Genomic DNA, 137,273 nt, shown 5'->3' with positions numbered 1-137,273 from the left:
GTTACTTTATGATGTTTGGTTAGCTTCAGTAAGTACATACATACATGTATCGTAAAAATACATAAAATACATTAGGTGCTAATTATTTAAAATATCATGTGTTTCACTGTCATTGCCCAAAGGTTAGGTGTGATGGGATAATCTTGCTTCCTTCCCATTTGTGCGTTATGCCCTCACTGGCAGCTGCAAAGACAAAAAGATATTTAAACATATATAATATTATTGCTTTAACGCACTCTTCCAAACACCTACACACTAGGAGTTTGGTTCCATATTGCTTCAACTATATACATTTTATGAATTGATGATCACCTCATTTGTCTGTGTGGGCTGGGCTGGCTGAGCTGGTTGCAAAGGATCCTGAGCCTGAGGAGGACTGGCATCAAAAGTTGGAATCTGAAAAAGAAAAACAGTTTGAGATGAGAACTGTGCAAGAAAGACAAACAAGGAGTGAGTGTGAATGCTTTCAAAACACAGTAAGATGTTTTTTTATGTTCATTTTCCTCACATTGGGGGTTTGCTGGGGAGTGTTCTGAGGATATTCGAATGGGTAAAACTGTGGGGGGAAAAGAACAAGTGACAGTTAATAAAACATGTTTCTTCAAAACTAGGAAATAGACCAGAAAAGGATTTTGAATGTGTGGTGTCTCACATTCTGAATCTGTGGCAGAGACGGGATGCCTGGCATCATCTGAAACAAAGGTAATTGTGTAATTCCTTACTGTTTTATCTACAATAAGCAGTCAATTGATGATTGCATTATGCATTACTTTGTATCTCAGTTTGAAATATTTACCATCTGCCCTCTGAAATCATAGGGGTAGTACTTGAAATGGGAAAAGAGAAAAACAAAAATGTCAAATAGTTGCAACATGCATAAGTAAACCATGATTTATACACAATACATGACAGTAATTGCAGCCAAAAACAATCTTTTGCTAGTTTATAATTTGGTGACGACAGTAATAAGTCATGATTCAACAAGCTGTTAATTGCGCCACTCGTGCTCCAGTAAACAATCATTGAAGAGATTCTGCTTTGCAGGTATAAAGGGAGCTGTAATCTAAGGAAAAAAAGCAACACTTACAATTTCCACACTCTTTCTGCCTGGTGCTTTAGGCAGGGAATATTTAATGATCGCTTGAGAGGGAAAGGACTGCAGAAAAAAGAGATGAAGGGATGAGAGGGAAATGAAATTCAATGAAAAGCAGTGAGCAATTGTGAGAAGTTTTTCAGTCCTAATTTGTGAAATGGATGGATGAAAATAATGGATGTTTGTTTAAGATATAGTGTATAGTGTCTTTACCGGGGAAGGGCCGGCTCCACCTGTAGCAGCACCTCCGAATGTGTGGGGAAACAGCTTGATAGAAAAACACAAATATCTATAAATGTTTGCATTACCTCATTCACTGTTGCAGCAAGTGGAAACTATTGCATAAATCCTGTATCCCACTGAAAACAAAGCCTAATGTGAATTGTAGGGAAAGCTCATAAGAAGTGAGGAAGTGTTATAATTAAGGCTTTCCTTCTATCCTTCTTGAGTCAAATGTATATGATTGCGTTTTCATCATGTATGATGTGTAATTTCAACATTTTTATCCCAAAATAAAAATCAAATCAAATCATCAGACGTACTATTTCCATGCTGATGGGGGCAGGAACTCCAGGTTGTGGTTGAGGTTGAGCTCCTGGGTAGGCAGTGTTCACCTATATGAAGATAATATATGATATTATACTCAGGTTGAGTATGTATAGGCTAGTCAGTAGACAGTGCATTCCACACAGCAATTGTTCTTTCCCACATTATGTCTGTACCAAAACCGAGACTTTCTCAGCAGGGTACTATGCATATCATTCATTTTGCATGCAGCAGAGCAGAAGTTACACAACTCACAGCAGGAGCAGTTATCTGTGGCGCTGGTTGTCTGTTGGCTCCATAATGAGGCAAGTAATGAAAAAAGGGCTGCAGATGAAGACAGAAATAGTAGTAGAAGCAGTAGAAGACATGGTTAGATGTAACAAAATCCACCCTGGCAGAGAAAAAAAGCATCAACATTATCTAATTTTCAAACTTACAGGTGCAGCAGAGACCGTGCTGGCCAGACAGAGGCACAGGATGGCAAGTTTCATTTTTGCAGAGTTATTTACGACCTACAGGCAGAATTGATTACCCATTTCATCAACAAAATATTTGAAAATGCAATCAAACTCTGAAAACAGTGTCTGTTCACTGTCCCACTGGACAAGTATGCATGAACTTATTTCAAAATTCTTGGTAACTCACCCTCTGTGTTATGAAGCTGAAGCCAGTGAAGGAGGTGACTGTCAGTTCAGCGTACTGTCCACCGAGTTTTTCAGGCTTTTAAAGGGTATCAGCTCATCTCAGAGCCAATCAGAGTCGATGAGTGATGATACCCAATGAGTAGGTAGTTGTGTCTAGTCTTGAGCTTTAGTAAATGACCAGTGGTCAGATCCACTTTCTGTCTAATAGCAGACTCTGGCTGATTATATTGTCTAGCAGAGTGCACACCTTAGCACTGCTCGCTCCTCACTCTAGCATTCATGACATACACACATATTTTCTTCATAGATTTTAGATGCCACTGCACAGCTGCAGTATTCTTGCATATATACCAGAAACAGTAATATTATATAAAAATTTGTCTTGTAATCATAGAATTGTTTAGTAGTCCAGCGGCTACGTGCAATATTTTGATGGAATCGTGCACTTTACGATACAAGCATGAAATTTGGCACACTGTTAGAGCATGCCCTAAGGATCATTTTTGGCTATAGGGCCATCGCAGAGTTGTCCCATGGTAACGGTGGCAACCATTTTTCAAAATGGCTGACGCCTGCTGTGATTTTACCTGTAACTCAGGTTCTAGACCACCTAGGATCTTGATCCTGGTGGCTAATCCGACATTTTCAAAGATGAGGAATACAGTGGTACTATTTACAACATGCTAGCAACTACCTAACTACATATTTCTGGCATTCAGTTAATTAAATAATTGTAAAAACCATCAAAATATGTATTTCGGTAGAGTATACTGTACATGTTTTCTAAGATGTTGACAGATATGCCATGAAATGCATGTATGTTATGGCAATGGCCAAAGTGGAACTATACAGCAATACAGAGGATACCATTTAGCCTAAAGGCATTTTTAATAAAGCCAAAGAGGAAAGAAAGTGTGACAACACAAAGTTACGTATCATGGCACAGTCCACCACAGTAGCAAAGGGCAGTGCACTGAAGTGCTGCCTTGGCACATTTGCATCTTCCACAACACCTTTTTACAACCACAGTGGAGGAGGTCGCAACATGCCAGGCATGCTTCTGGTAGTGTGGTCCAGTGAACTTCCCATCCACCTGTCATAATCAGAATCAACTTTGTTGTCACATGACACATTTTACAGGTGTAAAAAAGTGGGTTAAATTATTCATTCATTCATTCATTCATTCTGTGTCCTTCCTCTTCCACCCCGAGTCACCTGGGGAGGGGAGTTCAGGGACTGCAACCATGGCCTGTCCCCAGCAGTGACCAGCTTGGTAGGCTGCCCTCTTTGTATGTTGTGCTGCTTGTGTTGGGGGAGAGTCCATCAATCATTCTACCTTTTTGGGTGAACAGCTGCTTCCGTGATTCCTGGCTGCTAGTGCGGTCATACAGCAATACCACAAATTGTTCAAGAGGCTCCATCCAGTCATCTACGGTGTCTGCTGTGGTAGCCAAGGCACAGAAGGCACGAGTCACATCACTGAAGTTCTTCCATGTATCCCATGTTACCTCCAAATGATGACACAATGTCAAAACCAGTAAAGGCAAGCAGCATGATGCTTTGAGCATGAAAACCAGGCATGTCCACCAGCACTGTCACAAATGGGCAAGCTGAGAACTGGTACCAAGTCAGACTTCGTGGGCTGTTTGATGGACCTGGTTCCTTCACATGAAAATGCATCCATTCCCACTGTCCAGGTCATCATTCCTGATGGGGCTGCTATCATGAACATGCTACGACCTGGTGCTGCAAAGACATTTTCAGATTATGCACAGCAAGTGTTCTTGACATACATCGCATAGCCACCGGACTATAGTGCTTGCATGCAAAGAAACACATTCTGCATCCATACCACAACTATGACAATAGCAGATAGCAAGTACATCAACTTAAACCCATTGGTGGGGTAATTATTTCAAATGCACACTGTGTGGCCAAGCTTTGTTCAAACCCCCAGAACTTTATTTTAAATTCTAGTTGAGATCTCAAGGTTTCCAAAAAATACCAAATATGCCCTCTTGAACTACAGGAAAATGTGTATAAAATGATGTACGAGACATTGTTATCTTTTCTATTTGATATAATAGTCCAGCCTTGAAATAATGGCATCTTGGGTTTGAATATTTTCCTTAATGTAAACCTGACAACAGTTAGTGCTGGTGGTGCAACCTGATTGGACAAGAGGCATTGCATGAGTGCTGATATACAGTATAAGAGCACTCTGGTGTTTTACTATTATGTATCACTCCGCCTTCAGTAATAGCTGTTAGTTGCATTAATTAAGAATGTAACGTTAACCAAAAATAAATGGAGTTAAATCAAGAATTGTTGTCAGAAGACAAAGTGTGGGAGGAAGGAAGAGTGTGGAACAAGTGTGGAAACTTTTACTTTTACTGGCAGTGCTGCCTCCCAGACTTGGTGATTCTGGTTTTGGCTATGGCTCAGGAAGAGCTGCTTTACAGCCACTTTTCAGAGCAAGATAGTAGTGTTCAGGAACCTGTTCATGTTTGTCACTAACCGATCCATAATGTTACTGCGCTGGCACATCTTAATGAGCCACAGGAAAGAAAAAAAAAAAAAAAAGCTACTGGCAACAGTCTTCCTGTGTCCCATTTCCTAAGCACATGAAAAAAGACTATATCTAACTAACAGGCTTAGGTTTTCACTGTTTTACTGAGCATTTAATCAGATCAAATATCTGTTGCACATGCTCAGCACCGATGGCTGGAGGAACAGATCAGGTAGCCACAGTGTTCAATTCAGCTGCTTGATTTTTGATGGAACTACTTGTGTTGGTGAGTAATTAATAATGTGTTGTGTCTTCTCACCATTTTTTGATAAAAATCCGAACTGTATAAATGCTGTGATAATCTTTGGCCTGTGGCCTCGTGCATACGACTTAAAAACAGCTGTGATGATATTCTGTGTAACAGCACTCTTGTATGATATTGCTTAAATATCATATAGAAAAAATACTTATGACTGTGGAGCTACTTAAGGGAAATTTTAAGGGAAAATAAAACTCCAAAGGGTTAAGTCAAGTCTATCCAGACCACTGGCATGTACTTAGGAAGCGCTGTATGAATACAAAACATAGATAGAAATTCCAAACTTTTTTTCCCCAAATGAATCATAGAATTAAATGATCTTAAAGAAACATCTTCATGTTGATGCTTGGATATGCTTCAAAGGGTACTGTATGCTTGTGCGTGTGTGAAAGAAAGGCTTGTGAAGTGGAGAGTATATTTACAGAGAGGTTTTTTAAATAGCAGGGTTGAGGTGTATGAATATAGCAATTTAACTGCAAACAACTGAATGTGGTTTATTCCCGTTATCTCTTAAAAGCACAGGATTACACACTGGCTACTTAAAAGGTAGTGACCTCTGGGATTTCTCAGATAGTGTGAAAACTGATGAAACTGTTTATTTAATGGCATATTCCACAGCTTTATGTGCTATCACTACATGAATATTAAATAACCTCAAACAGTACTTATTTAAAATAAATACCACAATGGAGACTTTGTGAATTAGTTCATGATGTTTATTACCAAGAATACTGATAACAAACTTGGCCCATAACACAAGGGAAAATCCAGGAGCTAAAAAAAAAAAAAAAAAAAAAAAATCTCATGGCATAGAACTATTTCTGTCAGTCTGCTTTGGGAAATTCAGAGCGGTGTTGACGGGACATCGTTGACATACAATCAGTCCTGAATAGGGAGAAGAAATAGCACAGATAAAATACATAACACAAATATATCTCTACTATTGTATTGATAGCAAATAAATAAATAAACAAATAAATAATAATAATAATAATAATAATAATAATATGAAACATAATTGTGAACTAAAAAAGATAAGCAAAACAAGAAATGCAAGCTGAGTGCATCAGAAAATACACAAAGCAGACTACCAAAGAAATGCAGAAATATAATCATTTGCTGATGAGACTCAAGCCGTGAAAAGAAATTACAAATTTTCCAGTAATGTATTCAGATGATTGCTATCATTCCCCCAAGAACGGAGCTAATGATGCTCTGATATACTTTAAATTCAGAAATTCATTTAATATAATATCTTCTGAAATTACACTTGATGTTTTTATGTGTGTGTGCGTATGTGTGCATGTGCCTGTGCGTGTGTATGCGTAAATAGCAAGTGTGTGCAGGCCATGCTGACTCACATTTTACTCATCGTCATCATCGTCATCATCATCATCTTTGGGTTTGGGAGCCTGAGATGATAAAGGTTTCCGATGAGCCAATCAGCAGTAAAGACAAACTCAGCAGAAACAGCTGGTAGACAGTTTCCCTGACACACTCATTTGGAAATAAACTCAGTGCCATGATTTCCATGTCAGTGAGCTCACATCACTTGTATTGAGAACCTGCTGTACTTTTCCCCCTGCACAAACATGCGATCCTGACAGTTTTCAATGTTCAACAAACTTCAGTAGCTGCCAATGAAAAATGACAGTCATCCTTACAGGGACGGCAGCTGCAATTTGGAGCATGGGTGCAACTGGTGCAACTGGTGCAGCTGGTACAGCCGGTGCAGCAGGGGCAACAGGAGCAACAGGGGCAACAGGGGCAACAGGAGCAGCAGGGACAACAGGAACAGGCTGGTTGAAACCAAAGGGGTGGAACTGAAGGAAATATTGAGGAGAAAAGACAGTTCATAGTGAGCATGTGAGGGTCCATTATCGAAAATGTAGAGCTGATTGAAGTAAGTAGAATTCAAAAATCAAAACAAATATCAACTGACATAGCAAAGGACAGGGATTTTGACTCAACATTCAAATTTCAAGCTTATTTATTGTTGTTGTTGTTGCTGTTGTTGTTGTTGTTGTTGTTGTTATTATTATTATTATTAGTAGTAGTAGTAGTAGTAGTAGTAGTAGTAGTAGTAGTAGTGGTGTAAGTATTGTTTTTGTCAGTTGAATCTTTAGGGCCCTCGCTTCAAATTTAATTTTGCATTGTGCACCTTAAAGCAGACTGCCCTTCTAAGTGCCTACAATAAAGTCTGTTATAGTCATGTACATCTGGTGTCACTTACCACCTCCTTACTCTCTTTGCCATTGGGCTGGGGAATTTCCTCCTTGATGAAACCATGGACCTTTTTATGAATACACACACACACACACACACACACACGCACACACACACACGCACACACACACAACTTTTTAAAACTAAAATGCCTCACATATAATTGATGCAAAGACAGCTCTAACGTATAAATATAACATTATTTTGCTTCATTCAGTTGGCAGGGTAAGCTTTCATGATACTTAAAATTCTTTTCACTGCAAAAAAATCACAACTTGCTCCCGCACTCACATTAAAGCTCTGCTGTTTAATGTGAGTGCGGGAGCACTCACATTTGGGGATCTGCTCCTAGCACCACCCATTTCAGGAGAATGTGCACGTTGATCAAGCTTTAATACTTAAAATTTTTTGCCAGGTGTGCACACGCTGTGCCAATTTATCAACTCACAGGTCCTGCAATGGGCTGTCTCTGGGCATCAACAGGGAGAAGCTGTAAAACACACACATATTCAGGATAGTAATGATAGACAAGAGCTGTCTTTGTATGCAAATGCCTAAAAATTTAAATAACCAAAAGCTGGCTCTTACCACTTCCAGACTTTCGGCCGAGGCTCCATCAGGGGCAGCCTGGACTGCCTGTAAAGATCAGATTGATAGAAAAATGCTCTCTTTACATGGGTGTGGGACACAATGAGAGCTGACATCCACAAGCACTGTGCAGCTACACTCAGTGGTGATCTGATAATAATGGACCTTGATGAAAGACGTGCTTGGCCAGTGGCAGAGCTTCACAAGTGAGCGTTGTGGGTTTTGTGTTTTTCATGATATTCCAGTTGACAGTTTCTTACCTCAGCTGGAGCATGATGGAAGTCGAACTCCATGTACATTTGCTGCTGGAAATGGTGTTAAGAGAAAATACTCTAAATTTAATCAGCTGCAGCTCAGTATATCAATAACCAACATTAATTGTTATTTGTAAAATGTATAGAGTTTAATGTAATGGTGCTGTATTGTACTATAATATACATGTGAGAAAAAGTGAGAAAAGTGAGATATAAAAGAGACAGATTAAGATGTTTTGTTGTTGTTGTTGTTTTTTTTCTTACAGGGGCGCAGAGAGCCGTCCCAAGGATGCAGGCAGCAAGCAGGAAGCCTTTCATTTTGAATGAAGCTGTGAAACAAAGTTGCATTATTTTATTTATACTTACAGTAATACAGTACCTTGCATCAGTCTTAACATCAATGCTATATAGAGCATAGTTTCAAGCAGTTTCCATTAAGAAATGCAGCAAGATATTTCTTAGGTGGTTCATCCTTACCTTTCCCTTTTTAGCACCACACGAGTACTGAGGGATGGTGGTGGAGAAGTGGGAAGAGTGGAGAGACATCTGCTCCTATTTATTTGCTGCTGAAACAAAAGGACCATCAATCCTTTGGCAGGTGTTGGTGATAATCCAAGGACTGTCTGTTATAATTCCCCCCCCAAAAAAGTGCTTTGATAGCTGTATCTGTCAGAGAAATCTCAAAATACATTTTTGGCTTGAAATGTGCATTAATCATGGCTGATCCCTCAATCCTGTGTATGATCAGGTGCCCCGTTACAACATCATAAGACCTAATGAAATCACCTCTGGCTGTGCATGAAGGGAGTCTGATATGTCAAGAGCATGTTAAATATCCTGTCTGTTAAAATGAGTATTATCGCTGTATTGACTCAGGTGAGTTTTCTCTGGATGTTTAATTACAACTGGTTGTGAGGAACAAGGAAATATGATACACTTTCTGATGTTTGAAGCCTATTATGGGGGCTCATTTTATCACAAAACCTATGCTTTTATTTAAACAAATCATAAATCATTACAGATTCATATCAAATCTGAAGTGTTACTGTATATATTCTTGGGGTCTGGTATTAAATAGTATAGTACTAATGACTAGTTAGAAAATGTAGTCGTTGGTCATCCCTTTAGCATCAAAGGTAGAAGTGTTTTATTCTAACATTTTTAATATGACATTATACTGCAGTAAGCTAGTAACAGTGAGGGGAACCGCAAAATTCTAAGGTACACCAAATTACTGACTACTTCACATGTAAAGAGGGCCTGGACACAGCCCAAATCTTATTAATTATGTGGAAAAGGTCTGAGCACGATGGTTAATAACTACTGGTCTACTTATCAGCCGACTCCCCTAACATTATGGAGTCACTGGGGTGAAAAGCACTGATTCAGGGCATGTATTGACCATATTTATGTCATATTGTCAGTGGTGAGAGGAAGATTACAAGAGGGGAAAAATGCCTGTTTTGTGCTTTTTTTTTATTCAATAGGAACTGTTTGGAGTATAAACTGATATATTATGGTATCAATGGTAAAAGTTTATAGTATCTTCAAAGCCTTTCATAAAGCCACAGCTTCGTGCGTGCAGTTAAACAACTTCAAGACTGGCTGGTTTCCTACTTCATTTAGAGTGAGGCAGGGAGTTGTACTTTTCCTTACATTGCCTACCCTTTACATAAATGACTTAGCTGAAAAAATTAAGCAGGTCAATCTTGGCATTGTGATTGATAAAATATGAATTTAAGTATTTTGTTAGATGCTGATGATATTGTTTTGGTAGCAGACTGATCGTTAATAGTAACAAAACACAGATTATACATTTTAGAAAGCATCATGAATGGCAAAGCCACCACATAGGTGTAGGACACTTAAGATAAAGTAAGTCATTAAGTCATTTAAGTTATATTTTGCTATATTTAAGTTATATTTTGTTATATTGTGCATTTTGTTGATATGTTCTGATGTAGTGTCGTGTTAACAGAAAGTTAAAGTCCTCCAATGCAGCTGTTCACTGGACAAAATCAGGAGCTTGTGGCTGCACCAGGCAACTACCAGTTTTGAACATGAGACAGGATGTTTCTAAAAAAAAAAAAAAAAAAAAAAAATTCAATAAGAGATAGTCGAAAGAGTGTGGATTAACTGAATATTTTATGAAATGATGGCTTTTTGAAACTACCAATAAACTACAAATTATGACTGTACGTGAGATAAAATGGAGCAAAAGTTCAGATTTGTTCTTTCTTGTTTTTATTTGATATGTTATTTAGAAAAAATGCAATGATGCTAGTATGACAAAAGGTTTTCACCCTAATAATCAGTCAAATACATTATGACAAAGATAATACAAACAACCCACCATGCAACACCCCATGGATAAAATATTAATTTATACTTTGCACCTTTTCATTTATAATGTCTATGCCTTATCAGTATTTTATGGGTAACTCTCAAGGATAGTCATTAATGGCATCTGAGGTGACACTGCTGGTGGCTGCAGACTCAGGGGGGGAGGTCCTGTTCAGGTCGGGGAGCGCAGGTGGAGTGGCTTCAGACACAGATGCAGGTTTATTTTGCTGGTGGTCAGGTTGAACTGGTGTTTGGACAGTGGCTGTCTCCAGACCCACTGGGGTGTTGTTGGCACTGGGATGGAGTCCCTGAGTTTGTGTAGCACCACCAGATGCCGAGTGTAAGTCAGGCTGTCCTGGGCTGGCAGGCGCAGGGCCAGGGGCAGGGGCAGGGCCAGGGGCAGGGGCCTGGCTTACAGGTACCATGGGGTTAATGGGTATGTTGGGGTGGATACTGGGCAGATACACACCCAGACGGCTCATTCTAGCTGCCACCTGAAACAAAAAGACAGGGATGAGGAAGGTGGGATCAGTGGGTTCGTTGGGTTCACTCAGTGTGGTATTTCTACATCTTGGGAAACAGATAAAGAATTTGGCCTGCGTTACCTCAAGCTCCTCTGAGCTTAGAGCACCAAGTGGAGAGTGCTAGCACAGAGAAACAGAACAAGTAAAATAAAACATCAGGCATAAAACAGTAAAACCAGGCAACACAGATTAATTATGTTAATATTCACTTCCTATAGTTTCCACACATTATATTACTTACCATTGGCTGCTGAAATGTGTATATGATTTGAGGAGCCTGTGGATAAAAATCAGAATGCAAACGTCATTCCATATATTGGTGCTCTAGCCATCCTGTGCAATTGTAAAATCCAGATTTACTGCCCCCCTCATTTGATGAGCACCACCGTCAGGGTCAAGGTTAATGTTTAAAGATGCAGTACCTGCTGCTGCTGTGTTTGTTGAGGAGTATTTCCTGAAGCAGTGGGACCTGAGGGTATTTCTGCAGGTGTCACTGGATTAGTTGGTGGCTGATGTGCTGGACTTTGTGGGAGAGGTGATTGGAAAATCATTGGGAATCCATATGGGGAGTACTGGGGGAAAATGGAGGAACAAAAATGTAATTTGCAAAATTCTTCATTTTAACATTTTTCACCAGTTGTGCAACTGTATGAGAAAAACTGATTTCACAACATGATACGTCTTTGAACAGTTTTCAACTCCAGCCATCAGTCAGTTCAACACAATGACATGTAATTACTTTATCATGTGCGGTGATGATACATTACAGGTAAGCCAATATCATGTCTGATTTTTTTGCCAGTCTCTGAATTTCAATTTTGAAAACATAAATTAAATCTCAAAGGTATTGGAAAAGTTCTGACATCTTTGTTTACCCAACACATGAACAGTGTGTTATGGAAGACTTTCAAGTTCTTTATGTTTGCTGTGTATTTTGACAGCACATTCTGAAAAAAAAATCCATTCCCCCTATAGAAAGGTGTTAAAAAAACCTTCAGGCAAAATCTTTCAAGTTGATAAATTAAACCACTTGAGCTTTAGATGGCAAGTACTCAGCACCCAAGTATTACACCATGTCTGGAGTGCATGGAGGAGAGGAATGTTTCAGACAGCGCACGCAGTGTGTTTTTCAGTAATATCTCACCAGCTGATGCCTCGACTGTGACGGGAACACAGGGAAGTATCCATAAGGAGAGAAAATCTGAAAGTACAGCAAAGTACAACAGTCACAAACACAAGTTTATTGATGCCCTAAGTTGCTGAACAGTCATTCTGGAGTTCATCATCATTAACATTATTGTCATTATTATTATTAACATCGTGACAGTTATTATTATTAATGGTTTCATAGGCTAGTCATCATTATTGTTGGTATTAGTCGTGGTAGGAGAGGAAGTGTTTTTGAGACCTGCATGGCTTGATTTTCGAGAAAAAAAATATATAAAAAATAAAATAAATGACTAAATGACTAAATAAATAAAATGTAAAAATATTTGGGGAAAATATATGAATTAAATGTATTTCCCCCCTTTTCTCACTTGATAAGGCTTCTTTTAAATTATATCCCATACCATTGGCTGATGGGACAGTTGTGGCTGGTTAGCAAGCTGAGGTCCATGAACATTCGGCTGGAGGGGAAGAGCCACTGTACTGCCCCCTTGTGGGGACCAGGGATGGTGCTGCAGGGGAGGCAGGAGCAGGGGGCCACCTTGGGGACCTTGCTGTTGAGGGGCCCCAGGCAGGGGCTGCTGCACGTCTGGCTGAGTTTGGGCTGGGACCTGAGCCTCAGGCTGTGGGTTTGTGGCCTCTACAGTTGGGACTCTCTGAGCTGGAGGGTCCTGTCCTTGTGCTGGCAGTGGAGACACTGTATTGGGATTTACCTGAACCTACCCATCGCCCCCAAAAATAAAATTCCTTCAGTTTTGAGAGACACAGCAGCTATCATAAAAAAAAAAAAAAAAAAAAATCCACATTTTTAAATTACTGTACTCATATTTGTTACAACCTATAACACATCACAAAACAGAAAATACAATTTTAAATTGTCAAAGAAAACAAAGATGATGCTACTTACAGGTACTGAAGACGCCATTATGGCAAGACATGACAGTATGATTGTTATAATCATCTTCAAAACCTTGAAAATATCACTATTGCTTTCAGTTGTTTCCACAGTATCAATGAAAATCTGCAACAAAATGTCCACCTCGGAAACACTTCAATCAAATGATGCAGTGAACAAGGGGACAGTGACTTATACATTGCTCATGGAGTGAAGCAACCAATCACACAGCAGAAAAACAGACAAAATTAGACTCATTTGCTTGTGTGAATAAAGCAATGAGCTGGAATCCATAAACAATCCACTGATTACCCCAAACTGTCTATTTACATTTAACTGTAGTGCTGTAATGTCTAGAAAACGAACACACAAATACCTAAGAAGATGGGGCTATAGTGGTTTTCCTGTTATCAAGTAAACCATCAGGTGTGGCTGATGTGTCATTGTCTCACAAATGTAATTATGGTCAACCCAAAAATGAGCAGTGCACAGCAAAGCAATGAAAAAATGCAGATTCATCAGGAATTGGTAGACAATAGACATAGAACTCAAAACTAAGAAATATCTAGTCTGATGCCACTGCAGGCAGTTTAATAAAAGTTTTTTTTTTTTTTTTTTTTTTTTAAATCAGGAGCTGGGAAAAACAGGGAAGCAAGAAAACAAGTCAAAATCAAAACACAGGCAGTCATACCTCAATAATTGAACGGTAATATCATTAGGCTGATGCGCCACACAAAGCAATCAATAACAAACACACCATAATTATGGGCCTGGTGTGATATTACCAAAATACACTTTTTAATTTCACTTGAAAGGTAAACAAGTGTGCAAGTGTGTGAACTCATGTATGTGGACACAAAAAATTAAAAATGCACTGCAAGCGTCTCAACTTAAAACCCAGACACACAGGACTGGACACACCTCGTCCGTGAGCTCATTGGTCCTCATTACTCAGTGGTTCTGTTGCTACTCAGACATTCAAGTCTGCTCAGCCTGATGATGCAAAGGTGACATGTCAGCACCAGAGCAGTAGGGGGCAGACTGAAGCTGAATGCCAAAACACACTGACAGAGAATCAAGTCTCTTCTTGTCTTCAACGATGGGTAGCTGATGTGTGAGGGAGTTGGGGGTTTTAGGGTGATGAACAGAGAGGGTGCTCGCTTTGGCAGGTCATCAGTTTTACAAGTCATAACTCAGTTTTTACATATTGTTAAAAGATAAGGGTTAGAAGTTGTACTCGAGCTATCTGGAATGCAGTTTTTACACATCATAGTAGTCTGGTAGGGAGTTGGGGGTCCCATGCACCCGAAAGTTATATTTTTCTAACCTAGCTTTTTCTAATCCTTAAGGTGTCTAGTAAATGATTTTTGATGTTAACAGCGCAAATTTTTGTCCCATGTATGATTTTTTGGGCCATCTTTTATGGCCATCCTGGATTTTCAACTGTGAAAAATGAAAACTTTAAACCTACATAGCTCCTGAACCATACATCACACAGAGACAACTGACCCCATTTTCTTTTTGTCTTGACATGAGGAATTGAGAAAGATGGTATTAGCTCTTCGTTCAACAAGGACACTAATGTACCACTACTTACTCAGTGACTTCACTACTTGCTGCCTGCTATGAAGCATAAAAATTAATAGTGACAATGGCTCCAGTGATTACCTTGTCAGTGCTGAAGTTGGCTAAATTTAACAAATGAATCAAATTTCTTTTCTGGCTACTTGCATTTGTACAATGTTTAAGTTCATCAACTGGATATTATTATAATGGACAAATGGACCCTTTTCATAGAGTTTTCATAAACCTTTTTCACAAGTAACATTTTGACATGAAATAGCAGGGTAAACACCGGTGTCATTAATGGCATTAATTATGGTTCTGTTCCATTTAAATGTACCAGAGCCTTTCTAATGATTCAGCAGGCACAATACCAGGAGTCCAGGACCCTGGCTCTGTTAAACCTAAATGGAGCTGAACCTTAATTAAAGTCATTAGTAACACATGTGTTTACCCTGCTATTCATGTCAAAATGGCTGCTGTGATAAAGGTATGCTGGAGGATGCTATTGGCCTGATGACTCCTCTAGCTACAGTAGCACCTGATATGGGCTTCTCCCTCATTGTTTTCACCACATTCTTATGTAATGGCAAGTTGTCTCTAGCTTTATGCACAGCATTAGAATAATACTTGCCATAAAATTTGCATAGTTTCATTATGTAGGTGCACAGGCTTGTTTCAAATAGTTCAGTGTGCGGTTGTGGCGAGAGGTACAGAGAGAGGGCGTTTCAGATTTTTAGCTCAAGAGTTGCAACACTTTCAGGTGAGCTATTTACGGTCATGAATGATGTGATTTTTTTTTTTTTTATTATTATTATTATTTCTCAGTGTCACAATGCAGTCACAGGGAGCTGAGTTGAGTGACTGAGCTCCTGTGTGTTAATATAAGTATAACAAGACCAAGACCAAGTGACAGTAAAGTAATTCACACTGAACTACAAATGAAGCAAGTGTAAAAAAAAAAAAAAAAAAAAAAAAAACGAATGAAAAAAAATTATAGAAAAAATTGTTACAACACTTTTGTCTACAGCTTTGTTTTTGTTTTTTTTGTTTTTTTTTTTAGAAATCCTATTTTTATTTATTTATTATTTATTTATTTATATTATATTATTTATATATATATATTATATTATTTATTCTGACCAGTGACCACAGATAACAGCTAACAGGTGACATCATATGACATATTTGTTAAAGAACTGTCTTAAAATGTCTTATTTGATAGTGGCCAGTGCCTATTTGTCTAAGGCAGCACTGTTCTGGGTTCAAGGACAAACAGTGATGCTGGCATTAATTAGCCTGATTAATGCATTCATTTCCCATAAATGCATTTTTAATTCATTCATTTTTGTCAAAACAACTTAACATGGTATTGAAATTAACTCATTAATAGTATAATGTTTCCCTCAAATGCTAATCAGATCATCTACTCTAGTCGGAGAACCAGTTAGGTTTGTTAGATTTGTTGTTGAATTATTGCATTCACAAGAATGTGTCGTATATATATGTCATATATGTCTGTATGTATCTCAAATATATACACGCCAACAGAATAAAATTTTGCATGCAATACAGTCAGGTGGTGGGACATGACGTTAATTTTTATATCTTAAAATACAGAAATACTTCCTTTGCAAGTAGGCTGATAGAACTGATTAGGGATTTGGTTACTGTTGTTTTATTTCATAAAATTTGCTAGATACCATTTATTGACAGAACAGTCCTTAACACCGGCAATACAAGAACAAGCCCAAACAAGGGAAAGAAAGATACATTCATAAGCAGTCATTCATTCATTCATTCATTCATTCATGCCTTCACTAGCTGTTTGGTAATGACACATCAACACAGTGTTGTTTGATGTAAGAATGTCAAATAAAAGCAAAGAAGTGTTGATTTGCTCAGAGCAGACAGTGCAGTTTAGTGCAGTGCAGTGAAGGGGAACAGCAGTCGAAGGGCTGAGTCATGGTTAACTGCACACTTCAGCAGACTTCACTGATGAACCAGGACCTGGGTATTACAGGCTCAACACTGATCCTTCTCTTAAGCCATGTTCTTCCAGGTATAGCGGTGTGTGAGCCCACTCAGCGGATATTATGCTGGGGTGTCATCAGCGTCCTGCCGCAGCTGTCTGCACCACCTTCTCCACACCAGACTTCAATGAACTCATAATTATGCCATGACTCAGTGCCCACTTTCATGTCTTGAATCAAGATATCAGTGTAATCATAGTGACAATATGGCATCATATGATATCAGATAAATAAAATACATTATTTTAAGTAAAACAGAACAAAGAGAAAAATGATACTAATATGAAATCAGTTACCAGTTACATTCATGAGAATAGTTCCTAATCCAGTTTGATAACATAACATACAGACAATTACTTTTAAAAGTGAATTCAGATCATTTCAGCATGGTAACTTGCAAAAAAGGGAGAAATAGATAATTTTTCAACTAACACAGATAGATAGATAGATAGATAGATAGATAGATAGATAGATAGATAGATAGATACTTACACTTACACTTATCATTAACCCTATCCCTTATCACATACATTATCACAGAGAAAAACGCAAAGGCCACATACAGGAAAATATAAGCCTACATTCTTATGCACATCTTCATTGAATGTCCACTCTTTTGTAAGAGAATTGATCGATATGACTTCAGCTGTTGTGTATGTGTCTGCTGCTCTGCATTAAGATCAATACTGTTCACCTATTATCTCCTCGTGGGACGGTGGGCCTTGGGCCAGGGGCTGGAGTCGGGGGAGGAGCGGGTCCAGGAGTGGGTCCAGGAGCGGGTCCAGGAGCGGGTCCAGGAGCGGGTCCAGGAGGAGGAGCAGGAGGAGGTGCTGGCTGTGGCCAGACACCAGGAAAGAGGGGCCAGAAAGGGTAAGGTGGCCGGGGAAGCAATGGTCTTGGCCAAAGCCAGGAAAATGTAGGGATTGGGCGAGGAAAGAATCTCTGCAATGATGTTAAGAAGCGAAACAACAACAACAAAAAAAGAATCACTTGCAAGGTTCACATTTTAAATTAAGGGACTTTAGGGGAAAGATTTCATTCTTACCTCCTCACTGTCTGAGTCACTGCTGTCAAAATGATGACCACAACTCTGCAAGAAAAGAAAGTTGGTTTCTGTGTTAGCTGAAACAAGATCAGAGGTGCAGATAACAAAATAAAGTTTTACACACACACACACACACACACACACACACACACATATATATATATATATATATATAGATAGATAGATAGATTTGCTTGTTCTGTACTTACAGCAACAGGGCACTTGATTAACAGTAAAAATATCATCAGAGGAATATTCATCATGTTCTTGAAACTGTAACACAAATCCTGTAATAGTTAGTGCTGCTGGTAGTATCAATGTCCTCAGAATAGGAATGGTAAATGTCTTAATAATGATGAAGATAGCAGTTTATGTACCGTACCTTGATGCTGGTCCTTCAAGGAATTTTCATTGGCTTTTGAACAGCCACGGTGTGTCAACATGGCTTGTATTCGTGCTCTCTAACTTACAAGGTGTGTTACTTCACCTGAGATGTGGCTTGTCTCGTGGCAACCTCTGCAGACAAAACCAAAATAGGCGTGAGCACAGACACATTGCTCAACTTAACAGGGGCTTTTGTAACTTAAGGATAACATCCTGTTCCTAAGCCATCCTAAGATTTCCAACATTTCATGACACATGCTGGTTATATAGCTGAATTAACCACTAAGCCCAATTAGTACAGGCAATATGTACACACACATCTGTGATCTGTAATAGACAGGCATTTGTCTACAACTGTTTCTTGAGTGATTCGACCTTGCGGGGCAAATCACAGCAAATAGAAACATCGGTAATGAAGCATATGGCTCCATCAGAAGCAGAATATTTACCCTATTATTTGCCAAAAGGTTCCCTCAGGAGGGAACATTATTGTGTTGTTTAAGTGGGCAAGTTGCAAAACAGTAACATTAATTACTTAGTGTCAATGAAAACCTTGTGTAATGCTTTTTGAATGCCGCCCTCCTGTTGCAATCATCTTGTTTTCTGTGGTTGTCCTCTGTTTACTACACTATCCACAAACTTGGTCTGGTCTTGTCTGTCTAATGCTGATATGAAAACCCCAACATAAAACAGGCCATATTTTGATTAATAGGATGCAATCAGTTCTGATAAAGCCTTCATCAGAACAGATAGAATGAGAAAATATCGAATGATGTATCACTGGAAAGATACTGATAAATCATTAAAACATCCAGGTTTTCATTTTTCATATGAACCAAGCAGTATCAGGACATTCCAACACCGACAAACACACAGACTTAACATATGAATGCATGTAACATAAGGGGGTACACATGCACATATGCTTGCCTTACCTCAAGTACAGAAACAAAAAAAGGTAAGGAATAATGTAATACATGTTTAAAAAAATGTCTTTCTGTGCACCACATGTTCCTGTTATTGTGCAAAAGTTTGTGTAAAACATTTTCTTCCTCTGTGTGTTTTCATTTTCTCCTCAGTGTGTGTTTGCCACTGCTCAAGAATTGTTGTAGGGGAAATGAATTCAATAGCTGACACATACACTGTGGTGTTTTCGGGGGGGTGATTTCCTTTTATTATGAGGCTACTGGATCATTTTTGGTAGACTACATTCTTCCTCTGTTATTCCATGAAATGTTTTTTAATGTCCCTTTACTGTTTATCCAGCACTGTGATAACAATTCATAAAATAGCAACATTTTTATTTATTTATTTATTTTTTTTCCTTAGGGTGAAATTTAGGGGACGATGCTCCACCAGAGGAGAGCTCGTTTTTAGGGGAAAGAGGTACTGACCTCAAATGTTAAGAACAATAATCCAGCAAATTTAAAAGCTTTTCACTGACTGGGTTTAGATTGAATCACTTGTGCTATATCAGTCAGTGGCAGTGGTCCTGTTCACCCCAGTTGTTTGGATTTCTCTTTACATCAGCATTATATTCAATCTAATATAAAGTATATATTCAAAACAATAGAACTTTTTGTGAATCTTTTTTTTTTTTTTTTTAACAAAACAAATGAAAAAATATAATCTTGGTATTTATCAGTTCACAGAATATGATGCTGCTCCTCCTTGTGGGACAGTCCAAGTTGAGCCTTCATACAGAGGCTCAGTTCAGGTTTAACAGAATGCTGAACACTAGAGAGTCAGCATGAGAGTCATTGTGGTTATCTCGCAGTGTATTCCATGCAGCCCAGACAGAGCCCAGTATCAAGAGACCTAAATCCACTGCAATGGTGTCATTTGCACCTTTGCAGCCCACAACATGGCTTTAAAATACTGCTATTAATAATTGTTCCCATCCCAGAGCAGTACATCAGCATCCTACAAGATACACACTACAACTAAACCCTGAATTTGCCAAAGTATTTAGCCAAGTAGCTGTCTGCACAATCACGTGGAGAAACATGGACATGGATTCCCACATACACAGCACACACAGACAGCTTTAAACCCATTTTAAACACATGGAGACCATGTGGTGTATCTCAAAGGGACTTTATTTCATTCATTGACATTAAACCATGAAGTCACCTTTTACAGTGTACAACAAGAACATGGTTATTATTTTGGTGGGGCTGCGGCCGGGGCAGGAGCTGGAGCTGGAGCAGGAGCTGGGGCCGGGGCAGGAGCTGGGGCTGGAGCAGGAGGTGTGATCAAGCCCTGAAGAACCTTGATCAAATTCAACAGGTTATTCAAGGTTGTGGTTGGTGTCGATACCTCCATGCTTCCACTCTGTAGAGGAAAAACAAGAGGATTATCATAACATGCGTAAGGAACACTTGGAGGATATCTCCAGCTGGTTAGAGCATGAAACCTGTCAGTTCATTTAAGTTATGTATTGGTATGTGACAAAATTATTCTCCTCATACATATATCTTAGATACTGACCTCACTTGAACGCTTCTCAATGACATGATCATGATGGGCCTTGAAAAGTAAGCAGACAGTTTATAAAATAAACAGTATAGCTGATATTAAGACAACAATGGCCTTGCTGTAAATTCTGGTGAAGCAGAAAAAGGACATGTCTTACCAGAGAGCTCGAGAGAAGCATCATAAATGCAACAAGAGCAAGGAACTTCACTCCAAAGGTCTGCATCTGAGTAAAGTATCATGAGTCAATTTGTGACATGAGAATCAAATTTAAATCAAACTCCTGCATGGACTATATCTTGACGAGCATTTATCAACAAACATTTTTGAATGTATCTCTATCTGTCATGTGGTCATACCTTTTTGAATGGTGAGGTGTAACAGCCTTCTCTGTCTTCGTAAAGAGTGTGGCGATATCGTCGATAATGCAACGCTTGTGTTCAGTACAGTTTATATAGTGTTGTTCAGCCAATCGCAGCTCTCAGTAATGGGCCGCATATCTTTTGCAACGTATCAATGGCCTTGCAAAACTGACAAACAAAAGTGTCTAAATAGCTTGTTAATCCATGTGCAGGTACAGAGAGCAATTAGAAAGTATTAAGTGTGTTTGTTGTAATAGTTGCACACGATGACTAATGTTGTGGGCAATAACACTGAAAAATAGCTGCATATTTACATAAAACCTATGTGAGATTGTATGCACAGACAATGTTATTGCTTTTTTGGGGTATTCTTTAAAATCAGTAATTTAACTTATGCTTAAGTACATTTTTACTTGATTATTGTACTTTACTACATTTTAAATGATATCTTTTACACAGAACAAATGATCAGTGACTGATTGTGGAACCTTTCATAATAAAACGCTCAGTCACCAAAGATGAGAAGAGGAATCTGCCTCTACTTTGTTGGCACTTTTATTTGTTTCCAACTTCCAATAAAAAGTGCACTATAAAAAACTGCAGGTGGTCAATGGAAGCAAGGACCATTTAGGGTCAATGGGCAAAAATGTGGAATAAGTGTGGAAAAAGGGTTAAAATATATATATACTGTATATCAGTGAGCTGGCCTGATGATGAGAACTATGTTAATTCAACCATCATATTATGTGCTTAGTTCACATTTGTTGGTTGAGTCTACAGGATCCTCACTTCAGTCAACCCTCCACAGTTTTGCAGAATGCATTTAAAAGAAAATTGTTTGAAGCGTGTTCTCTCCTCCTTTTATAACTGAATGGAAAAGGTCACAGCTAAAACCGTTACTTTTCTGAAAAAGTAACTCAGTGTCTTTTACTCCCAGTTCATTTTAAATGAGACATTTTTTATTTTAACTTAAGTAAACTTTTACAGCAGTATTTCTACTTCTACACCAGACCACCCTGAGAACACATTTCTCTTTCTACAGAGGGTATTCAGTTTGATCAAAAATAACCTATATATTTTGTGAATTTGGGCAAGAGGTAAGTATAAAGAGAAAACAGTGGTTTCAAGGTTGAACAATGTTTTGATCTCATTGTATGTCACCATGCCAGGGTTATCAATTACTTTTTGGAATTTAATTTTTTTAAAGAAAAAATAGAGTTAAAAATACATCTCTCTCTCTCTCTCTCTCTCTCTCTCTCTCTCTCTCTCTCTCTCTCCATACACACAGTGATGCATGAAGATAAGGAAAAACATGCAACTGGTTTATAATTTGACCTTTATTTTCAGTATCACACAAACTGTCATTATCCTTTATTACTTATTGTAATGAAAGTAATGAAAAGTAATTTTAGCCTTTCTGATATCAAACACTGTTGGTAGACAAAGGAGTAAATATAAAATACACATATATAAGCATTTTATATCATATTCATCCAAGAACAGCAGATATGTAATTGCAGGAAATGAGTGGTACACTACCAACAGTGTCACACTGCAAAAACGCAAAATCTTACCAAGATTATTTGTCTTATTTCAAGTGAAAAATGTCTTATTCCTAGTCAAAATATCTCATTACACTTAAAATAAGACATGATCACCTCAGAAGTAACTTGTTTTTAGACAATTTTCTCTTGTTTCAAGTGAAAATTTGCTTGAAACAAGTGAAAATTTGCTTGTTTCATTGGCAAAATTTGTTTCTTGTTTCTAGCTAATTTTCACTTATTTCAAGTGAATTTTCACTTTTTCCACTGGCAAATTTTGCCAATGAAACAAGCAAATTTTCACTTGTTTCAAGTGAGTTTTCACTTTTCAAACAAGTGAAAATTGTCTAAAAACAATTTGCTTCTGAGGTGATCATGTCTTATTTTAAGTGTAATGAGATATTTTGACTAGTAATAAGACGTTTTTAACTTGAAATAAGACAAATAATCTTGGTAAGATTTTGCGTTTTTGCAGTGCAGTATTTTACACCCAGACTGATAAAAGCTTTGCTTTACTATTTTATGGCAATATAAATGTTTTTGCATATTATTACAATCACTACCCTAAAAATGCAGTTGCACAGGCCTAGCTTGAAATATACTCCAGATGCTAAAAGATAAAAACTATTAATCAAGTTCAAGCATATGAAATTCTGCTGCATGACAAGTGTGAAACCTCAGATACTGCTGGATTCTGGTTCCTTGGTGGATCATTGCCCTGTCTTTTCTCTCATCTTCTCCAGGCCGCTGCATACCAAAAGAAAAGCACAGATATTGTGAAATCTGGGCTCCATATATGATGGTCTGATTAGGCCAAAAAACTGAGTACTTACTCAGCACTTTGAAGTATTTCATGACAGGCTGAAGTGATACATCATTTGTAGTGCAAACAGCAGCCACGTGATGAGAGCTCGGGATAGGTGAAGAGACACAGAGGAAGCTGGGAGATTGAAGAGTAAAGTTCAGAGGAGAGAAGCAGTGAATAAACCTTGAGAAACAACACCAGATGCTTGATTCCAGCTAGACTTGTAGATAAAAGAGGAAGAAAAAATTAATTGCTTATTGCTTCTTCATTTTTTGATGCCAAATCATTAGTTGCCAGTACCATTTTAAAGCCAGGCCAGGAGTATCAGTGGGGGTTTACTTTTGTTGTTTATGACTGATTATGCTCATGGCAGGTGTGTAAGAGCAGAAAATGTGGAAACAAAACTAATCACTTTGCCCTGCCCATGATTATTTAGTAGGAGTGTTCAGATGTACCACAGTCTGAAAAGAAGCGTCTGTGTAGGAGAATGTTGTGCAAAATAATGCGCTGAGAGTCTGACATTTGTCTGAGAGTCTGAGAGTCAGACATATGTTTTGAAAGTGAAAAAATTAACTCCCGGTAATGATTGCAATGCATTTGTAATACAATATAACCATTATGGTTTGTATATGCATGGCATGAATGTTCAGAGCAAGGTAGAGGCTTAGGATTGGGGTTGGGGTAACGACACTATGTCACTACGCAACCCATGTTTGAATAATTGCGACTGAGCACAAATTGATGTTAATTTTTAGTTTTTGCTTGGTGAAGCAACTGGGATGACGCGGTGTGATGTACTGTAAATGAGGTTTAAGCTGTGACAGATGAAGACACAAGTTTTATCTACAATAGGAGTTCTCACCTCTCACTGATAACCAGCTAGATGATGATTCTCCTAGGTCAGGGATTGTACACCAGTATCTGCCTTCATCTGATTTGGACACACTCCAGATGATCATCTCGCCTGTTTTCGCACTGCCAATGAGTTTGTCATATCTGTAGAACTCAGCTCTGTGGTTTGAGGGCAGCGTCTTATGTCTGCAGCCCAACTTCACAGACTGACCCTCAGGCACCGGTAGGATAGGGCTCTCCAGAACCACAGATCTGAAATCTAAGCACAGCACAGCACAAATAGTAATACTAATACCACCAGCAATACTGAAGTAATTTTGAAAATAATGGGAACCTCCTTCAATTAGGCTACTGGATCAGATATTATTAGTGTGCATGCTTCAGATGGTTGTGGAATCCCTATTTAAAAAACAAGAGATTTCAGACATATTGGATGGTTCACCACCATCAACCTGAGGGATGCATATTTATATGTCAAGGTGTTGCAGAAACACAGGAAATCATCAAATCCTACTACCATTTGGCTACTCTCTGGCCCCATGCACTTTCAGCAAGTGTGTGGATGCAAGGCCTCAGCCCCCTACGCCATCAGGGCATGAGAGTCTTCTGTTACATAGATGACTACATTGTCATGGCCAGGTCCAACAAAAGGGCTATATTCTATATGGCCTAGTTGATTTTGTTTAGCCCCAAAACAAATACAAACCTAAACCTAAACAACATAGGCTCTACAATGAACTGGAGTACCCCCCAACCCTGCCAACAGGTGGAATATTTGGGGGTGACAGATTTTGCCAAACTGAGAGCGTTTCTGTCGGAACCCAAATGGAATACTTTGCTGCTGCTTCTCTACGTTTTTGCAATTTGTAACAGGTTTCACAGCATTTGACTACCAACACTTAAGTGGAATGATCAGCTCTGCTAGAGTTAGTGATAACTGCTAGAGTTAAAATTCATTCTGGCTTTTTGTGACAAATAAGCTGGTTTCAGTTTGCAAATTTGCAAATTAGGCTACTGTACCAGACAGTGATAGTAATACGTTTCCACTAACCCATCTAAACACACATGAACTGAGAAACTACACACACATTTCCATACATGCTCCTGTGAATGCAACAGCTTAGAATCCACCTAGTAAACAAATGGCTTGTACACCCTAGTAACCATTTAGTACACTATAGCCACCTTCTACACCCTGGTAACCAAACACCCCAGCATAAAGTTTGTCCCTCTACAACTACCAAAATTACTACTGCTGCTCTTTGTATGCATGAGCCATTTCAAGTTGGTTAAAAAGTTCAGGTGCTACTGCAATACACATAGTGAAAATTGTACAGCAGTTTTAAATATAAACAAACTTAAAGTCTTTCAGCTACTTGAACTAGTCCTTTAATTGCTACGATAACTACCTCAACTAGTTCAAACACGTACTATTGTTTCTACTTGTATTGCTGCTACAGCTGCTGCTACTTCAGTCACTAATGCTACAACAATACTGCTGATATCACACTGCTACCATTACTCCTGCAGCCGCTCCTCTAGCAAGTACTGCTACTGGTACATCCACTACTAATTCTGTTGGTTGAAATACTACTTCTACATCCCGCACTAATACTACTACTTCACATATATAGAACTGTTGCCTTGTGAATTTATAACTACAAGGCGTTTGGCTGACAAATTGTTTCAAATAGTTAAATTCTAAAGACATTTAAATCCTAATGAATTCAGCAATTTACCATTTCAAAATGAAGCAAGTATACAACTTTTCTTCCGAATTTTTAAAAATCTTTTTTTAGTTATTTAGTGAATATTTTGTCAGAGACTGTAATTACAATGCTCTGTGATGTTGGCAGCATCGCTGTACTCTCCTGAGTCGGACTGACACCAGTATACTGGTTCTTCAGACGTGTTGGTGTTGTTGATGTAGCAAGAGGATCCGGTCATCGTTCCCCACTCAGTGCCACACTCTGACTGGCCTTTGTCATATATGAATCTCTTCACTTTCCATCCAGTGGAGTTCCCATGCGCCTCGCAGCTCACTGAGTACGCCTCATCAGCAAAGTGCTGCACTCTGTTTGGACTGACTCTCAAAGTGGCTCGTGGCGATGAAGCTGAGGGTGGGAGTAGAAGATGGATTAGTGTGTGTATGTGTTTGTGTGTGTGTGTGTGTGTGTGTGTGTGTGTTAATATAAAATAGAGATAGTCTAAAAGGTTAGATATTCCTCCTACAAAAATATCTAGACCCACCTCCAGGGAGAAAATCCTCTCTACAAGTAAAATGAATAGTTGTCTATGGGACTTTCCCCCCAAATTTAACTTTGCAAGAAATCATATAGTTTTCCTTGGAGAAAGTTAGCATTAAAGTTGACATCATAATGGAAATGTTTGACAGTTATTTTGGATTTTTGCTCCACTGAGCAACTTGAACTCTGCTCCACTGAGCACTGCCCCTGGTGCCCAAAAGACTGTCGACACTATTTTTTCATCTCACTGCAGTCAGTGGCCGTGGTTCAGCTGTGTGTCTCTATGGAATATGCTTTGATATAAGTGTGTGTTAGGAACAGTTTTTAGACTAACTCACCTGACACCCACAGAAGTTCCGGTGCCGTGCTGTACTCTGTGAAAAATTCTGGATTTCCTCTCCCAGCTCTACAGGCATACACGTCTATGTGTTTGAGACTGACATTGCTGAAAGACAGGGGGCCATGAGTCCCATGCTGGACATCTGGGAGCATCTCCATAGAGAACCTCTTTGTCCAAGGTGAAGGCAACCCATCTTTATAGGGAATGGTCCTGTACCAGTAGTACGTCCAATCTTCTGATGAGCCTTGAATTTCACAGCTCAGCATGGCTGAGTCTCCAACCCTCAGCCACGGTGAAGGAGACACCTTCACTTCAGGGGCAGATATTGCTAATGTGGTTAAGAAAGTGTAATTTTAGTAATTGTAAATCCATGTGCAATGAATAAGTCTACAACTTTAACACGTCCATTCACACAGTTAAAGATTTGAGACATGCACTCAAAAAAATGGAGAGGGAATAGCAAAACATTAGGAAGCCAAGAGGGTTTATTGTGGGAGGCACAGGGGGAGCAGGGCCATGCAAGGGGAGCAAGGCCAGGGACAGCCAGAGGCTGGGATGGCAGGGTAGAGTCAGGCCACTAACCTAAACATGAGGGGAGACACAGCCATACCATTAAACACAGACACAAGCCACTCACACAGACAATAACAAAGCAATGATAAACTCACCATGAATAGTTAGTTCAATTGCATCACTCACTTGAGACTGCTTCCTGTCACTTTTCCGTACAGCCATACAGCTGAAATTTCCTGTCTTTTTACGTGACACAAGAAAATCAGCATAAATCTTTTTACTGTAAGGGGTGGCTATGTACTCGGTCTCATTAGAGGAGAAAACTGGGTTGTGAAGATCTCCATCTTGAAACCATTTGTACTCCCAGTCTGACTTTTTTCCATTCCGTATGTCACATCTGAGTGTTATAGGTTCCCCTTTGTATATCTTAGAATAATTATGGTGCAGGGTCAGAACAGGTTTGGGGATCTCTGTGTGAAAAATAAATAAATAAATAAATAAATAAATAAATAACATGAGCAAAAGTTAGCTTTACACTGACATTTTTACACAGGAAAAGGGAATGAACACCACCAGACTCGTTCAGTGCTTACCTTGGGTTTGTCTGGGTGGGACCAAAACACTCAGAACTAAAGCACAGAAAGGGCAAGAAGAAATACAACACAGAGAATTAATTTTTTAAACTATGCTTTGAATAAAAAGTCAGAAAACATATGTTTGAATGTGTGGTTTGGTGTCGGATACTGACTGATTATTGTAGATAATACAGCTTGTTCCATTCTGTTCAACTCAGTAGCAGTCGTTCAGAGGTTCATGGAAAGAAAGAGCTCTCACTCTGTAGGAATTTCAGGACTTCAAGTGAACAGACAGAGCAGGCAAACTGGGACTCAGCATTTGATGCTGATTGGCCCATAGCATAGTCACAAAACAATTTGCACACACCCCTAACACAGTTACTCAACAGTACATGCTTTTGCACGATAATGTCTACCGCCTGGTCCTCTTCACTATAGACACTCTTTGTAATCTAACACACTCCTTCCTCTTGTACGCAAGGATAAAAGTTATGGCTACTTCCTGTTTCCTGTTGAAACCGAAGCTTTGCTGCTTTGTCTTATAAACACAAGGCTGCAGCACTGTCATAGCAAATGCATTTACTTGCAATTACAGATTATGATAGACATGTCTGCTTTGAAATGGGAAATGGTGTAAAACAGTAAATATATCTGTAACTGCAAGAGGCACAGTGAGACAGAGAGCAAAAGAGAGACAGAGAGACCCCTACTATGCTCATCAGTGCTGAATGAAATTAGCAATAAATAAAAAAAAAGACATGGCTAAAATACATGGCTATTCTCATTTATTATTATCACTATTATTATTATTACTATTATTATTATTAATAATAATAATAATAATAATAATAATAATGATAATTTTTCCTGGTTTATGTGTTTAATTTCAGTTACTGGGGTCAATTTATTGAACAAGAAACGTGCTTTTAAAAATATAAAATGTATCCTGAGGACAGATTCTCCCATGGGTAACAGTTGCAGCTACCCCCTGTCTCCTGTTTAAATTATTTTGCTGCTTCATCTTGTAAACACAAGGCTGCAGCACTGTCGTAGCAAATGCATTTGTTTTCCATTACACACAGAACATTACACACACAGAAGAGTAATTAGTGTCGACCACCTTCTCATTCAGCAAGTCACCAGAGCTTCAATAGACAAAATAAGCACATGGTTCAATGAGTAAGGAAACACAAAGATGGTCAGGATATCATGTAGTAGGCATTATACAGTGACAACTTTTTTTTTTTCTCATGTCAACGTATTGGATAAATACTGATCTAATATGCCTCTTTTTTTTATTTATTTTTTTTATATTTATCCACTATCCACTCTCTTTTGCCAGTAATTGGTGATCAATTTTACATCATTAGAGATTTCCAGTCATAACTGTATGTATAAGGGAGACTAGGTTTGGTCTCATCCGCATTTCAATCTAGAATATCGCCATTATTATAGGTGTCAGAAACAAGGCAGCAAAGAATTTCCACTATTTTATGTGTTTTAAGTTTGTTGTACACACGCATGTAAAGTACCATCAGTAATATACCATACCATTGATAATGATGCCCCCTTATTTCATTTGGTTATCTTCACTTTGTCTATAAAGTCACTTTGTCAGTCTTTATTTTTCACACTTTTTTGAGTTTATGATTTTTATTTTATTTATTTATTTATTTTGTCATGAAGGAGGTTTTATATTGCCTTTGAATTACTTCAAACTAATCCTGAATAACATTGCAAGTTAATTGTCCTGTACTAATGCAGCCTGTATGATATCCAACATCTTCCTATTTAGCAGTCACTGGTGTGCAGAATCTTTTGTGTTATACAGTATCTAGTGAAACTCTAACATTACAGTTTTTTTCATTCGCTTTTTCCAGTATAATGAAACTGGGATCCACTTTGTCGTCATCTTCACCTCCAAACCACAGCAGAAGTTTTCTTTTGCAAATGTGTTCATACCTTTTCATTGGATTCACACATTTTTCAGGCTCTTTTGCACAACACTTCTCACATGTGTCATTTACATGGCCCTGACTCCATTGACTTCACTGTGGTAGTCGAAAGCAAAACATCTGCTCACAGCTGATAGAAATGAGCTGCATCACTGTGAAATCACTAGTGCACCTGCATCACTACCCGTTCCACAAATCACCATTCACCAATCAATCAGTATGCACCTACAAAAAAGGGGCCTATAAATTGTATTCTGTATTTTTTTTTCTCAACTCCTTTGAGTTTTTCTGTGTAATACTGTATGTGACTTACCATATTTCAGTTTTTCCCATCAATACAGCATAATTTCACTTCAAAGTCTTTCTGAGTTTGGATGCAATTCTTTACTGTAAGTTCACATTTGAATGTGTAGCTCACAGGAGAACCTGGTTCAAACTGATAGCTGTATTTTGTATTTTGCTGTCAGCTGTGTTACAGTACAGTAAAGCTGATAGAAGAAATCTACTCATTTGGGCAGAAGTTGAGTTGTTTGAGGGAAATATTGGCTTTTGCTACTTGCTTTACAATATGTAACTATGTAAATTGTCAAAAATATGACTGCAGTACACACAGGAAAAAAGTAAGGTTGAACCTGCTCAGACTAAAAAAGGTGTGTTGCATTTTGGTGTTGAGTATGAAGTGAATGAGTGGCTGGATTATGTCGCTTGACTACGAGTTGTATTGGGCGGTGACAAAATGTGCTTTTGCTGCATGTTTGAAATGTTTTGTCATGGTAAGAGCCTTTTGCAAACAAAATGTGTTATTTTGGGAAGTGCACCTCTCATTAGGCCTATGGATTAACTGTTTTGATACCAGCATTTCTGAGTTGACAAAGGAGGTAAAGCGATTGAAAAAAACTGTAAGGCAGCAATAAATACACTCTGTCTGTGGAAAAGACTGTATCAAAATAAAATATCCATTTACATTAAATGGAGGTTTATTTATTGCAGCCAGAGCTTTCAGCATTTGAAAACTTCTAATGTGTTTTTCTTTACATTAAGGCTGTATTACCTTGGTAATTTGCTCACTGGGTCAGCACCTATTGCACATCTCTCTGGCCTGTCTGGGCTCTTGCTATGGAGGATTGCTGTAGGACTGATAGGGAGTGTTATCGTGTTGTAAACTTGAGGGTATGGAAAGTCCTGTGAAACTGTAAACAGTGATACTGGTTAAATAGACTTGAAGCTCTAACTTGTTGACTCCCCCTTTAAGCAGCATTTATTAGTATTTGTATATCTACTCTGTGAACTTGGATCTCCAGAAATTTGTTTTGAGTATTGGTTATTCAAAGTAGCACCACAAACACAGTTGCACAAGCATACCTGCAGCTAACATACATCAAATGTGTAGCTTGTTCGGAAGTTAATTGCATGACAGTAAATGCAGTTAACAGACTGTCTAGGTCCACTATGGTCGGTGTCTTTTGTTTTGCTTTTTTTTTTTTTTATCCTTACAAATGACTCTGAAAATGTTGCAGCTCAGTTTGTGTTAGACACTCAAATTTACATTGAGAGAAGCATAATGTCAGTAACCTACAGTAGTTTACTCTGTACTGATTACAGACTCATTACAGACCTAATGAGGTGAATTTAAGACAATTTAGCTGTGATGCAACAACCATAAAAATGTATAATTTGATATCTTAATATTTCTTTCTAGTTAGGAGGATCCCAAGGAAACATATTTTTCCTTCATCGAAGCTTCTGAGATGTCTGATCCGTCATCCATCCGTCAAGTCATTAAAATACATTGGGATGTGATTACAAGAATTTTCTAGAAACATCCAGCTAACGTTAGTTATAAACAAGGGAATTCAGAAAAGTGTCAGACAATGTTTGCTAGCCAAGGACGACATCAATACAGAACGCTGATGTTGTAGCTTAAATCCTACCTTAAGTTCATCGTTTAATTTCAGATGTTTTTTAAACAATTTCGCCACAGTCATGTATCGATCAACGATGCTTTGTGTTGGGTGGTTCTTTGCCTCCAAGTTATACCCCAAACACACACCTACTGGTTAATTATCCTGGTTATATCATTGTCATTTGCCAACAATGTGAAATAAAAATTTGTAATTTTTTTGTGAAAATTTTGCACTCAAAATTGAAAGGTTATGAAGCAGGAGTTTACTGTTGTTAGTTTATCGAGCCAGTGACTCAGCAGTGCCACAGCGGTTAACAAGTCAACAGCTGTGCTTTTTAATGTTGCTATGGTTACAAGTTTAGGAATTCAGATTAAACTTGAGCTGTCCATGGTTTTAACCAACCTGATCTCACAGAAATCCGTGAAATGAGCACAACCTCTTAACAACGCATTGCGTGCTCCTGGCACATAACCTGTTATAATTATGTGTGGCCACCACAGAAACAGCGTCCACTGAAAGTCAATTAGGATCCGTGTCGTATGGCCACCACGCAAACGCTGTCCACTGAAAGTCAATTTCATGTGGGTGGTAGCCTAGTTCATAGATCCCGGAAGTGCAAATTTAATCAAAATAAAATAATAAAATAAAAAATAAAAAATCGCCAGTTTTCTAGACTAGGCCTACCATATTGACCCGCATAAAAGACGACCCTGATTTTAAGATGACCCCTCTTTTTCAAGACCATTTTTGGAAAATAGGCTACTTTTTATATGGACAAAATCTTGTTTGAATAAAAAAGCCACCGGCCTGCATCAGGCGGGTCGGCCGCGGCACCGCGCCCACCCGGTCAGGTCTGCGGGATCTGACAGGTGAGCGGTCAGTGCCGCGGTCGGCCCGCCTGGTGCCATGGCCGGTAGGAGTAGTATCTAACATGGAAGGGCGCAAGCCAGTAATTTCGCCTAGGGCGGCACATAGGCAGAACCGCCACTGTATAGTTTAAAATGTCATCATTTTCATATTTTTCTAGTCCACAAAAATCACATTTTAAGCCATTTTGAAATCAATGAACGAAATTTTATTTTAATCTGAAAAACACCGGCGTTACCAAGGCAACGCGCTTCATGCTACCTGGTGACTCCCGGCTTCTCGGCTTCAAAGACGTCACGCCGTGGGTGGTGGTTCATAGATCCCGGAAGTGCAAATTTAATCGGTATTCTGAAAAAAAGGTCTGATTATTAGCCATAACGTTGTAACCACCCAAGGCAGACTCACCACGAGCTATGAGGATGTGTAACGATGGCATGTGTCCACAAGTCCCGTATAATATCAACTTTATTTTAAGAAAACACGTTTTATTTGCGATATCATATCACGGAGAAGCACTACATTACCCATAATCCTAGTGTTTATCAGCGACGTGTCTGAATTGACAGCTTTCATCAATAAAGTCAATAAAATCTAATAAAGTGCATGAAAGTTGATAATGTGCTGATATGTTACGCCATTGAACACAACCCTTTCAGTCAGCGAAACAGAGCGGGTGGACAAACCGTGGAAACACGTCAAAAATAGCACTAAAGATTTATATAGTCTATATATATATTTTTTTTTTCATAACACATCTTTATTCGTGGTATAAACATAGGCTACATGTTACGGTTATGCTTTTGCTGTTGAAAAACTACCGTATGTATGGTTTTTAAACCTAAATTCACAATGTTTATCCTAACCCGGAAGAGGGGTACCAGAACTACAATTCGTGCAGAGTTGCAACACACAGAGCTGTCCGGCGCCATAGCTTTTGTAGTTCTAACATGTTATGTCTATTATATGAAGTGGTGATCACTAATTTTGCAATCTTAATCAAAGTTTTTGGGTGTGGGAAGAACGCCTGAATGGTCAGATTTTAATTTTTTTTTTCTTAAGATAGTGAAATCATGTTTTTTCCATGTTTTGACACTAGTCGGTGGCGCCCCCTATTGGTTTGCCATCGGACATGATAGTAGAGGTCAAGAGCTTTCCAAAAATGTTGACCCCATGTCTCTACCATATTTTGTTGCTGCACTGTAAGCCTTTAAAAGTGTCTCAGGTGGCCATATTAAGTTAATGGGAAAATCTGAAATATGAAACATTGAGTATTTTATGGGGAAAAAAAAGCTTTGAAATGGTCCAAATTGAAAAGTATGACTGTGTATATGACTAACATCAATATTCTAAATAAATTTGGCCATTAAATACCCCCTTAAAGAAGTTTGACTGATTTTATCAAGCTTGGCCCTAAAAGAGGTCTGCAGATGTATACCTGAGACAGCCTTGGCTTGGAGCAAGATGAAAATCAAACTTTGTCACAGAACAACAATGAAGACATCGTTTGAAAGGTCTTGACCTATGGAGTAACATATCTCAGTGTGAGACCAGTGGGCAGTTCCTGCTCCCCACAAGTGCCCTTTGAACCTTGCACCTGAGACACTTTTAAAGGCTTACAGTGCAGCAACAAAATATGGTAGAGACATGGGGTCAACATTTTTGGAAAGCTCTTGACCTCTACTATCATGTCCGATGGCAAACCAATAGGGGGCGCCACCGACTAGTGTCAAAACATGGAAAAAACATGATTTCACTATCTTAAGAAAAAAAAAATTAAAATCTGACCATTCAGGCGTTCTTCCCACACCCAAAAACTTTGATTAAGATTGCAAAATTAGTGATCACCACTTCATATAATAGACATAACATGTTAGAACTACAAAAGCTATGGCGCCGGACAGCTCTGTGTGTTGCAACTCTGCACGAATTGTAGTTCTGGTACCCCTCTTCCGGGTTAGGATAAACATTGTGAATTTAGGTTTAAAAACCATACATACGGTAGTTTTTCAACAGCAAAAGCATAACCGTAACATGTAGCCTATGTTTATACCACGAATAAAGATGTGTTATGAAAAAAAAAATATATATATAGACTATATAAATCTTTAGTGCTATTTTTGACGTGTTTCCACGGTTTGTCCACCCGCTCTGTTTCGCTGACTGAAAGGGTTGTGTTCAATGGCGTAACATATCAGCACATTATCAACTTTCATGCACTTTATTAGATTTTATTGACTTTATTGATGAAAGCTGTCAATTCAGACACGTCGCTGATAAACACTAGGATTATGGGTAATGTAGTGCTTCTCCGTGATATGATATCGCAAATAAAACGTGTTTTCTTAAAATAAAGTTGATATTATACGGGACTTGTGGACACATGCCATCGTTACACATCCTCATAGCTCGTGGTGAGTCTGCCTTGGGTGGTTACAACGTTATGGCTAATAATCAGACCTTTTTTTCAGAATACCGATTAAATTTGCACTTCCGGGATCTATGAACCACCACCCACGGCGTGACGTCTTTGAAGCCGAGAAGCCGGGAGTCACCAGGTAGCATGAAGCGCGTTGCCTTGGTAACGCCGGTGTTTTTCAGATTAAAATAAAATTTCGTTCATTGATTTCAAAATGGCTTAAAATGTGATTTTTGTGGACTAGAAAAATATGAAAATGATGACATTATAAACTATACAGTGGCGGTTCTGCCTATGTGCCGCCCTAGGCGAAATTACTGGCTTGCGCCCTTCCATGTTAGATACTACTCCTACCGGCCATGGCACCAGGCGGGCCGACCGCGGCACTGACCGCTCACCTGTCAGATCCCGCAGACCTGACCGGGTGGGCGCGGTACCAGCCGGTGCCGCGGCCGACCCGCCTGATGCAGGCCGTTGGCTTTTTTATTCAAACAAGATTTTGTCCATATAAAAAGTAGCCTATTTTCCAAAAATGGTCTTGAAAAAGAGGGGTCATCTTAAAATCAGGGTCGTCTTTTATGCGGGTCAATATGGTAGGCCTAGTCTAGAAAACTGGCGATTTTTTATTTTTTATTTTATTATTTTATTTTGATTAAATTTGCACTTCCGGGATCTATGAACTACCACCCACATGAAATTGACTTTCAGTTGACAGCGTTTGCGTGGTGGCCATACGACACGGATCCTAATTGACTTTCAGTGGACGCTGTTTCTGTGGTGGCCACACATAATTATAACAGGTTATGTGCCAGGAGCACGCAATGCGTTGTTAAGAGGTTGTGCTCATTTCACGGATTTCTGTGAGATCAGGTTGGTTTTAACACACACCTGCCAGCCAGTCAGAAAAGAGTATTCATTTAGATCATAGTATGAGTATATTTATGGTAAGTTATTGTTTAATAATTACAAAAAGCAATGCTGTTACACAGGACTCCATACATTTACATTGGGCGCCAAGCTCTGTTAGGAACTATCTGTAGGCTTCATCAACCATGTGACAGTGAAATATTTTAAACTTCCCTTGATGCAACTCTCTTAGCAGCTCTTAGCTCTTTGCATTTTTTGCAGTTACACACAGTATCATAGAAATGCATGCTTCAAAATTGGAAATGGTTTAAAACAGTGAATATATTTGTGACTGTTAAAGAGGCACAGAGATGTTGGATGAAATAAGTAATGGTAGATACGCTTGTGGAAAACAAAACAAAAAATCCATTGTATCGTATTTATTTTCTTGTTTATTTTTATTTCATTTCAGTTACGGAAGTCAAATTTGAACATTGAACAAGAAACAAAACATGTCCTGAAGTCAGATTCTCCCAGCTTGTCCGATTTCAGTTTCATGCACGTGCTGCACCTGCACCTGCAGCTGGAGCTGCACCAGCACCTGCAGCTGGAGCTGCACCTGCACCTGCAGCTGGAGCTGCACCTGCACCTGCAGCTGGAGTTGGGGCCGGAGCAGGAGCAGCAGAATTGGCAAGACTTGCCAGCAGGAATGGCAGTAAAGCTGTCAAGGCTTGGTTGGGTTGATAGCTGGGGTAGAACAACGGGAACTGAGGTTGCATATAACCGCCGTAATAAGGTCGGCCCATGTAGAAACCAGACTGAAAAAAAAAAAAAAAAAAAAAAACATTTCAGTTTTCACAAATGTTAATTTTACAGAATATTGTAATGAACAAATAGATTTCTTTCTTTCTTTCTTTCATTTTTTTATTCATTTAGTTTGTCAGTGGATAAAAGAAGTGTAGTGCCCAGACTGACCTCATTACTGTTGGAACGCTTCATTCGGCCCTTCTCCTCAGACACCTTTGGAAATTAACAATTTTCATGTCATAAACTGCATATCTAAAACTTAATATACCATAAGCAACATTCATCCTAACAACACTAGCAATCACAGCATTTACAAGACTTGGCTTGAGGAATATCTGTTGATGTTGGTACTTACAGGGAAGGAGGAACTTAGTGCAATGCAGCACATAACCAGGACCAGCAGTTTCATGGCTGAAGTACAATAGAATCCTTTCTAGAGTGGAAAAAGGGGGTACAAATTGAGCAGATAATTTCATGAGTTACAGGCTGCTCCTCTGAAATATGAGTCTCCACTGATAGAAGTCTTACCTTGAGTTGAAGGACAATGGTGACAGGGGTTGCCAGTGGCGGAGAGTCTGATGGTGAATTTTGCTGTGGTATGAGATACGTTCATGCGCACTATTTAAAGAAAATTTCTGCCACCAGTTGTCCAATCAGAGGCCAATAGTGTTGTAATTTTGAATTTGTACTACTGCTGTGACAAATGATGAAATGATGCATTTGAGGATAATCCTAAAAACGGCTGTCCACAGAGCATGCAAGAGCCAGAACTAATCTCACTGCTGTTGTGAAACAGTGAAGCGGTTAACTTGACATGATTCATATGCAGCAACGTATACAATCCAGTGCACACTGTACATGGCTTTATATTGCTTACACACACCCCTGACATGACTGACTGCATGAATAAACAATAAAAGACTTAAAAACACTGCAGCTTGAGTCTTTGGTTGGGAAAATGTAAAAATGTTTTCACCAACAGGTTCATATATAATTAGGAATAATACATGATTACCCAAAATCATTTTTCCGTCAATGTGGAAATACAGAATTTTGAGAAAAGGAAGAGTAGGAGAAGGCTACAGCATGTCAACATTTCATTTAAAAAAAAGGTTCATTTCATGATCCAAGAAGGTGCTCATTGGACTTACGGGGAGATATTTCCAAAAGAAAGCTCAAAAATTCCAAAGCAGCTCCTCTTGTTCATTAAAAAGTCTATATTAAAGGTGGCTTACATGATTAAAAAGAGGCTTCAACATGTTTCGGCCAGAGCATGGCCTTCATCAGGAAGAGTGGGCTTTTTAATGAACAAGAAGAGCTGCCTTGGAATTTTTGAACTTCCATACAGAATTTTGAATTATAACTACTGTTTCTGAGTAACTCTTTGCTAACCCCACATAACATGCAGATACTCAAAATGCTCACCTGACAACCTGCGCATCTTCAGCCTGAACAGCTGGATTAAAAGCAAACAGTGTTTTCATTATATTTAGCTGATGCCCTTATCCAGAGCAACTTAGAGTCAGTGGGTTAGAGTTCAGTGTCTTGGTCCTTAACTAATGGATGTTGACAGGCACATTGACTGAACCTGTGACATTTCAGTTAGGGGATGACTTCTTAAAATAATAGGCCAAGCAACCTCTCGTTCTTGTAGCACACTTTAATAATTGTTTCTAATAGATAATAGGGTATATTAAGTCTAGAGTCTTTTAATTATGCAACTTCATCTGAAAATACCCCTGAACAATTTAAGGTCACTGTGTAGCTATTATGTAAGTGAAAACTTAATTACTTTTATTTTACTTTATTTTTTTAATGCTGTTTACCTTTTCTTGTGATGCACTATACAGTGTGGTGTTCGGATAATAACAGAACAAAATATGCCTTTAGACATCAGACACTATAGTAATACACAGCATTTTGTGAAACTCGTTACCAACAAGGGACTACAGGATCATCTTGCAAGATTAAAACAGATGAAGAAAGTAATGGTCTGTTCAGATGACAATACAAATTGTAATTTCTTTCTTTATCAGGAAGGGCAAGGAAGAGAGAGAGGATGACATGCAGCAAAGGGTCCAGGCCAGATTTGAACCCAGGCGGCTGCAGTAAGGACACAGCCTTGCTATGTGGCAAACGCTCCAACGGGTGAGCTGCCGGGGTGCCCCAAAAATCACACTTTTATCAGAAATTAGAAAAGCTTACCCATTTCTCAGCTGTCACTGAGACTTTCCAACAAATAAAAACACTTCAGTCAGTTGATCTTATTCACTTTTGTTTATTCATCATACTTCAGTTCATAACGAAAATGTTTACACACATTATAGACATTATAAAGGATAAGTGTGCACTGAAGTCAGATTTCCCCAGCGGGCCTGGTTCACTTCTCATTTTCCTAGGATGGGTGGGACGGGTGGGATGGGTGGAAGAGGTGGGATGGGAAGAGGGATTGCAAAAGGCCGTGGGAATGGCATTGGAATGGGAAAGGGAAATGGCTGGAACTGAGGTTGCATGTAATTCATCTGATTAATCTGGTTCATCTGAAAAACCAAGTAAAAAAAAAAAAAAAAATGGTGGTGTTTAAGAAATGCACATTGCATGAAGTGATAAATGCTGTAGGTTGAGTGTATGTGCGCATTTTGTTTGTCTGAACTGCGTCCAGACACTGACCTCATCACTGTCATCTGAGCGTTTGACTCGCTTCCTCTCCTCAGGGACCTTTATAAATCAATATTTTCATGTCATAAACACTTTTGATAGATCTGAGTCCATTGTAAGAGACTTTCATCATAATACAACCATAGCAATTATAGAAACTATGACACATCATTATTGTTGCTGTTCTGGCTTGAAATACTTACAGGTAAGGAAGAACACAGCACAATGAAGCAGAAAATCAAAACCAGCACTTTCATAGTTGAAGTATTACTGAGTCCCTTGTAGAGCAAAAGACATACAGAAAAACCCATCAAATTCAACTTTTAATTAAATTATGTTATTTAAAATAGTATAATCTCTCCAAAGATCTTACCTGGTGTCAAAGAATGGTTATGTTAAAGGTCAAGCTGAGTTTTGCAATGATCCTGCATTCATGGTGGTGCACTTTTAAAGAATTTTTTAGTCTTCGGCCATCCAATCAGCTGTCAAAGGGATTATAATATTAATGGTGTGTAATATGAGGAAACAAAGTGTTTGATGGCTCAGTCTGACCACAGTCCTCAATGGTGTTAAGAAATAGTTGAGTGGTGTTGAAACTGGATATGATTCATACCCACTGCTTTATCTTGCATCATCATGCTTTCAGACTTAAGGACCTACTAAACAACATGGCCTTTATTTTATCTGTCAATATATCACTTATAGATGATCAAAAAACTTCATAGTCTATGTATGCATGTAGGTATTTATCGATGACAAATGATACAAGAAAGGGATTTTGTTATTGTGATTGCTTTATGGTGTAGAACGTGAAATTAAGAAAACATCAGACATTTAGATTTAGATTTATATATATATATATATATATATATATATATATATATATATTAATTTATTAAGTTTTTCGACCTCCACATACAGCAGAGTATAAAGTGATTTTGATCCACATGTTGACTTGGACTAATATGTGAAGTGTGGGCGGCACCAGGTTAAGACAAACTAGGTAGGATAGTTAACCGGATAAATAAATAAAAACAAAAATAACAGGAATCTTAGAGCAACATGACACAAATCAGAATCAGAATCAGAGATACTTTATTGATCCCCGTGGGGAAATTGGGTAAAATAGACCTCACATTAAAAATATGTATGTGCCAACCATGGACAATGTCATTCATGTACTGATTCTTCAGATTCTTGCAGACTGCATTAACTATTTTCCTCCTGATGGAGCTGGAGCCGGAGCCGGAGCTGGAGCAGGACCAGGAGCAGGAGCAGGACCAGGAGCAGGAGCTGGAGCTGGAGCAGGACCAGGAGCAGGACCTGGAGCAGGAGCAGGACCAGGAGCAGGAGCTGGAGCAGGAGCAGGAGCAGGAGCAGGAGCAGGAGCAGGAGGCCGGAGCAGCTGAAGTAGGAGTTGCTGCAGATATTGTTGTAACTGTTGTTTGATCAACGTGTTAGCCAACTCAGAGTAGACGTCCTACAAGAGAAAAAAAGCCATTTAGAGTCACATATAAAACAGACGGTAATCCCAGGTTTGTTTAACAGGCAGTCAGTGTTGGATATTGAAATCATGTAGGATAGAGAAAGCAGATACCATATAGGACTCATTAGAGTCTGAGCGCACAAGCCGCTTATGGCCATCTTCAATCTGTTAAAAAAACACACACACACACACACACACACACATTTTCTAAGTTTTATATTACTGGAATAATACACAAATGAACATTATTAGTTGTTCTGAGAACATCACACTCACAGGATAAGCCAAAGTGAGGCTCAGGATGCATCCAAGCAGGATTGATAACTTCAACATTATTCCAGTAACCCCACCTGTTGAAAAAATACAGTCTTGATCAGATGAACAATTTAGACCAGAAAGCTCACAAAATCGCAAATTCATCAACAGCACATAGAAAATATAAATATGCTTTTATAAAAGTGTTATTACCGTTAAATATTCACCGAAATTCAGCAGACTGTTCAGCCAGGTAATATTGCTGTATTGAATAGTGAGCTCCTTTTAAATACAGTTACAGCACCTGACGTCATATTACCTTCCAGCAATGTTGGGTAAATGATAATACCTTATATTTGGAAATCTTTCATCTCCGTATTTAAGAGAAAGGTGTGGCTTATAATCAGAGAAATCAGCCTCATCTAGATTGTTTTCTGTTTTATATTTATTTGTTCACTCATGCCAGAAATAGCATGGAATTGTGGATTATATTTTTTTCTGAAATTCAAATTGAATTAATTTAACCTATTCAGCTGTTAAGTATGAGAACAGAGTATAATGCCACTGTTACGCAAGAACCATCTCTTCCCTCCCCACCCTGCAGTATTGCCAAATTGGAAGCCGGATGGCAAATATGGCATTAACTGGTCTTACAATTATGGTGACTAAGAGGCTTAAGCAGATGACAGGCAACACCTAGATAACATGCATTCCTAGTTACCTTCTTCTGCTTTCTGTTGTTTTTATGAAATTACATTCTGCTACCTTCTCGTGCTAATTGAACTGTTAAAATAAGTATATATGTCAGAATAGTGAGGATTCATGTCCATATTTGGATTTCAATATCTGCATTTGACCAAAGGCAACATAATCAATCAGTGTTATCAATCACAACGTTTCCATAAAACAAGGGGATCAAGTTCAGTTTAAATGACATTTGCAAAGGGTGTGTGTAATAGTTGCCATATTGCACAAAACACATGAATCAGAGGTGGTGTTTTGACGATAATGTGGTATGTCACAATGTATAATGTCAGTTATAAGAAGAAGGGAAGCTTGGGTGTCACAAAGGTACTGACACGGGACAGGTGAGTGTTTGATGCAAACGGACATGAGCTCTGAATGACAATGCCAGGTGTATTTCATGGTATGAACCAGACAAAGTGAGTTTTATAGACAAAACAATTTTCTTGCAGGCCCTTTTTGAGAAATGGCAACTCTCTGTGTTGTGGCCTTACTCCTGTCAGCAGTGGCTGCTCAAGTGAGTATCCATATTAATAATGAAATGTTTCCTGGAGGGTAAACTAATGTGTTTTGTTCAGCATTTTAAGTTAGTTATTTATCATTTGGTTGTTATAGTTTGTTAAAGTTTTTTTGTTTTTTTGTTTTTTGGTTTTTTGGTTTTTTCCTCCATCCAGCCAGACCCCTGGCGGCCATGGCAGCAGGGAATCCCTCAGCCCCCCCCTTTTGGAGACAGAGGGAACCCTGGGCATTTTGGTTCCTCTTGGCCAGGGAGAGACTCTGGCAGGGTATAGTCGTCATTTTTCACATCAGTTTGTGGCTAATTCTAGTTAGGATGTATAAATTGGAATCTGACAAATGATGCTCTATGCTATATGTACATATTTTTTCTTGATTAGCCAGGTGAAATGCCACCCTGGTATCCAAGAAGACCCTTTGGAAATCCAGGACCCCATGGACCGATGGGAGAGGCTGATGGGATCAACCCCCAGCCCGGTGGGCCTCCTCCAATTCCTGACCGGGGTGATGGACAGGTATTTTTTTTTTCATTTTCTACAGTGTGCAGTCTTACTAAACCCATAAGGCAAGAGGGAGGCTTTTTTCTGTATATTGAAATATTTTGTTTAACCCAGTGAGCTAAACTTCCTTTTATTTCTCTCAAAAATAAAACAATAAAACAACTAAAAAAGTAAAAATTAAAAAATTAATTATAAGATAAATAACCCTTATAAATTTAAATAACCAACATTTTATTTGTGTTTTCCATATAAATTTGTTTTTCCTTCTAAATATTTGTCCCATTAAAAAGTTTTCCCCCCATTTACTTATTTATTTATGTATTTAGTGTTAATATTTTTTTATTGTAGGGTTAAGTTTTTTGACAATACTCTGCATTTTCCAGGTAATATGTGTCTTGACAGGACAAAGCAGCAGCAATTTTTTTCATATATTTTCGAAAAGAAAGAGAATTTTGTGTGTAGGATTTAATTAAACATTTCAAAATGAGGACCATGGGTTTCAGAGAGTAAATGAGCACTTATAACCCCTCAGACTCCTGCCCTTGGCTTCATGCCTGAGGAACCTGGAGCCTTTCCTGGCCTGAAGCCCCCCCGTCGGCCCGGCGGGAGGTGGAGACCGAGAGGTGGGAGGCCCAACATGAGAAATCCCAACAGAATGGTAAGCTTTCATCAAAACAACACTATTTCCCCAGACAGGGATTACAGAACTGAGATTAAAATTTTTATTCTGTTTATTTCATTGCTTCAGGTCAACAAGAAATTTATCCCCATATTCAAGGTAGGCCTACAGCAATTTCACAATGTGATATCGTAATGCAATACATGGAAAAAATGATCAGACTTGCTCACTATCAATGCACTGAGACAAAAAGGCCCTTCTTATGATTCCTTTTCAGGCTGACAATGTGACATTTGAGGTGAGGTGACCTTGAAGAAACAAATTGTTTTTGCATGCATATGACAAGGCGGAGCAGTGGGATTATGAATCATTTGAATGTTTTCTGAAAGTTGCTCTGTGACTTTCCTCCCTAGAACATTACTGGCATACCCTTGAAAGAGGTAAACAAAATAATTGCTTTACTTGTGTGTCCGTTTCAATAAAATAATTATTGACTAAATGTTGTAAACCATACAAGGATGGGAAATTTGATCTGAAAAATGATCTGTTCAAATCATTTAAACTGCAGGGAGAGAATATATTTCTGCTGCCAAGGGTAAGCAACCTATTTTAAAACAGCATTAATATTTTTACATGTATTATCATAGCTGAAGCACCAGGGGAAACACACCCCTCAAAAGGTATCTCCATGATCAGACTGCTAGTGACTGACAGTCTATTCATTTCAGGGTGGAAGAGGGCCACACCATCCAAAGGTAATAAACATCCACCCCACCTGTGTTCCCTTGTTGTGTTAATCCCACCCCGAGACACTGGAGTGATTTCTGTTATATGTTTTACAGGAAGGACACACTGGACCTCAGAACATGGCGGTACAATGGACATTTTTCAAACATAAATTTCAATCTAATATGTGTTTGCAAATTCAAAAACAGCTGTCTTTTTTTGTGTGTGTTTTCTAGTATGGACTCCCATCTTATGGCCTTCAGGTAACTGTCTCTTGCTTTGATTTTCTTTCTCAAGATTTGATACAGAATTGCAATGTGACGGTTCTGTTTTTTCTCTCTGTCAACTTCAGCCATATTTGAAGCTCGTCTACAACCCCACAGCTACGGTATTTACTTTGCATGCGATATTTTGAGGGTTAACGTATTTTATATTTTTGCATGATATTTTTTTCAAGAAATCTGCCTCTATCGCTGATAAATGTTTCTCTTTTTCCACTTGAAGAATAAAGTCTCCTTTGAGTATGGGATTTTGCAGCTTGTGAGTAATGTCATTTTACACTGCTAACAAATTGTTGGTATCAGGTATTTTCATATGTATATATTTCAGTGGCCACTTTATTAAATACAATCCAATACAACTGTTCTGCCATAAAGTTTCCTTTTCTGATGCCTATAATGCTCAGGTTTTCTTTTTGCCACAGTAATAGAGGTGTTCATTCAGTTCTATGTTTGGCATTGAGCTAATAGTTATTGGTGCTGTACTGGACTGAATGTTATTGAGAGGTGTTTCTACTATTCTGTCCCCTCATGTGTATAAATAGGGAGGACAAAAACTTAGAAACATCTCTCAGTATATAATATAATGTAGTCCAGTACAAGACCTCTGCAAACTACAACCTCAATAATAAAGATATAATTAAATATGCACATTCTCCACAATCTCAACAAAAACTGTAGATTATAAAGTTTGTTAAAAGGTAGAATTTATGGCAGAGCTGTTGCATTGAAGTGCATTAGACTGGACAGGTGGACCTAATAAAGTGGCCACGGAGTGTATATGGTGCCTGTCTGAAATCAGTCATATTTTACATAATATTCTGCATTAAAATATGAACTTCTTGATCCCCACTCCTGCCCACAGCTTCCAGTTGGTAAATGCACCAAAAGAGTTTTGTGAAGAAACTATGCCTGTTTCAGACCTTGGTTAGATAACCTGTCACATTATTTTGAATAAGGAGCAAGTCATTTTCAATAAATTAATTCAAGTCTAGGTCTAAATGGTGTAACTATAACAAATGTGAACGATTGCCTCATTTTCAGGTTGAAGCTCAATCACATCTCCACAGACGGAAGTAATTTGTCATCTGAGATGTATGAATGGTAAGATATCATCAAAGTAACATTGTGAATAAATGTAATTGCTCCATTAACAATCTGATGACTCTGACAACAATTGGTAACTATCATGTAAATAATAAAAATAAATAAAATAATATTTTTCTTTTTTCACAGTCTTCTCAGGAAAAAGCGAGCAGCTCCAAGTCTGACACACCAACCTTATAATCTATAAAGCAAAATTAGTTGCTCACTGTTCTGTTATATTCTGATTTTTCTGCTCTTCTATATTCTGTGTTTTCCAATCAAAGTAATATTTCTGTTTGTCACAATAAAAAACCTTTAAGCATTTACTTTGGCAAAGTTCTTTATTAGACAACCACTTGCAAAACCAAAGAGCAGTTTCCTGAAAAATGCAAGAAAATTACAGTTTAGCATACACTTTTTCACTCCAGAGAATGTAACATTTTACAGCAGGAAAATTAGCTGAACTGACTATAACCAAACACATGGAAATCATTATTTCCCTGAATTACCTCGTTCTTGTTTCCCAGAGGAGATCTAAGGCTCAAACAGGAAGGGAAAGCTGGGCTGACCCTGGAGAAACATCAACAGTGTTTAATGAAACATGCCATAATCAAATCCTTTTGAGTAAAATATCATTTTCTTGCAACAAATTTCAAGATGTTTGAGTGTCCTTGCATTTGTGGGTGAAAACTTTGTAGGCTGGGTGATATGATCGGAGGTCATACCTCATCAACCCCAGGACCAGATGTGTCACCACGGTGATCAGGAGGAGGCATGGTGGGCTCTTTCTGAGTCCCCAGTGGCCATGTCTGTAATAGATCACAGTTAAACTCACATATTTATAAGAACATTAAAAAATACAGTAATCAGATTTAATTTAGCTGATGTACATTTTCAGCTTGGTTTTAGTGAAAATATTTTAAAAAGGGATGATAGTTACTCATGCACTCACTTTTTCTGTTTGTCCTTTGGGCTGGGAGGCCTGCTGAAATAGGATGAAATGCAGCAAAATTCGATTACACAGTAATGCAGCAAATTCAAAACATTTGAATAACAAAAACATTGTAGTGCCTTCTCATCTAACATTTGGCCGAAGGGCTTTGGGTACCTCGATTTGAGTCTACCACTAGACCACCCTGACAGTGTGTGGTCAGTATGGCAGACTTTTCTCATTGCATCAGACTCACCACATTCACACAGTTATGACACAGTATGTTCAGCTGTGTTATTAACGATAAGCCATATCTCCAGACATCACAGCATGGCCTGAATGAGTCAAACTGAGTGGCTGGAAAGGCTGTTTTTTTTTTTTTTTTTTTCCCTCCATAAAATGGTTATAATAGAAATTATTACCCAGGTTTATGTGCCAGGGACCTGACTACCTAAATAGCCATTTAAATGAAATATAATCAACCCCCATTAAATTAGGAAAAGTCATTTTAAATATGAAACAAAAAAATATGTTAAACATTGAATGACTCCAAAGATAATACAAAATAAAAGCTTCTTTTGTAATAATGTATGTACAAAAAAGAGTTGAATATAGTGTTGGGGCCACACAAGAATAGAGATTCACATCATGTTACTTGTTATATACTTTTGATACAGCTTATACATAGCGCACATTTTACAGTCTCTAAGGCACATATTTTTATATTTTGTATTTTTTTTTATTTCTTATAATTTAATTTGAATCACTGCAGCTCAGCCACTTTCCCCTCAGGGATCAATAGAGTATTTCTGATTCTGTGTCAGATCTGACATCACATCTCACCTGCAGAGGTAGCTGTGGCCTCTGAGTTGTCCTCTCCAGGTTCTGCTGGGCCTGGCTCACCTGACCATTGTTGGGCTGCAGCACCACAGCACTCCTCTGCTGGGGGTAGCCATAAGGTGGCAGGTAGTAGGGGAAGCCCTGCGGATCATGGGAAGAGGACGTTCAGTGAGAGGTGAGGTCTCAGTGAAGAAACTGACATTTGAATACATGACAGTATGTTTGCTGACTTCACCTCACCTGCATTCCAGGCTGTTGAGAAAATCCAAATGCAGGGTACTGAAACTGTGGAACCATCTAGATGAAAGGAAAGACAAATATTTATTACTCCATACGATTGATGAGGATTCTTGCATCGCTGACGCCACAAAGTCATTATCAGTGTATCGTCTGGCTGCAGTGTGTTTTACCTGAACAGGGTTTTGGGCCTGCTGAGGGATGATATGACCGTTAGGGTCCTGAGGGGGGCCAAGCTGCTCCTGCTGGCCATTGGGGACAAGCACAGGGGTCAACTGGTTGCCCTGTGTGGGGACCAACAGCTGGGGCCCCTGGGGGCCGAAGGGACCTGACACCTGAGGGTTCAGGTTCACCACCTGGGGAGTGAGAAGCACCTCTGGTTGCTGCTGCTGCAACACATACTGGGGGAGTATTGACGATGCCTGGAGGTGAAGAAGATTTTGTATCACATTATGAAAACCATCAGTAAATGGTAAATTGGTAGTTAATTCAGTTTTAGTTGATAGTTAGGAGTACAGTGCTTGAGTAAATGCACTTAGTATAAATGTACTGTGTGTGCAACCTCACTCATTTGAATTATACTGTGCTTGCTGATGTGTGTGTTATCAGCAGATAAGAAGAGCCAAATGTCACGTCTCTGTGTTTAAGATTACTTCGTTTTTTGTGTGTATGTGTACAGCATCACTAATAGTTAGGAAACATTATCAGTTATCATTTCATTGTTTGTTGAAAGTTAAATAAATATTAACTACAGTTTAATCAACTATTAACTAACCATTTAGTAGTGATGGTTATTATAAAGTGTTTTGTTTTCAGATGCAACATCAAGTGTTTTGCATTTCATGTTTGTACATCTCAAAGGCAAGAAGTGCTTTCTTGGAGTTGTTAAATCCTGTAACTTAGTGCAGCAAACCAATCTGTGGCACAGTGTGCGTCTAAAGAATAGCAGTCATGAAAAAAAATTTTATGCATTACCTGGACTTGAGTTTGTCCAAGAGTTGCTAAAGTTAGTCCATTCAGTCTCAGGATCTGCACACAAAAAAGTTGGATGAGATAAATTGCCCATATTATTCCCATCTAGAGAATTAAATTCAGCATTCAGCAGGCTTAAAGTAACACTACATATGAGTTATATTTACCTCATTGCTGTTGCTTGCAAGAATTCCAATTTGCACCTGTGCAACAAATGTGGGAGGGAAAAAAATAATTTAATCTGTCTTGTTTTAGATGCTGGGAGGAATATTTAACAGGAGGACTGAGAGATTTAACTCACTGGAAGAGAGAGGCTTGTCCTAAATAGACAGACCAACACAAGTGCAGTCTGCAGCTTCATGATGGTCTATAGTACATAAAATAAAATAAAACAAAATCAGTGAGGTCATAAAACCTAAATTAATTTATAACATTTTGCCAAGAGTCCCCCATGCCTTTCATACAGAAAAAACACCAAACCTTCCACTGTGAGTGAATATTGTAAAATCCCCTTACCTTTTTTCCAGTAGCTTTTTCTGTTTCTGTGTGCCTTTCCTGCTCACTGCATCAATATCCCTTTTAAATTCTCTCCATGGGAGCTGTTATAGTCTGCTGCCGAGCCCGCCAGACACTGTGTGGTCAGTGTGACAGACATTTCTCATTGCATCAGAGTCAGACGGTTACAGCACTGTATAGTTAACTATGTTATTAGGAGTAAGTCATGTCTCTGAGCATCATGACACAGTCTGCATCAAGTCACTTACACAAGCTGCAGCTCTCTAAAATGTCTGATTTGAGTGATTCTGTTTGTTTTCCACCTGCATTAGTTACAAAATCAGTAGATATACTCTGACTTATGCCTTTCTCAAGCCAAAAAAACAAACACTTTTAATTGCCATGCAATACTGAACAATTGCTATGTTGTCTCATGTAAAGTTTACATTAAACTGCAGCACTATGTAATGAGAAACTCAAGGCCAAGAGGACATTTAGCCTGACCAGACAGAAAACAGGAGCCAGGAGCTTACAGTCAGACATTTGTCACAAGTTGTTCATCATGTTTACAGTGATATCTCATCCTTTGTATTTATGCTCAGACTGTGTGTTGTGATTCATGAAAAAAGTGTGAAGGCAATATAGACCTTGACAACTGTGTGTTTTAGTCGATAAATGTAGACATGTGTAGCTCACTTGTGCTTTTGGTTCATAACGTTCATAAGTTATTCACGTTCATAAGTTATTAACGTTCATAACGTTTTGGTTCATAAATTACTTTTTTTCAACCAAGATGTACTCAATATCAGACATATTTTCCATGTTAAATCAACAGTGAAAAATCAAACTGGGGTCATAAAGTGCTCAGAGAATATGTATTGCTAGTCCAGCTCCTCTACTGTTTAAATTTAAATTCTTATCCTTTAGATGGCAGCATTGATCCATTGTAACAGCAATGACCCATTGTTCTTAGAAACAATGAAGTGCAATGGTGCAATGAAGAGTCCATTTTTAATGAAAAGCAAAGAATGAAGCTCATGTACTGTAGGTTTCAAGTAAGATCTAAAATACAAGATTTCTGCATTTATTATTTTAAAAACAAATCCAAAAAACAGTAATTATTAATTCATACATAGTTTCCACAGTAATGATGATAGCACAACTAATAGTACCATTACATTGTCAGATTGTATACTGTAAAAAAAATGTACAGTGTTAAAATACGTTGCTAACAGTATCATCTTAACTGTCCTCCAGATGATCTCCATTACAGGGCACAGTTGTTTCAGTTGAAGTTGAAATCTGAAGAAAAGAAGCAAGCATAATTGAATTTCCATGATACAGGAAATCACATCCATCTTAATCAGTTTATTCACTTGCAAGCTGCATCATGTTACCTGAGGGTCTGCAGTGGTCGTTGGAGAGTTTGCTTGTTTCATAATTTGTCGCTGCAGGTTCAAAAAACAGTGATTAGCCAGTGTAGTTTTTATTCACAATCACATCGACATGTACACACACTCAATCGTACCTTGAATCGCTGGAGCAGGTCAGGCTGAAAAGGGCCTTGCTGTTGAAAAGCAGCACCTGGAGCTCCCTAACAAAGAGTGTAAAGTAAAAGTATAACAATAACATGCATAAAATTTGAATTATAAGAGACTGTCGGGGGGAGACACGTGTGTGAGCTTCCTAGAAGGTAAATTAAAGATCAGTAAGGATTAAATAAGGATCATCCTGCTTGTTACGGTACATCATGTTAACACACATTGTCACTCTTATTATTGGGATTTTTTTATAAATATGTATTTAAATTATTTGTTATTTATCAATTTAATTTGTTTAAAAGGTATAAAAAATATATGCAATGCATTGCTCTGAAATATACAGTTGTATGGAAGAAAATAAAAGAAACATTGCAATAAAGTAATACAAAAAAATGGGGGATTTTTTTAATTCAAGCAATCCTTTTGCTCCCATTTGTTCCCTTTGTTAAATTTCAGTGAATCATCAGTGGCCTTTAGTTAAAGGGATATGGATTTAAATGCACTGAAGATAGTGGGCTGTTACCATGATGGGCTGTGGGAAAGGATTCATTCCAGCCATCGGAGGGGCTGCCATGTAAGGAAACTGTCAAAAAACAAAGAAGAAAGAAATATATATATATACACACACATCTGATGTCTGAAACCGTATCACATGCTTTGTAATGTGTGTTGTTGATGCCAAACTAACCGCACTGACCTGATGGACAGGATACATATTAGGAATGGGTTGAACTTGCACGGCATAAGCAGGAACACCAGGAACAACCTTGAAAAGGGGGAGGGGAATGTTAATTATTATTATTATTATTATTATTATTATTGATTATTATTATTCTGTACTATTTTTTATTTTTTAGAGTTATTCAGAGTTGTGCATTTCAGTTTCTTTTTTAAAATTTTTTTTTTATTTTTAATTTTTTTAAATTTCAGTCTAGTTTTGATATTTTTGGTGGGTACTTTTTAAAGAACAGAACAGCATTTTGCATTTTGTGTCTTAATTTGTTATGTTTTGTTTTGTTTTAAGCACTTTACATTACTTTTTTCAAAATATTCTTGACTAAGTTGAAGTTTGCACCAACTTAGTCTCATGCTGCACCAATGAAATGTTTTAGCAGACCTGATATCAGACCTTTCAGCTCCAGATAATGCCAGATGGGACCCTGGTGTTTCTCTTGAATATATGTGACATGGATTGTGCAAACAGTAATGCATCTCTGACTCTTGCTCTGAGAGCAGGAGTTGGCCACAGGGGCTGAACTAGTCAGTCTACAGCACAGCGCCATCTTGTGGCAAACTTAAACAACTAGAAATTCTCTGCCCAAAATTCATTACATTGTTGCCCTTTTTATGAACATAAAGATGAGTTTTACATGTACTCAAGATAGTTTAAGTTCAATTTCAGTTTTATTTCTTTTTGACAAAGACTAGGTTTTATTTTTTATTTTAGTTCATGACTTTTTTTAAACTACCAACCAGTTCTTCATCTCAGGATTTGTGATAGGTGACTGTAATATCATCAGCCTCTCCAGTAATATGCTTTACGGCTAGAATGAGACCTAATCCTAACTCATTAGACTGGAAAATGGCATGATACCAAACTGAACTCACAGAAATGAGTATATGATATGCTGACCTGAGCAAACTGGGGTTGCCCAATGAAACCGGCCCCACCGGCTACCATGGGTGGGTTCATCCCTCCTGCCATCATCCCAGGGTTGGCTCCATTACCGATCCCTCCATTCAGACCTGCCATGAGTCTCTGTTTCTGTTCAGAGGCAGACACACAAAAAAAACAATGTATTCCCCCGCAGAGCACTCTGGGTTATTGTACTTGAAAGGCATGTTTTATAAAGTAGAAATTATTAGATTTGTGCGTTTCTTACCTTTCCTGCATTGACCTGCATTGATTAAAGAGAAAATAATCACAAATGATAAAAAAGAGACATGTCCATATATGCAAGCAATTATATTTGTTGGTTGTTGCTTGAAAGTTTTTTTTTTCTCTTGAAATAAATAGGAAAATATTTATGTGTGTGTGTGACTGATATGTACACATGTGTGTGTGACTGACACAGGCTCACTGTACTCACATAAAGGATGGTTGCCACAAATGTTGAAAGCAGAAGAAGCTTCATCTTGCAGTCTGAAACCTGGGCTTTGTCCAAACATATGTTTGACATGTAAAACCTCTATTAATAAAACATTCATTTCATTTATTTTTATACAAAATTAAATGATAGTTACACTCATATGTTTATACACTTACTAAAAATACTATACATCACCTGTTACATACCTTGTAGTTGTGTTATTTTGGTCTCGCTTCAAATGCTATATGACAAGCAGGACAAGCCGCCTCAGACATTATAACACCTTTTATTGGTCCCAGAGATTATCAGGAGCCAATTAGAAAAGAGAATTCTGATTTGTCCACATGCTATATTTGTCCCCTATATGTCACAAGAGCTTGCAATATGCAATCCTCTTTTTCAAGGAGATTCAAAGAATTGTAACATATTGTTCTGTCCATCTTGAATGACATTTGTCCCTATCTGACCATCTAGCATTGTTCAGAATGTCACCGAGTGACCACAAACAATAACAAAATGATTCTGCATCTCAGCCGAGGTTTCCCAGGGGTACTGACAAAAGGATGAAACATCTAAATGTTGCGGGTTTTTGCCACAGGAGCAAACACCTGATGTCATTTTTTAAGTGTTTTTGTAGTCCAAGAGGCGTGTAAGTGGTAAGCACACCTTTTTTTGGATAGTCCAGTGCCAATATTCAACTTAGTATCAACTGACAATAGTCTATCACTAAAAGGTTCAAAGAGATTCAGGCGATACAAAATATTGTGAAATCATGCAGTGTTTTAGGATTAGAAATAAGGTCAGGGTTACATAATCTGCACAGATGTAGCAAACAGGCAAGGATGCTGTGTTTAAAGCTGCAGTCATTCAGAAATTACTGCAGTCATTCAACTAGGGTTGATTTAAGTCAAGACCATTTACTCAGCTGAGCATAAATGTTGAATAATCACATAATCTACATGGTTCTCATTGTCAGTCTGATTCACTGATAGAGATAATTAAGTGCTTAATTGACTTTTTTTCAGTTACTTAAATCTTGACAATATCAGCTATTTCAACTTTAACATAGAAATTGTTAACTGAGTATCAGCATTGGATTAGCCAAATAAAATGTAACCAGAATGCTGTACTTAGCAGTCTAGACAATGAAGACCAACTTCCTCATGGTATATTTTGATTCATGTATGGAGGCACAGTTCACCACCACTGTAATATTAAACAAGTTAAAATGAATGTCATTATTCCCAGCACAATTAAGTTTATAGATGAAAAGCAATCCATAATAGGTTCAGATCTGTGTAAACAGACTCAAGGAAATATCAAGTCCTCAACATCTGAACGCAACAAACACCAACATCCTGACAGCAGCCCAACTCTAATCACAGTCGAAGCAGCACCAACAAACCCTTTTCACCTGTAAAATATTGTGTTACTGATATGGAGGAATCATTTTTTATGCTCATATGTCATCAGCTCATTTTCTCAAGCTGTGTGCTGCCAGTGTGGTCGGCTGAGTGTGGTGTCATATGTTGAGGTTGTCTGGGAAAGGTTTATGCTGCTGAGTCTGCAGCTGCAGTAGACCTGGTAAACACCCTCTGTGGAAGTCTGGGGATTTACATTAATTACACACCGTCATACGGTTCAGGTGGTTTCAAACCATGAAAAGTATCCTTCCAGTTTGCAGTTTAATGTCCTGACAAATGACACTTTCCCAAAGGCATCTTCTAGAAATAGCCCTTTTTTTTTTTTACATTTTCCCACAGGAAGATTTGACTGATGTGTGTAGGAAGCTTTTTTCTTGTTGTAGTTGTTGTTGTTTTCCTTGTTTTCTAATGTCACAGGGAATATAAATTACAGCTTGCGCCTTCATGCTGTCTGAGACAGGCGGATTCTTCCCACAGTCTGATGTGATTAATGTGTGTAGGATGTTTATGATGTTTACAGAACCAAATTACCATGTCACAGGCAACATCAAGAGAAACTGTGCACATTTGTAACAGTCTGGCTTGCAAATATATCCCATCAAAGAAATCAGAGCTCAAGCTTGGAGCTACACCCAAGGAGAAGGTTGTTATTCTGTGTTTTTCCCCAGGAAGTGTTTATAGATGTATATGATGGACTTTTACAGCCTCTGGCACTTGGAGGGATCAAACCTGTGACTTATATAGCACATAATATTGCACCATTCCAGTTTAATTCCTCCCTGCTCTCTCTGATTTTGATTTATTCCCTGAGATCACATTATAAAAAAAAAATTTGACTATGATTGAATGTTTTGCTTGAGCCATTTATTTATTCGTCATTAGTTAGGAAGACAGTGATTGACAACATTCATTTACTGATTGATAACATTCAAGCACGAAGAAATAGTGCTGAAATAGAAGGATCAGGACCAAAGACTGAATCATGCAGTGAGACATGACGGCGAGATTTATTATGGTCTCATTTGGTGAGCTGCTCCTCAGTGTCCAACCCAGAAGATTCCTCCTCTTCAGCCGTCATCATCTTCATCACCTGAGACTGGGTTTTCCTGAGGTGCGCTGCCACTGAACGCCTCAGTCTCCCTCTGCCAGATGCATTTCCAACAGCGGCTGGTTGCTGCTGGTTGATCTGTCCATTCACCGGGATCAGCCTGAGCTGTCCAGGAATCAATATGGGACTCTGTGGGCTTCCAATGGCATTACCCTGTGGAAGAACTGCAAAGAAGGTAACTGGCCCCCCATGGGTTGACTGAGTCACCTGGCCTTGTGGCTGTGAAATCCCATTCACTCCTCTTGTCTGTCCCAAAAAAAATGCTCCACCTTGTTGAAGGGGTGCAGTGGGGATTAGCTGCTGCACAGGAGCTTGACCAATGGGGTTACCAACTGGCTGGATGAAAAATGATCCACCAACGGGGACCACCTGTGCTACAAATGCATCACCATTCAGTGGGACCCCAGTTTGAGCCCCTGGGTTGGCATTGTTGCCAGTCGTTCCTCCATTATTGTTCACTCCCCCATTGCCAGCAGCCTCACCGCTTGCTGAAGTCACACCACCCTCGACCACAAAGGCCAAGGTCTGAAAGATAACCCACAGTATGCAGAGCATGTTTTATCGCCGTGACAGCAGACAGTCAAAGGCTGAAGAGCTGCTTCATTCTGTGCTTTTATAGAAAGCAACACACTCCATGTTCCCTGAGAAAGATCCAATCAGAGGCAAGTGCTTGATCTCAAAACAACAGTAATCATCTTGACCATGTCGGTATGCTATTTTTTGCTCTCTTACATCTTACAAAGGGTTATTATTCAGGATTATGTGGCAAACCTAAACCAGGTATAAGTGGGTTGCATTGTCACAACTAAGCTTTGTTTAGTGCAGACGTCACCTTTTGGTGTAATGGTGACATCGGCAAAATTGACTATGAAATTCGAATGTATATTTGATAAACTCACACACCCCAATGCCTTTGGGGTCTAACAGTGTCCATGAGTATGATGCAAATAACTTTATATTTGGGTTGTAAATGAACAACTCTTATAAATCAATAATTATTACTGACAAATGCCAAACAGTCCATGAGGCTTGTAGCTGTTGGTTGTTATTGTATGGTGATACATGTCAAATAGATGGCTCTTGTATTTTATTATATTTATTATTTATTTTATTTTTTTCCCTCTGTGTTTGTGGTTGTACGGAGCTGTGGAAAAGAATTTCCTCCTTGGAGGTCTAACTAACTCTAAGTCTAAGTCTAAGTAAGTGACTAAATAACTAACTAACAAGGTACAGTGAAATATTCTGTGTGAAGAAACTGCGAAGACCATTGATACCCAAAAAGCTTTAATTTTGAGCTATAATGACGCATGAGACAGAAGCAGTGACAAACATTTGCAGAACATGCTACTGAGCAGACTAAACATCACAGTTTGATCTTTTTTTTTTTACGCACACACATATTAGCTATTCTACAAGGATATGATCCATTTGAGGAATTCAGAATTACATTCTGTCCTAAATCATCTTCACATACACACCACAGTTTTTTGTTCTGTTTTTTTTTTTTTCTTGTCTTTTCTTTTTTTCCCCCCAAATCAACAATTTTGTTTCTACAGCTGTCTATAGTGAGCTATTGTAAACTTTCCCCCTTTTGGAATGCATTCAGAGCACAGATTCTGTATAAAACTATGAAGTGCTAGACATAATTATTCCTTGTCAACTAATATGATTATTCCACCAGGTGCATCACAATGACAAAACAAAGATCTAAAGGTCCAAACTTGGTCTGACACAAAACAACACAAAGGACACCTTCCCTCCCTGTCACAATGTAGCAGAAAAAAATGAATCTCTTTCATTTGTACTCTTCAGAGTGCCTTATAACATTTTGATTGGAGAATACTGTCTCTTTCTGTCCTCGGAGCAGTTCCCACAAGCTGTTTGCAGTCGATAAGGTTCACAATGTCGCTCAGAAAAGCAGGTTGACATCCATGTCCTCTGCAGAGAAATTCAATGAGAGAAAATAATGGCTTAAAGAATTAAATGACAGCTTTATTTTACATATATATAGCACACTTTATAGATAAATAACTAATGTAGCAGAGATAAATTGTGAATTTACTTTGAAGCCCGTGGCAGAGACTAATTGCTATGTATTATATCATCCAACATTATTGCTGGAGTGAGCTAATGCTGTCAGTCACTGCACAGTTGTGAAGGAAAGAAGCATCAATTTTAACATCGAAATGCCAGTTTTCTTGTTTTGAGAAACATTACAATGTCTTTTTCTACATGGTCATGACAGGGAAGGCTAAAGTTTCTCAAACACGAAAATGCAATCAGTTTACATTTGTGTTGATCTCCTGCTGCCACTCTTACCATCCTTGATGCCGAAGCAGTACGCCCACTCCTTAAAGGAGACTTGCTTGTCCTTGTCAGCGTCGCACTCCTGGAAGAAGCGGGATGTGCAATGCTCCATTGGCACTAGAGGGACCCTAAGTGGGGCCAGCTCTGAGTGGGACAGAAACCTGCAAAGGATTTAGGACCAAATAAATCTCTAGCAGCTTGAACATCCAATGAATATAGAATATGGATGCACTCGGGTTTGACTGATATACTGGTTTGCTGATACATCAGACTAATATGTTCCTTTAACTCAAAGGTTCCTAAACTTTCAGGCCAATGCACCACAATGCACCTAACCCTATGTAGCTAAGCGTGGAAGTATTTTATTTTAATATTGTTTAAATGATAAACAACAATTTTTTTTACATTATTGTAATGTGAGGTATATATGGAATAACTGTTGTTTGTGACAAAATTAAATGAAATAACACTTTTTTGGCTCGGATTTGGGCCAGTTGGGGTGCCACTGTTCGGCCTTATTAAGTTGACCTTGACCTTGACCATTGTTAGGCCTTCCAGCAAGGCTGTTACGTACCACCAGGTGGAACCTCGCGTACCTCCAGTGGTACATTTACCACAGTTTGGGAATCACTGCTTTAATTAATTAAATATCAGATATTGGACATATCGATATGGTGCTTCACCTTTAATATTATAGAGGTTCCTCACTGACCACACCTATAAAATCATTCTGTAAAACCCAGATTATGATTCATTAGGTTGTAAACATTTATAAATCATTAATAAACATAAACAAGTCATACTGGTTTTTCAAACATCTATGCAGGCTCACTATTTAGGTTAAGTTAATGCTGCACTGCATCTATTTTGTTAAAGCTCAGACCTTGCTAGTTACTAAGCTTTCTTTACTTCAGCGTGAGAAATAGTAAGCTTGCATCGATGTATTAAAACTGTGTTAAAACTTATTTATAGTGGAGTTTTTTTTTATTATTTATAAAGCGTTTACAACCTAATTAATAACCTGATTATGAACCATTCACAAACCCATTATAAAGGTAGGCTTATTGTAAAGTGGTCCCCATTTTTCAGTAATGTTTTTGTATAAGTAACCTTTGGTTGAAAGTAGTAATGTATCCAGAGTTTCCCCCGGTATAATAGTTTGGGTCACTCTGTGTTCAGGAATTCAGGAGCAAAAAAAAAAAAAAAAAGCAAACAAACAAACAAAAAATTCATTACAGTAGGTTTCAATAAAGTTTTAGTCTTTTATGGTCAAATGTTGTTTTGACCCTGATGAGGAATCATGACATACTTGAAATTTATTTGGTATGAAAATGCACATTCATATAAAATATTAGCTCTCATTAGCTTATATAAAATATCAGATGAACCGTTGTATGTATGTTGTGAACCTTCAAGAAGCAATTTTGGCTGTGATCCATTATCCTAGTTTAGCATATGAAATGTTACATCAAACATATAACAATCAAATAAAACATTAAAATATACCTGTCAGAAGGGTGTTGGTCCATCTGGGCAAACTGCCAGTGCACTGGGTAGATGTACATGTTGTAGTTCTTCTCAAAGTCTTGGGCCAGCAGCTCGATGGAGTGATCACCAGCATGCAGGCGCCTCTCACTCTCAAAGATCTTCCTCACCTACAATTACCAAATACAACAATATACAAACATTTACAAACTAGAGTATATAGCACTACTGGCTTGTGACCTTAAAACACTGGGCTTTGTAAAGAGCATGAATTTAACAAAATTCATGCTTGAGGTCATTCAAGGTCAACTTAATAAGGCCTTTAAATTTCCTTTTCCTCTGGAACATGATAGATAGATAGACAGATGGATACATACATACATACAAACATAGGATAATAAACTGATAATACAGTACAGGAATAATAGGGAATATTTTTTAGCATCTGGAAAAAGTACAGTTTAAAAAGGTACACAAAGGATTAGTAGGATTAAAAATTCTTTGCTCTGGTATTGTTCTCATGTAGCATATCTTACTCTAGCACGTTGTTTGGAAGTGAGGAAGCCAGGGGACATGGAGTCATGTTCATAGAGCTGCAGCAGCACATTTTTCAGCCAGTCCCTCATCCGTAGAGGGAATTGGACCAGCTCAGTGTCCAGACATGGAGCTATGACTGTGATGAAAGAGGGAAAGAGAGAGAGAGAGAGAGAGAGAGAGAGAGAGAGAGAGAGAGAGAGAGGGAGGGAGAGAGAGAGAGAGGGAGAGGGAGGGAGGGAGGGAGAAATCAGGGTAAAACACATTTTTTTGTGTTTCTCTAGTGTTTCATCTGAAAATGTCATTACTTAAAACATCTCCTATGTGCCAACTCTCACATTTGCATGGCCCAGTGTAGTCGAGATGAAGTCTGTGTCCTCTCTTGGTGCCCTCCAGGTTGCATTTTGTAGCAAAGAGTTCACATGATGTGTCATATGTGTTATTGTCAGTCCCACAAACCTGTTGAGATAAAACATTGGAAAGCAATCAAATATGAGATGTTCCAAAAATGTTCCCAGTGTAGCTGTCATTAAGTTGTTCACACTTACATGATCAAATTCATTCACGCTGGGAGGACACTCTGAGGGCTCCTGACACACACAGGCTGGCTTGTTGTCTGCATCAAGTTTGCAGGTCTTTCCACGCTTGCATCGGAAGTTGTCACATGGGTCTAGAAGAGAAGGGGAAAAAAATTGCCACACAATACGATCTGTAACATACACTTCATCTGAACTGTGGCAGCATCTCTACAGTGCAGTTTACACTCATTTATTATATCCATGCATTGTTTACATCTTTATAAAGAGTGACTGTCCCTGGTTGTACAGTGATAAATGGAAAATAATAAGGTACAATTGCGGCACATCAGCCTCTACATTCCATCGCCATGTGAGTTTGCACAGTGCCTAAATTCAACCTGATCTCTCTCATTGACTCCTTAAGCCTGCAGAGTTGTGTTTTGGTAGTGACCGTGAAGCAGAGTGACACTATTCATGTGTGAGTTTTAGCAAAATAATCCAGTCAGCAGATTCCCCTGCGAGATTGTCGGGCTAGCGTGAAGAATTTTGGTAGCCGCTACGGTGGTGCTGATGCTGGACAGCACTGTAGTTGCTGACTTGACTGGACACTGACCAGCAGGAGCTTCTGGGTGATGTATGCCTCCGCCAAGGGTGGGCCTGGCACTGGGGTAGAGATCCACTGTGGCCCTTATCTGCACTGGATTCATACCCACTAAAGGAGCCTGCAACATGGGAACAAGCAACACTGTCAGAGATCAGTGTCAATTCAACTAAGAAAATGAAAAAGTTTCACGGAGCCCACTCTACATCCAAAACTACTCCCCCAGCAATAGAAATATATGTCATCAGCGACAACACTGCAGAAAGTGAATGTCGATGAAATGATGCCGAAATTATGTTGCTGATATCTGCAGAATTTACCTCATGTGGCTGATTTTTTTAAAGCGATGTAGGATATTTTCTCTCTGCCATTTACTGTATCTGCAGGCTGGTTGCCCATATTATAATAGTATTGATTACATTAGTGTTGCGCTTTCGGGATGCATGCTCTTCCCCTGTATGATCCTGCCTTTTGATGGTATAGCTGTTTCTATTTTATTGTTCTGTATGATTCAGCTGTTCTGACAGTCCTATATGTATCGAGACAAACTAGTTTCCCCACTGTAGGGATTAATAAATCATACCATAGCGTATCGTATCCTATCGTATCCTATCGTATAGTTTCATATAGTATTGTATCGTATCATATGCAGTACCCATTTTCCTGCCCTTCTCCTCTTAGCCTTGTGCACTGCATTGTCGATGCTGCTGTCCTCCGATTCCTCTGGTTGGCTCTCCTCCTGCTCGGGTCGGGTTTCATCCTTCTGTGGAGGATGCTTCCTTGCCCTCTGGTTCTTTTTCTGCTTCCTTGTCTTTCCCTTGCTGTGACTTGCACTGTCATTCTTAGTTTTCTCATCTTCCCCTGCACCCTCCTTCCCAGCCAGCCGTGACCCCTCAAGCTCCACGTCTGCCTTGGCCTCTTTTTTACCTTTGTCCTTGTCATTTTTTCCTTCAGGGAGCTCATCCTGGTCGTCCACTTCCTCACTATCTGCTGGCTCTGTATTTTGCATGTCTTGTTCATAGTCGTCAGCTATAGTGGGTATTATTTTCTCACTGGTGAGCATTTCTTTCTCATTAACATCTGAAACATCTGTCTTTGAAAGAAGCTGGGTTTTATCGGTGGGGGGTTTTATTTCCGCAGACACAGGCAGTAGAGCTTGTGAAATGCCACTGTCAGCGGCATAGTCAAGATCTACTGGGATCTCTGACTCTGTGCTACCATCTGTTTCCTCTACCTCCACCTCTTTCTCTCCTCTGCCTCCTTTAGTGCTGATGGACTCTTCTGCCTTTGCCTTAAGAGATATTTCTTCCAACACCACCTTGTCTTCCTTCTCCAGCACTTCAGCGTCTTGCTTGCTCTCTTCCTTCTCTTCCTCCTCATCTCTCGTTTCTTTGGTGTTTTCCTCGATCTCTAAGTTGCCCTCCAGCTTTCTCTCCTCTTCCCCATCTTCATCATCCTCAATTATTTCCACAGCCTCCTCAGATTCCTCCTTCCCTTTGACCTCTTCCATTTCTTCTTCCTGCTCGCCTTCTTCTTCTTCCGCCTCTTTCTTCAGGAGGTCTACCAGTTCCTCTTCACTCAGGAGGACTGCAGTGCTTTTATCAGTCCTATCGGTCACTTCGAACACTCCTTCCTCCTTCTTAGTGTTAGCATTAGCATTGTCCTCAGAGATCATCTCCTCATCTCCTTGCTCCTGGCTGCTGGCTTCAAATGTGACAAAAGTGGGCAAGACCTGTCCCTTGTTGTTCTCCTCTGGGATAACATCCTTAACAGGAGAGAGGGGAAAGTCAAGTTTGAGATGAATACTAATTTGATATCAGTTAAACAATGTGGTGCCTCAAAATTCAGTACCCCATCTTACCTTCTCTTTGGCTGTGTGTGAGGTCTTAAACAAAGCATGATATTTTCCATGGGGTTTACTCTTTACCTGGACATATTAGAATGATAATAAATATTAATTCATTGAACACCAGAACAAAAGTAGCAAAAGATATCACATCTTTCTTCTGGCAATATTTACATGGCAATATTTACTTGACAAATCAAGAAAAATACTTACAGACAGAGCAAACGTTGCTGCCATTAAGCAAATAAACACCAAGTGGGCCCTCATCCCTATAACATTAATATGAATAGTTTAAATATTGGACAATAACTGAAACAAAATTTGATTACACATAATACTAGGAACCTATGCTTCTGTATATTCCAGCCACGGTAGCCATGGGTTTCTTAAATCTGATATGGTAAACATTTCATTACAAACTGATGAAGAAAACTCTGAACCCAGTTAGAAATGGATGGATATCTAGTCACAATAATATGTGAACTTGGCAGACTTTTCAAAGTCAAAGTGTCTGAGTGCATCTGTATGCAGCCAATAGATTCATAACAAGGAGAGCCACAGGATTAGCCGGCACTGTTGTCAAGGTTACAAGCCTCTGAGATACACCCCTCTCTCTAAAGTCACATTCAGAGCTTGTAGAGACTAAAGTAAACATCAGAAGCTACCAGACTGGAAAACGTTGACTAAGTCCACAAACTTTTTGTCTCTCTGAACGGAAACAAAGCAGACATTACTGGGCCTGTCCGGGGGAACAATAGCTGCCTGGGTTAGACCCAGTGGACCCCCAAATGTGTGCAGAAAGGAGCATGAGAATTTGCCAAAAGTTATAAATCACTCTAAATTATTTCTAACTTGACAACTCTGTTCTGAAGGCAATGTTACAAAATATCACATGCCCATTTCATTTTTAAAGTTTTGCCCATATTGCATGAAAAGGATGAGATTTATCCCGTAAAATAGTGAATTTAAGGATGAAGGATTATGTCAAAGACAGTATTATCTGAGTACTTAAGATGCTTGCATATATCAATGATGCACAGACCTATTTAAGCAATATCTAAAGTTTGCCTGTACTTTACATGGAAAAGATAGTCACTGTTTTTTCACATGTACAACAATAAGCGGGGCATCAATGTCATCGGGGAACAACAAAGCAAACTTTTGCCTGTGACAAATGCTACAGTACAGGCTTGCTAGTAGTCATTGCATATACCAGACAACAGGTTGGATTCAAGTCAGATACACATTAGTCAGCCAATAACATGACATGACCCCCCCTCTTGATCATCACAGTATTACCCCTTAAAAATGTTGAAAAGTTGCAGAAATCAAGACAATACCTGAGGTGGGCAGCAGCAACAGAACTGAGAATCCTGCACAAATACCAAAATTGGCCTGTGTTGAACCTGGGAAGATGATGTCCTTTCGTATTCAAGACAGCGCTCAAACTGTCCACACACACTAGCATGCTGCAGACACACACACAGACACACACAGAGACACACACACACACACACACACACACACACACACACACACACACACACACACACATTTTTTCTGGGTCCATGGTGCCAATGCTTTTGGGAGGGTCTCTTGATTACCATAGAAAGATTTGGAGAGAGAAGAAAAAAAGAGAGCAAAAGAGGAGAGATTTTATGGTGCATCTAAGAAGAACCTATGACATTCAAGTTTTTTATTGAGGAGAACCTAATAAAACATGGTAGCTTTTTAATGGGATGGTATTGTGTTTCAGTAAATCCAGATAGAAATACACACAGTGGCATTGCAGTAGTATAAAGGGCACAGTTTTTCCTTGTTATGTTGCTTGTACATACCTGCTGAACTCTACTCTGTTATAATGCAAAAACTGTGACGATGTCATCTCATCACTGAAACATGACATTGGCCAGGTTTCATGTCATGCTTGAGCTCATGTGCTCCTAGCCACTAGATGTCACTCTGTGACAAGTCTCTGTTTCTGAAGTTGTTCACAAGTTGTAAACTTTTGTGACATCAACTGACAAGTGACAATAAGACAAATGAAAATTACAACAGTTGTGGCCAGCAATAGTTTTAGACACAACTGAGTTACTAAAGTTGCATCTACTGGTCATGAAAACAAGCAGGTTCATCAATGTACATACTGTATATGTGGCAACCAGCTCTCCACAGTGCTGGTTTGTCTTTTAACCAAATTTTAGGATTATACTTCATTATGCTACCCAATGCAATTATGTCTAAGTATCAATGACTCATTCTAATTTTTGTTAATTGCTAGATTTCCAACAGTGATTATTATTTGCCATCATTGTTGACTTAGTAACTATTAGTGCATTCACTGACATGAGCGCAGTGATAGTTAACCACTACAATAACTGTTTTTCCTGTGTTTATGGGATATCAGTTTATAATGTTTAAACAACTCCAAAGCATCATTTAAGGCCACTTTCTTCCCCTTTATTATACCTCTCTTCATTTGTAAAATCAGTGATGTATATTAACAAATAAAATAAGCGCAGTCTATCCTAAACTTGAACGACCTCAGAGTAGATGTGCAGACAATATTCAGTTCCTGTCTGTATGCCATAACCAGCATCAATCATCCTCTCCTCACTCCTCCCTATTCTAAAGCAATACCTTACAATGACTGGTGCTGTAGCTGTGGTTTCATGCGCAGCCGCAGACTGGTGAACATTCGGGCTAATTACACGTTCCATGTGAATACATAAATGACTGACATTAAAGTGAGGTCAAACAAAAAAATTTATGCCATCTTATTTTAGGCCTGACCATATATGGATATCCAGGAAACAAGCATAAATCTCTTGGAGAAAACATAGAAATCTTACACTGTGTAAGACACCCCTCAACAATAATAAGCATAAACATCAAGGTACAAATGAAAAGCACATCATCACTCTTAATAGCCTTACATTTAATGATATGGTGTTGGAAAGAGATCACACACTATACTTAGAAAGAAATCAGTGGGCCCTTCTCCATTTGTCTCTGTCTCAATAATTAGCCAGGTCTGCCCTGTAGCCCTCTAGCAAGGCACTCAACCTATAGCCTGCTCCAATGAAGCTGCTAAACCGTCAACAATGAAACTACAGCTATTGATGGGCTATATGTATTCGGAAAAACATCCATTCCACCAAAAATAAATAAGCATATACTTGTCTGGCCCTCCTTTCCTCTTCGAGTGGGTGAGATTGTTTTTTCAACAGGCCACAAACCCTGTGGTTTAGCAGCTAAATTATATTTCACTTAAGACACTGAGGGGGTGGAGGAAACGTAGAGACTGAATGAAACAGCTGTGTTTGTGTGTGTGTGTGTGTGTGTGTGTGTGTGTGTGTTTGTAACCATCATCATGTCAGTGTGCTTGGTTTCCGGAGCAAATACACCTTCACAAGCCAACCATGGATACACATCTGGGAGGAAGTGATGCAACCATCTTAAATGAGGCTACATATATAGTCCTCTGTGTTTCCCTCATCCACAAACTGTGCTCTTGTTGTCTCAACAACCAGCTTCTATACGTGGCGTAGTGTAGTAGGCTCTTGGTGCTCCAATTTACTGCTATATACGCTACACCAGGACCACCAGCAACACTGCCTTTATTCTACCTCTGTATCTAAAGGACAAAAAGGTAACTGATTATTTATTAATAATGGGAATAATACCTTTTTGGGTGTGTTTTTGGTTCATGCTCTTTTGCATTTGCATGCATGCATTTGCATGCATTTCATTTGCAGGCTATCCTTTCTGTATTGTCACTTTTTGCTACCATTTCTCCACAGTTTCATTGTTTTTGTCAGCTTTCAGTCACTTCTTCATATTAAGTGACAGTAACTTTTTTTTTAAGATGTAGCAATTCATGTGCTTAAACTTTAACAATGTCAATTACATGTGTCTATCACAGAATGAAAGTTACCATAGTGTTGTTTTGCCTGATTGGAGCAGCTTTTGCCAACCCGGTAAGTAGCCTATGGCACCTTGAGAATATAAATGTTATGTTAAAGCATTATGCAAATTAAATTAATGCATTTTTAACATGATTTGCACTTCATGACATAAATCTCCAGTTTACTTTTTCCATATGAGTATGCTTGTTTTATATATTGTGTACGGGGTATGATCAAAATAAAGTAAAGATTAATATGAATATGTCTCTATGAAGATGAGTGTTTTCTTAATTGTAACCAGTGGAACAAGTCAAAAGGATCACGACTGTAGTTTATAGAGCAAGACACTGACATCTATATAACAGATGGGAGCCCTGCTGAGCATGTTTTCATTTTCATTCTGACGTTGGATGGCCCAAATGCTATCTTGCAGTCAGCGGTGATTTGTATTGATCTTGTGGTCTAAAGGATGAGGGGATCAAAGCCTAATGAGAAAAAGAACCACAAGGATCTCTCAACATTAAAACTTATCTACTTTTTTGTTTCTGTTTTCATTTTATTTTATTGTTTTTTTTTTTATTATAATAATTCCATTTTTCATATTTTGCTTATGTGTTTTTCTAACAGATTTTGTACACTGTTTTGGAACCAAATGGGCTAGAAGCAAACGTGGTGAGTGTTATTAGAAATATTCAGCGCTCAAACAGTTTTTCACGCTACTCATTTACAGACACAAATCATCAGACTGCAAACAAACTGTCTCCCTCTGCCATAGAGCTACTTCAGCAGAAAAACTCACAATTACTGTGGTAACTCATAGGTTCATCAAACCTCATGAGAATTCACATTTCAGAGACTATTGTTTACTACAGTGTCCACACCCATATATGCAGCAACAGTTTCCCTGGGCAATTTTAGACATGAATGGTTGATGAACAGTTTGTTGATGTTGGCAGTTAACAGGGTATCATTAACTACAGTGTGGTTTTTGCCGACATCCTTTTTTTTTTCCAGACCTTAAGTTTGTCTGATTCACAATCATCTGAAAATGACACCTCGGAGATTCAGGTAGGATTTAAACCGAGTCGATCTGATTACTTTAGAGTTTCCTGATTACTTCAGAGTTTTTAAACACCTGTTGCTGAATTTTAACTTTGCTGCTATCTATTCCCTTTTGTGTTGTAGAGCTCTGAGGAAAATGTCTCAAATCAAGTAAGCTGTTTTGATCCCTCTGCATGGCTGAAAAGCAGACAAATTGAATCATGTTTCAATGTTAAATTAAAAATGAAATCAAATGTGTGTTTTTTTTTTTCTAGAGTTCAGAGTCTGAATCACTGGAATCCACATCTGAAGACAAGGTGGGTTATATCAACACTCTTGCTGCACTATCCATTTTATTATTAGCAGAGCAAAATGTTAAAAGTGTACATTTCTTCCCTATGAACAGACATCAGAGGAAAGTGACAGCCAATCAGATGAAGACATGGTAAGACCAATAAACTCAGGTTTAATCAGCTGCTTCAGCAAACAGAAACAAGCATGACATGTTGGTCTTAATTTGTTTCTGGCTGTTTACTTCACCCTGGTTTGCTTCAGGGTGTGGTTTCTGTTCTTCTTCTTTTTTTCACTTTGTAGGGTGTAGAATCTTCTTCTTCTAAGCTTGTGTTGTTTGCACTTCATTTTCCACAGACTGATTTAATGGCTGAAACCAGAGACAACAGTATGGGCAGCGAGGAAAATGTTCGAAAGGTGGGATAAAAATTACGCTCACTTACTTTGAACTGCCTTTAATGGAGCTGTGTGATGTGATTTATAATTGATTGTTGAAACATCACCCTTAACTATGCTCTTTCAATGCATCAGAACTGGGTTCAACTGTTTTCGCATGCCATCCAAGTCCTGAGTGCTGAGGACAACAGCAGCACAGAGGTCAAAGGTCACTCAGAGCACCCGGGCAGCAAGACACAGCCCACTCACACTTCCACCGGCACAGCTTTTAAATGGAGGGTCAACACCGCCCACAATGGCACCATGTCCGTGTTGGTGGAGGCCCATGCGGACAGCAGCGACAGCAGCGACACCAGTGATACCAGCGACAGCACGGACACCAGTGACTTGACTGGTGTCACAGATACCGCCAGTGAGAGCAGTGAGAGCACCAGTTTGGAGAGCAATGAGACCAGTGAGACCAGCGACAGCAGTGACAGCAGCCAGAGCTCAGAGAGTAATGCCAGTGACAGTGCAGACGTGGAACAGCTCACAGCCAAAGACTGCCTGCATGGAGCTGACAGCACCGGATGTGAAAGTGAGGAGCATTTCTTCCAGGGGATCGGGGACGACGCCCATCCCTCAGTGGACCAGCTGATGGTGCCAGATGAGGCTGAGAGGGAGTTAAGCCTGCGGAGATGATGCCAGTGTGCTGGTGTTCACCCATCTGTGTATTTATAACATACATGCCACAACCCAGTCAGTGCTACTGTATTTTCCTCTTTGAACTCTGGGATGGCCTTCATATGGTGATGAAGCTCCAAGAACCTAACTCGTTGCTTCCACCTGACTTCACCATACGTACATATATATATGCTCTTTGTGCTTTGTAACTGTGTGATGTTATCTGAAATGTCTGTGTGCTATGTCTGATCCTGTGGTTACGTATCTGTATGCATTTTGTATCTTGATAAATAAATATGATGACAATAAAAATGGCGAACAGTGTCTATTTGGTATCTAAATTATGAAAAGAAAACTGTGCTGATAATAGTAACAATGATAATAATGGTAGTAATGATAGGTTTGATAAAGTCTAAAGTTGGCCTCGTTTTCATGGCCGGTTAGCTCAGTTGGTTAGAGCGTGGTGCTAATAACGCCAAGGTCGCGGGTTCGACCCCCGTACTGGCCATTAGTTTTGCTCATGCACAAAAAGGTATGTTTACAGTTTATTGTTGTTCAAAACAAATTTATGCTGGCACGGGATTTCTGAAGCCTGAACCCCACAAATCTGTTTTTTGGTCCTCCCCTAATTCAAATGGAGATTTACCCACTAGATGGCGACAAAATAAAAGTCTAAATGGCTTCCAGTTGCTAAAAAAAAATTAACCCTGTTACTCATGGAAGAGCATAAAAAATGTCACAGGAAAACTATGTGTAGGTAGGTATTCAACGAAGAGATTAAGAGATTAGAGATTTAAAAAAAAAAAAAAAAAAAAAAAAAACATAACAGGCTATGATATGGTCAAAGGTGACTGTAAATTGTTAAGACATATGATAATGATTTTTCTGTGAGGATGTCAAATAAACTTAATCAATTGACTGTCTGTGAGTGTTACTCTTCAACCATGCAATAACTGGTTTGACTTACTCTTATAAAGCCTTGTTGTTAATAATACCTCAAGCGGGCTATTTTGCATTCATAACCTACAATTACCAGTTACCTTTCAGCAGGATAATCATAACACTGTTACTTGTTCATAAGGGTTTAAAAAACATGAAACCACAAACCACCAAACGAGAACATGTTTGAGCAGATTCTGTGTCAGGCTTTGCTGGAGATATAAGGATTATATGTGGAATATCAGGCTACTTTTTCAAAGCAAAACAGTATTTCACAACCAAAGTTTTCAAATTCTCTATTGATGTGGTAATTCAAAGTTGCAGAACGCAGCAGCACTTGCAGTATCTCCTTTTTTCAAATTCATAGACACTGACATGCATTAGAAAGGTCATTTTTCTGCTCTGCTATAAGGCAACAGTGTCCGCATCAGGTCATTTCACAGTTGGAAATCACTACCCTTAAGGGAAAATTAAGGTAATTGTTGATTAAGTGTCTTATTTTATTGAAACAACACCTCGGGGTACATGTGGCACTTCTTATACAGTGAGGTTTAATTTACTTCCTGTGTATTTCATCATAACCTGTGCAGTAACAGCTGTGGGGGCAGTCCATTTTTGTATTGTATTACTTTTGAACGTATGCATTTTCTGGCTCTGTCAAATATATATAACTTATTTATGGAACTATGGCTGGCAGCTCTTCAGTTGTTCATCCATATAAATGCACTTATAACACTGACTGTGCTTTACAAGACCACGTCTTATAACATGCTTTTATTTTAATGCTTTTTTTGCACCGTTGAGACAAGTTTTCCAGTCCACCCTCTGTGTTTTCATCTTAGTCAACATCTGTCACATCCACATCCTTTGAAAAACCATGTTCGCAAAACTAGAATCACCAGTTTAGTGTTTTCACTTAGAAGTTGTTGACTGTCAATCGTCTTGTTTTTGTGTATCCAGTCAGAAGATCTTGTAAGTTTATTTGAAATGTGAAACAAAATTTAAATATTCAGCACACTTGAGCTAAAAATGCAAGGGGAGTAAGCTCTAGTGTGAAGATTTTTTTTTTCACAGTTCATAGACTATTTTCAGTCACCTAGATTTGGGTTTTCTATGTGTGTGCTTTGTGTTTGTTTGTACTTGAAGATTTATTTCAAACAGATTAATGTACTTTGCTTGACATTAAGCTACAGGAGGCGGCTCAGTCATTGTCATCTAATTGTTTCTCTTCTCTGAAAACCAGGATAAGCTTCTTATTTGCAATTAATTACTGTTTTGGCCTAGAGCATATCGCTTTGAATTGTTTACAGCAACTTTACAGTGTGCCTGAACATTTGATACATTTTTAACATAACTAGTGTATCAAATATCTAAAAACTGGTCTGCAATTTCTAACTGAGATTTGCACTGAATTTATCAAATGTACTGATTTCTTCCAATCCCCCAAAAAGAAGACAAAAAAGAAAGAGAAAAAAGAAGACTCAGAAGTGTTTTGCTGTAATTTTAAATGAAAACTTTTTTACTCAATTCAACACAAACTATTCAAACATGTTTGCAAAATAAGAAAGAATGTACTCTCAGCTCTACTTCGTTGTGACATATGACATAAAACAGTCAGCAGTCAACATATTGATGGTGATCTGTCGCTCCAATATACTGACAAATAATTGGTTCAAAATGCAACTGATGTTGAAGATAGCTCAAACCTTTGACATTGTGTTAACATAAAAAATACTGAAACACTGTAAAACTGCAAATCCTGGCTATACACACTATAGCTAGAATTTATTTTTTTTTTTATTTTCAAATCTGCTGCGCACATTCATGACCCCTAAAGGAAGAGCCCTACTGTTTTTGGCAACCCTGTGACGTTTCCTCTAGCTTCATCAGCAGGCCAGACTTTTAGTTTGTGAATAGAATAACCCAATAGTTTTTATTCAACTCTTTTAAAACTGTCTGACTCAAAAGACATCATTGAGATTTCAGGTCAATTTGGGGCTAAAACTTGCTGTCGTTCACTGGCAGTATGTCCAATAACAAATGCTTTATGTTCAACAGTAGAAAACAGATATTAATGGACAACAGCACTGCCCAGCACACTACTGTTTTATACTGAACACGTGAACGTTTGAGGTATTGCGTTTCGTTTGTGGTCACATTCTTAGCTGGGAAAGTGTGATTTCAGGTGTTCCTTTAGACTTGGGATGGTGGCGAGCTCTTTGTGGCACACATGGCAGCGGAGAGGCAGTTTCAACAGCTCATTGGTCCCTTCTTTGACTGCGACCTTTCCACTTTTTTCAAGCATCTGAATGACATCTGTGAACCAGAAACACAACAAAAATAAAATAAAACAATGTACTGTGTTACAGCCACTTTACAAAACCCAAAACAAAACTAAAAAAATTCAAAGGTGTGGCCTCACCATGAGACTCTATGAAATAGTCAGTTGTGAATGAATTCCAGTGCTTCTTGTTCTTTAAACAAACGGAGTCAAAGTCTTGGCTGATCACATGGAGGTGCACGTGGCTGTCAAAAAAAAAAAGAAAGAATAAATAGTTGTTGGGTTTTTTCCTGTGTGTGTTTGCACTGAACGTGGGCTGAGCATTCTACTTAGTGTTTTACTTTTTAAGGGTCTCACCCAAGCATCATCTCTGGAAAATATGGTTTATTTTTTATTCACACCTGGTTCACTTCATGTTTGAACCAGCGTTACATGGAGTAGGGAAACAGCATTTTGAGTTTACTATAATTACACCACGCAAACAAATAACCTTTACCTCATACTGGGGATGGCATGGTAGCCTGTGCGAAACTGCAGCGTGCTAGCATCTGGGCACTGCTGAATCATTTGCTCAGCAACCTGCTGCATGTGCCTCAACAGGTCGCAGTGATCCCCACGCAGCGCCTTGAGACTGGGAATGGATTCCCAAGGGAGGACCAGCCAGTGGTAGCGAGCCTTTGGGTATTTATCTTTGATTACGACTACTCTTTCATCCTTGTAGACCTAAAAACAATGAAAATACTCATATTTAAAATTCATAATCAGAGTTGGTGAGAAACCATGCAGACAAACAGCTATGTTGTGGACTAGAAAATACTCATGAACAAGCATCCAAATAATTGTGTATTACAGTAACTAACCTGCATCTTGGGGTCTTGCATTGAAGTCTTCAGGCCTTGACTCCAATGTCCAACTGTTTCCTACGGCAACATTGAAAGCAACTTTATTTGTTTGGATAATGCATTAGCTCTACAGTCACACTATGCAGGTAAAACACCCAAAATATGTAGCTACATACACACATACACACACCACACACTTTCTTCACAGTTCTCCCTGAATTTCTAGTTAAGCTTACTTTCGTTGACATGGAGTCTTCATGGCTGACTGAAGAGGAGACCTTTTCCTCCTGTCTGGCTACTTTCACACTTGGAGCATCTCTATGGACCCGTCTGTCCCCTGGAACAGACTCACGTGGCCTCTTGGTGCCCACATGGTCCCCAGTTAGGTCCTCTTTAAACTCTACAGTGTATGGGTAGAGCTGATTGACAATGTGGAGCTGCTGTCCAGGCTTCATTTTCACCTCGTTGCCTTTGCCCACCACCACAAAGTCTACACAGCTGGGGTTCAAACCCAGCTATGAAATACAGAGGGGAAAATGAGATACAGGATAGTGAAATAACTGGGGATACACCTATCCTAGAGTCAATTTCAGCATGCACAAAACTTGAATATGTGTTAGAGAGGATCTTCATAACAGGCGAAATCATTGGTAAGGTCAGCTTGGAGGGAATGAAGGCTGACAGATTACAATAAGTGACACTGTCTTATTATTATAGCACTCACAGGCAAACTTTGTCTTCTGTCTACTTCATGCTCCTTACCTGTTTAACTTTGACATAGCCTTTGTTGCATTCTGCTTTCAACTCAACTAGTAGAGAAGGAGAACCATGTCCACACGTTAGCTTCTGTAACCAGTTATCTGTGTTTAAAGTATGATTACTTATCACTAATATAGCTAACCTGATGGGCAGCCTAAATATCGAACAGAGTTGAATCGTCACTTTTACCTTGCTGGCGCGAGCATTTTTTGTCTTTAATAGTCGTTTCCGGACCTCGACCCAAGACCACGCTTTGGAGGTGTGGGAGCCGGATGGGTTTATGAGTCCCGTCCTTGCTGATAAGCCAACAAACAGGCATTTTATCATCCTAATTATCCGGCAAAATCGCAGAAACTTGTGCCAGTACACGTTTGTTTTGTTGACGCTTGTCGCATTGAACTGACGTCAGCGCCGGATTAGACACGGGCCAATTGCTGCCGAGCCGTTTGGAAGCTTCTGGAAGAAGGTCGGTGTGGATGTAGCCTCGTCTTTAATGTGAACTTGTTAATATTCAAAAAGTCTCGTCCTCAAACAGGTAGGCTACCTTGAAATTAAATGCACATCCTCTCTATGTGGCGGTGTTACACAGTTTGACTAAAAAAAAACAAAAAACAAACCTGGGGCCGCTAGCAAAGTTGGCTACCTGTAGCTAGCTAGGCAACGATGCTAGCCTGTTATCAGTAATGTGCTAATGCTGGCTGGCTAACGTTAGCTAGCTCATCCGTGTTAGTGTCAGTAACCTTGTGTATTACACCGTTGAAACTTTACTATACAGAAACTACAGCAGGTATAGATGCTGTGTTTGTCTTTAATCGTACAGCTGAAAGTGAGTAAGCAGCTAATGTGAGCACTGCTCGTCTGATTAAAAGTGAAACTGTCGCGCCCAGCCCCAGTCCTCCAAGTTACTGAGGGCTGACTTCAGGACCAAATGTGGCCCTGAATTATAGAGGAAAATATGCATGAAGGGTACTTTGAGGCAGAGCATATGATAGTGTCTCATAATTTTATAGGTGCTGTGTATTAATGTTATTGTTAGAACATATTAATTACAGTGGGATGTTTCTTTATCACATGGTGATACGGTTCTTCAGTGCCTGTATCGCTTTCATGTTATGTTGGATTTTCTGTAATATACCATAGATGTTATCTGCTGGAAAACCTGTTCACGTCAGGATTTTAGTGGTAGTTACAAGGATGTTATGTGGGGTTTTATGTCGTGTGTAATGAGTGAACTGTAAATACGTTTTAAGACCGGGCGAAAAGATGCACGCCATCCTACCAGATACAGTTACAAATAAAATCATGGGATTTTGTTTTTAGTTGCACGAAACATGTCTGTCACCACAAGCAGCGAACGGGTGTGAATCCAAGATTATAACAGAAATGGAAAATTTTGGTAGTAATGCTGATAAGCCTGTTGCATGTGTGGTTGATTTTTAAATTCATACATAATTATTTTAAAGATGGGCGGTCCATAAGTTCAACGTGAGCTGGTCCAAGTCAGATGTGTCAAACTCAGTCACTAAAGGCGGCATATCCAGGGCCAAACGGCCTAAATTTATTGAACACTGTTGACCCCAATTGGTCATTGTTTTAATCAAAATAAGTGCTGTTTAAAAGTAATGATAAAAGTAATCATTCATTAAGTGTGAACTTAACGTTTTCCCCCAATAATGTCTCATTATAAAACAGAAAATCTAAAACCAAACTGATTAGAGTGGAAAATGACATGAAAAGGGTCCTGTGCATCGTTCTTTTTATCTGGCAAAACTTATTGTACCTGAAAGCCTACCCTGAAGCCTTTCATATTACAAATAGTTTAATCACATGGAATCATAAATAACCAGATAAATGATAGTTTGCTGAAGAGAAATCTACAGTCATATATGTTTTTACTCGTACATCATTGGCATGCAGATCCAGCTAGAAATAAAACTAATATTTTCATGTTAAACCACATACCAGAACATGCCCAAGTATTTCATAAGTCAAACATTAATATTCAGGCAGGTTGCCCTGTGATTAAAAAAAATGCCTCGGCCCCACATACAGTATGAGACAGATAAATTTATCCTCATTGCAAGGGAACACGTGGTCTGTGAAAGTGCCGCTCATTGATTCAGTGGGTGATTCAAAAATGTTGTCAGTGAACAATCACGGTGCAAATTCATGATAGCACCGCCAAACTGTCATATCATCAGCCTGTCTTTGAAGCCAGAAGAATCTAGAAGCAAGGTGATAAACAGAAAAATTACACTAGACTGCTAAGGCCCACATTTTCATTTTCCATAATATGGCAGTTAAGGCAGTTGAGTTTTTCAGTAGAGATTAATTGAAACTTGGGAAATATTACATGTCAGCATTTATCCCTGTCAAATGTTTGATTGAATTGTATTCTGTTTTCCTCAGGTTAGTGTTCCAAGGTAATCATGGTCAAAGAAACAGGCTTTTACGACATGTTGGGTGTGAAGCCTAACGCAACACCAGATGAGCTGAAAAAGGCCTATCGCAAACTAGCGTTGAAGTACCACCCTGACAAAAATCCTACAGAAGGAGAGAAGGTAACTCATTGTTTCTCAGTACTTCAAACCTTCACTTAAATTTTTGCTTTTTTGACTTGAGGCTTACAGAGGCAGTGTAAGAGGAATATGTTTAGAGAAAAGTAACTAAATATACTTGTAATAGTTTTTGCAGAGAGGGGAAAAGCTCTTGAGCAGCTACAGCTTGCAACAGTGTTTTGCTCAAATATCTTTGCTTCTTTTATTTGTAGTTCAAGCAGATCTCTCAGGCATATGAGATATTGTCAGATCCCAAGAAGAGAGAGGTGTACGACCGTGGAGGTGAGAAGGCTATAAAGGAAGGAGGTAATAGTGGCAGCAGCAGCAGCAGCTTTTCATCTCCCATGGACATCTTTGACATGTTTTTTGGAGGAGGTGGACGGATGCACAGAGAAAGAAGAGGTACAGTAATAGGATTATGGAAATATCACCTAATCCAAATTATGTTATTTATTTACAACTCAATGAATATACTGTATATATAAATATTGTTTTTCAGACTTATAAAGATTTAAGTAATGCGTATCATCAGTTTTTCTTACTGTGTGTGTGTGTGTGTGTGTTCCAGTACAATAAGAGAGGAAGAACATCAAGTAAAACAAAATGTGATCAATTTCTAGCCTTTTCCCTAGCAAAACTATTTCCAAAAGGTGATGTGTCATAAAATCTTAGGCGTGTCCCATTGTTTTGTCCAACCCCAGGGAAGAATGTTGTTCATCAGCTCACAGTGTCCTTGGAAGATCTTTATAATGGAACAACAAGAAAACTTGCTGTCCAGAAGAATGCTATTTGTGAGCGGTGTGAAGGTATGTCCTTTTCTGTAGCAAGTGAGTTACTGTTGCATGCAAAACATTTCCCCAGTCAGTGTTTGTGTCTGGATTTGATTGGCTAATCCAGGCAGGCTTTTCAGTGTGAGCAGACCCATGCAGGGAAGTGAAAAGGTCCTTTGTCCAGTTACAAACAGCATCAGTTTTACAAATGGTCACCCAGTTCACCGCAGTTTATACCTTTTGAAATTTTCTGAAGCTAAAACGAAAAAGCAGCTTTCAGCTTCGCGATGCAGAGCCCTGATCGTTTTTCCTCATTAGGTCGTGGGGGACGGAAAGGAGCTGTGGAGATGTGTATGTCGTGTCATGGGACAGGCATGCAGGTCCGCTTGCACCAGCTAGCACCAGGTATGGTCCACCAAGTGTCCACCGTGTGCCACAGCTGCCAGGGCCAAGGACGGCGCATCAGCCACAAGGACCGCTGCAAAGCATGCGGTGGTCGCAAGATCCTGCGGCAGAAAAAGATCTTGGAGGTCCACATTGACAAGGGTGAGAGCACAGGGAATGCCAATCTTATTGTATCTGTGACAGCTAGAATATCAAACTGACCACTGGGCTAGATAGATAGATAGATAGATAGATAGATATACTTTATTGATCCCAACCAGGGAAATTCTGGACACTGCAGCCCCTCATAAGTAGAAAACATTTGACGGATTTAATTAAATGGTGCAGGAATGAAGGATGGCCAGAAGATTGTTTTCCATGGTGAAGGAGACCAGGAGCCCGGACTTGAACCAGGTGATATCATTATTGTCCTGGACCAGCGCGAGCATCCACAGTTCACCAGGTAACAGATCCACTGTCATTCACTGGGCTCTTATTCCTCCCTCTGCACACGAATATTACGTACTGTGTCACTTTGTGCCTGTGGCCTGTTCCTGCATTCTTGTGCGAGACAGCATTAGTTTACAGAAGTAGGAAAGCAAGATACTGGATTTTTTTTTTTTTGCTTATGTACAATATTTTCCAACTCTTTTGGCCAGGTACCGATCCTGATAATGAGATATTCACATGTTTTTTACCCGTCTTATTGCAGAGAACATCAGATCTCTCTTGCAGTGGAATTAACATTTTATATCTACTCCTATTGTGAAGGCCCACTGGCAGATGCAGACATAAAATACAATGCTTTTCAAAATGTGCACATTCATTGGGCAAAATAAGAAAACTACTTCAACTTTTAACTTATTTTATCCTGTGTCCGTCTGAATACCAATGTGCATTGCTGTCTGAGTGGAAGTGAGGTTGTTGTTTTTATGTCTTGAATGAGCTACTGGATATTTGAATTTCCCTTCGGGGATGAATAAAGTTTTATCTATCTATCTATCTATCTATCTATCTATCTTAGGTTATGTAAACATGCCATATTTGTTACTGTGTTGTTATAACAGTTTCTTTCAAACAAAACTTTAAGATTCACCCTACTCAAACATGCCTGGATGATGCTCTCTCTGAGACAGTCCTGTCAAAAGTCCTAACCAGGGCAAATTTAACCTGTTTTACATATCGGCATGTCATATCGGCAGAAAGTCAGGCTGATGCTGATATTTCATCTTAAAGCCAATATTGGCCTATGCCGATGACATGCCAGTGTTATTGTGCATCCCTATTACAAATCTAATGTTGAACAGGGAAATGTGACAAAAATTTACATTGCTCTCATGTTAACTTTCTAGTGTTGGGTTTGTAAGCATCACCAGTAACTTAGAAGTATCTACTTACTGCTTACAGACACTGTTATTAGTAGTTATGCCAGTTTGGAGTAAACTGAATAATTTTACGTTTCACTTTTGTTTTCAGTCTTTTTTTTTTTCTTTCTTCTTTTTTCATTTTTTTTTTTTTAGTCCATTCAATACGTGGATTGTACATTAGGGCATGTGTGTGTGTATGTGTGTGTGTGTGTGTGTGTATGTGTGTGTGTGTGTGTGTGTGTGTGTGTGTGTGTGTGTGTGTGTGTGTGTGTGTGTCACAGCAATGCAAAATCCTAAGCTGTGATTTCTTTACTTCACCATAGCATAAAATATCTGTAATATACCTTTTGGTCTTGGGTGTTGTTGGTCATTTCTAAATTCGGTGATTACTTTGCCGGGTGCTGAGATTGTTGGCTTTTAGAATCTCGCTGTTTGGTGCTTTGTTTTGAAACAAAAAAATGCATTTTCAGCTGTTCAGCAGTGGAGGATAGTGCAGCAAGTGAGTCACCAATGTCACAAGAAATTTCATATTCAAAGGCTAAAATTCCTGGTTTACAAAAGACCCCCATTCCCCTGACATAAAAATGACAAAGCTCAAATATTATGACAGCATTTTGCATTGTTGCGTGTTACCGCTGCAGTAGAGCTTTTTATCAAGACTCAACATTAATTAGCCAGTTCACTTGTTTGATAACTGTGACATTTGTTGTGTGGACCATCATAACACCTGAGGGATGTGCCTGAGCTTTGTGTAGGAGACTGTTTTGCTCATGTTGCAGTTCCTACTTGTCAGTCGAAACCGATGGAGATTACTCAATGTCCCTAGGGCTTTGCAGCCTGTTTGACATTGAACTTTGTTAAACTTAACTGGCTGTGTAAAGTTTTTGCTGGGTTCTGCAAGGAAGTAAATCTTCCCCTCTAGGTAGTCTTTGCTACTTTGTGCTGTATCCGATTGCCACCCAATAAAATGACTCTGCTTTATTTTCACCCATTGTTTTCTTGTCAACAGGCAAGGGCAGGACTTGATCATGACCATGGAGTTACAACTGGTTGAGGCCTTGTGTGGTTTCCAAAAACCCGTTCAGACACTGGATAACAGAACCCTCCTCATCACCTCCCATCCAGGTAAACCAAATCTTCTCTTAATTGCACAACTGCCTCTGAAGTATCAGATGTTCAGCTGATGATCAGACAACCTGCCCGTCAATGCCCTGACGTTTTCTTGGGCACTTACTTTTTCAGCAACTTCAGTCTACTGAAATAAAACATAACTATTTTAGGCCAACACCATTTTCATAATACTATAATATATCTTTTCCTAAAAGTTTGTGTGACTCCTAAATAACTGATCAGCCTTTCTGCCCTGGGCAACAAACATTGCAGGAGCTTTGCTTTTTCTTACCAGTAATTGTTACAAGGCCTGTTTACGCTCACATATAACAAGAGATACACTGACAGTACACTAGTCAAAGATCATTTCAAGGTCATGGCTCTTGTTTCACCATACAGCAGTTCACCCATTAAAATAGTAGTCATAATCTCTCTTTTAGGCCTGCAGCATATCAAAGTAACTTAGCAAGTGTGCTCTGTCTGTGCAAAAGATATTAAATGATTAGTGGCAGCAAAAATAATTCTGAACCTGGCTGAATCACTAGAATTACCAATGAATTTATCAGAATAATGATACAATATGCACTGAATATACTGAGGCTATGATTAACATTAGTTGACTTGTCTTGACAGCTCCCTTTAACAGTGTCAGTTAGTATTTATAGTTTATATATATATCACTAACCAGTCGATACAAGTGACAACTCCATGATGCTGAAAATAATCTAAGTTCAGTAAGCAAACAAATAATCAAATGAAGTGATGAAGTAAATCAAATCAATTTTGTGCTCTCAACAAAATTTGAGGTGGTGACAGCACTACTTCTTCTGCATTCCTCATGGATAAATATGGTGAATACCTGCTAATTTCATGATGGGGGGTGACCCTTGTATGCTTCAGGAGATTTGATCAAGCCTGGAGACAAGAAGTGTGTCCTGAATGAAGGGATGCCCATGCACCGTAGGCCGTTTGAGAAGGGACGCCTTATTATTCATTTTTCGGTATGAAATTGTCCTTGTCTTTACACATACACCTCACGCAATAACCAAAAAGTTCGGCTAATGTAGGCATGCCAATGCCCAGCTGTCCCACTGTCACAGTGATGTTGTTTATGGTTGTTTGTACCAGGTGGTGTTCCCACAGGCCAACTTCCTCCCCAAGCACAAGCTAAAAGAGCTGGAGCACTACCTCCCAGTAAAGATGGAGGCCGAGCAGCCAGAGAGTATGGACGATGACCTCTACATTTATGCTGACCTGGAGGACTGTGACTTTGAGAACAGAAAAAGACACAGCCATCACCACTACTACATGGAAGAAGACGACTATGCCACTGCCGGAGGTGTCCAGTGCCAGACCTCTTGAACCCAAACATGGCCTGTTCCTCATTCCCATCCTTAAGCCCAATTCCACATCTAAAGAAAAGCACCTTTTTTCAATTCTGTGCACTTTTTATTTTGTTACTTATCTTAAAATCGTAACTGTTAACGTGTTGAAGTGTTCTTTTCAAGCTTAATATTAAAACTGTGACCCAAGGCCCTCCTGATTATTTTTAGTACTTTTGTTATGCCCTTTGGTGGATTGAAACAATCCTGTTGAAGTTGTAGGACTAGACAAGCTCTGGATCCAGGTGCATGGGACTCCTTATCATCGCTTGGACCATATTCAACTTTTTTTTTTCTCAAATTACATCACCTATCAACTGGCTGAAGAACTCTGCTTCAAAGACAAGGGCTTATCATGGTGCTCAAAGGAAGGAAAAACTTTTTGCCTGATTTTTTTTCTTTGCCTAATCAAAGACTGCCTGTTTTAGACACTAAAAACTGATGCCAATATAAAAATAGCCTTTTTTTTTATAGTGTTACCAAATCAGCTGGTGTGAACCACATGCTAATCATAGATGAGGATGACTGATGCAATTCTTTGTGATGCCCCTATCTTCTGCTGGTGGTGTTGATGTGTATTGAGCTACAATAATGAAACTATTGTACCCTTTCAGGGCTATTTCAAAACAATCTGGAATATGTGACAAGACATACAAATACTGCATTATAATAGTAATGATTTACACAGCAACAGTATTGATGTTCAAGCCGATTCTTTGTCTATTAGTTCAATCAGGGAAAGCACACAGGGTGATGCACAAAAGACATATTCAAATATTAGGCAAAATCTAAGATATTGACCCCCCTCCTAGAAAAATGTATATGGGATAAAAGCCTGTAAATTAATGCAACTCCAAAGTCCCCCTTCGGCAGAGCCATAGGTGGGGCCTGGACAGTGGTGGTGGAGGGGCAAAGTGGCAAACACTGAAATGACAGTAGGGATTATCAGGTAGGAATTTTAGATTAACCAGACAAGCAAGATCACTGGCTGACAGACATCCCAGGCAGATTACCTGGAGTGTTCCTGGATGAAAAAACTGAGCCACCTGATGTGCAAACAGACTGGAAATGAAAGGGATTGTCTTCCCGCGTCAACTTCAGCTGAGAGCTTCATTTCAAAGTAACGTTTCAGTTTAGTGTAACATGTTGGCTTTTGAGCTTCCATCATGTTTCTGTGGTGATGTCACACATTTGCTTTTGTTTTGGAAATGTTACACATTTTAATGCATGTACAGTCCTCTGATACGAGCCAAATATGTTTGGAGGTGTGGCCTAGTAATCAGTAACAACTCACTTTTTTGAAGCAGTTTACAGATGTACTGCCTTTGTTAGCAAATGGTCCCCAACCCTCTCTCTTACATTTGTAAGACATGCGCCTTGCTCACCAATCATTGCCCTGTCTTGCTTAGTTGATTTCCAAACTGTGTGAAAAGGAGCGGCTAATGTCAGTTTTTTGTTAAAGGTTGACTGTTGATGAGCCACGTTTTTCTTTTTTTGGGTTCCAAGTGGCAAAGTTGTCTTTTTTTAGCATTTTTTCTTTTGTTTCTTTATCTTTCATTTGATGTGCCCTTAAACTTTCTGGATCTCAGTAACCATAAGAGCTACAGTGCCCTAACTTGGCAGATAATCTCACCCACTACTTATAAATTACCGATGGGCCTTTGATTTTTGAACCATAAGTCTCAGAAACAAAATTCCTGGATCATTTCGGTCCAGATGAATCTATCCATATAAAAATAATGTGTGCTGGAAAGACATTTTGCTTTTTTGTATTTTGTCCAAGACAGTTTTTTCACCACTAAATTTTGAGCAATCGGCATTAAATTAGATATAACATATAGATATGTACAAATAGATAAAATCTGGTCCAAGCCCAAAAAAAAAGTGCTCTCTTGGATTTGTGATATGTGATACAGCTTCCACCAAATTTGCATTTAAAAATTTGAAGGCGAGGCTAATTTTCCAAAACTTGCCATTACTCACGTTAAGATATTGATCTGAAATGTGAGACACTTATTCAAGAGCTTTGCATTTCACCACTAGGTGCCACAAAAAATGTGAAAATGTTTATGCTGCATTAACGGCATAATGGTTTCATATGAAATTTGATTCACGGCAGCTGTTCATTCCTCATTCAGTGCATAAAATTTGGTCATTGGTTAAAGTGGGTGTGGACTTTAACTGCAGTTCTTATTTTTCGAAGATTTCACATCCCAAATTTCAAAAACTTTTAAAATTACATCATAGGTCCTAGAGAGCTGATTTATTTATTTATTTTTTTTTTTTTTTTTTTTTGTAGCACTCCCATTGAAATGTAGGACAATTTGCTACACTACAACCTCGGGTCAATTCAGAAGTCCATCGCTCAGCATTTTCCAAAATATGCAAAATCTGATTCATTCAAATGCTACCAAAATTGACACAGACATTCTTCAGATACTAGATAACACGTTTCAAATGGTGTTAAGATGCCCAGCAATGCGTCCGAAGTGACATTCAGTGTCTTAATGTAATCAGTACTTGTATGCGCATTGTCTGCTGTAGCTACAATCGAAAATGTCGGGAAAAGAATAACAACAGCTGCTCATGGTGTAATTTTTCTTTGGGTATGTGCTGGATGTTAAATGATTCCTCTGATTATGCCAAACAGGTTTGCCAATACACGCCATGCCAAATGCTTCAGTTTTGTCTGAAACAATTTATGCTGCCTATCCTTCAAATTTTTTTCCCTGTTTTCTTGAAGCTGCATAAAAGTACTTGTTCCAATATTTGACAATTTGTACTATTTTGCTATAATTGGCTTAGAATTTTTTGGGTGGGGCCTTATTCACCAAAAATTGCATTTTAGTTTTACCTTTATATATTCAAATTTAGTACAAGTGTATGCATGTAATCTGAGGGACCATGTCAAATTTGGTGGAAATTAACCCATAGGTGGCGCTGATAACTTCAGATGGACTTTGAGTGCCATTGTATTTGTAGTCCAATCATCTTTTTAAGTACATATAATACTCCACTTTCAAAGTGATAATTATGGCATAGTGATCAAGCAGAAAAAAGCCCATTGTTAAAAAATGAATTGTTTATGTTATAAAATATGTGGTAGATATATGTCATTCATTTCCATTCTATTTATAACTTGGCCTTCATGTACATACTAGTTTAAACCAATGCGTAAGGATTTCATGAAACATTGTATGTGGTGTTAATGTGATTTTCTCAACCATTTTGGGAACCTTTACTGCTGAGTGAATCGAAAACTGCCAGAAATAACCTTTAAATTTCTCTCTCTGGTGTGTTTTGGAAGTTCCATCTGCAATTTAAATAAGACGAATTTTAAGCAAAGTAACAATTAAGCCCTATCTTCTATTTCTGAATTTTTACTGACATGTCAACAAGGTATGAAAAACATGTCATTTGTTGTAGGCCTAATCTGTAAATGCCAAGAGGAGGTGGGGTTGGGCTTGAAATCTGTACACCTGATACCTCATTGAAGTGTCTGCCTGTTCTTAAGCCTTATCCATACCATAACTTGAGAAAAGCTTGTTTCACCGATTACTTAATTTTGGACATTTCTGCAAGTGTATTCACAGTGAGCTTCATCAGATTCAATTCAGAATTGTTCTTGTAAGCAGATGCACATTTATCAGGACTTCTGATGGTGTCAGGGGAACTCGGTGTTAATGAAAAAAATACTGGTGTTATAAAGAGTCTTAATTTGACTGTGTGTGAGGACCAATTACTTGTTCATGCTCATAATTTATAATTAAACTAAGTCCTGTTTGATGCCCTTTTAGCATTGTGGTGTTGTTTTGTGGCTGTGACATTTCTTGTAAACACTGTACATTTCATATTAGTGTGTGGTGACCATGAAATTATAGGCTTTGGAACAATGATAAATAGTGTGACACTGAGAAAACTTGGCAGAAAGACAGCATTCGCTTCTGCCAGCTAACTAGATTATGCAACCTTTTATCACGATTCCTTTGATGTTGATTTCAGAACACACACACACACACACACACACACACATATATATATATATATATATATATATATATATATACACTATATTACCAAAAGTATTCGCTCACCTGCCTTTACTCATACTATGAACTGAAGTGCCATCCCATTCCTAACCCATAGAGTTCAATATGATGTCGGTCCACCTTTTGCAGCTATTACAGCTTCAACTCTTCTGGGAAGACTGTCCACAAGGTTGAGGAGAGTGTTTATAGGAATTTTTGACCATTCTTCCAAAAGCGCATTGGTGAGGTCACACACTGATGTTGGTCGAGAAGGCCTGGCTCTCAGTCTCTGCTCTAATTCATCCCAAAGGTGTTCTATCGGGTTCAGGTCAGGACTCTGTGCAGGCCAGTCAAGTTCATCCACACCAGACTCTGTCATCCATGTCTTTATGGACCTTGCTTTGTGCACTGGTGCACAGTCATGTTGGAAGAGGAAGGGGCCCGCTCCAAACTGTTCCCACAAGGTTGGGAGCATGGAATTGTCCAAAATGTTTTGGTATCCTGAAGCATTCAAAGTTCCTTTCACTGGAACTAAGGGGCCAAGCCCAGCTCCTGAAAAACAACCCCACACCATAATTCCTCCTCCACCAAATTTCACAGTCGGCACAATGCAGTCTGAAATGTACCGTTCTCCTGGCAACCTCCAAACCCAGACTCGTCCATCAGATTGCCAGATGGAAAAGCGTGATTCATCACTCCAGAGAACGCGTCTCCACTGCTCTAGAGGCCAGTGGCGGCGCGCTTTACACCATTGCATCCGACGCTTTGCATTGCACTTGGTGATGTGTGGCTTGGCTGCAGCTGCTCGGCCATGGAAACCCATTCCATGAAGCTCTCTGCGTACTGTATTTGGGCTAATCTGAAGGTCACATGAAGTTTGTAGCTCTGTAGCAATTGACTGTGCAGAAAGTCGGCGACCTCTTTGCACTATGTGCTTCAGCATCCGCTGACCCCTCTCCGTCACTTTACGTGGCCTACCACTTCGTGGCTGAGTTGCTGTTGTTCCCAAACGCTTCCATTTTGTTATAATAGAGCTGACAGTTGACTGTGGAATATTTAGGAGCGAGGAAATTTCACGACTGGATTTGTTGCACAGGTGGCATCCTATGACAGTTCCACGCTGGAATTCACTGAGCTCCTGAGAGCGGCCCATTCTTTCACAAATGTCTTGTTTCACAGTCTGCATGCCTGAGTGCTTGATTTTATACACCTGTGGCCAGGCCAAGTGATTAGGACACCTGATTCTGATCATTTGAATGGGTGAGCGAATACTTTTGGTAATATAGTGTATATATATATATACACACACACACACACACATACATATATATATCCTAGTGTTGGTAGTAAAAGTAACCCACAGATTCTTATGAAGTCTGAAAAGTTCACGTATCAGGTCATGGGATAATAGTACAATACTCACAACATTTTTTCATTGTATCTGCTTATCTAAACACATTTGGACATCATGTTCCATAACTAAAGGACAGCTCCACTGATTTTTCAACCATAGCATTAGATAGATAGGTAGATAGATACTTTATTCATCCTGAGGGAAATTCACATCTTCCAGCAGTATCCACAAATTCAAAATACAAAATAAAAGACATCAGGAAAAAAAGACACTTTAAAAGGCCAGGAATAAGTACTACACACTTTAAAAGGCCTGCAGTAAGTACTACTAATAAATAAACAAGTGGTTAATTAAATAATGTATAAATAAATAAGTTGTTAATTGAATAATGAACTACATTATCTACATTTATCATACTATATGATACATCTATACACACCATTACATGTGTCAGCACTATCTGCACTGCCTTGGTACTGCCTGGCCCGTGACTCCATCATCAGGTGTAAAATCTGACGTGGTGGGTATACCAGGGGCGGACTGGCCATCTGGAGTGGCAGGAGTTATGCCGGAGGGCTGGCCGACCTGTGGGCCGACATGAAACGCTCAAAATGTTAAGAGGAGAGAAAGACTCATGCTGTTAGCTGGTTGTGCTGTGGGCTGGACAGCCAGCTTCATATCGGGAATCATAAGGTAATCACATGTCTTGGGCACATTTTTCTTCTCCTGCTAACTTTACTTTGGTACAGTCAACCTTTCAGCCACTGTAATAATAATTACATTTAAATATGCAACTGAGTCAGCCTAACTTACCAACTGCCTTCAGGTGCTCTTGGAAATATCAGTTTTATAAGATGATGTGACGTGAACAAGGGTTGCCGAGATGTGAACATGGAAACCTTGTCAACGATGGACAGTAAAAATAATATATTTTTCATTATGTTTTGAATTAAAATGTATCATCCAATAAATAAAACTGACTGTTGATTATTGACATGTTATATATGACAACTTCATGACAAGTTATATATAACAAGCTGTCATTCAGAGATGTTGAAAATTGGTGATACTGTCTATTTTTAATTTTCTGCACTTTTATTAGTTATGTGTGTAGTTGGACCTCTCTCTTTCTGCCAGCTTTTGATTTTTAAAATTGATGTTGAAATCAATTGTAAGTCCTAAATCTGGCCTTCTAAAACCAGTAGTAACCTTGAGTTGATTATATTTTTTTCATTGAGTGAACAAATTTAATACCGCAGTCTGTTTTTGGGTCTACACAGTGATGTGGTCTCAGAATAAGAGCATCACTGGGAATGTTTTTACATTTTATTGTTAATCGTTTTGACAGTGGTTGGCATTTTCCATGTTATACAAGATATATACAAGGTACAGTCTGTAACGAACAAACAGTTTTCAACGATGATGTAACCAGATTGTACAAATAATAAATATCGGCACCAGCAGTACCGCGGCACCTTGCAGGCATACAGATCATACTAATAAACAAGTACTACACCAATTACAGCATCTCAACGCAACAAACTGACAGTCATGTTGCAACTACATTGAATACACTGTTAATATTAATACACTGGATACAGCAAGTGTCACTGGAGCTTCATTTGGAGGTTTTATCACCAGTCATGCATATCTTGAAGAGATACTTAAAGTATTCTTGTGTACTGATATTTAGACAGTGTACTGAGGTAGCATGCAGGGAACACATGAGACAGCTATGGCATTACATCTGTATCACTGAGTCAATATTACAGCTACAAAAGTATTTAAAACCAGCACTGACCCATCAATTACCTGATATTGTTTGTTTATGCCCAAACAAATGGCAGTTTCATTGCAAATCTTTTTTTCATGACAGTTCACCATCATGCATTTTCATGTCTAGAGATGGAAGAAGAGATGAAACTGGAGATTCAAACTGCACAGGTTAAGTTGGATCCACGAGGAATCGGGTGCACACATCATGACGATGCAATGCATTACGATGCGGGCGCCAGTCTAAGGTTTCCATAACCTCAGGAGGCCATCCTCGCTGTACGTGGCAATCAGATTCTCATGTGGGTGGTGGACGATGCCAATTACGTCTTTCTCATGGACCTGTGGGAGCAGATGATAAATCACCAGATATTCTCTGTTAACCCATACAGTTTGCTGTTCAGCGCTCGCTGTTTTGTTGGTCAAGGACACAGTGAGGATCAAGTGGGACGAGAAATAACTAGACAAGGAAAAGGTTCTTAATTTGCATTTCACAAGAGTTTTCACAAATTGGCTGCTCTCACAGCCTCTAATAACGAGTGGCTTACGGTCAGTGTTCTCTCCAGCCTTCCTGTCGCGTATTTGAAGCAGTAGAGCACCAAGTCCTCTCCCACACAGTAGATCCACTCCCCGCGGGGTGAGACAGTGCAACACACAAACTCTCCTCCTTCCCGTCTGTCTGAGCTGAAGGTCTTCACAATCTTAATGAGGAGAAGGGTAACATAAAAGTGCCTATGAGCAAAACTCTGGTATTATGTGGGTACTTGCACAGTGAAACTACTAAATTAAATCATAAGTATGAAGTACAGAACAATGTTGCACTCAGTTTCAACTAGCTTTCAATTTAGCAAGTAATGAAAAATATGAAAGGATACACTCCTGTACAGTCGGGTCCAAAAGTCTGAGTCCACTCTTTACTGTTTGTTTTCATTATTTATCAAAAATAGATAAATTTCTTTATTCTGTTTATGCTCATTCAACAATACACCATTTAGAACTGATAAAAGTTCATCTCTCAGCAGTGTTTGCATGAAACAAATAAATCAGAATATGTTGTTTGCACATCATTTGGTTAGGGCTGTCAAGCTGTTGTCACACCTTATATGGCATGCAAATATATGCACATGTATGCTCCAAATACACAGTATGAATAGTTTTGGTTTGAAAAAGTACTTCAGTTAAAAAAATATTTTCCAGTAACAATGTCAAAAGCATTTGAGGGTCAGATTTCTCTCACGAGTAGTGAAAAACTAAACAAAATTCCAGGACAAAAAAACAAAACAAAAAATTCACAGGAGGCAATACAAACTAGACCAGAGTAATTTTCAGTCATTTTCATCTAAAGGAAGACCACGGCCGACCTAAAGTGACCACACCACCTTGAAACAAGCTAACATAAGACATCTGCATCCCAGATATAAATTCAACAAAACAAAGAACATCAGTTAGTTAAAGTAAAGTGAAAAGATGAGTGGTAAGTTCAGGAGGATAGCAGTTTCCAAACCACTTCAACAACAAAACAAGTCTAAATGATTCGCATGACTCGAACAATACCAAACTTTCACTCCAGGAATCTTGCTTAGAGGTGGAAAAAAAGTTAAGAGAGGAGACTTCCACATGAGAGGCTAATAAGATAAGTGCTCACTGAATCTGTAGTGGTGGAAATATTCAGGCATGGAGATGTTTCTCCTATTCCTGAACTGGTAACTTACACAGGATCAAGTACACTTTGATGAGAGTGGAGTAGCACTCTATTCTCCAGAGGCTGGTCATCCCCTATTTGAAGTTCAGGGATCAGCAAGGAGTGCTTTGTTGCATGGCTTTCCCTCCACAGTCACCAAATCACTAAACATGTTTGGGGACATTTGAAAAGGGAACGGGGAAAACATACTGCAGCATCACAAGACCTTCTTAGGGATGCTCTAAACTAGAGCTGCAACGATGTAGATTCTCAAATTCTGGGGGAAAAAAAAGTGAAAATGAAAATTAGATCAATTCCAGTGTAAGCTGTAATTAAGGCAAATGGACATATCTGACACACAGTAAATACTAGCAAGCTTTACTTAAACTAGCGGAAAAAAAACATGTAATCTTATATGAGAGATACAGGATTTAAATAAAATTATCAATTAGGTTTTTGATAAATAACAAAAGAAAAGAGTTCTTGGTGGTGGACTCAGACTTTTGGACCCAAGGACACATTTCCTATTTGGAGCAGGCAGGCGTTATAAGTGAATGCCAGTGTTCTCACCTGACCCTGCATGTTCATGACGACCACTGTGTTGGAGTGGTTACACACCACAAAGTGCTCTGGGTTTTGCGGTAGAGGAATCACGTTGTTGACGGGGGTTTCCGAGGTGCTTGACAGAGATTTTAAAGTGTGGATGCATTCTGAAGTCTTCACATTCCATATCTAAACATGCGCACGTGGAGTGATGAAAAATATGGAAGCATATTAGAGCCATTTCCCAGACACAATAATAATAATAATGATGACCTAGGGCTGAACTGTTGTCATACAGTTTGTTCAGGTATTGTACCTTTACTGTGCCATCAGACGAGGCACTGATGATGTGATTACCATCTTGAGTGAAAGCCGCATCGTTTACAAACGAAGAATGGCCGCTTAATTCCTTGAGCGTCTTGCCTGATCTCAGTTCATGGATTCTGTAAACAAGACGTTTGGAAGACTGACCAACAGACGTTTTCTTATTACAAAGGCTACAAATCTACAGCAACAACACAGTAGCCACATAAACAAAGCCATGTTTGTTTACCTCGTGAGGCATTTTCAGGATCAACAAATGATCCACTGTGTTCAATATACCAGTTGCTTAGTCACTGATGACTAAGTGGTGCAGATTAGCTAAACGAGTGGTTAATGCTCATCGATCCACTCCCCTCTCGACTATGATGATTTAGCATAAATAAACAATTGAGGCTTCCATCTCGTGGAATTGCAAGTGGAGGCACACGTTGCAGCTTTGTGCCTGAGCACATGACGTCTCAGCTACTCCCACACAGCCCATGTGCCTCCACCACAGCAGAGGGGCACAGCCCACACTTGACAGGATGCAGAAATAGAAATGCAAGACTCCTTATCATAGAGTGGGGTACAGTGTAAGCTGCATGTGTGTGTGTGTGTGTAAGAGAGAGAGAGAGAGAGAGAGAGAGAGCAAAAGAAAGACACTAAATTGTCCTTTGTATAGTTACATGCAGATGCACTAAGCATGTGACTAAGAATGTGATGTCATGCCTCGTCCCCTGATTTGCATTTTTGTGAAAGGGAGAATGTGTATGTGTGTGTGTGTGTGTGTGTGCAACATGTTTGGTTTCTCAAAAAAGCAGAATTTGTTTTTAGCTACAGTATATGAAGAGTAATGTTACGATTTGGCATATCAAGCAATTGCAAGTGATGTAACATAGTTTAGATATCGATTTGCAAATAAAAACACCAGAATTTTAGCCACTTATAGGTTGCACAAACAGGAGTTAATTAAAAAAAAATAATTTCTTTTGTTGGAGGACAGAACCCTACAAGGTTTACAACATAAAAATGAAAGGCACAAAGATGCTCGGGTCTACACAGGGTGACAACACCTTCTTTACAGTAATGTTAACTGCACAGTGAGCACGACAAAGCTTCATCCCACCTGATGGTCTGGTCAAAGGAAGCACTGAGTATCTGGCTGCTGTCCTTGGAGAAGCTCAGACATGTGACCCCTTTGCTGTGGGCGTGTTCAAACCTGCGCAGACACAAGCCACTCTGGATCTTCCACACCTAGCCCATAAACCCCCACACAGACATTACACTGGTTAAACCAACGTACAGTAAATAATGTAACAGCATTACAGAACTTGGAGGAAGGCGGACGCTATAATTGGTCACATAGATTAACATACAAAAGACATCAAAATAATAATAAGAGCATTAAAAGTTAAGCATTTGTTTGAAATGTTGAGACCTTTATTTTGCCATTCTGAGCGCCCGTCGCCAGTAGCTCTGTATCCTGACTGAAGCAAATACACAGCACGGCATCATCCATCATCATGAAGCTGTCTTGGGCTTGGTACTTTAAATCCTAGATTATCCACACAACAGAAAAAACAGCACTAAACAAACTGAATAAAAAGAATTTCTAAAAATAAACCAAAGCTTTTTTTCATGCCAACACTCTGACATTACTAATAACTTTTGGTGTGAATGATGCTTAAAATATATAAATTACCTTAGTGATTTTTCCAGTGTTGAAGTTCCAGACCTCAATGAAGCCATCCACTGATCCAGTGATTAAGTATTTGCCATCAGGTGAGAAACGGGCACATTCCACATGTGACCGCTGTCCAAACTATAGAACAAAATTGCAGATACTACTACTCATCAAGCTACTCATTAACACTCCTTTATCTCTCGTAAATTATTGTTGCCTTTTTGGGTTTGCAAACCAGTTGAATAATGGATTCTTACATGATCCCAAAGCAATGAGAAGCAATGATATAAAGCTTAAACTGGTATCAAGTGGCAGCTTACAGCAGCACATAAAGCTGGCCAGCATGCTGTAGTCTAGGCCTTTGTGTAGAATGACCATGCTGGACATTTTAACCTTGGGCAGAGAACAGCAAGGACGGCCGCTTCAAACAGATCCATCTGGATGCAAGTGATGAAAGCACAGCCAGCCAGCCATACAAGTGCCTTCAGGTGAGTAAAGCAATTAAAAGTATGTGTACTTGTGTGTATGAGAGTGTGTATGTGTGTCTGTGTGTTTGTCTGGCAAATATATCTATGGTTTAATGAACCAGGAGATTAGATTATACTGGGAAATGACTAATCAATGGAAAAGAGAAGCAAAAATTATTTAGAAAAAACTTCTCAAAGTGGTACAGCTCTCAAATACACTGAATTGGAAAAAATGTGATTTGTAGCCCCAGCTCCCACAATAAATAGCGAAAGTATCAATCATACCCAACTTCAAACACAAGTTCAAATTTATGGACACTGTGCCAAACAATGGGTTATGCAATAAAGCAGAATATGTCATACTATGTGAATGGAAGCCCACGCTTGTCTACCTTGATGTGTCGGTAGAGCTGGGTTGGGAAGTTTTCCTCTTCCCTATGCCTCTCTACAGCCTTGCTGCCAGACGTGTCAATGGTCACGTCAGGGGACAGGTGACCCTGGTGCTGCTGCAACTTTAGAGACTGTGGAGATGACAGGCACGGTTATTTTATTCAGTCAGTATCAAGATGAATATACATAACAGCGGAGACTGAGATAGAGTGAGAGAAGAGGGGGAAACGGTTTAGGATCTTTAATTCAAATTAGTCTCAGAGGGTCCTGTGGATATAGATGAATAAAAGTCCCTTGTCATTAATTAGAGTGAGTACTGTTCCTTTAATCAGTGTGCACATCTGAAAAGGGTAGCGATCACCATCCAGGCATACTCACACTGACTTGCTCCAAGAGCCCCATGAGACGAGAAGGGGGCACCACACTGACCTCCCTCACCAGCGCCTGGGCTATAGCCCTGCGACGTTTCTCCTTGCTGCTGCCTTTTGGATATGCCTGTGGCGAGTGAGAAGGGGTTCCTGCTGGTTAAGAGCAGCAAAGGATTCAGTGAAAGCATTGTTCAAATCCAGAGAGCGAATGGGGTCTCACCTCACGCGGGTCAAAGTAGGAGCGTGTCAGCAGACTCTCCAAGTGCATGTACCTCTCTGGCTGGGTCTGCTTCAGCATGATCATCGGGTCAGTTTGTCTGAGGAGGGAGCGAGCTGCCCCCACCTCCCTCATTTCAATGAGCTCCAGTACAACCTGTTGTATAGAACAGCATACAGTCTGACCTCTGCCATTTAACGAGTTAAGACTCAAATTAAGTGCATTAACTGAATGAGGGAAATCTCACCTGCTCATAAAGGTCTATAAGTGTGTTGTCTGGCAGTTTGAGGGACTCTATAGCTAACAGGACAGAGTCCCAGTGGCCTTTGTTGATGTCTGCAATGAAACTGTCAATACTCTCCACTGTGTTGAGTGAGACGGTGGTTTCCTCCTGTAAAGTGTTCAGGGTTCGATAGAGGTTGTTCTCCTTCAGGTACTGCATTATCAGACGGATCACACTATAAAATAATAATAATAAGGATAATAAGGATATTTGCTGTAACCAGAAAATGACTTCTGAACTGACAACAGTCATGGTTATTTTATTCTGTGGTTGTCTGTACATACTGGGCATGTACTGGATATGATCAAACACAAAGGCAACAGCAGAAGCTTTTCTCACTACAGTTACACTCTGCATGACATTTTTACAACATGCTGTAATGCTTCTGAATAATAAACAGAACACCTTTATAATCGTGGCTGTCTCAATACGCTGTTGCAGATTTGGCTGTAAATCCTGAGCTTGGTTCTGACAATACTCTAAAAGTAACAGGATGAATTAACAGGGAAAATGACCGCTTGGACTTTGCCAAGAAATGTGTGCGAGGTCAGAACAGACCACTACCATCCTTCACTGTGTTAGGAAGCTATGCCGGTGCATCCTTCATCTTGACCTTGCCGTGTTGGATCACAAATAATTTCTTGAAACAGAATTCTCATCAAAACAAGACCAGAGATCCTGGTTCGTAAGGACCCTTGGGTCACTAAAAGTCATCTGCTGGGCATTTTCACAGCTCAGTATTGTTGCTCATCAAGTTAACTCCTCTGTGGGCAACAGTGTCTGCAGTGTAAAGTTTTAAGGTCGTCACTTGCAGCTCCTGTGCAGAGACAGAATGGCAGTATACCACCTGATGACTGGATTCAAACCCCACCTGACCTCTGAGGCTTATACTTGCTGTCAGTCAGTGTTTGTGGTTTTATTTATGCCTTTTTTCCTGGTAAACAGGAAACCATCATAAGTTTTGTGGCAATGTGACCACTTTAATTAAGTTAAATTCTCTACCACACAGGAAAACTGGGAAGGGCGGGCAGTATTTTTTACTAACCAAAGGCACGCCCACACCTTGGTCAGGATTGGCAAAGCTACTTCGCTATATCAGATCACACATTTGAATGAGGCTGATACAATAATTCAGTGACTGCAAAACAGCCTGGACCCTCCTCTCTCCAAACCAAATAAGCCTGCACGCCAGTTCAGCCAGTTTCAGCTGTCACACAGTATCTTAAAGGGTATTACAGTGCAGGGCATAAATATAGGCCTATCTGTGGTTAGATGACAGCTTCCACGCAGCTCGACCGATTAATAACAAACAATTGCCACGTGGGCGCATATTGGTAAAGTGAGCAGGATCAACGTCACACCGCTGACAATAAATAACTGCATCATCATGTATATAGGTGACATTTTTAATTTATGCTTAATACAAACATCATGCCCTCTAAAATTCTAATCAAATGCAAGTTAAATAATAATAATAATAATAATAATAACACTATCATAAAATAAACAATAATCCGCAAATAAAACGCAATAATTCTATACATTTCACAGCAAAATGATGGCTCTCTATCACTGCCTTAAGGAATATAATATGAATATTACAGTGATAACAAATGAAATGCAAAGCCTTCAAGCACAGAAAGATGTAAATAAACTTATGTGAGCGCCACAGGCACATTTTATGTCTTTATTATGATCACGCATTTAAGCATTTTACCCTCTTTTTGCAATCATAGGTCATATCAAGTCAATATTATCCCCGAAATATATCATGCTGAAGCTGAAAACGGAGAATGCATCACTTACTCTGCAGATTCCACCCCCAGAGCCATGTTGATGTGTCTCCTGCTGCTGCTGCACTGGACTGACTGACTGACTGTGGTGCTCGCTAGAGCCACGTGAAAGCCATTTATTGAGGACCACCCACTACACGTGCTTTTTTGTGTGGTGTGTGTCTCGAATTTTTTTGCAGCAGGCAGCACTTGTAAACCTTCTCTGCTGCTGTTGCTGGTGCACACATAAAAGTAATGCAACGGTATCTCCTGCTAAGTGACGCGTACCGACAGAAACACGTTGGCTGCAGCAGACACGGCCGCGCTCCGGGATGCTGCAGCCCGCGACGACAAAAGCAGCATCAGCACCACAACCAGCCCTCGTGGCTTGAAGCGTGCTCGCCTGTGGGAGCCCGGATCAACTTCCCTCACACTAAAAAATTCACCGCATAAAATTCCCTCACATATAAAGCGCTTCTAAGTGCGCCTCTCTGTAGCGAGTTTGAGCATACTGCGTTTTTCATACATCCTGTGGTGTCATCATAATATTACATGGATTGTGATGTTTCCATAGAACCCTTTAAAATGTATTCAAGGATTATAGTACCTTACAGTCAAGCAGTTTTGCCTTGAGTCTCGTTTTTTCCCCCCGTCTTTTAACTAAGTATATATTTATCGCCTGTCATAACCAGATTTCAACCCACTGTAACCTTGCTGTGTTTTCTTTATCTTTGCAATTGCTATGCTGTGTACCACCTCACAGGGACCAAGCAGCATGCTGACTATGCTTCTGTACTTCCTCCCACCTGCTTCTCTCTGCCTAAACTGATAAACGACAAAGCCTGGCTACATGTGCCTCATTTATCCTTAATAGAGGTTTTTATTGGTCTGTGGTGTTAATCCAGCTGAACTTCACAAGGACTCAAAAGCCTGAATATCAAGAGACAAAGGGGATTAAGGAGTAAAAAGACCCGACTGATGTCAAGTTAGATGTGGAGTACTTAATACATAAGTCAGTTTATGTTCTGTTCTCAAAGGGCATTTAAATGGAAATGAAGAATGACAACCTCCAACTTTAGGCCCTCATTGAGAACAAGGACAAACTCTTACAAAAACCTCATTAGGAAAAAATAGGACAAGAATACAACAAAAGTACTGTGATTATTACAGCACTGAAGCAACAGAATTATGTATTCACCCCAACTGCCACTACTGCAGATCCAGTCTGTGAGCACTATAACTTCAATACCTTTTACTTAAATCTTTTCAAATTTGCTGTGGACTTTCACATCCCCTAAATGATGAAAGTAATTGAGTTTGGTGACACCATGACATTTTCTCTAGCGCCACCAACAGGCCAAACTTTCAGTGTGTGCATGCAGTGATGGTTGCACTAATATTTGCAAAACCTGTTTGATGCTTTGCATTGTGAGGTAGATGGGGATGACTGAATGATCTCATTACTGAGGGGGGCAGTATTTAATACTGTCCACCACTGTCTGGACAAATGCTTGACCCAGACTGGGAACACTGTCACAAGGTGACATTGAGGATTCAGACACTGCTAGCACTCACAAACAGCACATATCTAGTTTGTTAAGCGATGCAGTAGGTTTGATTATTAATGGGGTTGAACAGCTAGAATGGACTCAAATACTTGATTTGTTACAGATATGGGGTCTGTTCTTCCGATGATGTGGCCATCATCACCTAGAGCTTTATATTCAAAGCCCAGTGGTTTGCTGCAACAAGCTGCACAGAGCTTAATCTCTCTCTTGGTGTGCAGTACTTAGTGGTGTCAGTGACCGGCTGTGGTCTGAAATACCCCAGAGAGTACACTCAGCAACACTTGTAGTATACAGAACACCTTGTTGGACTAACGCATTTTGGCTAGTGACCTTCATCAGGGTCATCATGAAATACATTATAAACCACATTTAAATAGTGTAGGTATAAAGCACGAAAAAACACACAAGACAATTGTCCATATACATTCACACACTTACCAGATAACAGAGCACCTACAATGGAGGGTCTGGTATATGGTCAAAAGGCTTCAGGCCAGTCATTACCCCTGACTGGCAGAAAGGTGAAAGGAGAGTTTAATAAAGGACATGAGTGACACCATATATGTTCCATAGAAAGGAGAAGTGCAACCAAGGTGTGGCACCTGAGTCCTGACACTTCAAAAACTTAAATTTAAGAAAGTGTTTTACAAAATGCTACACATAGAAAGACTAGGAGGGGCAAAAACATACATCATAAAAATACATAATAAAAAACTAAACAAAACTATATGTATTATGTGCAGTAACTGACCCAAGTTGTGTAGTACTGATGTGCCATCAAAATTAACCATGAGGTGCACGTGCAAGGTGCACGTGCAATCCCCACTAACAAGAAACTATAAATCAATTTAATTCAACTTAAATTCAACTCATAAAAAGATATAGGTGTCTATGGTAAAATCCCAGACGCCTATATCGTTTTATGATGTTGGGCTGGTGAACTGGACTGAGGTCATGGTTTGTAAGCTTGTGAAATCAGACATTTTGAAATGTAAATAACATTAAACATGCATTAGTAAACACACATTAGTAGTTTCCTTGCTTTATTATTATTACAATACTCATCATATACAGTATTAAAAGTTAGAAATTGTCATCTATTTTTTGTAAAAACAATCACTACCCCACCACACGGAGCTCCCATTCAAATATAGAGTACGTCATGCATTTCTGGACAAAACATCAAATAACTTTTAGATAATAATTTTGCCGGTAATTTGTTAGTTAGATGAAGATGCAGACCAGACTGAATAAACATTCATGCTGTCCTGGATATGTGGGTTAATTAAATTATTAATTAATTTCCTCCGTCAGATATTGCCTACGTCATTAGCGGGCAGGTGAGGACAGGTGAGCAGCCGCTCTGATCTAACCTACCTGATCACGCTATGCAAGAGTTTTTTCCGCAGGACTGCGACCCTCACGTTGTCCCATGAACCACCATTTTGCAAGGTGAGCAGTGCATTTTCTCGGAGACCTGTTTTAATGACAACAAAGTTAAATTCCAAACTTATGTTTTATTTATTTCGTGTATTTGTTTTGCCTTGCACCAAAGAGCGAGAAACATGCCGATGAATAACAACCAGAGGAATGGGGTGAGCGCAATCAAGGCAAATGAGCCTGTTTACCGGCTGAAAGTGATATTGATTGTTGGTGCGGCAGGTGTTTTGTGAGGAGTGTGAGAAACCTCAAGTGAAGCTGCACTGAGGAGATTTCTCGCTGCTGTTCTTCCTAACAGAGTGCAGTGGTCAGACTGGCCAAGCTGCCCGTGGTCCGCTCAGCATGTGCGGTTCTCTCGGTCTTGTACCGTGACACCAAGTGCAGTCACCCGAGCCTGCAGTCCGTGTGCGACGTGCTGGAGACGGGGGTGACAGCTATAGGCTCCGTGGCCTATGGCCGCGTTTCACCTGTCATTATTAAACTGGAGCCCCAAAGTAAGTATTCTTAGAGTTGCATGCCTTTGTCTCTCAAGTCTAATAATAAGCACCATGATTTCATCCTATGTTGCTGCATAATGATGTGGACGTGAGCAATTGCATGAGAAAATAAAATAAAATAAATCCAAATATAGGAATTAGGAGGATGGAGTATTCCATAATGAGCTGTTTTGATATAAATTGACTTTTTTTGTTAACTGACCAGTAGTTTCTTGATTGAAACAACCAATGGCAATGCATGGAATGTGGCTTCCTATGTCAAAAACTGCCATGACAATTCATTTGTGCCTTCTTATAATTAGGAATTACATGGATGTTAATCAAAAGGATGCATACCTGAGCAGGGTCAGGTATACAAAATTAGGTAAAAACCCATCCATTGCCAACTAATGCTAAGGTTTGAGTTTCTTCCATTTAGTTATGTATGTATGTATTTATTTATTTATTCTGAGGAGAAAAGGCTCCAAAAAAGTCACTGTTGAATTTTCAGTGGCTTACACAGTACAGTGCATACTACTTATCATGGCCTTGCCACAGCAGCCCAGGTTTTATTCCAATCTAAGCCCCTTGCTGCATGTCATCCCCTCTCTCTCCTCTGCCTCACTCTACTGTCACCATCAAAAATAAAATGAAATACCAGTTATGGCTTTAGTCTCAGTTTGGAATATTTCGACAGTTTCCGTTGCGAATGATGTGGCATGTAAAGGTCTGGACTGGCTGGAGGCAACATTCCCAGTGCTTCAGAAACCCACAGAGCAGGTATCATTCCCACAGCCACTTGCGCTTCTTAACGAAGTGCAAAAAAATTACAGTTAATCAGAGTGAAGAGGCAAGGAACACCTCCGTGCTGTCCTAGCCTTCTCTGCTATCTTCCAGATCGCTGCCAGTGCCAAGAACAAGATGCTGGAGGTGAAGGATATGGCGAGCATCGCAGGCAACGGGACTGTGGACTGTGTGCAGCACACTATCTCATGGATGACTGGGAGGAAACAACAGGTGACAGATACTGTCAGGAAAATGGCTAATGATGACAGGACTGACCAGTCACTGGTGAAGACGGCCATCAGTGTGGCCAGTGTGGGACTGGACTCTGCTCTTAGCATGTCTGAGGCCCTGATAGACCAAGTGCTTCCCCCCTCTGAGGAAGATGAAGGTAAATGGATGGTATTGGTTTGAAACCGCTAGATTACGTTCAAATCTTAGTCCTATTCCTAACTAAACATGTATGCAAGTAGAGCAGCATCTATTTAACACTCAAAATGCATGTTTACTGTGTAGAAGAGGAATCCAAGATGGTGAGGGGCTTTGAGGCTGCCAAAATGAGAACCATTTACCCCGTGCGACTGGTTTCACTCACTGTCAAACTGTATAGAAGAATCTACCACAATGTTGGAGCCAAGATGCACACTGTACATGTCTGGAGTCAGCACACCTTTGATTTGGTAAGAAGTGGTGCTATGCATGTGTAGGAGTGTTGGGGCAGTGACGGTTTTGGAAAATCAGTAAATGAGTATGCATAATTACAGAATATGGGACACTAGATGACTCAAAATAACATTGACTCAGCACTGGAATGGCATCCAAGTCACATTTATTTGGGAATTAATATGTATATAGCACTCAGTAGCAGCAAGGCTATATTGACACAGGAACCCCATAAAAGTGAGTTTTGACACATTTGATTGCGGTTTGTTCTTACAGTGATGCAGCATGTTCTCGGTGCTCTTATTTTTCCTAGCATGCCATGTAATTATATCTTGCTCCATAAAACTACAATGAATCTAACTTGCTATGCAGGACAAGCTTGCTTTAATGGTGGAGTGGAACGACTGTCACATTCATGTTAAACAGCAGGAGGAGGTATTGGGATTGTCTTCACTTGGACTTGAGAAAACAGAACTGCGCATTTTTTTATATTTACAGTAGAGGTGGGGAACCATGTGCCATGGAGGGCCGAGATCCTGCAGATTTTCATTCAAACCTAAAACTACACCGGATGAATTCATTGATTACCTTACTCTCTTGCACTAACTAGGAACTAATCAATGGAATAACCTGGTGTTTTTGGTTGGTTGGAATGAAAACCTGCGGACTCTTGGCCCTCTGTGGCACATGGGTCCCCACCTTTGATTTAGACCTTTACAATCTCTTTCCAATTTTGTTAAATCCATTCACAGCCTGGCACATGACTCTACCACCTCTTGATCACCGTTAAACAATTCAAGTGAGAACATCTTAAGTTGATCTCTAGGCTTGGCTGAATAATTACTGTGTTAATTATGTCCTTCACCCAACAGGTCATGGAGAGGTGCTGCTCCTCAGGTCTGGTTCAGCACCTTCAGACTAGTTGGCTGAGTGTGACCGGGAGCCTCCATGTCGTGCCCCAGCACCTGCAGCATCAGGCTGTGTGTGTGCTCTCCTTTGTGTCACAGATGTACAACCTAAGCTGCCCTGCATCCCAACAAAACCTGCCCAGTCAAATCCGAGCTTCCCTGAATGCTGCACTGGCATACTTGCCCCACAGCTCGTTCCCTGTCCAGCCACAGGCTATGTCCAATGGCCAGAGGAGGAGGAGGAGGCCGCCCAAGACATCTGTTTTTGATAATGGGTGTAGTGCTAGGGGTTATACATATCGTTAGTGATGACCATGGTAATTTTCATTTATCTACAGGCTTGTTAGCTGATCCTGTTGACTTGGAATTTGCTGCAGACTATTATTGGTCTATAATAAAGTAAGCTGTGTGAAGACTCAAGACTTTGATTCTTGAACCTGTTTGTAAGTCCCGCAGTGTTTGATCTCTAAGCAATCGATAGGGAGAATAAGGCATCAAATCGATTGTTGTTAAATAAAAAATGTACATGTTATTTTTGAAATTGGAACCATCAAATATGGAGTGCAAATAGCTGTCAATCAACATTATATTATTGATATTATTTTCTGCTGCAAGGGTGCCTTGTGGATTGGTTGATTTAAGGCTGTAAGTAGCAGCGGTGACATGATCTGAAGCCACCGCTGGAATGCCCCATGCTTGTCATGTCATGTATATACTGTATGTAAAAGCTGTCAAAGAGGATGAGCAACAAACTTTAAGACATGTCTATCTGACAAACTCCACTCTTATCTGCACCTAGTGGCTGAATTACTCACACATAAAGGGACTGGAATTGCAGCAATGCTACGGGTCAAGTCAAACAGGACAGTAAACATCACTATATGATGGCTGACTGGTTGACTTGACTCCAGGTACTTGGAAAGCAGCTTTTGGCATAAGGAGTGCATGGGGATGGAAAGGGTGTGGATTTTTTTGGTGGCCATGTTGCCCCCTTATTCTGAGTCAATACTGAACACCTAGGATATACCACTTCTTAAACCTTTAATGTCACCTGAATTCATAAAATGAACTTATTTGAATGAGACTGGCTTGCAATATTTTGAAGGATCAGATGCATCCACACAATCTTGTTTAGCCAGTCTTCACAAATCTATAGGCACCCCAAAATAACCAATAGGAGCTCCAACACATTCTGATAATCGCTACAGATGTGTCTACACTGTGTGACTTGAAAGCAAATTTATATTTAACTTTTCCATCCCATCTTGTCTTTTGAGCTCAGGAACAAACTTGAGATACAACTCCATATTTAAAGTTGATTTAGTGATGCCATCATTTCTTACAAAGAACAGGGACTGATGCCTCTAAGTATTTGCCTTTGTTGCTGCCTGAGCCAGGGTGTACATGCACAGCCAAACCCAGCTTTATCCTTCTTTAATGATGCTCTGAGAGACTCAAGGAAATACTCCATGATAAAACTAACATGAGCAACTTGCATTGTTGCATTTTGGTCCACAGCTTACCAAGAGTATTATGTTCTGTAATTACGCTGTGTAGAGCTGCAACAACTGATCAAACACTCAGTTAGTTGCCGACTATTAAATTAATCAAACTATTTTGATAATCATTTGGAGTCCTTTTTAAGTAAAATTTCCAGACTCTCATTCCAGCTTCTCAAATGGTTTGAACAAAGGATGAAGACGTTTAAGGATGTCAACTTGGGCTGTGGGCCAGTTAATTGTTTGTCAGCTGTAGTCAAGCTCAAAACTTATTGAGACATAAAATTACACAGACGCAATATTTTCAGGAAAACATCTTTATTTCATTTCTATATTTCACTTTTGGCTGGACTCCGATTTGGATGTGGATGCCCTCAGAGAAGAAAGGCGGCGCCTCTTGGCAATCTGTTCCTGGCGCTTCTCCTTGGCCTCCTGTTTGTAAGAACAAAGACAGATATATGGTCAAATATTATAACTCAAATGTTAACAATGACAAACTGGCTGGCAGCCAAATCACAACCATCAGGTTCTCATTTCTCCATACTGTAAAATGGTGTTATGTATTTGCAATTTCACAATTACAGACTTTTACAGACTGTAATTTCTATCAAAGGCCAATATGAGCTTTGTATGTTGAATTACAAGTTTGAAGACAGCGAGCACATGCCCACAACTATAAGGCTGTGTCCATCATGTAAAACGTTAATTAGATATACATTATTCTAGGGATGCACCGATACCATTTTTTTCAGACTGCATACACGTACTGAGTACTCATTGACACAGAGTACTAACAGTCTTTCATGACACTGCAATTTTCAGTTATAGTATGTGCTGATTCAGAAGAGACTGTTTTCAACATCTGAACTGTCTCATCTGATTTAACAAACTCTTTGAGTATGACAATGAATTTTGATATTACAACCTAAAACCTGTTTTCAGAGCAAGCTTGTGAATGGTCATTTACAGTCCTGAGGGGATGCATACTCAGACAGCTGCAAACACGTAGTAGTTGGGTTTAAACTACTTCTTGTGGATCTGCTTGGCAGACTTGTTGCACACATGTGCAGTACAGATTGCACTTTCTGTGCTTGTAGCCATGAGTAGCATAGTGAACCTTGTGGACTTGAGCAGAGATGAAATTTGTTGTGCAGACTCCTGCATACATGTAGACTAGCAAGTGTAACACCAGCGTGACTTTCCCTGAGTTTAAGCAGACAAATTATTCAACTATTATCAACTATAACATGACACTATCACTAATCCACTAATGGACCAAAAAAAGTGCTCTGACATTAACCAAAACAAAATGTGTGACTTTCACCAAGAGTCCCGTAATTTGTGCCAGAGAAGGGAGCCACATGTTGTTAGTTGCCCAGTTCTGGAGTGATTTGTCAGCACGAGAGATTGTGCTTTCTCCAAGGCATGTAGCCAGCTGCATCTGCATCAAACAGCCACGTGTCCCATCTCTGTTAGGGTTTCTACTTTAAAGTCGCAATGGTTGTTTTCGCCGGCCCAGCAAGGGAGCCCTGCCCAGCTAGAGAGGTGGTCTGGAGCTACATATTGTTGGTTGTCTACACTTTATTTCTCGCCTGTCTAGTGTTTGCTGCAGTTGGTTGCTGCTGTTTGCATTAGGAAAACTTGCTGTTCTCCAAGGTGTTTATTTTTTTGGAAATCCTTCATCAAGTTATCTGTATTGAAGGAGCTGGTCTTGGTACCTCTTCATGATATCATCTGTCATTAGGTCATGCTGGTATTGGGTGAATGAGTCCAGTTTTGGACTGGTATCGAAACTGGTGCATCCCTATTTTTTACCCTTAAACAGACTGCCAATCTAGTGTAATATTACACTGTCAGATTTTTAAAAAACATACAAAGCAATCTATATTATTTCACCAATAAACAAGACATAAGCTTCAAGTGTTCAAGTTTTACTGCCTTATGGATGTGGTTTTCAAATCAGGAGTGCTTTTTGTTCCAGTAAGTCCTAAACTTGCATAAGTTTTCTGGGATGCTCAGTAAGTGGGTAATGCACAGCAAAAAGAAAGACTCTATACCTTCATCCTCTTGGCCAACAGCTTGGCGTAGTCAGAGGCTTCCTCCTTGTTCTTCTTGGTGCGCTGTCTCTTGAGGGCAATGCGGCGGCGCTTGTGCTGCAGCACACGAGGGGTCACCAGTCTCTGGATCCTAGGAGCCTTAGTCCTGGGCTTCTTGCCTACCAGGGGGAAAGGGGAGGGACACATTAACCCACTCCAAAGCAAACACATCTCAAGCAGTGTCACAACTTGGTGAGGGGTGGCGTGACTTCTGTTATATATTTAATGGTACAACACACACACACACACACCACAAGAGGTCTAATTAGTAAGTACATGCACATCCACCAGCTGCTTAAAGCACCATGCAAGACAATATCTCCTTCACCCACAAGGGGGAGCAGAGCCACTTGTCTGGAGCACTGACATAAGCAGAGTTTAAAGATGGCGACTGCAGGGGACAAACATGCCTCTTGTGCAGCTCTTTGCTCTGCTGCCTACATTGCCTGCACAGACTAAGTAACAGGACCAAGTCTCAGAAGCTGCAGAGCTCACAACTCTAATCAGAAGGACCTACAACCTCCCTGGGTTGTTAACTGATTGATACTGTTTGGATTTAAGGTTTGGATTTAAGAGTCTGATGAATTGTGGTGGGCAGTGGACTAGTAAAAATGATTACTATCTACAGGTTTATGCTCTCTCATACCATTTCTGATAGATTAGCTAGAACAGCTGAGGGGAATCAATCTATTGTCATTTCTCAATCACGCAGGACTTCAATTATACAGAATGAACATCAAGGACTTTGCCATTAGTCATAAAAAAAGTTTCTAAAAACATGGGCAGGGCTTGAGGGAAGTGAACAAACAAAGCTTGTACACAGATACACAGAGGATGCATCCTCCATCCTGTGGACATGATTAATTTATCAAACAGAACGCTGCAGAAAACGCTTCTGCAGCAAAATTCAGCTTTGACGTGCCAACTCTCATTGCCAGGTGTATTAACACAAGCAACTACTTGACTATACCTGAAAGTGAAACAGACAAGTACTGATATACCTTTTTTTTCTCAAGTTTTGATCATCATATGCATTTCAAATTAAGAGCCTGTGTGCCTATGACCTTGGAACTGACATGATCCTTAAGTTCAACTTAATTTTAAGGCTTCATAAATTAGTTATGCTTTAGTTTGAGAGGGTCATGACATGGGATAACAATGATCTCAAAAATTAACCAGAGCGCACTAGACATAGGTAAAGCAACACTGGATGTAAAGCCTGAAATGGATAAGGTCTGCAGCTAGTGGTGTCAAGAACAAGACTGAATATTGTGAATACTTAACCAAACTCCTATGAGCTAGAGGAGCTGAAGCTATGAACTACAGGCCCAAACTCACCTTCCTTAGTCAGGGGTCTCCTCACAACATACTGCCTAACATCATCCTCCTTAGCCAGGTTGAAGAGCTTGCGGATCTTGCTTGCCCTCTTGGGTCCAAGGCGACGAGGGACAGTGCTGTCAGTCAGCCCGGGGATGTCCTTCTCACCTGAGAGAATCAAACAAGTAAATACATGTGATGAATCAAATAATCATGTGTTACTTGAGAAGTCAGTTTTTATATTTGCTCATCTGCATAGACTATACAAAGAAATGTGGAAATGCCAAGTCTCAGTTTACAATGAAATTCAAAATGATTCCAGTTCACTGTCACGCTACATTGTTTACGTTGTAACAAGGAGACCGACAGCCAACACTTGTCAAATTGACTTCACTGTTCAAAAAGCAGAGGGTCAGAGCGCATTCAGTTCTCTGCACAAGAGCAGCTGCCTGAAGCTCATAGCATCAGTGACGAAGAGGAGAAACTTAAAATGGCCACACCTTCTCTCTTTTTCCTACTTGCCCTGCTTGCTGTGGTGCTATACAATTCATCTTCCTGGAAACTAAAGAATGAAACCAACTGATGCTGGTATGATAGCTCTGCAGCCTGCCCCAAGACTTGTCAACAAGAAAAGTGCAAAAAGCCACATCTGCAAATCCCAATCCCAATACAGACCAGGTTTGTTAGACGTAGGGCTATACAGTTGTCTTTGTCTCTCTTCCTCGGCTGACTCATTGTGTCTGATTCAATGCTTTTATTGTTATGAATAATGCCTACTTGGCAAAAGCAATATATTATTTTCAAAACATAATGGAGGGGGAAAAAAGCTCAACTTGAAAAAGTCACATGGTCACTGTTGGAGCCCATTGTCTGTCGGATGACACTGTACATTTTACTATAGATGCTGAGAGAGCCTTACAGTTTCAACCAGCTACGGTTCGAGGGTCTGGTTGCATCTGGTAAAGCAGCTCTGCAGTTACTTTGGCAACACGCTGTCCCCCCTTAATGACTACAGGCCAGTCAAAAAGGGTCTACTGGTGTGCCACAACCACACTTTTCCAATGACTATATTTTTAGATATTCCTAAATATAAGTTTTAGGTGTCGTAAGTGGGTCAGACTAGCTGTGCCTGGAATCCTGTAAACCCATGTGATCAGCCACAGTAAATTAAAACCCAGTCCACACCATTGTGATTAGTCTGTTTTTCAGCTGACCTAAGAACGCTCTAAGCACTTTTATTTCAGGAAAAAAAATACTTGATGTTTTATTAACTGCTCAGGATATGTACACCCACCTACCTCTGTTCAAACACGTCACTCTGACTGGCTTGATCATTTTACACATCACATCTATTCGACAGGACCTTCTCACCAAAATAAATCACATCAGTTTCTGTTCTATGTTGGTGAAAGCCATCTTGTTCTGCACTAGATGAAAGGAGCAGACCCTTTACCTTTCCTGACGATGACCAAGTTGAGGACGCTGAGGTTGGCGTCAACGATGCATCCACGGACGGACTTGCGCTTGCGCTCACCAGTCCTGCGTGGGCGGTAGCAGGAGTGGCCCTTGCTGAGCAGCAGGCGCACACGGCCGTGGGTCAGCACACCTTGTTTCATGGGGAAGCCCTGCTTGTCGTTACCACCGCTGATACGCACAACATAGCCCTTTAGAAGTGAAGAAACAGGTAGTCTTACTTTACTGGTTTTACCATTAAGGGAACAGACAAGCTGAGTTGCAGGGAGTGCTAACTTGCCTGACAGACTGCATTTTGAATTTACTCTTTGGATACAGACGGGGGCCTTCTGGTAGTCGCGTTCACAAAGGCACTGAGCCTCATGGCCTTTTTCAGAGTATGGCATGCCAAGTAAAGGATTTCTAATTGTTTTTCATGATTTCCTGTCTTTAAACTGACATAAAAAAGCATCACAGCTTAAGCACCTATTTATTAGTAGTAGCTGTTTGTGGCAGGAAAAGAGTTGAGAGAGCATTGCAGTTCAACCAGTCACTGTAAAGATCAGGTTGCATCTGGTAAAGCAGCTCTGCAATTACTCTGGCAACACACTGTCCCCCCTTAGTGACTACAGACAAGTCAGAAAGGGTCTACTGGTGTGCAAAACATCAAGATGTAATGTGCTCCACATATGCAAATGAATATGCATTATGATTGAGCAATACATCTTTATCATATTGTTATTTAGATAGGAACATGCAAGATATTAATAGCTCAAAAGGTAACAATATGAATATCAAATTGAGGCTACGTTTACAGTCGGGTATTTTGAGAAACGAATATTTCCCTCCCTCTGTTTTCCAAAATAACATCGTGCACACAGCATAGTTTTCAAAAAAGTTTTTGTTTATATCAACCCGCATGAATACGCCGTCGAGCGCCATCATAACTACACCAAGGCTATGGGCGGCAGTGTAGGAAGGAGAAAGGCATGCAAGCCAATCAGATGGCGCATAATGTGACGTCGGCTGCCTAAAACTCTGTTTTTCTCAGTTTACATGCAAACGCGAAACGGGAGTTTTCCTAAATCTCCACTCTGGCCGGAGTTTTTAGAAAGAATCGTTTTCAGAGGCTAATTCACCGTTTGCGTGTAAAAGAAGGGCACAAACAAAGGGAAATGTCTCTGTTCTTAAAAATACCTGTGTATGTGTAAACAGGCCCTCAGTGTTAGGCAGGAGTAGGAAACCATGTGCCATAGTGAGCTGAGAGGCTGCAGGTTTTCATTCCAACCAAAAACTGCACCAGGTGATTTCACTCATCACCTCACCTTCAAGCAGAGAGGAGGGACTGATCAGTGAAGTCAGCTGGTGGAGTTTTTGGTTGGAATGAAAACCTGCAGCCTCTCTGCTCACTATGGCACATTGCTCCTTACCCCTGTGTTGGGGTTAGCCTACAACAGTGATCAAAAAAAATATTTTGTGAAGTAACAGCTTCCAGTTGGCATTATGCAGATTTCTGAAAAGTGCTCAATATTCACTCTTGCTACACAGAAATACTGTTGTAGCACTATGTTAAGAGGCTGCAGCAGAATATTTAATTATGGAGTAACTATATTTTACGCGCCCATGATGTAAGAAATCTTCATTTTCACTGTTGCTACACTTACAATTTCAATTAAGTGAGCCCATAGTCACTGTATATAGTATCACTATTAAGATATTTAACATAAATATTTAGAGATAACATTACATCCATATCATGCAGCCCTAAATATGCATCCAAAACTTCTCAGACATGGTATCTTAGTAGACTAAAGAAGATTTTCAAAAGTGCTCACCTTCCACTCATCTCCCAGAGGGTCAGCTGCCACCTCAGTGGCCATCCGCTTCTCATAGAAAGTGCGCAGCTTTCGCTCATCGTCGACCTCGATGAGCTTCTGGCAGCCAGTAGCGGGGAATGAGATGTTCAGCTGCAAGAGAGTGGCTGTGTTCATTCACAAAACTCTTCTCATTTACGGACGTTCATTAAGCAAGTGGCTACTGGTGTCAATTCATTCAAGTCTTGCGTTTTGAGAGCAAGACAAGCTACACAACATATTATTGGGGTAATGCTCAAGTTACTGGCATGATTTTTAACCAGAGAACATGGGCAGAACTTGAAGGGAACACAAAATAAACCAATAAAACATTTTAAGTCACCAGTTAGCATCGTTAGCTTGGATCAGGAGGACACCGGCGGCTTGACGGGAGCTAGCCACATTAGCTTCCAGCACCGCCGGGTGGGGATACAAAGCTTGCTAGCTAAGGCTGACACCCGAATAATTTACTGTGGTCAACAAATTAACATTATCACAGGATATCGCCGCCATAAAGGTAGCAACAAAAACCGGGGGGCATTTACTTGTAATGGCTAACTAATGTTTCAACCACGTCCACATTTCTCTGAGCGGGCAGCCATATTTCAACACTCAACTCTTCGCTAGCTCTCATCATCAAATCAATTAACATCGTGAGCAGCAGGGTCGTAAACAACACAACAGCACAGAGCATTCGATAGTGCAGACTCTGGACTTCAGTAATCATGGAATATTTCAGAGAAAAGCGCCATGTACAAAGAAATAATCTGATGTGAACATTGTACCTTCATTTTGCTAAACCGACCAAACGATGGTCCGCCACCGAAAAGAGACCGGATATCCGCCTCGCTGTCTCACATAGCCTCGAACAAGTTATCGCGATAACAAAACACCTGGGTTTACTGAGGTTTCTCATGTTGAAAACACAGCAAAACGGACCTTAAATAAAGCTCATTTAGCACCAAAATGTTGACACCGACAAGCAAAAGTTGATATTAATAAATCATAATAGAAGACAGAAGATTTGTCCCTATTAATTGATTTATTTAGTTTAATATTTAGTATATTTAATTTACAAAAAAACACGAAATCAACGGCAAATAAATCATCACTTAAACATTTCATAGAGATGGCTATCATAGAGGTTTTATCAGTAGCAACAGAAAGAAAATATTTTTATTTCATCTCTACGCCACTGCGCCTGCGTGGGCCACAGGCATCAGAGATATCTATAAACAACTGTAACGTGAAGATAGTAAACTTCCTGTTCCAGCAACTTTGTCAGCTAGAACGGAAGTAAACTGGAACATGCCTGTACATGTCAAACATTTCCTCCTCACAAAGCGAAAACGATACCAAAACAAGGACTGTGTGCAATATTTTCAAGTCTTTATTTATTGTCACACACTCGCGGTTATTATTATTATTATTATTATTATTATTATTTTGGTAAATCTTTATTTCAAGCCAAAAACTTAACAAAATATTCTTAACATTGACATTAAAAAAAAGAAATTGGGTGGTAAGCGTTGTAATTCTGCATTAATGAATGAATAGTTTTCAATATTTTCAGTCATAGGATCAATACACTTTGTGTGAATTTACAACAAAATATTATCATACCTGTTCACACTGATCCATTACACACAATAAATTTCACGCATCAATGACCGAAAAAAGGAGCAGGCTGAAGCCCCAAGGCTTATTTTTGCCTATAAAATAATCTATAAAATAACCCAGAGTACCATCATAACAGAAAGAAATATGAAAGAAAATTTACTCTAATTTATAATCCTTAATTATTTTACACTTTAAGGCTTTTTTTTTTTTTTTTTTTGAAAAAACAAAAACAAAAACAAAAAAAAAACAGAGAGCTACACAATGTCAGCTCATCACTGAGGCCATTCCAGAATTTAACTCTCAAAACTGAAACAGATCTATATTTTACATTCATGTACATGCAATAAGTTTACCGTGCAATCAGTGTGAGATTTATCATATTCAAAACATTTCACATTAAATTTTAACAATATGATTAGTTTTACCCACTGCTTTCATTCGAGTCCATAAAGTAAATGAATACATGCAATGGTGAAATAAATGCGCACAGATTCAGGTTCATCATAACCGGTTTCTGTTGTGGTCGGGTAGGCTCAATCTGGATTTGGAGCGGAGTGAATCCTCTTGCCTCGGCTAACCCATCTCTGATCCAGTGAGCCGCTGTCAGTGCGCGGAGTTGGCCGTCACGACGAGCTAAAGCTGGCTTTGTGGAAGGACATTGGTTTAAAATGCAACTCCGTGACCATTTCTCCAGCACGTCGCGTCGTCGGATTTATCATATAGGTCGGATTTCAGACGCTAAGCTGTAGTGTGAGACCAGTCAAACCCGCCAGCAGCTGACTTTGTTTCTCCACTGCTTCTTTCTCTTTCTCTCTCTCCTTTTTTTTTTTTTTTTTTAAATCTATATTTATATGTAACAGTGGCGGCGGAGAGTCCTGCCTGCACTGTCCATCCACAAACACCAGTCGAGACATGAGTAGCGTTAATCCTATATTTTGGGACCAGTTGCAGGCTGGCAGCTCCGAGGTGGACTGGTGTGAAGGAAATTATCTTATTTACCCCAGCATCGCCGAATTTTACAACACGGTCGGTTCCTGTCGTTGAATTCTCCTGTATCCTGCGATGTTGTTTTGTTGTTGTTTGTTTGTGTTTTATTGACGGTCATAGCGCTATGGCTATTGGAAACCGTAAGGCTTTGTTCCTCACTGCGTGGCATTGCTTCTCAATGTGTGGCTGCTTTATATATCTGGCGCACATTTGATTATTATAGTCATTATTATAGTCAAATATAGCTGAAGTTACATTGGCTGTCAACAGTTTGCCTCTAGTTTTAGTATTTGCTGCCGCTGCTTATAGGAAATCAGTTATTTTGAATACTATTTGGGGTTGGCAATGCTCATGCACTCTTTGTTTTTCTTATTCATGCTGCTTGCAAGTTTACTTTAAATAATAATAATAATAATAATGAGTCCTGTTTTGACAAAGGTGGCATGTAGGCTACTTTGTCTGGTCAGCTGTGATTTTTGGTTTTTAAATGTTAATTGCTATTTTTTGGCTTTCATTTTGTTTGTTGTTTTTTCTTGTCTTATCATTTCAGATCAGCAACATTCTGTTTTTTATCTTGCCGCCGATATTAATGTGCTTGTTCCGCCAGTATGCAACACATTTCAACAGTGGGATATATCTCATATGGATTCTGCTAGTTGTGGTTGGTAAGTTTCCTTGCACCCCGATGACCTCTTGTAACTCTTCTGTTCATCTGTGTGTGAGACATCCGGGACATCATCTGTCTTAATTTGGCTAAAAACTGTCACATCCCTCTGCAAAATCCTTTTCTTTATTACAACTAGTTTTAAGTCAGAACTATCTGGATGGGTAAGACAGTTGCATAGATTTCACCTGACACCATATCCATTTCTTCGCTTTGAATAATGCCACTGTATGCAAATGAGTCTGTGCAAGAGAGATAAAGGTGGCTCTGGACTGAAAAAAACACCCCTCTCGCGCTGTCAGCACAGACAGACTATCCTGAGACGCTTCCCACCGCCTCTGCTCCTGAGACGTGACTCCAGACTTGGATGTCAGAGAGAGGAAGCAGCTGTTGCACTGAATTTGCATGCAGGAGACAGACACTGGTATTGTTTTTGGGGAGAGCTTGAATGCAAAGTAGATAATTAATGTGGTAACTTTTATCTGTTCATGTGAAGGGACGCCCGTGTCTCTCCTCTCCTGTAAGTCTACCTTCCAGCTGACAATCATACAACATACATGGGCTCACCTGCGGGCCATGAGGCTGGTTCAACTTCCTAAATAATTTGACACTCAGCGTTTCTTGTCCAGTTTCCTTATCCTAGAACGCAAATGCTTTTGTTTATGGCTCAGGCGGTGTGAAATCAGCTGTTAAGAACTGAAAAAAAAAAAAAAAACTCTTGCACTGGCTCACGTGATTCCCTCTCTCCTCTTTTCTCTCTCTCTCTGTGGAGTTGAGATGGCCCTTGACCTGAACAGGAAAACATAGCTATAAGTTCTGGCATGAAAACAACATCCAGCTGCTTGCCCCAGCACCACCTTGACCTCAACTCCCAGCGCACTGCTTTCCAGTGTTGCGTGCTACATTTTCATGAGAATGTGGACATAGACAGCCTCTTGTAAAGAAGCAGATCATACTGGCTAGATCGGGCCATCCAGTAATGCATTTACACCGACACGTTGCCATGTTGAGAAAGCCATGCCTAGGAGTAACAGCGCCTTTTGATGAAATTCCTCAAAATGTGCAACCCTCCTAGAGCACTCCTTACGAAAACAGATTATGCTGATAATAGGAGGTCTGTTGAGCCCTGATAACAAAACGGCACTGGCTGCTCCATCCTATTTACAGTTTGAACACATTAGCTATAATATGGCTATCATCATACTAACTATTTTAACAGCAAGTTCTTAATCTTAATCCTTCAGCATCAACTCACTTTTATGCTGAGAAATGGCAAGGTGCTTTTTTTTGGGTGGTGGGCCTTCATATTCTGCTCTCTTGACCCTTTATTCTTACCTTGACATCAGTTACTTACCTGTTTTTGCAGTGATGATACAAAGATGTTTGAACTGATGTGTCAGATGTGAAATTGTTATTTTTTTGCATTTTTTATTGATTACCAGTTGACAAGTGAATACAAATTAACCACTTCTAGACCTCATGATGAAATAGTTTTTAGTTCCCAGTACAAACAAACTGGTGATTGTTAATGTTGATTCCCATGATCTCTTTCTCTCACGCAGGTATTGGATCTACATATTTCCACGCCACCCTCAGCTTCCTCGGCCAGATGCTGGATGAGCTGGCCATCTTGTGGGTGCTCATGTGCGCAATCGGCATGTGGTTCCCCAAGAGATACCTGCCCAAGATGTTCAGAAGGGATCGGTACGTTACACCGCACAGCGCTGCAGAAAATGGGCCAGATGCAGGAAGCCGTATATGAACAAATTTCTTCTTATTTCTATTTGTGTCCACAATTGGACTTATTTTGTTGCCTATTGATTTCCGGGATTCACCAGTGTTTTCTTATTTTGCTTTTCTGTTAGGTAGGAAAAATTTTTACAAGTGGTCGAGAGCACTCTTACCAAGATAAGAAAATGCTTTCTCATGGTCACAGTCCACAAATCAGTTGTCCAACACATGGAAACATACATTTAAAAATTGAAAAATATAAAAAAATACATTAAATGAATATCAGTGCATAATAATAATTAGATTATTTTTTGTTTTGGAGTAATTATAATGATTCGATTATTGGAATAATATAAATTTGAGTTCAGACATTTGAGAGTTTTTTTTTTTTTTTTTAATAACAGCAAAAATCCTACAGACTGTGACAGGCATTAAGATAGTCATATGCATAAATGAATTTGAGCGAGTTTATACAGTAGAACTGTGTCTCTGCCAGTGTTGGGATTTCAGAAACTGTCCTGTCCTGCTTTCTGGTCTGCATTTTAATACTGGTCATTCTTGGCTTTTTGACTTTCCTGTGATGCCAGCACTGATGCTCTAGAAAATCACGTTTATTTTCTTTTTATTTTAAGTTTTTTTAACTGTACTTAAGTTGAGTTCAGACCTTTATTGTCCCAAGAGGGGAAATTTGACTTGGCTCAGCACTCAAAAACCACATAATCACAATCAACTCTGATTTCATCCGCTGAAGCTCTGTTTCTTCCTCCAGCCTTGTTTGGTGGAGTCTTGAGTTCTTGGTCAAGTACCAGAGCATTTTGCACACGACAGACAGCTGCCCTTATATAGTTTTTAGAGCATGTTACATTATGCTAATAACCAGTGGTCAGGCACACGCTTCCATTTTAGGAACAGGTGGGATTCATCACGTAGTACACCTGAGTAAGAGCAAGGCAAGGCAAGGCAAGTTTATTTGTATAGCACATTTCAGCGACAAGGCAATTCAAAGTGCTTTACATAGAGCATAAAGGCATTAAAACAATATAAAAGAACACAAGAAAACATACATAAAAACAATTAATAAATAGAAACTAAAAGGAGCAGATTTCAATGGTTAAGAACATTTGGTGAATTTGGAGGTGACTTAACAGATGTAACAGGAAATAAGATAAAATACAAGAAAAATTTAAGAGGATGTTGCTGCATCTGGCCCAAAGTCAGCTGTTCATACCTCTGGTCCAGCTAAGTAGTTACAAATGAGTCTTGGTAGCAATTTGTTGCAGCTAATCTTGCTGAAAAAAAAAAAAAAAAAAAATCAAGGCTCAATTGAAGGATGATGTCCTCTCTACTATGTGGAGCGGTGATCTTCAGCCATGCACTGCTGAGAGCCATGTGTATGCTTGTTTTTCTTGCAGCAAAACAGTGAAGCAGCTGATTCTACTGATTAGCGCAGTGTAAAACTGTTGAGAGGAACTAATCAATCAAATCAGCTGGTCTAGTGGTTGGCTGGAGTGAAAGCATGAATACACACGACTCTTAATAGAACATGGCTAGAAGCCTCTGATGAAGTGTTTCTTATGTGGTGTTGCTGTTATTTTCATTATAACTCATCTCTATAAGTGTCTCTTCTCATGAGATATATGCATTTCTGTAACATGGATTCCTTTTTAAGCAGGTTCCTTTGTTGTGTCCACAGTTCATAATGTCTTATAGCCATGTCCATGGTCATGCAGTTTAATAATAGGTCTGTTGAAGATAGCTGACACCAGTAAATGCTGCATCACATGTCGTGACTTCTCTTTTTATTGTCAGAGTCACTGAGGCTGCCTTTTCACCGCAGACTGTCTCACCACATTTCAAGGCCTTTGTTTTTACATTTGTAGCTGAATAACACACTGCTTGATTATCGTTATAAAACATTATATGTTGTTAATGCAACCACAGTAAGAATGACAATATTTGCAGAAATTCACTGTTGCTTTCTGGAAAGAGTTTGTGTCATGCCTACATTCTTCTTGCATTTTTCATGCTATTCATAGAACACAAAATTGCTGCAGACCGTTGCTATGCCCTGCTTTGCTCTTCCCATCTAGGTCAAGGTTCAAAGTGGTCATTGGCATCTTGTCAGGGATTACCACTGGGTTGGCCTTTGTTAAGCCTGTTGTCAACTCATTGTCTCTAATGACCCTGGGCATCCCCTGCACTGCACTGCTCATTACAGAGCTCAAAAGGTTAGTGATTAGGATTAGTGAGTCTTTCTGCACTGTTAAAGGCAGCACAGATGAGAACTGTGTTTGTTTGGGAGTGAATGTGGGATGTTTGTGTGTGTCTCCATGTATAAACAGCAGACTTTATTCATTAAAGGAATACTCCAACGCTTAGGGCAAAATACCCTTTTTCCAACTTACCCAGACTGAGACAAGATGTTCGATAACATTTTCACCTCTGGTTGGGTTCCTATGGGTAGCATTTGGTGTTAGCTTAGCATAAAGACTTGAGGTCTATAGGAGTCGTTAGCCTAGCTCTGTCAAAGTGAAAAAAAATAATTCAATTCAGTTCAATTCGATTCAATTCAATTAGCCTTTATTGTCTCCAAGGAGAAATTTGTCTTGGGCACCAAGAGACAGCGTTATACATAAATAACAAAATTTATTTAGAGTATTCCTGTAGCAGAGTGATGGCCAGCCATGTGCCTCGGAGTTGCAAAAGTCTGCATGTTTTTATCCCAGTCAAACACTACAGCAGCTTATTTCCCTAATTAGTTCCTCCTCTTTGGCTAAAGGTGAGCCAATAGGTGCAAGTGGCTGCTGCTGTAGTGTTTGGTTGGAAACAGGACAAAAGTCAACGAGAAGAAGGTCGGTGGCTGTTCTCTACAAGCACAAGTCACCTTTGGCCTATCGTGCTTAACCAGCTGCCATAATGTGTTGTTGTCCTTTCCAAGCTATTTTAAGTAGTTATGATGTGAAAGAATGCTGTTAAAAACATGACTAGTCATTCACACTAATGTTTGTGTGCCTGTGTCTACGCAACTGTGTGTATGTGTGTGTGTGTGTGTGTGTGTGTGTGTGTGTGTGTGTGTGTCTACTGTATATCTGTGTACTTTGTGTCTTTAGTGCTTTCCTCTGACACAGTAATGTGGAGGCATGCTCCTTGTTTCCGTTTCCCACAACCCGTAATCACCACCTTCAGTCTTGTAGCCTTAATTCGTCTATTGTTTAACCTGTTTGTAATTCTTGACATAACTCCCACTGCCAGTCATCTGTATTGGCTGGTTGTTTTTGTTCTGCTAAGTGGGTGAGAGTTCCTGTTGCTCTGACTGATACACTGCTGCCCTTAGATAGAACAAACTTTTTTTTTTTTTTTTTTTTTTTTACAACATTATTTACAGGATGGCTGCTGGCCCTTAGTCACATCACTTGTGGTTTGACAAAACAATTGACCCGGTGTTTAGGGAATCCATTAAAAAAGAAATACTTTACTTTGATGTTGGTTACATAGAGTAGTAATGTATGAAGGGCAAGTTAAAATTATTCTGTTGGAAAAGTAGATCTGTTTGTTATAGTAAATTTATTGATCGTGATGCCAAAACGCTGCTCTGATGCCTTCTGTTTAAATGACCAAGGTCCAAAATTTTAACATCCTCCCCAAACATTTTTTTCCCACATTTTTCTGTAGGATGATTTTTTTTTTTTTTTTTTTGGGTTTTCAAGAAAAGCAATTTTCAAGTCATTTTTTATATTTCAAGCCGCCAATGCTAATTTCAGTATGCCTGTTTATCATATAAACAAGGCTTACGCAGTGTATTTGTTATGCATTACTCCATTATGATGATGTTTAATTGAGGATTAACATCTAATATGCAAGCCATACCATCATACAGTCATAAATCATTAAACCAAACCAAGACGTGTTAATCAAACAGTCTATATGCTGCTGCTTGCTGCTGCTCGGATCCCGTTTCGCCTCTTCCTTTCTATTCCCCAGAGCGACAGAGGCTACAGAGCAGGGCTCCACCCGAGATAGACAAGCTGGTGTGTCATTCAGTTATCTCTGCCTCAAATGGTCAACTCTCCCCACCACACACACACACACACACACACACACTGAGTGGTCCTGGTTTCATATCATATACCCCTCTTATCTTATATGCCTCAGCTGATAGCCATAATATCACAGACATCCACTCTGTGCGCTGTTAGTTTTGTCAGTGTTTGTGATGACTTACTGTATGTTCAGTTTTATTCAAGATATGCCGGTGTGTGTGTGTGTTTGTTTGTGTGTGTGTGTGTGTGTGTGCGCGCCTTGCTAATGCAGTACTGGATGCATGCTGAGGATTTCCTCTCCTGTAAACATAGTCACCACAAGCAGCTAACACCTGTGATATAATATTTATGACACTTTAGCAAGATGTACCATTTGCGCCATCACGCCGCTATTTTTGAACTTCCTTTACTTGACGTGTAGTCATGACAGCAGAATCGGTTCTTTTTCTCGAGGCAAACTAAGCAAGGCGCAGACGGCTTGCCATGATGAAGGCACACTAAGTGCTTTGCTTCACTGAGCCTGACAAACTGTTCTGTTCAGAGAGCAGGGCAAAGTTCAACTCACAATAAAATCCTGAATACTGCTAAAATAATTGAGAGTTCATCGAATGTCACCACACCGGATGATCAACACAATTTTAATAAATAGTCAGCCTTCCTGTCTCCTTGTTTGACACTCAGCCTCTCCCTTGGTCAGCTGCAGGGCTGTGACGGGTATGTCTAAGGAGGACAAGACTAAGAATAGCTTATCAGCACTGTGGATCAGTGCATGTCCGTCTGGGTCAGTGATGTGACCACTAGGAGATACTTATGTAATATACTCGAGCAGAGTACAAGCTACTCGGGTCACAGCTCAGACAGTTTCCAAAGAGGAAGGAGAAGAGCACCCCTGTCCTCGAAAATTAAATGCAAATTTAAGAGAATAAAGTTAGCAGATAGCTAAGACATTTGCATTTATTTTCCTTCACTTTTTCCATGCCTATAAGAAGAATCTTATGTGGTCTTTTGCATACAGAGATGTAACTTGTAGGTTTGCATCCATAAGAGCAAGCACAGTCAATGAAACCAAATGTTAAATGCAAGTGAGTAAAGTCAAGTCAGTTTTATTTGTGTAGTCCTGTAGAGTCCTCAAAGGGCTTTACAGCAACACAGCATCCTCTGTCCTTAGACCCTCACATCAGATAAGGAACAACTCCCTTAACTTAAACTTAAATAATTTATTTGACATGATGTGTGTGTTTGATGATGGAAGTCATGATGATGATGATTACAATGGCGATGATAGTAATATGCAAGAAAAGACTGAACAATATTAGACAACAGCATTATTTCAAATCTGCTCTTGGCTGTTTATTTGCTGTTTTTTTTTTTTTTTTTTTTTTTTTTTTTCCCATAGTTGTATTTCTCAGCTTTGTGTTTGGTCATTGCAGGTGTGAAAACCCACGTGTCTTCAAGCTGGGCCTGATCTCAGGGATCTGGTGGGCGCTGGCTCTCCTTTGCTGGATCAGTGACAGAATATTCTGTGAAATGTGGTCCTCTGTCAACTTTCCCTACTTACACTGTGCTTGGTAAGCTCAAACCCAGCTAAAAAGATATGTAGGTAAACATTTGGGCGACTCATGTGCTCTCTTGGTGCTAAAAAGGACGTTATTTTCCAAAACAGACACCTTTGATTAATCTTCCGCAGCTATTTATCACTGCATTCTGCACCTGCACATACCTGCACATATTTAGTGAGCCATTTCTCAGGTTATCTGGTTCATTCGAACTCCTCTTTCCCACACAGGCACATCCTCATTTGTCTGGCTTCCTACTTGGGCTGTGTTTGCTTTGCCTACTTTGATGTGGCGACCGAGGCCCCAGAGCGAGGTCCCGTCATCATGTTCTGGCCTAATGAGAAATGGGCCTTCATCGGGGTGCCCTATGTCACCTTGCTCTGTGTCCACAAGAAGTCTTCGATCAAGGTGACTTAAGTCTGCTCTGCCTCTTGTGCTTCACCATGTCTCAGCAGGATGTGGTGCAGCAACTTGGGCACAAGATTTACCGCTTACGTCTGTGAGTTGGTGCTCATGTGACTCGATGGTCTAGATGATGCACATTTTAAGCCCGTGATAGGGATTTACATTTTCTCCTTTTCTTGTCTCTGGTCTGTTACACAGCAGTGTTTATGCAACTCTATCAAAGCACAAAGTATCCCAAAGTCATCTATCTTGGTGACCGAGAGTGACTTGTAAGTGATGCAATATCAAAGCCAAGAAACTTTTTATGTTGTGTTTCATCGGGTGCACCAAAGTTCTCAGGCTTTGCATAAGAGATCATGTATTCTGTTTTGAGTGAAATTATGAGTTTATAGTCATTTCAAGGTTCTGCAGAGTACAGTTTTGTCTTTAGATCTGGTTACTCCAAAAAATATCTTGATACAGTATTATATTGCCTTACAAACATGGTCTCAGCATCTTACAGATGCAGTCTGGTCATTATGAAACCATGTTTAAAAACAGTAAGCACCAGAAACATTAACTGTGATCAATGTCTGATGCATTAAAACTCGGAGTTTTATTGCTTAGCCATTCTCAATACGCTCAATGAATCAGCAAGCTGCTATTCAGTCGTTTATAAAATATTATCGGAGAATTTGAAGTTAATTCATGTTACGCTTTATCTACTTTGAATAGATAATGGATTCAGGCCGTTATACCTTGCCCTCTGTGGAGATGGGCATTTCAGTGATAATAACAACTTCCATCTCGCTGTTGTGTTCCACGTTTCATTACCAGCACACCAGCGTGATTGTTCAGGATAGTCTATTTTAGAAACATATTTAATACATTTCTGTACATACTTTGTTATCTCTTAACATATTATACAATTATCTGCAAAGGAAAAGTGTATCATACAAACATATCATGACTGAGATCTGCATTACAGACTGGAATGCACAGGTACCTTTTTGATATTAGCCAAAAAAAAAAAAAAAAAAAAAAAAGCTTTCTTAATGAAGTAGAAAAAAGGATGTGAAAAGTTCTAACAGTAAATTGCGGTGTAACAATTCTTTTACAGTTTGTGTGGTGGTGCAATATGCAAAGTGAAATATAATTGACTCTTCAAAGAGACAATTGCATAATTTGCACAAAAGGGAAAAATGTTTCTCAAAGCCTCTGTACCACTATGCTCCACTTTATAGCTTAACATTTCTGCTCATGCACCTTTCAGAACAGTGATAAAAGAATTAACCTACTAATGTACAGCATACCTTTTTAATTCTTGAAAAGTTCTGGGTTCAGTGCAGATTTTTTTTTCCCCCCCAGATTTTTGCAAAGTGAAGTACATCTCAACAAAATATCGTGCTCCTCAAAATGAGTGGTGTGACAACTTTTAGACTCTGTAACTACATAAATTGTGCAAAAAGCCTTAATCCGTCAAGTTTAGTATTTGATGCACTCTGCATTCTCACAAACTGTCGATTTTGTTCATATTTTGCTCCAGTGAAGGAGATGTATTGCCTGAATTGAATATCAAATTGATGTGTGTAGAATTTGAAAGGGAAGGAATTTGGCTGTTTTAAAGCAAAAAAAACAAAAAAAACAAAAAAAAACAAACAAAAAAAAAATACCATAACCTAAAAAACAAGGATCGCCAAAGCTTTTTCATCTCAACCATCATTTAAAGTGTTGTTGAAACTGCTTCAAACTGTTTTCTTAATATTATCGTACTGCCGAGGATGGAGGAAACTGTCCTCCTCTCAAGGTTTCTGGGAGCTCAAACCTAATACAACAAGTTATGCAGAAATGAAGGGTTGCAATTTACAACATAAAGAAGGAAACAATTTAACTATTTTACCTGAGACTCTGAATTATTTTGAACTACCTGAAATATTTTGTTTAGCCAAATGAAATCTATATATTTTTGTAAGTAAAGCACAACCAAAATTGCAGCAGTTGTCTAAAAGGTGCATGATTTTATTGTTGTATTATTACTACATGTGTTTATCAACCATTCTGATAACAGGTTCTCGCAGTTTTTTATATGCAATTTCAGAAGAAACTCTGGGACTTTTTCTGACAATGACAAGGAAGTACTTTTAATGTCTGAGAATACTTAAAATTGTGCCGCAAATCCTGTTGAATTATATATATATATAAGTATGATCAATGTCAGGGTTGTTTTCATGATGCAGAACCTAAGAAACTATGTTAAATATCATAATTAGAATCAGATGAAAGAATTAGTGTTTGAACACGACACTGTTTAATGCTACCTTTTGCATCATGCTGTTTGTCTTGGCATGAGGTATGATATTATTTAGTTATGTCTATTTTATGGACTTATGACAATAGTAGTGCAGACAAGCTGCACAGAAATATTTATTTTCATAATTTATCCAGTTTTGTAGTCAAATATTTGTAACTTGACAACATTACTATTTTATTTTATGTTATGCAATAAACTGCCAATACCCAATATGACTCAGACTTTTCTTTGTTGCTCACTGAAGTTGCTTACATGAATAAAATACGTGTCAAAAACATGCTGTAGATGTTGTAAGACATTCGGAATGACAGTTACTTTGTGAGATGGAGTCACAGCTCTTTTACAGTTCATTTTTTTTAATTATGCTGAAATACAGAGGTTCATTATTGCAACGCTTGTTAAACGTTTTGCCACCAGAGGGCGCAGTTTCTCACCTCCAGTTTTATTCATGTGTATAGAGGAGCTCGGAGACGCCGTCAGTTCATGAACGTGACTGTACGGCTTGCCCTTTACGTCCCGCCGCCGTTAAAGGAAGCATGCAGAACATAATATCATTATAGTGGCGTCTGTGTGTCTGTGGAGCTCAGGACCAACACATGATAGGAGCCAAGGTCCAAGCAAAACATGCCTCCTGCGAGCTTGGTGGAGGTGAATTTCTCTTGTCACCTAGAAGCAGAGGATTTACCAACTCAAAACAAATTATCAGCCAGTGAGACTTTTTTTTTTTTTTTTTTTTTTTTTTTAATTGAAAATATTAACATTAATTGACACCGGCTGTTGGTCACGTGAAATTACATAAAATTAAAATAAATAAATAAATAAATGAATAAAAATGATGATGATGATAATAATAATAATAAAAACATCAATAACAACAACAATAATAATAATAATAGCGTCTATATTCTTACTAATCTAAGTGTTGCATGTAAAACCTTAATCTGCATATTTATTGGTAAAAACATCTGTATTGTATTATTTTCCCAGGATGGCCAAGGATTCTTATCTATGTATCAATCTATCTATATCGATCTATCTATCTATTTAGGGTTGGTTTTTTCGGCTTATTGGTTAAGATTAGGGTAATGATTAGGGTTAGGCATGAGATGGCTATGGCTAAGATTAGGGAAACGCTGTAGAGAATGAATGTGAATCAATTACACATTCCGTCGCCATGCTAGGAAAAACAAATCCTTGCGCACTGTAACTATAATGAGGTAAATGGTGAAGAAATTGTTGTCCGGTAAAAGTATAAATTCTTAACAAATTAAAATAGTCAAATAAAGGATTAAGACTTAAATGTAGTACTTAAATTCTCGTGTAAATGGACCTTATTTTTCTGAAACGTTGTGATCAAAATATGCTTAGAAAGTGCATAGAGGAAGTCCCGCCCCCTCTACCCAGTGAAGACCCTCATTGGTGTCCAAATCTGTCCATCAAATAACTGCCATGTCTAGATTATGGATCAGATAGAGGACTAGCGGCTTTAATCTGGTTGCCTTCAATGGATTTATTTCATGGTTATTCTCGGAGATCTTCATCGGGAACAGACCCCCATCCCTGAGGGACTCCGCCGCAGCCCTGCGCTCCTCTCCGGCCTCCTCTCCACCTTCGTCAGCGGACGCACCAAGATGCTGTTTACAATTAAGCGCTAAAACAATTGACGCCGCATTTGTCGAACCACAAAAATAAAAGGGTGTTTCCTGAACCAGCCTGTCAACCAGAGGAGCGTAGATGTGATTCCTTACCACTACGGGCGACATTAGAGAAAATACAGCCAAATGATGTCAGGAAAGCATTTCAAGGCTCACGAAGTCAGCTGCTGCATCAAGTATTTCATATTTGGATTCAATATCATTTTCTGGGTAAGTCCCCATGTTTGGTCGCGACTCTGGGCCTGTTAGCTATGTCCTTATGTCTTTCCCGCTGAGATATACCTTCTAATTTCCCAGCAAGCGAAAGTGTTGTGGCCTTTTCTTTCTCCACTGGCTTTCGTGGGAGAAATAGATGATTACATCAGTGAAACAGCCTGACTCCTGTGCACTTGCTCCCAGTATCACCTCCCAGCAAGCTTTTGTTTTCTGCTCTGTTGTCAGCACCAGTGTGAGATGGGAAAGCGTTTGCGCTCTGATCCAGAGGCTCTCTAACTTTTTTCATGTCTCAACCACAGACCCCCTCCCCAAACAAGATAATATCCCAGCCTAAGGGACCTCCATCTCAGGAACTGTTGGTATCCTGTTATTATTGTCTATGCAATTGCATAACTGTCCATACTGTGTAGGTGGGGAGGATTCGCTGTCCTATGTGATTATAGCAATCATCTTGGAGCATACCCTTACTGTGCTGACCTCTAGTGAGTGAAACTGAACTGGCCCCTGTGTGCCGGGGACCCCCCAGCACCTCCTCAAGGACATCTAGAGGTCCCACTGTGGCAGCCACTGCTCCGGCTGGTAATGACCGACATGTGCTGTGAAATCCCCCAGTATTGGGTGGCAGTAGCTGGTCAATTACCTCCTCTGAAATTGTGGGTTCCAGCAGGATGGTTTGCATGCCTCCCTGTGGTCTTGGCTCTTGATGAAGCAGAGTCGATATGTTGGCATGTCTTCAGTGGGCATTGACCTCAAAAGCTGTGATCGGGAAAGCCACCTGCCAGGCTGCAGAGACGCTCTGCCATGTGGTGTCTATTCAGACCGCTTCATCAGTTATTCATTTACCCACTTGAAGAACTTGAAAGAGTTAAAAAAAAAAAAAAAGTAGTCTTCCTCATATGTCTGTTATAGAAATAACATTTACAGCTGTATTTGCATTTCACTTGTGGTGCATATTTGCACACATAGAGTTCAAGGTGTAGATCAATATTTGGATGATAGATAATTATTGCAATGAGTGACACATTAAGTCAGTGCTACACTGGTTTGTTTTTATCATTGTTATTATAAAATGTAAAAAAAAAAAAGCTTATTTCATCTGCCTCTGTAGCTGGTATCCAAAGTGAAACAAGATAAGGTACAAAAGAAAACTAAGGACTGTCCCATGCTGAAACGTGATTAGTGAAACATTACTATAATTAAGCTCACTTCAAATGTTGAGCCATTCTCATTCTTATCTTATGAAATATTTTCAAGGCAGGATTTTACACCAAATTGACAGGTCCTCCATTTTTTTAGCACCAACTTAGTGGAAAGTCTTTAATACAGGAGAGAACAATTAAAATATAGTCTTTGTTTATGCTTTAATAACGCAATATGGAAAGAACAGTACACCATCAGGGTCAAAGTTGCTTGGCGCAAAGGGCTGATTCAACGAGACAAAGAAAATCTTCACACTTTTACTTTCTGTTTACATGGATGGCTGATGCTGTTGCTGAACAGAAAACAAAATCCCTATTAGGTCATGAGAAACAAGATGGCAAATTGGTTGAAAACTTTTCAACAATATCACACACGCACAACTTTTGCGACGCACAAACCTCGCAACTCTCTTGGTCATGTTTCAGAAGCATGACTCAGCAGTGTTACCAACCAAACAAAATATAACAAGGACAGTGTGGTGTTGTTTTGGTTCTTGGGTCTAGAAACTCTTAGAAAACAGGTTTTATATGGAATAAGCACAGAACGGAATATGGGATAAAAGCAGTTAAATGATCTTAATATGAAAACCAAGCAAATATCTGATTGTCAAACATGAATAGGCTACATAATATGTTACACATTTCCCAGTCTCTCTGCCAGGCTGATGTGTCTTCCCAACCATGCTGACATGTTTTGAGTTCACTGAGTAAGACAAACACATAGCATGTAAGGATTTTCATCGATTAATACTGTATGTGTTAGAGAATTAAGCATAAAACACATTGGATATATTAAAATTCCGTCCCATCATTATGGGTCCAGCCGGTTAGAAAATACAGTCGACACGTATTTTCCCCACATGTCTGACGTAACGAGTCATAGATTGTGGTTGAAAAAGTTCCACGCGGCGTCGGGGGCTTTTAACAGTCACTATGTTTTCATGCTGTTTAAAAGATGCTTTCTAGTGTAGAATTCCCCTGCTGACACTTCAAACCTGAGATGAGAAATATTTAGCAGTGGAGCATTGCCAGGAAAATCTCTCTGTGGTTTCTCTGTGTACTTCTACAATGTTTGTCCTGGAAGCTACAAGGTCTTTTTTAGATGACACACAGCCAAGGGTAAGGGAGGCTTGCATATGGTGTTTTGCAACATGCTGTCGCAGCAGAATAACCTCTGTCTCTCTGAACCCTACTTTGTCTCTCTCTGTGTCTCCCTCAGTTGCTTGGAGTGGCATTCCTTGGCATTGGGTTGTGGGCATGGAGCGAGAAGGTGAGTTTATCAGTGCTCCTATGGCCATATATCTGAGATGGTTGGAAGCAGATGACATTTATCATTTACATTTATCACTTCTTGTGTACTGTACACCCATCCGCCTGCACGAAATGGCACAAGGTGATAAAGTGAAAACACAGGCGTTACTGAATCAGAAAGGAATGTCGTGTTTTCCTGTGGGAAGCCCTTCTGCACAATGGCTTCCGAACGGATCTGATGCATTTCGCAGATTCATTGTGTACCCTGACAGAGGGGCGGGTAGGGGGTGAGGGGTTTGGTAAGGCGGCTTGCAGTGCAGTGTATTTTGCAGCGTCTGTGTTTTACTCAGGGTCACTATATTTCATCTGAGTTTGATTTGCATTAACACTACACCCCGTCCCCCACCGTCTCATGCTGACCTCCTCCTACTTCTCCACCAGGGCGTTCTGTCCAACATCTCATCCATCACCGACCTGGGCGGCTTCGACCCCGTGTGGCTCTTCTTGGTGGTGGGCGGCGTGATGTTCATACTGGGTTTCGCCGGTTGCATCGGAGCACTGCGAGAAAACTCCTTCTTGCTTAAGTTTGTACGTTCGTTATCATACTCGAAAACATAATGTATAGGAAATCAAAACCTTTAAAAGCCCCATGAACCGGTCTAAACCAATAGGATTGTGAGAGAAACACAATTTTATTTGAAGGGATAGGTAGATGAGAGAGGATGCTTAAAGATTTGTGAAGGTTTTATTGGTTGAGTTTTGAATTTACACTCACTAGTGCAGGATGATGTCACTATTTAAGAGGTCACATGAGGTAATTTCCCAGGGACGTTAAGCATTTTAGGATTCTTGTCATACGTGATGTAACACCACCTATATAAATGTTGTGTATCTATGTGTTTTAGTTCTCTGTATTCCTGGGCATCATCTTCTTCCTGGAGCTGACTGCAGGAGTCCTGGCCTTCGTCTTCAAGGACTGGATCAAGGACCAGCTCAACTTCTTCATTAACAACAACATTCGGGCTTACCGAGACGACATTGATCTGCAGAACCTCATAGACTTCACACAGGAATATGTGAGAAAGTTTCTTTGTACGCAGTAACGATCTCAATCTGTCGCTTTTGATCTTTGTAACGGTCTGAATCATAGCCATTCACTTCTTTGGGACATTGCCGACACTCAGTGTATGTATGGTCTCGCTGTGTCATTTGGCCTTTCAGTGGGAGTGTTGTGGAGCCTTCGGCGCTGACGACTGGAACTTGAACATCTACTTCAACTGCACAGACTCCAATCCAAGCCGAGAGAAATGCGGTGTGCCTTTTTCCTGCTGCACCAAAGATCCAGCAGTATGTGTTCCCCCGAAAACATGACACACTCAAGAGTTCACAACCAATTCATCCCCTTGTACAGCGCACATACACAACCACGAACAAGCTTATGGATGTCGTTAGGAGTTATTGCGCAGTTGCAGCACACATATTGAAATGGGCCCTTTTCCAGCGTGTTGAAATCTTCAGACTGCTGATAGCTGAGGGGGAAATTTTCAGGCTCACCCCTGTGATAGATAGTGTCGTTGTCTGTGTCGTCCAGAAGCCGTGTCAGAGCCTCACGCTGTCAACTGTCATGGCCGGCTTCCAGCGGGACGTCCAGGCCTCTGTGTTTAATCACCTCAGTCTCTGCCAGCACAGCGAAGTCTGGAAGTGTTGAGGAGGAGTTATCCTGACTGGGGCTTTTTGGCAGAAAAATGGCCTAACAGCTGCTCACTGTGTACAGCAGTGATGCCGCTCTGCTTCAGCCAAACAAACTTGCTGTGCTGTAATACATGATTTATGGGAGGCTTTTTTTTTTTTTTTAATTAGGTGACACAAGGGCACTCTTTCCTGCCAAGTAACTAGCTCTGTTGTTTGTTCTACTCTCGTTATCTTTTTGGCATCTATTTGAGTTCAAAGTTGCTAACACATGCTGTCAATATAATGTACCAATTGCACCAAAGGCTGGATTCACAACATTTCAGAAAGACAGTTTTCTTTGGCCACATGAAACCTCGATTGATGTGAGATTTCTTGTGTTTAAATGCTTGTCAAAGACGTCATTAATAAGCAATTAATTGGTTTGAGCAACTTAGCTAGAAATTAGTAAAAAAAAAAAAAAAAGACAAGAAAAGAAAAGAAAACAACAATTATATCAAAATACTGGGAGGATGTCCAAGAAACTGTATTTATTAATATTATTATTATTATTATTATTATTATATATGTTTGTGGGTCTTTTTTTCTAATTTTCAGGACATTTTGTTGTTTCTTTTTTTATTGCAGGTAATTTCCTTGTTTTCATTTATTCACACATTTATTCATTTATTCATTTACTTTTTTGTGTGGATGTGCTAATTTTCAGGTAGTTTTCTTGTAACTAACTAATTTTTTAACTTAAACAAATTCTTTGCTATTTTTGGGGTCATTTCTTGTTCATTTGCTCATTGCCTTTTTCCCATGTTCTTGAAAGAAATCAAGTGAACCTGCTCAGATTTCAAAGGGTTAATCCCACAAAAAAGTTACGCAGGGTTAATCCACCAATAATACAGTTACATCAAAACAGACAGTGTTTACCAAGTTAGTTACTTTAAGTACCAAATTGTAAATATAATTTTAAATACCACTTTAAATGCCATTTTCAATTCATATCTTACATTTCTTTTTAATTCAAATGTGCAATTTTATTTTGAAGGGAAAAAATTATCACAGAAGATCTCAAAGAAAGTCAAAACCCTTACACACTTAAAATATTATTTCATATTTCATAATAACACTACAAAAGGAGTGTCTCCTGAAGAAAATGCATGTGATTGCTGTCCGTTGACAGGCTGATTAGTTTCTACTGTAGTTTCTACTGTACACAGTGACTGACTTTATAAATACAATGTAATTGTGTTTAAATACTTATTTATTATTAAAATAACTCTAAACGTATAAGGCATGTGCATTGGCATAAGGATAAAATTTGTAGGAGACAGGTGGCAAAAAAGTCTAAAAATCCTATAAGTAACTCATTATATATGCAGGTTTATGCAAATTTTGTGAATTTACGCACATGTACACACATAATTCCATTCAACCAACAAATAGCTTTTGATATATGAGCGGTATGTGACGGTTGAACGGTCTTAAAGTTACAGACGAGCAAAAAAACATATGAAAAAAAATTAATATGAAGCAGGCAAGAGTACTAATTATATGAATAACCTTGAAAAAATACACATTTCATCCTGTAATTAAACAAGTAGAAACACCATGACCGTGTTGACCATGTGTGCACCCTGTTCTCGTTGCAGGAGGATGTCATTAACACTCAGTGTGGATACGACATTCGAGCGAAAACGGTGAGTTGCGTTCGTTTACTTAACTTTCTAACAGACGCTGAGGTCCTCAGCTGAGACTAAACTAGTACCAAAGCAGGTGGAGTGCAATACACCATCAAACACCTCTAGGAAAATCAGTAAAATTACTCTTGATTAGCTCATTTGGCTGCATGAGGTCATCAGAGACCCCGCCCTTGGCACAATTTTGCTCTTTCAGTCCATTTACAATCCCCTCTCTTCAGAGTTACAGCAGCTGGCTGTCCTGCACTCGGCCTGTGTGCTATTACTCATGCTGAAGCAATGCTGGGGAAAAGAAACCCCTCCCCTGTCATTTGCTTTGGCCTTACTCCACAGTAGTGTAATTTAAGGAAAGGCTGTGTTTATTTTCTCGGTTTGAAAAGTGCGGAAAATGCCAAGTTCTACAATACACGACTGTTTTAACAGGGTTCAGGAAAATAATGAACCGGTGTGTGTGTGTCAACATTTGGGTAACAAGATGACTCCGGGGAGATTTATTGTATAGGGATTAGAGGAGACCACATAGTGATTGTGAGAATTATGTGCTACCATTACAAAATAATGTTGCAAACCCACACAACTGACCTCCAATATGATTTAGATACTTGAAAATTTCAAAACAGAATTATCCAAGTGAAAGCCGTGACACAGAAAATAAAGGTGAATGTGTGTTTTCCTCCTGCGTTGTCACATGTGTTGTTTAGGACTCTGAGCAGAGGACTTTCATCTATATCAAAGGCTGTGTCCCTCAGTTTGAGAAGTGGCTCCAGGACAACCTGACTGTGGTGGCAGGCATCTTTATTGGGATTGCTTTACTACAGGTGAAGTGTTTACTCCTACATCTATTGACTATTATTTTAACCTTCAGCTGTCTAACATCAAGGTTTTCCGTGTGCTTTCCAGATTTTTGGGATCTGTTTAGCACAGAATCTCGTGAGTGACATTGAAGCAGTGAGAGAGAGTTGGTAAGTGGCAAGAATTCATTAATTCAAGGACAGTCTCACACATGTGTAACTGCCTTCTTGATGTTTCAAAAGTCAGATTTAATATGGATTAAAATGAACGTGTAAGTCTTCATTTTATCATTTATTTTTATTTTAAAGGAAAACTCCAATGCAAAATACTCTTTTTCCAACTTACCCAGAATAAGACAAGATGTTTTCATTTTCACCTCTGCACGGCCAGTGGTTCGGTTCCTATCGGTAGCATTTCATGTTAGCTTAGCATAAAGACTTGAAGTCTATGGGAGTCATTAGCCTAGCTCTGTCAAAGTGGAAAAAATAAACCTCACCGCAGCTCTGAAGCTGTCTTATTCACACAGTGTATCGTGTATTTGAAATACACATCTGGAAGGAGAAGTTAGATGGTAGAAGTATAACCACTGAACACATTTATACTTCTGTCTATCGCAGTGATCCACGTACTGCTGAAGGTGTAGGTAGATCCAGCATAAATTAACTTCTCTGGGAATGACTCTTTTTTTTTTATCCCAAGATGTGTATTTCAACTACAAATGATACACTGTGTCAATTAGCCAGCCTTGAAGTTGCTGTAAGGTTTCATTCATTAACTTTGACAGAGCTAGGCTAATGACTCCCATAGACTTCAAATCTTTATGCTAAGCTAACACAAAATGTTACCCATAGGAACCAAACCACTGGATGTACAGAGGTTAAAATGGTGTCAAACATTGGAAAAAAAAGTGTTCCTTTAACTGCCACCTGTTGTTAACCAATCTCTTGTCTTGTGCAGTTTGTTTACCTAAGACCTCCTACGGCATCTCAGAAAGCAAGAAGGATGTACCAGGTATGCCCTGTTTGATTTCAGCATCAGCATTACAGTATATGGATTTTTTTTTCTTCCTTGAAATGTGTCGGTATTAAAATGCCTTGTCCTGCAGGTCTCTCCAGTTTGGACGCCAAAATTGAAGGAGGATAAATTCATCATCTGATGTGTCCAGAATGAAGAGGCTCACTCCTGTGTACATAGTAATTTTGTAATAGTTATTTGTGGTTCCTTTTTTGAACGAGGTACAACCTCAGAGACGTCTCTTAGCTTGTCAGTGTTGGGCAACTCCTTTGCAGTCTGATCAGCGATGATAGTAGAGCTACAGTATCTCTACAGCTACAGTGACTTCTGCAGACGAGCCTGTAAAGGATGATTAGCAAGCTGAGCAGGAAGTTTTAACTTGCAGACAGGAACTGCGTGAGCAGGCTTCATGTCGTCTCTGAGGCGGTGCTTTGTTCAGAATAGGCCCCCGGGTTTTCTATGTCTCACATGCAGTTTTTAATACCGCATGTAAGGATTGTGTACAAAGGTTAAGTGATTCTGAAAATGCACTGCATGCCTATTGTCTGTTGGTAGGACATTGGCTCTCTAACTGTATTTCATTAATGTTAAGTATTTTAAAGTATTTGTAAGATAGACACTAGTATAGAGTGAGGTGGCTGGGTAGCACTTTGTGGAATGTTTAATGGAAACTACTTACAAGTTACAGAGAATTGGGATTGGACTTCTTTTTATTTCTGGGCTCTCGCTCATGTCATATAAGTGGCAGTCTCAGAGAGAGGTTCCCATCCTGTATTCGTAACATGTAAGCACTGTTTTGTGTGGCTGAGGCCAGCACACTAAGATCAAGTATTATAAAGGGATATAATAGACATGGTAGGAAATGCTTTGTAAACATGCAGTTTGTAAGAGTTTATTTCAAAATGTCATAAATTGACATGGAACAATAGCGGGACCTCATCCTACAGCACTGATTTGTGTGCCACTACAGCTCTCCAAGTCAGACACCAACAGTATGCAGCCATAAGCACCTTAGTCTCTGTACCTGAGGGATGTAGCTAACTACAGTCACGCAAATTTTGTAGCGGGGGTTTTTAGCTGGAAGATATTTAGGAGATTTCTGGCATCGATGCCCATCATAACACAGTCGAGCAAATGTCCGGTGAAGCGGGCACTTTCCTGAAAACTTACAAACTGCATCTGTAACCTGTCGACATAGGCTTAAAAAAATTTTTCTGTTCGATTTTGAGCTTGTCCGAAAGCACTTAGGCGAGCAATGTGTGTTTTTGCACATTCTAAGTGGTGTGCCGCTCCTTGCACATTATTTCATTTCATCTTACTGTCATTGTGTTGATTCATTTTCCTTTGATGTCCTATCAATACCAGTGTGTGTTTCTTTGATGGAATTTGCTTTCATGATGGTATAACTTTGTTGTTTGTGTTTGCTGTTTCCATTTTGATCTGCATGATTTTGCAGGAGAATGATCATACAAGCTATTTTTTTTCTCTTACGCCCATTATGACATGCTGTTAATTGGTGGCGCTTGCCTGGACATACCTTTCAGTTTATACTTGAAAGTAGAGCAGAAATGCTCTCTCACCAGCGTTACTTTAATGCAAACTGATTTCTCATATAGTCACAGACATCAGATCACCGAAAACATTGCCTGGAACGTGCTAAATTTCCACAGAACACAATCAGGGCACTTTTGCATTGGGAAAGAGTTGCTCGCAGTGTGAACTCATAGCAGGGCACCCAGGCCTTTTCCTTTGCAGTGTAATGTTCTGCAGCCTTGAAAACCTGAACACCCTCACACAAACAATACTCAACAGTGCTTTTGTACAAGGTGGACTCCCACAACCTAAGAAATCTTTTCACCACAAAACTTACCACTAGAGCAGCAATGTCCCATCTGTTGTCAAATGTTCCTTTTCCATTGAAAGCTTCATATGACTTTGGTATTTACAGATCATATTTTTCCTTACCACACAGTGCCATACTTGTGATAGTCCCATAATCCTGATTATAACTTTACTTTTGTTCAATGTGTATTCCTAATTTGTGTAAATAACTGGATAGTGAAAATTTGTAAATATATATCTTAATAAATGTGGTTCTTTCTTATACAACTGAGGAATATAAGTTTTATGTGTATGTGTGTGTACATATAGAAGTGCCTTGTGTTGTTTCTTGTTTCTTTTGTGCAGTTATTGATAACCTCAAGTAATGCATCAATTATATAATGCCTTCTGTCTTGACACAAGTGATGCACTGTTGTCAGACTTTACCTTTTCGCAGGCAAATTGTATCCATCACGTGCTGATCCATCCTCCTTTGGTTAAAAGAGCAAAGCAGCAGAATGCATCTTGCCCCTGTTAGCAGGAAATAGTCTATTTTCCCATTTTACTAACACCAATAATTATTATTAATGGCGCAGCTATGGGGAAATGAAAGAGCAACTTGTTCCAGTGTCATTTTATCATTGCAAATGAATTGTAGTGTGTTACATGCTATAAAGTGTGGATTGTGTCTCACTACCTCCATCTAGTGCACATGCAGGAAGGAAATCGATAACCTCTTCTTTTCATTTTTTCTGTGATAACATTTGACATTCATTTGCTGACAAGCCCTATACAGTGAGGGAAATTTCATTTTGAGTGGAATTATCTGGAAGCTTGAGCTAGTCACTAGTATCTGTTGCCCGCTAAGCAGCGACCCTCAACCTGCGATCGCACATGTGGCCTAACGGTGAAACTCACCACGGTCAGGGTGAATACTCTCCTCTGATTAGCTGGCAGGTGTGCATTAAAACCATATATTAGTGTGAGAATTGTATCTATTATGTCTTTTCATCCAAAAGGTTGGTTATTCACTTAATGATCATCTTTCCTCTTTTATTTCCCTGTGAGGAAGAAATAATTAATTTGTCTGTCTGAATAGTGAGCACTCCTGACAGCTGATATGATGTCATCAGGTCAAACAACACAAAATTATACCTTTCTCAGGTTTTTTTTTTTTTTGTTCCTTTAGCGTTTTATCTCATCTCGTTCTGAGGCCTTTCATGGCGACAGGGAAGTTGGCAAGAGAATCACCTGCTTTGTGTTGCCAGCGGGAACCACCGCCAACATGGACATGACAACATGACACAGCTTTTTTATGAGGCTGACATGCTTATTGCTTATCAGTGATAACCAGATATAGCTGTTGGTCAAACTGTCACCATGAGGCTCTTGAGTCCATCAGGTACAGTGGGTATTCAAGAAAAAAAATATAAATCTAAAAATAAAAATCTAATGTATAAAACTAACTAACTAACTAACTAACTATATATATATATATATATATATATATGTGTGTGTGTGTGTGTGTGTATATATATATGTATATATATATATTTGGTTCTAAATTTCTTTAGTGACTATTAGGACTGCAGTAATGACAATGACTGTCCCGACTGCCTGCTAATGTTGTCACTCAATTGCTGTGCCTAGTTCTGTGCTGTGAGTTGTGTTACCTCACATAGAAGTGATCTTTATTATCTCTGCCCACAGAGCTGGGCAGGGGTTTCCGCCCTGTTGTGTCTTTGTTTGTCTGTTTGTTTATTAGCAGGATATCTCAAAAAGTTATGAATGGCTTCACATAAAACTTTGAAAAGTAAGAATTGACGGAAGTTTAATTTGGTCAATATGTGGTATGAAAATCAGGTCTTCATTGCTTATTTCTGATTTATATTTTTTCAAAAAAGGTAAATGGGGGTCATGTCCTCATGACTGTTTATACAGTGGAGATAATATTTGGACAGTCCGGAAGTTATCAGAGACAAAGAACTGGAGAGGATGGCACTGGGTGTAGACACATAAACGCTCATCTGTACATCTGTGATGAAATTGCTGGCTCTTTTTTGTAAATGACTCCATTTATACCCCCAAAATCCTGTTTTAATTTATGTAGCTATAATGGCAAGGTGTTTAATAAAGCACAAATATTATATAATAACACAGTTAGAAAGTATTTCTCAGCTGTCCACCGTGATGCCTGATATCTGCCTGGTATCACCCATGCAAGTGTTACAGATCAGTGGTGTCAGAATGAGACACCTCTTTATTATATGAAACACTCTGATTTGCCCAAAGGTCATAAAAATGTCTTGTCTGAAACCATGTCTGAAACTATCCTGCAGAGAACAGAGATAATTAGGCTACAATACTTATTTCATACTTAGTGCAAAAGTGTGATGCATCTTAGCAGGATGAAACAGCAGCACAAGAGGATGTGCTACAGCAAGATGCTCATGGTTTTCAACATGTAACTAAATCTCTCTCTCTTTCTCCCCCTCTCTCACTTTTCTACTTTCTCATTTCTACTTTTTGGTGGCCATCATTTGGCTGTAGAGTAAATGTGAGATTTATTCCTGTAAGTGATCTGAATGTCATGAGTCCTCAGTCAAGTAGTT

General features: G+C 39.4%; 15 protein-coding genes, 2 long non-coding RNA genes and 1 other non-coding gene across 23 annotated transcripts; 7 read left to right on the top strand and 11 right to left on the bottom strand.

Moving 5' to 3' along the window:
• Positions 1–5,930: 5,930 nt before the first annotated feature.
• scpp7 (secretory calcium-binding phosphoprotein 7) lies at positions 5,931–8,725 on the bottom strand. The gene is made up of 8 exons (XM_030055839.1): positions 8,657–8,725; positions 8,186–8,230; positions 7,926–7,973; positions 7,786–7,827; positions 7,345–7,404; positions 6,776–6,934; positions 6,473–6,523; positions 5,931–5,996 (listed from the first exon to the last, which is right to left on the bottom strand). The coding sequence occupies exons 1-7, from the start codon at positions 8,723–8,725 to the stop codon at positions 6,476–6,478; spliced, it is 471 nt and encodes a 156-aa protein (XP_029911699.1). The 3' UTR covers positions 5,931–5,996; positions 6,473–6,475.
• A 1,898-nt stretch (positions 8,726–10,623) lies between these two features.
• Positions 10,624–13,253, bottom strand: LOC115362052 (proline-rich proteoglycan 2-like). Its single transcript, XM_030055827.1, has 7 exons — positions 13,121–13,253; positions 12,618–12,932; positions 12,191–12,247; positions 11,469–11,618; positions 11,288–11,323; positions 11,128–11,166; positions 10,624–11,016 (listed from the first exon to the last, which is right to left on the bottom strand). The coding sequence occupies exons 1-7, from the start codon at positions 13,172–13,174 to the stop codon at positions 10,624–10,626; spliced, it is 1,044 nt and encodes a 347-aa protein (XP_029911687.1). The 5' UTR covers positions 13,175–13,253.
• A 4,203-nt stretch (positions 13,254–17,456) lies between these two features.
• LOC115367855 (uncharacterized) lies at positions 17,457–18,033 on the bottom strand. The gene is made up of 3 exons (XR_003928968.1): positions 17,959–18,033; positions 17,750–17,794; positions 17,457–17,646 (listed from the first exon to the last, which is right to left on the bottom strand). It is a non-coding gene; the product is annotated as an uncharacterized LOC115367855 (long non-coding RNA).
• Positions 18,034–20,216: 2,183 nt separating this feature from the next.
• Positions 20,217–21,016, bottom strand: LOC115366468 (E3 ubiquitin-protein ligase TRIM33-like). The gene is made up of 4 exons (XM_030061937.1): positions 20,968–21,016; positions 20,769–20,834; positions 20,624–20,662; positions 20,217–20,467 (listed from the first exon to the last, which is right to left on the bottom strand). Exons 2-4 carry the CDS (start codon positions 20,832–20,834, stop codon positions 20,297–20,299), a joined length of 276 nt encoding a protein of 91 aa, XP_029917797.1. The 5' UTR covers positions 20,968–21,016; the 3' UTR covers positions 20,217–20,296.
• A 1,939-nt stretch (positions 21,017–22,955) lies between these two features.
• LOC115364099 (Fc receptor-like protein 5) lies at positions 22,956–28,068 on the bottom strand. The gene is made up of 8 exons (XM_030058527.1): positions 28,016–28,068; positions 27,861–27,896; positions 27,423–27,737; positions 26,753–27,082; positions 26,004–26,282; positions 24,179–24,427; positions 23,345–23,451; positions 22,956–23,258 (listed from the first exon to the last, which is right to left on the bottom strand). The coding sequence occupies exons 1-7, from the start codon at positions 28,044–28,046 to the stop codon at positions 23,363–23,365; spliced, it is 1,329 nt and encodes a 442-aa protein (XP_029914387.1). The 5' UTR covers positions 28,047–28,068; the 3' UTR covers positions 22,956–23,258; positions 23,345–23,362.
• Positions 28,069–40,648: 12,580 nt separating this feature from the next.
• LOC115367649 (uncharacterized) lies at positions 40,649–41,286 on the bottom strand. The gene is made up of 4 exons (XR_003928941.1): positions 41,250–41,286; positions 41,058–41,131; positions 40,893–40,946; positions 40,649–40,775 (listed from the first exon to the last, which is right to left on the bottom strand). It is a non-coding gene; the product is annotated as an uncharacterized LOC115367649 (long non-coding RNA).
• Positions 41,287–42,229: 943 nt separating this feature from the next.
• LOC115365582 (collagen alpha-1(XVII) chain-like) lies at positions 42,230–45,699 on the top strand. Of its 2 annotated transcripts, none has more exons than XR_003928771.1 (16): positions 42,230–42,297; positions 42,455–42,565; positions 42,677–42,811; positions 43,329–43,454; positions 43,545–43,574; positions 43,693–43,713; positions 43,829–43,855; positions 43,984–44,010; positions 44,144–44,170; positions 44,258–44,287; positions 44,378–44,404; positions 44,494–44,529; positions 44,646–44,681; positions 45,285–45,294; positions 45,464–45,523; positions 45,656–45,699. XR_003928771.1 is itself a non-coding variant. In XM_030060673.1 (16 exons), exons 1-15 carry the CDS (start codon positions 42,247–42,249, stop codon positions 45,466–45,468), a joined length of 699 nt encoding a protein of 232 aa, XP_029916533.1. In that variant the 5' UTR covers positions 42,230–42,246; the 3' UTR covers positions 45,469–45,514; positions 45,656–45,696. The 2 variants fall into 2 exon arrangements, 1 of the variants encoding a protein (XP_029916533.1); XM_030060673.1 differs by having other exon boundaries at positions 45,464–45,514; positions 45,656–45,696.
• A 138-nt stretch (positions 45,700–45,837) lies between these two features.
• odam (odontogenic, ameloblast associated) lies at positions 45,838–49,032 on the bottom strand. 2 transcript variants are annotated; one of them, XM_030060471.1, is made up of 11 exons: positions 49,002–49,032; positions 48,787–48,852; positions 48,653–48,688; positions 48,489–48,542; positions 47,687–47,935; positions 47,517–47,573; positions 47,280–47,417; positions 46,458–46,490; positions 46,231–46,314; positions 46,015–46,075; positions 45,838–45,884 (listed from the first exon to the last, which is right to left on the bottom strand). In XM_030060471.1, the coding sequence occupies exons 2-10, from the start codon at positions 48,844–48,846 to the stop codon at positions 46,040–46,042; spliced, it is 747 nt and encodes a 248-aa protein (XP_029916331.1). In that variant the 5' UTR covers positions 48,847–48,852; positions 49,002–49,032; the 3' UTR covers positions 45,838–45,884; positions 46,015–46,039. The 2 variants fall into 2 exon arrangements, with proteins under 2 accessions (XP_029916331.1, XP_029916339.1); XM_030060479.1 differs by having other exon boundaries at positions 46,458–46,487.
• An 8,007-nt stretch (positions 49,033–57,039) lies between these two features.
• Positions 57,040–62,701, bottom strand: sparcl1 (SPARC-like 1). Its single transcript, XM_030058257.1, has 11 exons — positions 62,648–62,701; positions 62,450–62,515; positions 62,090–62,353; positions 61,244–62,008; positions 60,601–60,709; positions 60,018–60,139; positions 59,808–59,928; positions 59,472–59,608; positions 58,957–59,105; positions 57,463–57,611; positions 57,040–57,081 (listed from the first exon to the last, which is right to left on the bottom strand). The coding sequence occupies exons 1-11, from the start codon at positions 62,699–62,701 to the stop codon at positions 57,053–57,055; spliced, it is 1,965 nt and encodes a 654-aa protein (XP_029914117.1). The 3' UTR covers positions 57,040–57,052.
• Positions 62,702–66,360: 3,659 nt separating this feature from the next.
• Positions 66,361–69,007, top strand: LOC115362025 (dentin sialophosphoprotein-like). The gene is made up of 7 exons (XM_030055793.1): positions 66,361–66,414; positions 67,357–67,410; positions 67,528–67,554; positions 67,659–67,700; positions 67,790–67,828; positions 68,032–68,091; positions 68,197–69,007. The coding sequence occupies exons 1-7, from the start codon at positions 66,361–66,363 to the stop codon at positions 68,749–68,751; spliced, it is 831 nt and encodes a 276-aa protein (XP_029911653.1). The 3' UTR covers positions 68,752–69,007.
• A 160-nt stretch (positions 69,008–69,167) lies between these two features.
• Positions 69,168–69,241, top strand: trnai-aau (transfer RNA isoleucine (anticodon AAU)). The gene has a single exon. It is a non-coding gene; the product is annotated as a tRNA-Ile (tRNA).
• Positions 69,242–71,160: 1,919 nt separating this feature from the next.
• On the bottom strand, positions 71,161–73,903 carry aptx (aprataxin). Its single transcript, XM_030051711.1, has 7 exons — positions 73,744–73,903; positions 73,558–73,604; positions 73,032–73,310; positions 72,814–72,873; positions 72,450–72,676; positions 72,095–72,198; positions 71,161–71,988 (listed from the first exon to the last, which is right to left on the bottom strand). Exons 1-7 carry the CDS (start codon positions 73,871–73,873, stop codon positions 71,834–71,836), a joined length of 1,002 nt encoding a protein of 333 aa, XP_029907571.1. The 5' UTR covers positions 73,874–73,903; the 3' UTR covers positions 71,161–71,833.
• Positions 73,904–73,954: 51 nt separating this feature from the next.
• dnaja1 (DnaJ heat shock protein family (Hsp40) member A1) lies at positions 73,955–84,916 on the top strand. The gene is made up of 9 exons (XM_030051699.1): positions 73,955–74,089; positions 75,964–76,115; positions 76,325–76,514; positions 76,814–76,918; positions 77,201–77,428; positions 77,615–77,729; positions 79,643–79,758; positions 80,644–80,744; positions 80,872–84,916. The coding sequence occupies exons 2-9, from the start codon at positions 75,984–75,986 to the stop codon at positions 81,103–81,105; spliced, it is 1,221 nt and encodes a 406-aa protein (XP_029907559.1). The 5' UTR covers positions 73,955–74,089; positions 75,964–75,983; the 3' UTR covers positions 81,106–84,916.
• A 2,917-nt stretch (positions 84,917–87,833) lies between these two features.
• On the bottom strand, positions 87,834–98,065 carry LOC115363413 (WD40 repeat-containing protein SMU1-like). Of its 3 annotated transcripts, none has more exons than XM_030057630.1 (12): positions 97,995–98,065; positions 94,181–94,391; positions 93,937–94,089; positions 93,727–93,843; positions 93,351–93,479; positions 92,510–92,629; positions 92,246–92,362; positions 91,934–92,061; positions 90,821–90,947; positions 90,532–90,693; positions 88,829–88,981; positions 87,834–88,622 (listed from the first exon to the last, which is right to left on the bottom strand). In XM_030057630.1, the coding sequence occupies exons 2-12, from the start codon at positions 94,373–94,375 to the stop codon at positions 88,524–88,526; spliced, it is 1,500 nt and encodes a 499-aa protein (XP_029913490.1). In that variant the 5' UTR covers positions 94,376–94,391; positions 97,995–98,065; the 3' UTR covers positions 87,834–88,523. The 3 variants fall into 3 exon arrangements, 2 of the variants coding, with proteins under 2 accessions (XP_029913490.1, XP_029913482.1); XM_030057622.1 differs by lacking the exon at positions 97,995–98,065 and adding an exon at positions 96,023–96,086; XR_003928585.1 differs by lacking the exons at positions 87,834–88,622; positions 97,995–98,065 and adding exons at positions 89,993–90,238; positions 96,023–96,086 and having other exon boundaries at positions 88,903–88,981.
• Positions 98,066–98,870: 805 nt separating this feature from the next.
• Positions 98,871–102,241, top strand: LOC115364077 (perilipin-2-like). 2 transcript variants are annotated; one of them, XM_030058497.1, is made up of 8 exons: positions 98,871–99,008; positions 99,112–99,151; positions 99,295–99,490; positions 100,170–100,252; positions 100,370–100,646; positions 100,772–100,935; positions 101,291–101,353; positions 101,791–102,241. In XM_030058497.1, the coding sequence occupies exons 1-8, from the start codon at positions 98,989–98,991 to the stop codon at positions 102,130–102,132; spliced, it is 1,185 nt and encodes a 394-aa protein (XP_029914357.1). In that variant the 5' UTR covers positions 98,871–98,988; the 3' UTR covers positions 102,133–102,241. The 2 variants fall into 2 exon arrangements, with proteins under 2 accessions (XP_029914357.1, XP_029914365.1); XM_030058505.1 differs by lacking the exon at positions 101,291–101,353.
• Positions 102,242–103,624: 1,383 nt separating this feature from the next.
• On the bottom strand, positions 103,625–110,948 carry rps6 (ribosomal protein S6). The gene is made up of 6 exons (XM_030048154.1): positions 110,829–110,948; positions 110,026–110,157; positions 108,192–108,402; positions 106,760–106,906; positions 105,383–105,540; positions 103,625–103,757 (listed from the first exon to the last, which is right to left on the bottom strand). Exons 1-6 carry the CDS (start codon positions 110,832–110,834, stop codon positions 103,662–103,664), a joined length of 750 nt encoding a protein of 249 aa, XP_029904014.1. The 5' UTR covers positions 110,835–110,948; the 3' UTR covers positions 103,625–103,661.
• A 1,304-nt stretch (positions 110,949–112,252) lies between these two features.
• acer2 (alkaline ceramidase 2) lies at positions 112,253–123,546 on the top strand. Its single transcript, XM_030048143.1, has 6 exons — positions 112,253–112,689; positions 113,201–113,315; positions 114,877–115,018; positions 117,136–117,273; positions 120,516–120,653; positions 120,872–123,546. The coding sequence occupies exons 1-6, from the start codon at positions 112,576–112,578 to the stop codon at positions 121,056–121,058; spliced, it is 834 nt and encodes a 277-aa protein (XP_029904003.1). The 5' UTR covers positions 112,253–112,575; the 3' UTR covers positions 121,059–123,546.
• A 1,247-nt stretch (positions 123,547–124,793) lies between these two features.
• On the top strand, positions 124,794–134,957 carry LOC115363030 (tetraspanin-5). The gene is made up of 10 exons (XM_030057105.1): positions 124,794–125,201; positions 127,626–127,676; positions 128,099–128,245; positions 128,563–128,733; positions 128,879–129,004; positions 130,987–131,034; positions 131,736–131,852; positions 131,935–131,996; positions 132,784–132,837; positions 132,932–134,957. The coding sequence occupies exons 1-9, from the start codon at positions 125,118–125,120 to the stop codon at positions 132,794–132,796; spliced, it is 819 nt and encodes a 272-aa protein (XP_029912965.1). The 5' UTR covers positions 124,794–125,117; the 3' UTR covers positions 132,797–132,837; positions 132,932–134,957.
• The last annotated feature ends 2,316 nt before the right edge of the window (positions 134,958–137,273 follow it).

The sequence above is a fragment of the Myripristis murdjan genome, chromosome 1, assembly GCF_902150065.1.
Source record: "Myripristis murdjan chromosome 1, fMyrMur1.1, whole genome shotgun sequence".
Lineage (NCBI taxonomy): Eukaryota > Metazoa > Chordata > Actinopteri > Holocentriformes > Holocentridae > Myripristis > Myripristis murdjan.
This window is presented reverse-complemented; position numbering and strand designations above follow the sequence as displayed.

What these genes read in the sequence shown, in the direction of transcription:
- scpp7 (XM_030055839.1), bottom strand. Translation starts at nt 8,725, where the DNA reads ATGTCTCTCCACTCTTCCCACTTCTCCACCACCATCCCTCAGTACTCG. An exon ending in CGGCCGAAAGTCTGGAAGTG is followed by an intron (nt 7,828 to 7,925) that starts GTAAGAGCCAGC and finishes TGTGTTTTACAG; the next exon opens with CTTCTCCCTGTTGATGCCCA. An exon ending in GACAGCCCATTGCAGGACCT is followed by an intron (nt 7,405 to 7,785) that starts GTGAGTTGATAA and finishes ATTCATAAAAAG; the next exon opens with GTCCATGGTTTCATCAAGGA.
- LOC115362052 (XM_030055827.1), bottom strand. Translation starts at nt 13,174, where the DNA reads ATGATTATAACAATCATACTGTCATGTCTTGCCATAATGGCGTCTTCA. An exon ending in TAATGGCGTCTTCAGTACCT is followed by an intron (nt 12,933 to 13,120) that starts GTAAGTAGCATC and finishes GGCGATGGGTAG; the next exon opens with GTTCAGGTAAATCCCAATAC. An exon ending in AACAAACACAGCAGCAGCAG is followed by an intron (nt 11,324 to 11,468) that starts GTACTGCATCTT and finishes TTTTATCCACAG; the next exon opens with GCTCCTCAAATCATATACAC.
- LOC115366468 (XM_030061937.1), bottom strand. Translation starts at nt 20,834, where the DNA reads ATGCAGACCTTTGGAGTGAAGTTCCTTGCTCTTGTTGCATTTATGATG. An exon ending in TGCTTCTCTCGAGCTCTCTG is followed by an intron (nt 20,663 to 20,768) that starts GTAAGACATGTC and finishes TTACTTTTCAAG; the next exon opens with GCCCATCATGATCATGTCAT. An exon ending in TTGAGAAGCGTTCAAGTGAG is followed by an intron (nt 20,468 to 20,623) that starts GTCAGTATCTAA and finishes TTTCCTCTACAG; the next exon opens with AGTGGAAGCATGGAGGTATC.
- LOC115364099 (XM_030058527.1), bottom strand. Translation starts at nt 28,046, where the DNA reads ATGGAACAAGCTGTATTATCTACAATAATCA. An exon ending in CCCACCCAGACAAACCCAAG is followed by an intron (nt 27,738 to 27,860) that starts GTAAGCACTGAA and finishes TTTTTCACACAG; the next exon opens with AGATCCCCAAACCTGTTCTG. An exon ending in TGCCAACATCACAGAGCATT is followed by an intron (nt 24,428 to 26,003) that starts GTAATTACAGTC and finishes TGCTGTGCTTAG; the next exon opens with ATTTCAGATCTGTGGTTCTG.
- LOC115365582 (XM_030060673.1), top strand. Translation starts at nt 42,247, where the DNA reads ATGGCAACTCTCTGTGTTGTGGCCTTACTCCTGTCAGCAGTGGCTGCT. An exon ending in TGAGAAATCCCAACAGAATG is followed by an intron (nt 43,455 to 43,544) that starts GTAAGCTTTCAT and finishes TCATTGCTTCAG; the next exon opens with GTCAACAAGAAATTTATCCC. An exon ending in TCCCATCTTATGGCCTTCAG is followed by an intron (nt 44,405 to 44,493) that starts GTAACTGTCTCT and finishes TGTCAACTTCAG; the next exon opens with CCATATTTGAAGCTCGTCTA.
- odam (XM_030060471.1), bottom strand. Translation starts at nt 48,846, where the DNA reads ATGAAGCTGCAGACTGCACTTGTGTTGGTCTGTCTATTTAGGACAAGC. An exon ending in TTGCAAGCAACAGCAATGAG is followed by an intron (nt 48,543 to 48,652) that starts GTAAATATAACT and finishes TTTTGTGTGCAG; the next exon opens with ATCCTGAGACTGAATGGACT. An exon ending in CTCAACAGCCTGGAATGCAG is followed by an intron (nt 47,418 to 47,516) that starts GTGAGGTGAAGT and finishes CATGATCCGCAG; the next exon opens with GGCTTCCCCTACTACCTGCC.
- sparcl1 (XM_030058257.1), bottom strand. Translation starts at nt 62,701, where the DNA reads ATGAGGGCCCACTTGGTGTTTATTTGCTTAATGGCAGCAACGTTTGCT. An exon ending in TCACCCAGAAGCTCCTGCTG is followed by an intron (nt 60,140 to 60,600) that starts GTCAGTGTCCAG and finishes CTTCTCTTCTAG; the next exon opens with ACCCATGTGACAACTTCCGA. An exon ending in CTGCTTCGGCATCAAGGATG is followed by an intron (nt 57,082 to 57,462) that starts GTAAGAGTGGCA and finishes ATTTCTCTGCAG; the next exon opens with AGGACATGGATGTCAACCTG.
- LOC115362025 (XM_030055793.1), top strand. Translation starts at nt 66,361, where the DNA reads ATGAAAGTTACCATAGTGTTGTTTTGCCTGATTGGAGCAGCTTTTGCC. An exon ending in AGGAAAATGTCTCAAATCAA is followed by an intron (nt 67,555 to 67,658) that starts GTAAGCTGTTTT and finishes TTTTTTTTCTAG; the next exon opens with AGTTCAGAGTCTGAATCACT. An exon ending in GCGAGGAAAATGTTCGAAAG is followed by an intron (nt 68,092 to 68,196) that starts GTGGGATAAAAA and finishes TATGCTCTTTCA; the next exon opens with ATGCATCAGAACTGGGTTCA.
- aptx (XM_030051711.1), bottom strand. Translation starts at nt 73,873, where the DNA reads ATGCCTGTTTGTTGGCTTATCAGCAAGGACGGGACTCATAAACCCATC. An exon ending in TGCAAGACCCCAAGATGCAG is followed by an intron (nt 72,677 to 72,813) that starts GTTAGTTACTGT and finishes CATTGTTTTTAG; the next exon opens with GTCTACAAGGATGAAAGAGT. An exon ending in CATGCCATCCCCAGTATGAG is followed by an intron (nt 72,199 to 72,449) that starts GTAAAGGTTATT and finishes TTTTTTTGACAG; the next exon opens with CCACGTGCACCTCCATGTGA.
- dnaja1 (XM_030051699.1), top strand. Translation starts at nt 75,984, where the DNA reads ATGGTCAAAGAAACAGGCTTTTACGACATGTTGGGTGTGAAGCCTAAC. An exon ending in ATCCTACAGAAGGAGAGAAG is followed by an intron (nt 76,116 to 76,324) that starts GTAACTCATTGT and finishes TTTTATTTGTAG; the next exon opens with TTCAAGCAGATCTCTCAGGC. An exon ending in GATGCACAGAGAAAGAAGAG is followed by an intron (nt 76,515 to 76,813) that starts GTACAGTAATAG and finishes GTCCAACCCCAG; the next exon opens with GGAAGAATGTTGTTCATCAG.
- LOC115363413 (XM_030057622.1), bottom strand. Translation starts at nt 96,048, where the DNA reads ATGGCTCTGGGGGTGGAATCTGCAGA. An exon ending in ACACTGGAAAAATCACTAAG is followed by an intron (nt 92,363 to 92,509) that starts GTAATTTATATA and finishes TGGATAATCTAG; the next exon opens with GATTTAAAGTACCAAGCCCA. An exon ending in TCCTTTGACCAGACCATCAG is followed by an intron (nt 90,948 to 91,933) that starts GTGGGATGAAGC and finishes TCTTGTTTACAG; the next exon opens with AATCCATGAACTGAGATCAG.
- LOC115364077 (XM_030058497.1), top strand. Translation starts at nt 98,989, where the DNA reads ATGAACCACCATTTTGCAAG. An exon ending in ATGAACCACCATTTTGCAAG is followed by an intron (nt 99,009 to 99,111) that starts GTGAGCAGTGCA and finishes CTTGCACCAAAG; the next exon opens with AGCGAGAAACATGCCGATGA. An exon ending in CCCCTCTGAGGAAGATGAAG is followed by an intron (nt 100,647 to 100,771) that starts GTAAATGGATGG and finishes TTTACTGTGTAG; the next exon opens with AAGAGGAATCCAAGATGGTG.
- rps6 (XM_030048154.1), bottom strand. An exon ending in CTTGGTCATCGTCAGGAAAG is followed by an intron (nt 106,907 to 108,191) that starts GTAAAGGGTCTG and finishes TGATTCTCTCAG; the next exon opens with GTGAGAAGGACATCCCCGGG. An exon ending in TGTTGGCCAAGAGGATGAAG is followed by an intron (nt 103,758 to 105,382) that starts GTATAGAGTCTT and finishes TCTTACAAACAG; the next exon opens with GAGGCCAAGGAGAAGCGCCA.
- acer2 (XM_030048143.1), top strand. Translation starts at nt 112,576, where the DNA reads ATGAGTAGCGTTAATCCTATATTTTGGGACCAGTTGCAGGCTGGCAGC. An exon ending in GATTCTGCTAGTTGTGGTTG is followed by an intron (nt 113,316 to 114,876) that starts GTAAGTTTCCTT and finishes TCTCTCACGCAG; the next exon opens with GTATTGGATCTACATATTTC. An exon ending in CCCTACTTACACTGTGCTTG is followed by an intron (nt 120,654 to 120,871) that starts GTAAGCTCAAAC and finishes TTTCCCACACAG; the next exon opens with GCACATCCTCATTTGTCTGG.
- LOC115363030 (XM_030057105.1), top strand. Translation starts at nt 125,118, where the DNA reads ATGATGTCAGGAAAGCATTTCAAGGCTCACGAAGTCAGCTGCTGCATC. An exon ending in GCTGCACCAAAGATCCAGCA is followed by an intron (nt 129,005 to 130,986) that starts GTATGTGTTCCC and finishes TTCTCGTTGCAG; the next exon opens with GAGGATGTCATTAACACTCA. An exon ending in TTGGGATTGCTTTACTACAG is followed by an intron (nt 131,853 to 131,934) that starts GTGAAGTGTTTA and finishes TGTGCTTTCCAG; the next exon opens with ATTTTTGGGATCTGTTTAGC.